Genomic DNA, 144,179 nt, shown 5'->3' on the forward strand with positions numbered 1-144,179 from the left:
AAAATCACATCACTTACCCCCAGGGGAGGCTGATATTGGATTAACTTAATGCATTTGACAGAAAACATTGGTAATTCAATAGCTGTCACGTTGCCTAGAGCATCCTACAAAGGGGCGATGATTCAGAGAAGCCCTGGCTGGGGACAAACCACCAAAGTTATCCAGCCTGAGCTACTCAGATATAGTTTCAGATGGGTTGGATCAGCCTTTCTGGGTGGGGAAAGAGAGGGCACCAAGGGTAATATGCTTTAACCAGCTGCCTTACCTCTGTAGCCATCCCAAGTTTAGTGCAATTATTTTACTGTTTATAAGTAAGGCTTAGCAAAATACTGTTAATCCCAGGAATTCACAGAGGCTGCTCAAGCCAGAGTAGTTTTCTACTTTATATATATATATGTATGTTTTTTTAAAAGATCTCTTTTTTAAAAAAGAGATCAGCTTGTTATTTGAATTTGGCCCTTGCTGGTAGCAATAGGGTTTGAAAGATTCAATCTAAAGGCATGTAGACGTGAAAGATGTTTGCAACAAGAATTATGTGCACTTTTTTAATTAGAAGGATAAAAGTGAGTTGGGCTGAGCATCCAGTTGTCCTGCTTTCAGGAAGCACGGGGCATTTGCCACTGCTCTGAGTTTTCTTGCCATGGGTAGAAAGCAGGAATTAGCACAGTGAACCAGTAGGATCTCTTTAATATAAGAAACTGATCTTTTAGTATCAATGATAGACATTTTGTCTGGTTGTCTTCATTGCTGGCATAAACTGGGATGGTGACAGATGTTCCCGTTTCACGGCAAGGGAGTGAGCCCGGGCTCTGGCAGTGCAGGTTGCAGAGCCCTGGTCGTGCGGTGAGGCACAAGGCTGATGGCACCGGGTCTAACCAACTGCTGCCTGACCTTCAGCTGCAAAACACAGGCTCACCCACCCTGTGCAGCTCAGGCTGCACCGTTTGCCTAAATGCACAAATTGAACCAGCGTGATTTTATAGCTGTAACTATAATATATTTTTATAATTCTTATAATTGTATAATTATATTGTAACTGTAATCCAGAAGAAGAACACTACATGGGATAGACGTGTTGTTTGTTCTGATTTATCCAGCATGCATATTAGACATAGGGATTTATGCCATTGGTTATGCCAATATCTTCATGTCAAGAGCCAACACTGATTTCATGCTAAGGTGAAGCATTGTGTGGGCTGCAGTCAGGATGTACACGTCTGAGCTGCTGAAGGCCCACAGAGATTAAAAGCTGTCTACAGCTACCGATAACAGTATCAGACATCCTCATTTACAAGCTGCCTTTTGGAGTCTGCAGGCTCCAGGGTCTCCTCTGATTCCATCCACGCCACAGCGACTTGGTGTGTGTCCATGAGGCAGCTGACTCACAGCTCAGGTTACCCAAGGCAAAACCATCTACCTTGACTTCAACATCAGAGCAATTTGCAGGAGTTGTAACACATGCAGCTCAGGCCATGGAGTATGATGATGAGCAAGCACTGCATAGAAATGCCGCTGCATATATTAGTATGCCAGGAAAGAGTTATGCTGGATTGAAATTGTAGTTCTGGCTGTGATCTCTGCAGGTGAAAATCAGGGTTGCACACCTCATAGCTTGACCCACAGCGCTGACACATCTCCATCCCATTTACAAGAGTCCTCTCTTTCTGAAACCCTCATACAGCCAAAGTACAAGTCTCTCTCTGATGAGATAAATCTCTGTAGCTTGTCTTATTCTCTATTCAAAGCAGACTTTGGGGGCTTTTTTATACCACAATACACAAGCAATATAATCTGCATCTATTGCAATTATTCTGAATGGGTTTGCTCTCCAAACTGGGTAAGCATTGATCTCATTCTGTTTCTGGATCACCTCTGAGATTTGTTCTGTGCTTCACAGAGCCTCGATTCCGCCACCTCAGCGTTACTCCAAGCAAATGATAACACGTTACCTGTATTTTAGGATGTAGATTCAGGACTCAGATTGCTTTTCCGAAACATCCCACAACGTAGCTGACACCAATTCAAATTGAACATTTTTAGATGGCTGCCACAGTAAACACCAAACTCTTCTGTTGAGTGTAAAAGTCAATGCCTGAACCCCAGGAAACTGTCTCTTTAAAAAAAAAAAAATAAAATTTAAAATGTCAGCACTGGCTATAATGAAAACCGAATTTTCAGATATTCCAAGTAGCATACTTACAAAGGGGTTTTTCTAGAGCTTTGAGTATGGATGAATGTGTATGAGTGAGAAAACATCATTTTATATATATATATATATATATATTTATATATAAAATATTTTCCAGAACTAGAGATTATATTGCATTATTATATCGCTAACACTTAATGAGTAGATCACCCTACTAGGAAGATGACAGTTTCTGCATAGTTGCAAAAAATATGTGACCCTAGCAAATACAATCTGATTTTCTAATACAATGTAAGATAAATTGTAATATGTGGTTTTACAAAAATGTGAATGCCACAATATTAAAGAAAAAGTTTATTACAGATAATTGCTTGCTCTGTTTATGCTGTTTCTGTAAAACTTGGATAAGCAACTTAAGTTAGAGAGATTTATAACTGTTTTCATGAAGATGTATGAAACTAAAAAAACTGCAAGTCTTTTTAATCCAGCTATAAATCATTTCATACATTTAATTTCTTCCATATAAATTTTATGGGTTCATATATAAAATACAAGTTAAAATTGCTACATGCTTTCAGATGAACCAGCTATTGCATTTCTTTTCACCTTTTTATTATTACCTTACACACTCTCTTCAAGTAGAATACATTAATATTCCCACAGGTTACTTAATATTAAATATTTAATAGCTGTTATAATTCTGCATTTAAAAATATTTTTGTAGGAATGTCAGTGGTAGGTACTGCATATGTTTCTTCTTGATAGAACTAGCAATGTGTTCATGAGTCTGGAAACCAGGGTGAGCCCTGGAAAAAAACTAGCCCAGGCTGCCTGCCAGGTAGTGGCCAAAGCAAGGGGAAACCAGCGCGGGCATGAGCAAGCTGAGGCAGTCTTGAGACCTGGCACTCCTGGGTCACGCCAAAGTCTTCTACATTGTCCCACAGCTGATCGCTGCCCCCGAGGCAAGCCCTGGGGAGCTGGGGGTGTTGGAGCCACCACTCAAACTCTCCTTTTCCAATCCACCTTCTCTCTTTGCAACATGCGGCAAAATCCCTCTTTTGCTTGCAAAAGTTTTATGGGTTTAATTGAAAGCAAGTGGCAGGCGCCAAGGCTCGCTTTCCTCCCTGCCCTTGGGTAGCTCATGCTCTCCTGGTCTCCTCCCTCCTCCTCATCCTACCCACTCCACCACTGGCATGGCACCAGACCTGTTTCTGCCAAGTTAATGGAGGTTTGGCTGTGATTTCACTGGAAACAGGACCTTTTGTTGTGAAATCCCCTGAAGAGTTTTCAGAAACCTGTTAGTCTGCAGTGTGACGGCGTCACTTCTATGGCAACAACATGGTGTTGTTCACTCCTAATTGTTGTGACTGCTTATTCATACCAGTGGATTGTTACGCACATTTGTGTGTTGTGAGAACCCATTTCTGAAAAAAATGCTGTTGAGGAAAATAGATTTTAAATGTTCTTTTAGCATTACATGCTGCGGATAGGCTGAACACACATATATATATATATATATATATATATAAAGTAGATTATCTGCTTTTTTGTATTTTATCTAACAATAGCAGAAGAATTCTGACCTCAGAAATGTGGAGATTTGATCATTAAGGTCCCTTTTAAAGCAAAAATTAGAATCTTAAAAAGAGACACAGTGGAGAGAAAGTGTCCAATTTTGCTAAATGTTCGGTAGAGGAAATCCAAAGAGAAAATTTAATCTAGGGCAAATTCAGCACAATTTCTAAGTGTGAAAACAGGTGGGGACATCCTTTTCGTTATTTGTACAGAGCTTCTGCTTTCACCCAACAAGGGTACAGCTCAACCGCACCACAAAAAGCCCTGGTGGTGTGGCTACAGGCACGGCACGGAGGCAAGCAGCCTGAGCTGCCCTTCTGCCACTTGACTTCCAGCAGAAGTTCCATGAAGTGTCTGAGCACCTCTTCCATGTTGTACCTACTCTTACAGTTGTGTTCTGGTTATGCTACCTGATCTTTCCCCTCGCTCTTTTTGTAACTGTCCTTCTTTTCAAATTGTGCATATGCATGTGGTTTTGGTGGTGGGCAAGAGATCCTCTATTTCTGTGAAGGAGCACTCCAGTTTCCCTGGTTGCTCCATGACATCATATACCAACTGGTCCACCGGGATTTCCATTTTCTTCCACCCTCCACTGAGCTCAGAGTCCTCGTAGGTTATTTAATGATTTTTCAAAAGACTTAACAAGGTTCTTGCCCTTAAAGTGCTTGTGTCTCAGAGGACTGAGAAAAAGAAATATGCAGTTTAAGCCACAGAACTTCACAAAGTTTTTTTTGTGAAGAATCCTCCAGACTGTATTTAGGCATCTGGGACATATACTTTGATGATATGCAACTATTATCAACATGCTGCTACATATAGTTTAAATATGACAAGGCTTCAATTATAAATTACTTACTTGTTTCTGTATTATTTTAAATCATAGTTAAGAAGTTCAAATCCATTTCATTACCACTGCAAAATTTATCTGTGGGGACATTAGAATAAAAAGTACTTATTTGCTTTGTGACTTAAATTGCACCATTGTGGGGTATCAGCTTGCATTTAAAAGCTGTAAATTCACAAAATTACATTATGTTTATAGTTGTCATTGAAACATAAAAAGGAACATTAATCTTCTCGAATTTAATTTTGCCTGGATTTTAATTCCATCGCTTATTACCAGAGGGATTTATAGAAATTTTTTTTCTTAATATCTCTGACTTCATGAAGTTTATGTTTGAAAAAAATGATAAGCTACAGTACCAAAGTAATTTTCTAGTTGATAGGTTTAGTATTGCCCTCTTATTCTCTAATAATTTACATACAAGTATTACAGTACTCCGTTTTTGTCCCAGTTCAATAGAAACGTTACGCCTGCAGTATTTCAGCCCTCGGCTGAAACACAGTGTTGGGAACTAGGTCGGAGTTGCCAAGTTCTGCACCAACTTCTCACAGCTCTGCTCAGATTAGAGGTGGAACCAGATGTCCTGCTGAGAAAAGATGCTCTGACATTTCTTTTAGCTGTCAAGTGTTTTTTATTATTAGATTCAGGTTCTTTTTCTAGCAAACTTTACCTTTCCATCTCTTTCTGGTATGAAACCTCCTAGAGCATGCCTGGGTGTTGCTCAGGTTTCGTGCAGCCTTATGTGATCATCCCTTTCAGCGACACGAATCAAGCAAAGGAAGAGAACAACCTAGTGCACATCCTCCTTTGGGCAAACAGCATCATTCTGTACTAGTGTAGTTCAGGACAAACATTTACTTGTTAATACTGCATTAATACTTATCCACCGTGAGGAAAAATAGGAGATTCTTTTTCCTTTGTTTCTTTTCATAGGCAAATATTTTATCGAGCAGATGGATCTCTGATACTCCAGTATCAGAGAAGATACATAAAATCTAATATCCCTGGCTTCCTTGTTCATGCTGATATAAGCCTATTTTTCCCCACAGTTTTGAAGCCTTGCATGACGTGCAAGATGAGAAAGGTGTGGAACATGGCAGATGCGCGTTTTTTTTGTCTCATGACTACATCTGGGAAGAGCAGCTGAAGTAAAAAGATGGTACAAGAAAAACATACTCTTGCCTAGATCTCAAAATGCCTTTGTTTGACAGTTTAGGTTTGTTCTGTTGTTAAGTTTTATTTTTAATAAAATAAAAAGAATAAACTGAGAAATGGTGAGAAATTAATTGGACTGCTTGTTGTTTGGTGTGCAGTCACTGGGGGAGCCCCATGAGTGTCACACCTTGGAGACTGCCTCTGTTTTCAGGGACTTCTAGGGCTGGTTGTTCTTTGCTGGTAGGTATCTGGGTGGGGAGGTCAACAATTGCTGAACTGCCCATTTGGGGTGAATTTCTGATACTGGAAATTACCACCAACGTCCAAATTCACAGAGAAATCTCTCTTTTATCTCTAAATCAGGCGCTTTTCATCATTGCCTACCCCATTCTTTTGTTGTCTGAATTTTTATGGGCTGTATGTTGGCTCTGTTGAGAGAACAGCAGTTCCTACATTATGAAACATTTTCACACAGGGCAGCTTAGCCTTGTGTGATTTCCTTGTGGATTTTGCTTTTCCCATTTTGTTCTACAAAAGCAGGCAGCAGATGCAGCTTCCAAAAGGTATGGTTCGCAATGTTTGCTAACCTGACTTGAGAGAGGGAAACAGTTAATTTGGACATGCTAATTTAGATGATCTTTTTACCAGACCTTGTGGGAAGACAATGAATTACTTGCAGATATTAAAGTCTCAAAAATGCGACTGAGATGCTACTTTAATAGAAGACAGAACTTATAAATATTCCATGTGCCTGGGAACGTATATTGCATTTCTACAATTTTCATACTGCTATTATCTATTTTTATTATGAGCTTCATTCTATCAGCAGCTCTGATAACTTCAGTAAAAAAGTTTATTTAAGAAAACAAATTCAAAAAGGTTTTCATTGTAGACTAAGTGCATTTTTGGACTGTCAGTCATTCTTATTTCCAGTCAAGATTTATTGCCTGTTTGTCACTTGTACTCTACAGATTATACTTATCAGTAAACAAAGACCTGTCTTTTATTATAGCTTATGTATGTCAAGGATGATTTTTTACTTACCTTCAACATCAGACAAGCCAATTTCTGAATATCCTGCACCTCTGGTTTGTCAGTTCACCTGATGACATGACGCCTCTATTGTCATTGTTGAGGGTCTAGCTATATTAAGTATTATGTTAGCGTCCAGTTCATGGATCTGTGACTGAAGATACAAATGTGAACAAATTGTAATGAGTGGGTTGGTTCTTACAAGTTCCTAAGGCTTAAGAGGTGGCTTGGGGTCCAACTTAAACTCAAAATTAAGAAAACTAGTTGTTTTCAGAGTTTCAAGAATTCTTCAGTCTGCTAAACTATGTGTTAGGGAGGGAAACTAAACAGAGACATAATTTAACTCTTTTATAAAAATAGATCCAAGTTCTTTCTACTTACATGTCTACGTTGGTTAGAGCAGTTGTACAGTGAGGAGGAGGTATTTGCATGGGGCCACATCCTTCATATGCATTTCAGTTGTACTAAATAAATAAAACATCCATTACTAATGTCTCAGCAGGATGATCTTTCACCTTTTCACTCTAGTCTCCGGGAAGCCATTGTAGTTCCAGTTCCAGTCATGCTCTTCTAATTTTTGAAAAGGTTAACACAGTTTTATCTTTAATAGCTGCTTGATCATTGCAGAAGCTAACAAGTCATGTTGGAAACATTAGTCAGGGAGACAGGGGAATATATCTCGATGTCTCACACAATTATAAGGAGAGTTATTCTGCTGTTATCACTACATTACCATAGCTGGTATTGAAATGACATATTTATTAGGGAAGAGAACAAGAGGTTCAAGAAGCTTTGGGTGCCTGCCAGCAGTGGAGTATTTGCCTTTCTCTCCTCCATCTGGTCATCTGCCTGTCCAAACTATCTTCTTGTGAAAATAGTCAGGCTATTGTTGCTCTCTTATGTTCAAGGATCCCATGCTGGCACTTTCATTAAAGGGTAGCACCATGTTCACAGTCATTGTGATTTGATTAAATGGCATGGAGCTGTTAAGTAGATAGCCAAGTAAAACAGGGTTGGGTTTTTTTTTAAATGCACCTAACTAAACGTATGCACCTCTGTGTAAATTTTCCTTGATAAATTAATTGAAATTCAATTTTTTTACTCATTTAAAAAAGTAATCTGGACATTTCCGCCATGTCTTCTCTCTGACCATGTCCAGCAGAGCTCCTTTCACCAGGAACAAGTAAAATCCCTCCATGTCTTCTCCTTTACATTGCACCTTCCCTGGATGTTCTGGTCAGTCGGGATGCATAGCAATGGCTTGGAAAATCAGAAGCTGACGCTTCTTCCCTGCTTCCCCAGCTCAGCTTTCAAGGGCAGGCTCCAGCGCGGCGTGGTGGTAATGCAAGGTCAGCTTTGCTTTGCTCTCGCCTCCCCCCCAGTGTAAAGAACAGATACCGAGGTGCAGGCAACACTTGGGTGCATCCACTTGTACAGCATCCCAACAGAGAATGCTTTGCTGACCCGGACTGCCTCCTGTGTTCAGCACCTGCCTATGCTGAAAGACAAGCCTGAGTTAAGCTCTATAAATAGAGATAAACTGAAAAATACCCCAAAACTGCTGTGATCAAATCTGTTACTTACAGCCTTGTACCTTGTTTACGGTACATCTCTTGGTGTTATGCTTCCTGATTCCACCTGCACTCGAGTGTGCCACACACAGAGACATCGCTTCTGCACTGCAGCTGGAAAACCTTGCCAAAATCACACTCAGCAGGAAATGTTGGTGAAGTCTTTGTGGCTTGGATGTTGCATAATTTAATGGCCACGCACAACTAGAAAGAGTTTTTCTGCTTTATAAAGTAGTTAGGACACCAACAGAATACACTTGGGTAAGCAGGTTGCATCTCTAATATGTTGAACTCCTTGAAAGAGCAGAGATGCTTGAAATGGCCTGAAAAGGAAACAAAATAAATACAGGAGGGAGAGAAGCTGGAGGAGGAGCTGGGAGAATCACCACTGCCAATGCTCTTTTGGCTACCCTCGGATTAGAAATGATACATTTTACACTGTACAGATTAGGTATCAGGAGCTGAAGTGACATAAAAACTGGAGTCACGGGAGAGGTCAAGGAACATAAGCAAAATCAGCTGCCTTTCATGTGTTTTCAACCACAAATCCAACCTCTTTCCAACAATCTGGATTAGGAAAAGTTACAATTCTTCCCCTGGTGTATGTAGCCATGGGCTATGGGAGAAGGGTAGGTGGATGCGCCTATGTTTAAGTTGCACTTTCCCTTGAAGATAAAACCTATATTGACTTGGAGATTAGCATGCTGATCTAATAATGTTATCTGGCAGTAGTCTACAACTATGGTTTATTTCTAATATTGTGATGCATTTCTTCACTTGTTCTAGTTCATAAGATATTTTGCAAAGAAAGACTACAAACAAGACAATATTCATTCTTATTACAAAATACATTATTATACTACTTTTATATATTACATATGTACACATACATCTATATATATAATATATCTATAGCAATATCTATGTTAGTAGTCATAAATAGATATCAACACTGATATCTATATATATCTCAAGATGGATATTTGTAAAAAGATTTCATGTTTAAGGAATGAGTACTCTAAGTAAAATATAACTAGCAATATCTTTGAAGAAAACTGCAGATGTTAACAAGGTTGCTTAGGTAACTTGATACAGAAGTAAGAGAAAGAGTTTCTTATATGTAAAATGCAGTGATTTAGTGAAGGCACACGCTGCAAGTGGAGCACAAAGAAATTATACTCAGTGCAATAAGGTCACCATTTACCAACACATAACTACATCTTAGCTGAGTACAGGTTAATATTGCAGCATCTTTGATAACAATTCTCACTAAAAATAGTGTTTTGTTAACAGTATTTGCAGCTAATTTCACATTGAACTACAATCAGATTGCATTTAAAGTATTTTAGTGGGTTAGCGTTACTTCTGGACCATGCTAGTCAGTCACTGTAATTGCCTAAAGATTCCATATTACTTTTAAATGGGAAAAACAAAGACTAATGAAGGTATACAATTAGAGTGATCATAGCTAATGCTTAAATAAGGACGTGAATTGCATCTGTGGAGCTGTTCTGGATTCTTTGATGTCCTGGGTTTAATGACACTTAGCTGAAACTTAAGAGCAGAAGCTTAAGAGAAATTAAATTCCCCATCTAGAGCTGATGATTGAGTTTGCACAACAGCTTAAAAAGATTAAAATTCCAGCTGAAAGCCCAGTAATTTATTATAGTGCAATTATTGTAATAACATTTTGCTCTTTACCATCTGAAAATATTTTGAAATTAAAAAAAAATCTATACAAGAGGTAAAAGAGGCAGAAATATAATTCTTTAGCTCACACAGTTTCAGGAGATGTTTCTGACCTGAGCTATGGGTATGCACTTGGGGTGAACCCTGAGATCCTGTCTTGTGGCCATCTCCTGGTATGCAGGGTGAGAACCGGGAGTTCCCAAGCCGACCTACAGCAGGGAGGGTACATGGAGAACATCTTGAAGATGGCAGAAGTTTCTTCACAAAAACTTGTTAGATCAATACCACTAGCTGGGAGGGAAACGCTTTGGACTGAGGTATTTGGAGGCAAGTCTGTAATGATTCTGGGCAGTCTTTGCAGCAAAAAGAAGAGCCACACCAGAGTCCAGAGAAAAGAAGGTATAAGTGATTTTTGAAGCTAAAACATAATTTCATTGAAAATAATATTATTTATTTATTTTTTTTAGCTACAGCACTCTTCATTTAGTTTATTTACGCTGTTTGCACTCACATATTTTGTAATGTTGGATTTCTCTGCTGCTTAATGTAAACACTGGGCAACGTCTCGGTTATTTTATCAAGAGTGTCATACTGAAAATGAACGTGTCAACATGAATAAACCTGGAAAAATTCAAAATAATTGGACAAGTAGCTTCTATTGCAGCCTCCAGTTGACTAAACTAATAGTAAGTGAGAATGCCATGATATAAATATTGAGACGCATGGTGCAGAAAACACATAAGAAGCTAAATGATGACTAGTTTATTTAATTATGGGAACCGAAGGAGGTGCAGCAAGCATTGCTTCTCACGTAGGCTTGTGGGCCTTGGTAGCGGACCAGTAATGTCTGTTGTTCTGTCTTTCCACGGGGCTGTGGGGGAGGTGCATTCCCGAGGTGGGGTTGTATCCCGGGTACCTTTGGCACTGCCTGATCAGAGAAGGCTCAACTAGCACCCAGCACCTTCGGTCTGGTTTTGCAAGGAGAACACACTTTCCAACAGTTTATTTCTATTTTCTGGTTTTCTATTTCTGGCGTGTTTTACCCATCACTGTAATGCTCAAGGACTTCAAAGCACAAAAACTTCGCACCATTTTATGCTTTCTAACCTTAACAACAATGCCACTTCCTTACAAAGGAAGGTACAGAATTAATCATATCGGTGACCTTTAACTACAGCGTCTGTAACATCCCTGGTACCATGGCCCATGGTGCTGTGAGCATCAGTGGAGAATTAATGAAAATCTGACATCAAATTACAACAGTGAAATAAAACCTGGCTCCAGAAAAAGGAAAATGGAGCGATGTTGACTGAAACAGCTCCTATGACTTGTGACAGGCCTTGGCCATAATCCACCACCTAAACCCATATGTGTGTCCACAGAGTTTAATGCTGGTAAGACAAAATACAAACCCCAGCCTGCAGAATCCAAAAGAACAAATAGGGTAAGTTAAATAAGAGGCTACTTCTGCCTTTCCCCCCAGGGGCTGTTGGTAAAAAAGCACTGGAGTCATTTGGAACTTCTACTGGAGAGCAAAACCAGTCCTGAGCAGCTCACAGCCTGAGAAGAGCATCTCAAAAACTATCTGCAGCTACCAAGGCTGTCATTAAAAGGACTCCTTCAACCTGTCAAGTTTACAAAAAAACAGGACATAGGAACAAACTTCCAACAGATGTAGCTGTCATTTAAGATTAAAGCAAAGAGCTGGTGGTACAAAACCTTACGATGTGTGCAATCACGCTTATTTCTACCAAAGCAAAAGTAGCAATGTCTCTTAAAATATTGCAGTTAAAAATAAAAGAACAAAGTGCACTAACAGGAAATAAATCGAGACACTGAGTAGAAGAGCTCCACAATGTGTCCACACACGCATCCTATAAGCACCTCAAAGCCCTGTCCTCAAGGACCAATAATCCCTCCAAGAAATCATTTACTTTCCTTTTCACAAAGCATGCTGAAACATGAAGTCCTAAATTCTCCTTCTGTCAAGAGGAACACATACCTGCTCTAAAAGTGAGAGAAATGGGGAACAGGAATGGTTAACACACCCCGTGGCATTATGTGGTGTCGAGCCTGGGCAGAAGGAGAGCTGCTGGAGTCCCTGGCCCGGGATCAAGTGCTTGGAAAAGAAGCAGAGAAGATAGTTGTTTTAGGAAAATAGCCCCGTTTCAAACCCATTCAAGCAGCCATCCTACCTAACAAAAATTAGTCATGCTTCCAAAACTAAGCCTTCTGCTCACCTGGAAATAAAGCATTCTTCCCATATGAATCTGCACCATGTCCAAACACCACACATATCAAAGGAGTAAATGGTACATCACCGGGGCCGCCTTCAGCTTCTCAAAACCAGAGAGGGTTGGTGAATAGGCTGTTGCACACACAAAGTGGGCATAATTGCTTTCAGGTGAAAGAAGCTTATGGTCATATCCAAAATTCACTTGTAATCAAGTAGAAGCAAGCCATCTATACATAGAGGGGGAAAAAAAAAACCAAACAAAAATCTTCATGGAAATGTATCTACACTCTTGGGTATTTTCCTTAACTAATAAAGAAGAAAACAATAACTTTTTGGTTGCATTTGTATTTCAGAAATTATCTCTTTCCTCTTCTACATACGTGGCTTTAAACCATCCTTTGTTGTTTTACCTAATACCTAAATTAGATTGTTTTACCTAATACCTTAACACTTGCATACAAAGGGTATAATTTTCAAATTACTGCTTCTGCCACACACATTAGAATTCCTTCCCGAGTGAGTGAAATTCTAATTTTTAAGAGCCTATCCCATCATCTGTATTTTAAAAACCACCTTGGCTAATCACTGACAAGCTGCACAGTACAAGAAATCAGTTGAGTGCATACTTTTAAAAAGTACTACACAATCAAACCATTTAAACAAGCATTTTATATGTCTTAGGACAAAACCAAACCTCTGTCAATAAAATTACAGGACATATCACAAACTACAGCGGATGCTTTATTGAATTCTTTAACTATATTACTCTATTAGCATCGGTTTGTGTCACTGTAACACTTCAGGTGAAACTTTCTTAAATGAACACCAGATAAAAGGATAGACCTGTTGCAGCAACAGATTTACTGTTATGGATTTAAGAGGTCTCCACTGTATTCACATTACTTTATTACCATTTAGCACATTCTAATTAAAAATAAAAAGACTTCTTCCCTTTGCCTTCTTCCCTTGTGCATTTTGAAATGATTTAATTCTAAAGAGAAAGAGCAAATGACAGATCAAAAGAAAATGTTAGACTATAAATTACCTGCTTCTCTGGACGTATGGACTATTCATTAAGTATGAGGTTGAATGCTAGTTAAATTCCTTGCCTGTCAGATATGCTAATTCACCCAAGCCATTTTACACATCATGTAAGACATTCCCATGCCATGATTTAGGGAACTGCTTCTCAGACAGAAGCTCCAGTTCCTAGAGGCTCTCCAGCCACACCTATGCTGGAACAGCAAAGTCTGGCTCTGCTTACTGGGCAGGGGTCACCTCTGCTTTTACCTGCAAAGAACGGAGCCAAGGGCTTTGCTGGGGGGCCCTGTGCCCGGGCAGGTGCAGACGGGCTGTCCCTACAGGTGTGCCAGCACCAGGACCACCTCAGGCTGCACCAAACACAAAGTCCTGCTCTCAGACAGCAAAGCATCCTTCCTGTGAGCCTGTCCTTGGGGAATGGCTCATGGGAAGAGAGGTGCAACAAAGGCATCTAAAGCACATCTGCCAGGGCTACAGCCAGGAGCCGGGACAGCCAACTGAGCCTAGATCCCATCGACATGTGTGTAGCATCAGGGAGGCAAGCTCTGGCAGGGGTCTGCTCTACCATTGCTATTAAAAACTTGAAATAACTTCATTAGCATTGGATCACATCCAAGAAGGTAAGCAATCTCAGCAGGGAAGATAGCCAAAAAAATTGCTAGGAGTAGAAATGAGAGGGGTACGGATTTGTCTTTCTCTTGGGAAGACTCAAGTCTACCTGTAGGGAAGTGGCACTAGTCAGATGCTGGACAACCCCATCTCCAAAAGTGTCCAAACCTTTACTGCCAGCCTGTGCCAGCAGTGTTTGTGTTTTATACTGGTAAGGCAGGGAAACTGCATGCAAACAGAAACAGGGCTGCATAAAAACCTGCTTTGCTGGCAGCTTAGAAGTAAGTTAATGGGAGAGTGGGTAACCCCTGCCTTTTGGTACCTTGGGAATGGTTTGAGGTTAAAAATAAACACAGAGCTTTGCTGGACATACAAAGCTGCAAAGTACCTCCATTAATGCTACATTTTATCATTTAATTTTAAAAAGCCCCACAGAACTTGCAATATTTATGCAAAATTTGCAGTATGGTAAAATTGTCGTTATTCATGGATCAGAGTCCTGAATGCTTGTTGCTGGATTTTTATTATTTTTTTTTAAATGTTGATGATTTAAAAATAAGAAGCCAATTTGCACTGGATAGATCCTAGCAAATCCCTGCCAGGATCAGCTCAGCCTTCTCAGCGGAGTGGAGTGAATGCAATTTAGCATTCCCCAGCCATCCTTAGCACTTCCCAGGCTTCTTTTCATCAGAGACTTGCCAAAGCATTTTGAACTGCTTGCTTTTTTCTGACTTAGATAAACATCCTGTAGGAAATTAGATTAATACTAGTTCACAATGGAAAACATTTATGACCCTGCTTCATTATTACTACTTGGATCATCATTCACATCATGAATAAAGATGTGGGGTATTGGTCCTGAAAATACATTATGCTGCTAAAAGGCTGCGTTGTTTAAAGCTACCTTTGCCTTGCTGGAAGGGAATAGGTGGTGCTGAGGCAGGCTGACTCAAAAAGCTGTTGCTTTTGTCAAAGGGAGCCACTACAGTGAACTTCCAAAAAGCAAACAACCTCTCCAAAAGGTGCACGAGCTGGCACTGGTGTCTGAGCAGGTCTGCTGTGTCCCTTGGGTTGCTGGTGTGGAGCTGGCTTCAGCCAGGCATGCTTCACTTAACAAGGAGCAGGGGATGAGTGAACGCAATTAAGGATGTAAGATCAGGGCCAAAGGCAATCTCACTCCTCACCCTCTCTCTGGAAGTGCCAGCACTGAGTGGCACTGGCTAAGAAATGGGGGACATTGCCTCGGACTAGAAAATTTTGCTTTCAGGTCCTTTATAGCATACCTGAGTCTCAGGTTAAAATTTTCCCCAGCCTTTAGATAAGGACGGATTAAGAAAGCTGATGTTTAATCACAGGTTGACATTGCACTGCAGCATGGGTTTTGCTGGGTAAGTTTCCAAACTGAGGAGCACACAATGAAAATTTATTTGGGGTAGGAAGTTTGCCAAGAGGAAATTCACTTCTCTGATAGAAGAGAAATTGTCTGTGTATGTCGAACCACTTCAGTCATTTGGGATATACTGAAGAACAGGACATCCAGTTTTAACTGGATATGCATGTCAGAGAGTAGATTTTAATTATTATGCAGAAATTTGGTTATAGACACTGGGGTTCTCACCGTCATTTTTATGAAAAGCACCACTGATGAACGATGTGGCAGGAGTCACCAGGCAATTTTGTTAATGACAGTCTTAAAGGTTGTGTTAGGTTTGTTTTGTTTTGTTTTTTCTGAGAGAAGGCAGAGCAGAATTTTTGCCTGCAAAAAACAGACAAAAATTGTTCTTTGTTCTCCTAAAGAGCTGTCCTTTGAGAGGAATTGTCAGATAGTGGAGAATTTGTCCTTTCATTTTATTCTCCATCTTTCAAAGCAGTTCCCAGGATAGCATAGCTTTCTGGGAACTGAACCATGGTACATGGGTTAAAGTTTTCAGAAGAATGGATTATGGATTGCCTGCATATGACTTTTTCCTATTACCAGATTTATGTGTATATGTACAAAGTAAGTTAAACTCAGACTATAGTCAGACTCTGCTTCACTGATTTCTCCTCCCCGAGAGCTACTCTTGGAGCCTCTAAGGGCAATTCCAGCCCTCAGATGTACATAACTTATTAGAATGACATTGAAAATCTGGCCAATTAGTGAAAGCATAAATCTGAATTTAAATCTCCACTTCTGAAGATTTTTGGTTACTGGCACTGATTGTGTTTGCTCTTGCTTTATCATACCCTGAGAAGGAAATCGTGCAGTGGGTTTGCATGGATTTATTTGTACATAATTATTATTGTGTCTCATTGGCAGCGGGTACAGAAGATTTACAGTGGTTGGAAAGATGAGGGGAGGAGCTCACAGTTCATACTTCAGTAGGCAGAGCTGCTAAACTTAAAATGCAAGCTACGTACCCGTAAACATGAAATATGAGGATGAAGAAGTGATTTAAATTTATGAATAGAGAATAATGTTCTCCCGCTCTAAAACTCTCTTACCAGTTGCTGTAGCTAATGATGGAATGGTTTGTGAATTTACTTTGTGACTAAAATACAGATTTAACCAATTCTGAGCTTTTAGAACATCAGAGTTGGATGGCACGCAATAAGATGTAATTGTCAATTATCGCAATATATCCATAAAGACAGAGTCATTAAACAGCAGTGAAACTGCAGATGGTTTGAAAGGTATCTAAACGTTTCTAAATTTAGCCCAATTAAAATAATAGACCAGTGTAAAAAACAGTGCTTTAAGCAGTCTGGAGGGGAAAAAAACGAGACTAGTGATGTAGTAGTCTGTGTTCTAAATAAAGCTCTAAAGATTCAGAGACAAGAGACCTTAATTGAAGTCCATTAAAATCAATAGAGGAATAAAAAACAGACAGAAATAGAACAGGAAGGAAAACACACCAAGGGAGTTTCAAAGTACTGATTGTGCCATGAGAATTTCAAAATACTGAATGCCCACCTGTAATTCCTACTGAATTAACAAAAGCTATTGATAATCAAGAACTCAGGAAATCTTGGAAATCTGTCTGCTACTGAGTTTTGGCAGGAAGCCCCGCCCTAAGACATTATTCCATCGACCTCGCTCAGCCTGTGATTTCATCCCTGTCCCTCTGTTTTTCTTTTTTACAAGGTGCGGACTATAAATAAGTCATAATGCTGCATCACTCTCTTTCTGCAGTGCAAAATTCTTCGATCTGCTGCATTTGCTTCATCTGAAAGGGCAGAAAAAAAGTATTTATGTCTATCCTTAGGCTTGCAACTAAGCACCCTGCGAGCACCCAATATCCCTGAAAATATCGCTGTCATTCAGAGAATGCTTGTTTCCAGCCTGTCCTTCTGTTCCTCGTGGCTATGAGGATCCTGAGGAGCCTCGCTGGGGTACGGGAAATATATAACAGCAGTACTAACCTTTGTGTTCTGAATCCATGAGCCAGGCTTCAACAGCAAAAGATTTCCTTTCATTTGTGTTTTCCATCTGCTTTTTCAGCTTCAAGTGTAATTTTCAAGATTTTCTTCCCATCTATGAAGAATGCCATTTTTCCCATTCAGGGGAATCTCTCTAATAAAGATCACGATTCTAAGTGCTGAAGCTTTAAGGAAACATTAAGTAGCATGAGATTTATACAATATAATTAAATGCATTTTTATTGGTATATGTTAGAGAAAATTTTCCCTTATTTGCCTGACTCTTCTCCCTATCTAAATAACATAAAACAACAACAACAAAAAAAATCTACAGCATCCCCACATAGTAATCATCTGCATTTACAGTGCTCTGATACCCAGTTGACCCATTAGTGATTATCACTACAGCCAGATAGTGCTTCTTTCAAGAAGAACATCATATTTGATCATAAACTGCGGAGTACATATAATTTAAATATGCTACATTGGCCAGATTAACCAGTCCTTCCTCCTACAATGTAAGTAGTCTCATTTATTTCAGTATAGCATGGAATTAAGTTAAGAAAAAAATAAAAGAGAGAATGGGCCAGTTTAATAGCCAGGAGGTTGCACCAGCCTGCACCACCCTTTCTGCTTCACTCAAGGCAGGCTGCTGTGATAATTTTAACTCTGCCCGGTCAACGATGATGCAAAATGTGGGCCAAATGCTGTACACCTTGTTCACGCCAGCAGTCCCGCTGAACGCCAGCGTTTATAGCCACTTCTGCACTCCATCAGCCGGATGCCATGAAATGGAGTAGGATAGCCCATTAATTTCTTTTAGTGCAGGACTGGCAAACCGATGAGTGCACCGATTGATGTGCTGAATAGGGGGCTGGGAGGTTAGAAATGCACCTGATACTGAATCTTTTCAAAACAGCTCCAGTGAAAACCATCATTAATCAATAAACAGCAAAATGTACTTTTCAGAGGAATATTTTCCAACAAGAAATCAGCCACTAAAATGGCCGTCATTGGTAACATAGAAAAAGCTGGAAGTTTTCCCATTTCAAGTGAGATGTTTGCATAAATTAGCTAATAAACAAAAGAAACAAGATTATTTGGCAGCCACCCTTAAAAAAGATTTTAGGCTCATCAAGCGAAGAGATGATGTGTTACTGAGACTATGAGTGCATCTCTGGCTCAGAATTTCCTTTGCTTTTATATGATAGACTAATTAATTCCCATTTATGTTTAAGTAAATGATTCTTTGCAGCGTTCACTAAGTTCTTATAGGGTAAACATAAACAAAATTTATAGATAACTCTAAACCCAAGTCCTTGGGCTGCTGAGAGGACTGTCTTGAGATTTCAGCCTTCAATTTCTAACTTCTTAAAAAGTCCACAGTAAGTAATGATGCTCAGTATATCAGCCTGATACTGCCTCTGCACATTAGTGCTGGTTAGATGATGTCCATAACTCTTGCAATGCTGAAACCCACAGTAAAAACAAGTACCATCATGAGGCTTTTCTTCCTCAATAAAAATGTTTCCTTAAGTGAAGACCTATAAGCCTATATCAAAAGAACTTGTCTAACTAAATAGCCATTTGCTCAGCACACTTTGGGGAGCAGAAAGGAGCAGAAAGGCACAAGTTTCAGTGGTCTGAGCTGGTCCTCTGGCTTGCTTTTCTCACCCCAATCATGGGAGACATTTGCTAAATTGACACGGGCACTTGTACCCGCGTGGCAGCCTGACGAAGCAATCTGGCATTCCAAAATGCCAACAGGACTGAAGTTCACCTTAGAATCATTCTTGTAAATGCTCAGGTTTTCAGTTCCTAAAATGCTAAAGATTAAAGGAAATCTTTAGGCAAGGACATACAAAATATTTATTAAACAAACCCCATGATTATTCAACTTTGCAACTACAATTGGCTAGTAATTGCATACTGCCCTTGCCTTGGGCCAGTATTGGTGTGAGTAAAGTGAGCGTGCATGTGACTAATGCGCACTGCACCGGTGTAAGAAATCTGCTTAAGAAACAAAACTAGGCAGGTGTTGAAAAGAAACAAGCAGACAAACAAAACTGCATTTTCATTTAGAAAAGGAATTTTAAAAAGGAAATGGGAAACAGGTTCTGAAAGAACATTTGTTCTTAGCAGATAGGCAGGCATTTTGAGAGAATATCCAGAGTACAAGGGCATTAAAATAGAAATGGAGCAATTTAATGAAAAGAACAAAACATTTCAAGAGCCCTGGAGTACATGTTTTACATAATGAAGAAAGAAAAAGGAGGAAAAGAATGATTTTTAAATACAGTTTTCAGTAGTAACTATCTTCAAGTCTCTAATCAAAAAACAAAGCCTTTATGCAAAGCATAGCAATTACAACTATCAAATACCGTATGTGTTTGCTTTTTTCTTTCTTTCCTTTCCTTTCCTTTCTTTTGTTTTTTACCTTTCTTTCTTTCTTTCTTTCTTTCTTTCTTTCTTTCTTTCTTTCTTTCTTTCTTTCTTTCTTTCTTTCTTTCTTTCTTTCTTCTGTCTTACTTGGTTTCTTCTCTCTTGCATATACACATTATCTTTTTTTTAATAACTTTTCCAGTGCTTGTTCTTTTTTTTTTCAGTAAGTTATTTCTAGAAAACTTTAACAAATGTTTGAAGTGGAAGATGACATACTGAAAACATGCAAAAAAGCACTCTTCTTGTTGATTCCTTAAAGTCTGTAACACAACAACTTTCTAAAAGTGTGTTTTGAGTTTTGACTGTGAATAATTCTCTTTAGGGACTGATTAGGTAACATCACCGCAATGAAACAGTGTGCTTTCTTACCTAAACTATATTTTGTAGACACAAGGATGTCTTGCAGAGGGCTTTGGTACCAAAGGGCTTTGACATCAGAGTTCTGGTGACAAGACAAAATAGGAAATTATGTAGGTGAAAAATCAGCTATTTGTAGCTGGGCTCCATGTGCTGGGACTGCACACTCTGAAACAGGGTCTACGTTTGCATCACCCTCGACAGCAATGCCATTATATAGGAGATGTCTAATAATATAAATAAGCCCATATTCAACCACTTGGCAACAACGATCACAACCAATTGTTTCAACATCACACACAGTGTATAGCCCTACAGAAAAAGTCTGGGTAGCTTTAAATCGTTATTCCTTAGAGTGTTTTAGTTTGTTGCTTGGTCACTGTCATTATCTCTCTTTTTTTTTTTTTAAAAAAAAAGGTTTACATAATTTATCATTATAAACAGTTGGGAATGAACTGCCTACATCAGAAGAAAAGGGAAAAAAAAAGAAGAAAAAAAAGGGCAAATAAGGCAGAAATCATTGATTTCTTTGGTCCCCCAAACTTACTTAGAACACTAAAATCATAAAAACACAAGGAACTTTTATAAAAATGTTTATCACTGCCCGATTTGGTTAAGCAAAGCACAAACACAAGAAAAGTGGATGGAAGCAGAAAACCTGCTGTTGTGCAATGTACAGTATAATGAAACACAGACATATTTCACTTTTCTCTCTTTTCCATCCAATACCATCGTTTGTGAAATAAAACATCTTGCGAGACACATCTCAATGTCATGATACCAACCAGATTTTCTATAGAAGACAACCTGGGACACTGCAACGTCCTTACCTGAAAACAGTTCCTGTTTTCTGCTATTGCCAGGGCAGATGAGCTTTTTGATAGACGCAGTAGTTCCTAAGAACACCACTAATCTCGTTAACAATCTGAAGCCTCCAAATTTATTAATGCCCATTGACATAATTTTCTTTTCAAGTGAAACCTTAGTAATATTTTAAAAGGCTGATACACTGAGCTTTTAAAAAAACACTTCTGAGGACTAATTGTACTCTGTCCTGTCTGTAGCTAAGTCTTCCGAGCTGTTCATTTTCATGGAGATATGCATTAGAGAGAAAATTAAATGTTTTAGATTGAGCATGAAGATTGTTAGATTGCAAATAATAAACCAAATGTGAGTGCCTGAGTAAACTAAATTATTGGGATTTTCAGGCTCACCTACAAAAGTGTTTCTTTTATTACTAGTTCTATTGCTTCTAGTAATTCAGGATTTAACCAGAAAGAAAATAAATCCATTCATTGGGAAAAAAAAATCCTGTAGAATTAATTTAAAACAGAGCTTAAATGTTTTGGTTTTTTTTTTTCAGCAAGATACTTGGTATAATACATTTTTACTACAAAAGCATTGGTCCGTATCGGGGAAAGACTTTAAAAAATAATTATTATATTGCTTCAGTATTTCCTCAGGAGGCCTCCTCTTTTCCAGTTCTTTTATGATATATAAAGCCCCCAAAAGAGAATCACTTACGACAGAAAAAAATTAGAAGCCATTTTCTTTCAGCTTCTGTGGACTATGCTTTAAGTACGAGTTGCCTCTATTTTTCACCCAGGAACCATTTTCACTCCGTTATCAATACTGACAATTTTACTGGTTTAGGAAAGATATGATTGGTTTTGACAGGTCATTGCAAGGGGTGCACCAAATTGTGCGCAGCTCCCAGGCTCTCTGCTCTCATTCCCGTCCCAGAACATTAAATCTCCGCTTTTCTAGCAGGTCAGATGCCATCGTCTTCTCCCAAGGAGATCAATTTCCTCGATGCCAGTAAATGAACGAATGAAGACACTGCTGTGTCAAAAATCATTGTTGGATACCAGTAGTTCACACTAACAAGAGGAAAGAAGCCAGTGAGTGATTCCTACGGTTAACCTTCACACATACACAGATGGGCCTGAGCAAAAGAAAATGCCATGTAGAGCAAAGCCGTAAAGGCAATATCAGAAAGACAAATGTTCCTGATGGAAAATGATCTCTCACCACCAGGTCGTTGGTTCAAACCCATTCAAAAACTGCAAGAAAGAGAAAGGTTAAAGGATTGAAGTTACTGAGAGACCAAGGCTTTAAAAGAGTTTCCCTGTCCTCTCTGTGTACTTAAAAAAGAAAAGATAAATAAGCCGCAATACCTAAGAGTACCTGGTTAAAATGTCAATGAAACATCAAGAATATCCTTTTAAAACTACAGTAAAAGAGAGTTAATACATTTCTCATATTCTCAGGTAACCACTTCTACTGATAAATATGGCCACATTATCACAGAAAATAAGGGAGACAGAAGCTGAGTGGGAAAATGAATACTGCTCAGAGTAACAATAATATGTAGAAAGTGGGGCTAATAATAAATAAAAATAAGATGTGATACCGATGCATGCTTCAGAAGATGACCTGAGAATTGAATAGAGAGGGGAGCGGTAGATGTAAATCAAAGATATAAAAATAATATATACTGCAAGGTCACCCGGCCAGCACATCAATTGCTCCTCACACTTGAGCACCCTCGCTGAAACATCCAAACCCCATTGGCACTGAGGCTGGAGTAGGGAAGACTACTAGAGACTGTCTAGGAAAAGTATTAGTCTGAGAAATATTAAAGCCTTTTGGATACACCACTGAGAATATGCATGAAAAAAAAACCTGCACAGGTACCCGCTCAGAATGCTTTCTTTAGAGGAAATCCCAGGAATTAAAATATCGTGCTTTTCAGGCTCTTTCTCTGCTACCCATTCAGTGTTAACACTATCTGCAGCATTCAAAATATCTTTACTTGTGCAGTAGGTTATAATATTGTATTTTCAAAAGACTGGGGCTGCTACATTTTCTGTAGTGCTGTGACTGCCTTTTAGTAAAAGTATTATGGAAGCATCTTTATTATCTCAGAGAAATATTCAGTATGTTCTAGGCTCGCATAACCTGGGTGACGTCTATAAACTGCGCCAGTGTGAGTGGCACAGGTCATGGCACATATCTTAAGAAAGAAATAAAGTGACTAATTATACTTAAATAGCTGAGTCTACATGACTGGGAAGCAGGAACCCTACTGACTTTTGTTTTGGTGCTTTTGGAAATTCTGCCTTTTATGGCATTTATAAATGTTGCCACTTAATTGTTTGGAAGAGGAATGAGAAAGAATAAACTTCACGTCAGATGTTAGTTAACTGATTAATGTCCTTCTGGAAGACATGAAGTTGGTAGAAAATTAAGTTGACATAGGGACCTGTGCGTAACAATACCTGCCCAGCTTTTTTCTTTTCCTAATGTTAAATAATACGTGTTCCCCGCATGCAGTAATCTATTCCACTATTCACCATGTTGAAAAATATTAATTTATACCTCTTTTTTCCATTAGAATGAGATTTTAGTGTTGAATCTTGAGGTTTGATGCATGGCTTATTGGATGGCTGGCAAAACCCCGCAGGATAACGAGCATTCACAAGTATGAGGAAGCAGAACCGAGCTTTCTAGGCAGTGCGGTGAGTGTTGTGCCCTGATGAATGCATTTTCTTGTCTGCATGCAAAAACTACTGCACCATTTTCTCACGCTGAGTTTCTGTTAGAATTCAGGAGCAAATGCGGAAAAGTCATTGACAAGTTTCTCCCAGCACAGAAAGTTAATTTAATTTGCTAGTAGACTGGTTTTCATGCAACAGCACCATGACATCTGACATGGTATACTTTCTTCTGCAAATTAAACTGTTTTTACCAACTCTTACACAACAATTTGCTTCACTCTCCTTAATGGTCGAGTTGCCAAACGAGATAAAGGAAAATACTCTCATATCCCTTTAAAACATCTGGGAATAATTAACCTCTAAAATAAACTTTTGCTCTACTTTTGGAGGAATCATTAAGTAATAATGGAAACAATAGACTTCTTAATTAAAACTTCACTGGGGAGGCAATTCTGGTATTTGCTGATCTTGTCAGATGCCTTGACAGCATTTCCCAGTTTTGCTGGCATTTTACTATTTTTTCTGCCTGACCTTCACTGACCTCTAGCTTTATTTTGGGAGTCTTGATGTTGTGTTGACAAAGATGTTCCCAGTAAACTGAGTTTTTGTCTCACTTGCAGATGTTTTCTGGCTGCCAGTGTCACCTTGTGCTCTCCAAGTGCATGTTGCTCACTGCTTTTCTTATCTCAAAGTGGCAGATCAGGGAGCAGAAAGGGAAACATCCAGCCTTTAGATTTTGCTTTGGGCATTGTCTCTCCGCTTGTATTTTCTCAGGCACCACCTGAGGTCCTGAGTTCTCCAGGAGCAAGCCAGATTTTTGAAGGCATTTCCACTCTGTTTCAAAGGAATGGTCCCTTGAAATCTGGACCACCATTACTGACCACCTTACCCTCTGTTCAGGGACTGGCAGGTACAAAACAGTGCTTTGAGGGAATCAACCTATGAAGGATGTGCTGGGAAAAGGACCAGTAGAAGAAACACCAACATCAGCAACTCTAGATTTTGTCTCCTTTTGAATAGTCTGTACAAGAACATGGGAAAAGTAGAGTGAAAAGTAGAGAAAAGAGGTGGAGCAGTATGTTGACATGTCAGAGCAATGGAGCATGATGAGTTTATGAAGGCTGTGTTAGACAAGTGTAATGCTTGAAATGCAGGAAAGAAAGCTGCTGGAGAACATCACAAAAAGAGTGGTCCAAGCTGGGCCTTCTATATTTAGAACTTCTATATTTAGAAGTTAGTGAGGGTGGAAAGACATTGATAGGTTACCAATGCCTCAAAGAGAAAACTAGATACCAGGAGCCGAAACAAGAGCAGCTCACACATACTCCCCAAAGGGAAAATAAAGAGAACTTGCCTTCCACAGGGCACTGGGACAGCAGAAAGACAAATCTGTGCCAGACCATGTCACGTTCCCACCATCTGCAAAGGAACAATGATAAAGGCAATAAATACAAGTATCTGTTAGTGGCTTAGCTCTCCTGAAAATGCTACTGCTGATTTTTTCAAGTCTGGTAGGCAAGTTCAGAGGCAAAGTCAGAAACAAAGGAGGCAACTCAGGTGTGGTACAACTAGATCTTCATCCCCTATCCAAGAAAAAAATATAAGACAAAACCTTATAAACTCCAGGTGGGGAAGCTGCAGCCTTGGTTAGACAGGTAGATCAGGTTGCCATCATAAAAGGATCTTAGGAAATGGCTAAAAAGTGTATCTTGAGATTTTTATGAAAAGTGAGTTATACATAATCAATAATTGTCTGGATGTGCTTGGCTGTGAAAAATACGAAGGAAACAACTGTTCACCATATTACAAAACCTAGTTTCTTAAAATCAATGTATACTTACTGTTCTATCTTCTTCATGCAACTATCGAAAAATTTCAGTTCCAACTTGTCCTTTGCACCTACAGTAAAAATTAAAAATAAACTTGTGTTATCGTCTTCTACCACCTGTTTAAAGAATGACATTTGATTTTTATATAATAAATAAAAATCCATAAATAATATATCTGGAGTTTTAAAATTTCATTTAAGAAAAAAATATTTTTTTACTAGGAAATCACAGTTTTCAAGCACCAGGGCCTTTAATTTCTGACCAGGTGGTATTAATGGGAATCACATTGGATTCCTGCCAGACATTACATGAAAAATATGGTCCTAAGTGTCTTCATTAAAATTATGAAAACAGTGCAGTTCAGCTAAATCTAAAAAACTTACCCCTAAGTAATTTTGCCATGACTCTCCATTACAGTGCATTGGTTTAAAGCACACATTGAACCCAGGCCAAATCAATATTTGATTTAAAAAGGGAGAACGGTGAGTTTTGTAAAACTCTAGAGGTGTCAGCATCTGTACACGTCTGTTTTCCAATAACCATGCATTGCAATAACAGAATTTCTACCCTCAGCTGTCACTGGGAAAACATTTGGTTGGCATTTTCTGCAGGCACAAAAACAAGCCCGATGAAGAATGCCTTAACATAAAGCCTGCAAATCCAGCTGAGGCCCACAACTGTATGAGGGTCATTTGAAAAGCAGAATAAATAAGTGACCATCTTCTGACTCTGACCAGTTTGTTTCTTAACTCACATAATTTGAGAAGTGCCAAGTTTTCTTTTCCAAATCTCCCATCATCAAAAGTGTACCTAGCAGTGTCTGACCTAATCCTCCCACAAGTGGATTTCCACTGAGTTTAGCGAAATGTTCGATGCTCCCTATTTTAATCTTTTCTTTATGGTATTAGCTTTTAGGATGGATTCCTGAGGATACAGCAGAAAGATTTGCATTATGTGTTTTTTAGCCTATTCCAATATCTATGAAATCTCACTCCAATATCACCAGATGAAATTTTATTTTTATGCCTTTTCCAGTAATATTAATAAATATTAACATTATGTTAATGCATAATTAAAATATTAACGTTAAATAAATGTTAAATAGCTAGATGCTTTCTAGGCTGAACTACACTTGCAGCCTTTGGCACTGTTGCTACGTAACAGCCATCGACGCCTGGGAATACTCGGAAGAGTTCAATTTTTCTTACTAATTTCTCCCTTACACATTTGCTGCTCCCAGGCTCACTCTGTGGCCTGTTGGGGAAATACTCTCCTTTCTGGACATACATGTTGCAGTGCTGTGTCCATGGAAACTGGAGTCCCAAACAGGCAAGAAAAACACAACATCAGTTTTTGCCTCCTCCAAGACCTAGTATTTAGCCCCAAATCATCTTCTGCACCTTCCTTATCTTCCAGATAATTGTTTGTTTCAAACTATTTATTTTTTTTCCTGGAATGGTTTAGTTTTCATCTTAGTTTTCAACTATTTTTAAAGGTATAAAGATTGATTACATTCTCCCCCTTTCTTTTTAGCTGCCATTTGTCACTGTTGTGAAAAACATCAAAATGAAGGCTACTTCTATTAAATGGGAAACACTATAATTCCCATGCAATTTGTCCTTGTATAAGAAAAAAAAGAAGAAATAGCCTTTCCTCCATGGCTAGATTTGATTTCCCCACATAAATCCGCACCTTTCACACGCCCCACCCACACATCATTTCATACATGCTGCCAAGTTAGTGAAATGCCACAGACAGCAAGCAAAAATTTTAGAAACAATTGCATCTATCTTGCGAATGGCACCCTCTGATTAGCTTTCTTACAATCAATCACACTGATATCTGATTCACAAAAGCTCAATTATGCCTCTGTAAAGGCAATTAGATGGAGACTTTAAAAGAACAGATTAAAAGGTTTGACTACTTGGTGAGAGTAATTTAAAAATATTAAAAGGAAATTACTTTTTAATTTTATGTATTCATCTATTTATAAGTTAATGAAATTAATGAGGCAAGAAATGAAATGGAAATTCCACAACTTTGCATTTCTATACTTAGTTTGTTTGCCAGGAGCAGTCCCAGAAAACTCATATTTACTACCAATCTACAGCTAAAAAAAATAAATAGCCTAATTGCAAGAGTTCTTCTATTACATATTTTGCCTCTTTTGTCTCATATAATCTGCAAATATCCCAAATAGCTCCCTGAAGGAGTCTCTGCTGGCCAGCAGGAAGCTGAAACCCTACTGTAAAAGTGTATAAAGTGACCCTGGAAAAATCAAGCATTTCTATTAAGGTTGTTCTTTCCCTTCTGCAAACAATATCTGCTCAGCTTTCTGTGTCAACATAACTTTGAAATAAGTCATTTGAGGAACTGAAAGCTGCGGCCTCGGAGCTATGAAAAAAAATAAAAAATAAAAAAAGCAGTTTTTAGAAGATATGTGTGTACTTGAAGTGTTCTCTTTCTGCCACTACAGATGGGGAAAGATACGCTTGTTTCTTTTGTCTTAGCTGGGAAAAGTCAGCAAAATCAAATATAAGAAAGGGCTTAAACTCAACCTGTGGTTCCTTTGCAAGTACTGGACACCTGTGCTTTTAATCAAGCACCCAAGTGAAAGATTAGTTCTGGTGGCTGATTAGACCAGGTCCTGTAACGAGGTAGCTAGGGAGCATCTCCTGCTGCTGACATCTTCTTGAGCATTTTCAGTCTATGGCTGGTTCTTGGTAGGCTGCTGTCCTTAACCCTTTTCCTTAAAAAATAAAAGATCATAATTCCCCATGCCAGCTCTGGGACATACTAATACATACAAGGAATTAATAGATTCTCAGAGACACAGGCTGGGCTATGTTGTTTAGAGCTGGTTTTGCTGGAAGCAGGATCACATCTCTGGATTAAGGTGGGTTGTGCTGTAGAAAGGAGGCTCCAAATGGGCAGTACACAAAGTTGTTGGTTGTTTAGGCCCTAAAAGCCGTCAGCAGGGAGAGCAAAGACAGACTGAGGGAATAAAAACCATCCGTGCTGAAATGAAGCAGAAGTGGGAACCACATCTCTTGAAAATTCTCCCCCTAGATGTCAGGAAAGTTAGTAAATACAACCTTATCAAAGTAGGTATTAATATTTGATAAAGATCTGATTTGGGGTGAACAGGATAGACACAAGAAACTTGGGGTTTTTTGATAAGGAAACTGACAGTTCCTGTAAAAGCTGACGTGTATCACAGAACGGTGGAGGCTGGGCAGGAACGCTGGGCTTTCTGTCTATGTCCTTAACCTCTAAACAAGTCAATAATCCAGTCGGAGCCCTGGTGTGGTGTGTCTTAATCCATTTAATATCGAACGTGTATGTTAGTAGTTGTAGAATGTAATTCAGAAGTGGAAAAACACTGGACTTCTCAAAACTCTTCCAACTCATCTCCTGAACAGTTTGGAAGAACAGCAAGTCTGACACTACTGCTCATCAAACCGGGGGGAGTCACTTGGTTGAATCCTAAGCTCCTTTGGGAACACCCTTAGAAGGAACGGGAAGGGGAACAAGCAAAGCATCAAAATCTGAATGATCATATTTATAATAAAAGGGAGTCAGTACAATTATTCTGGGAAAGTGACATCAGTAGCCTTTAGTTCTTCTGAGGAACAAAAGGAATACATAACTTTTGAGAAAAGTAGGAAAAAACACATCATTAGGGCTGGTGTTCCAAGCTAATATAACACTAACTCAGAACATATTTTACTTTTACTGGAAGCTGCGAAATGCTTAATTAAAAAGATCATGTTGGCAAGAAGTCTTTTTATTAGTTATATCTAATCACAAGCAATTACTGTAGCATTAAACAGGTAATATACCAAAAGTGTCGTTTATCGTTATGAGAGTCTATGTAGTTTAAAGCTCTGTTTAATAATGCCAACAATGGTGATAATAACAATAATGGACAAAATATTAGCAGGAAGCTTGTGAGACCATTTCCCCTCTTGTCCTTCCCAAAAGAAATCTTCCTGCCAATTTTGGACATCAAATTGCACTGCTAGGAATCAGCCAGATCAACAGTCACCAAGCTGCAGCGTTTGGGTCTCCCCCCACCAAATATGAATGTTTCCAAGCTTCTCTATATCAAAATGAGGTGGGTGAGCAACTCCCTTTTGCTCTGAACCAGGTTTCCTTGCTGGGCACTTGTTGTCGGTCCCTTGTCCTTGGAAACCAGGATGCAACATGGGCTCTTGCAGGGCTTTCTGTAAAAGCATCTTTCCTAGGACCCAGACCCAGGAACCCTTTTTACATTCATATCTTTCTTTAAGATGGATGTTTAAAGCACATTTTTTCAAAGTAAAGTAAGTCCTCTAAAATGACTGGCTGCAGATGGACCCACAGCACTTCAAAAGAGGCAGACATCTGGCTTTAAATGCTCGTTAGTCATTCTTTGCTTTGGCTGGGGTAACGAAGACATCCATCTGGATTTAATAATAAAACCCTGTAGATATTTCTTTTTTTTAATTTTCCCCATTACTTTTACACATAGACCTTGACCCTAACAGTCCTTCCTGTTCCCCATTTCCCTTCCACTAAGCAAGGATCTGCTATCTCATCTGACCTGTGAGTTTTCCTCTTCTTTTTCTGGTCTCACAGCTGAACAGGAGCTATCTTTTATTAAAAATCCCTCCTTTTTTTCTTCTCTCATCTAAAGCTTTTTTTTTAAATGCCTCACACAGGGATCTTCCCTTTTATAACTTCAAGGCCCATTTAAAAACAACTCCCAGATCAGTCTCAGCAGGGGACTTACGTGTTTGACTGTGATTTTGTCCCAAAACGCTGGCTTTGGCTCAGGTCTGATGGTGGTCCTCGTGCCTCAGCGGTCATCAGGCTTTAACTGCTTTCTATTTTTTCTAGACAAAATTATGCCGATGGGAGGTTACAAGGGACTCAGTGTATGTCAAAGCATTCGATTAAGGTACAGTTTTAGACCTCTACCCAGAATTCATAAATTCTGCATAAACAGATTCCCTGAGCCATCCCTGCTAAGTCACCTGTGAATATATGTGGGTAAGTATAAGTGCTTATGTAAGTAAAATAAACAAATAAAGTAACAGATGACATTATATCTTTAGTAACACTGAAATAAATCTTCAAAGTAAAAATCGGATTTAGTACATCATTGTCTGAAGACAGAATTTGGCCTAAGATGTTCAAAACCTTTAAGCATATTGACAATGAGCAGCAGTAAAACACTTAATTTCCCTATTTGCAGCAGCCCACTGTCCACACAGAAAATTTCAGGCCCTGCTCTGCAATTAACTTGACTTTGAGAGGGTTTTGGAGTCAGTTCCTAGACAAAAAACAATTGTACTGGAAGAAATCTCTACAGTATATTTTATTTTATATTTGAGTTATTTTGTATTTTATATCCTTTGAAAGTTTGAATCTAGACAAATTTTGTCCTTCCTTTATGATCTTCGTATCACTTTTACAGGGAGAGGTTTTGCATTCAGCTTCTGTAAACCAAGAAAATATCTTGATTTTCTCACCTACACAAATTATTATACATAAAGTCACGCTATCTTCTTTGATGCTTTCTCATTCAAATTGGCTTCAGTGTTATTAACTATATTGGCATCTACATGATTTTAGGTGCATCAGTGCATCCTTAGGTATTTACTATTTCTGTATTTCTCATTGCTATCTTGTGTTTTCCCTGGCACCCATCTTCTTGCCCCTGTTCACATCATTGTCTAATACAATTAATCAGCACAAAGTGCTGGTCTGTACAGTCACTGATTCAGAAATATTACAAAATCTCTGTCATTGCACCCTGACAATATCAAAATGATGTCAAGATATATTTCCATGAATCAAACAGTTACTTCTATGTAAGTGCAAATGCATCTTTTTTTCATGGGGAAAAAAAGGGACCTTTTCTGTAAAGCTTGATATCCAGAGAAAGAATTCTTTGTGTTTCTCCAATTTTGTTTGTTCTTCATTTGCTTCATGGATTATTATATTGAGAATATGGATATTGTAATGAGAGAATCTTTATTTCAATGACAGTTTGAGCTAGAACTATCTGAATCCACTCAACAGAAAATAAATTCACAGAAAATAACAAATAACCTCTGTCTTACAAAATAAAATAAATAATGTATTCAAACTTTACTGAGAAGTAGTGTGGAATCTTTTAAAAATACTAATTTATAAAATTTTATGCTCACATTTATTTCATCCATTTCAGGCTGATCTGCAAGTGGAACCATTTGTTAACCAAAGCAGAACAGAGAAGCAATAAATATTTAGAGTAAACCTAAGCAAAATATTTTTTTTCACTTTAAAAATACTTAGTAATAGTGCAAGAAATCCATGTCAATTCCTGCTTTTCTGTTTGCCACTACATTGTCAGCTTTTGTAGTGTGCTCTGAGCTCCACTGAAGTCTATAGTCAACACCAAAAATCCCTCGCTGGAGTAAAATCAAGCACTTTGTGAAAAATGTGGCACTGAAAATGAAGGCCTTGAAAAGTGAAAACACTTTTTCTTTTGTCCTGTGTTCTTATTATTAACTCTGTGAGCCCTCAGAAACCTTCAGCTTATTTTTCATGGAAATTACAAACACATTTCTGGCTCTATTCTCTGAACCGTCCACCAACACAGAAGACAACACTTACCCTCTCAGTTGCAAAGCAGAGCTTTGGAGCTGTTACTTACCCACAAAATAGACATAATACAGGCAGCAGCAGCCAGTAACTGTTGTCATCATCTCCACATTTTGCTCCAAAATATTCCAGTCTGGAAAAAAAAAAACCAACCAAAACCAAAACCCAACAAACCAACATTGCTGGAGCTGGAAAAGCCCTTCATTTGCAATCCCCTTAATAAGGCTAAGATTTTTTTAGCAGTCCCTGTCAACATGACAGGACATTTATTTTGGCCAGGATTCATATGTGTTGACAAGGGAACGAGCAAAGTCCTAACCCACTCTACACAGGAAATATTCCCATCAAAGGGTAACGCTGCTAAACTAGGACTTGTGGTGATTTTAAGAGATGAAGAATGCTGTATAAGCATCAATCCTCAGAGCAATTAAATCCTTCAGAAAGCAGTCATGTAACAGTACTTAAACTAAAATAAGAAGTAAAAGACCTAGATTCTTGGGTCACATACGACATAAAGCTCAAATTCTGCATTTTTAATTTTTTTTCCCAAGAAATGATTTGAAGAATATCCATTTTATTCAACTGCCAGACCTAAAGCTTTCCAAGATAATATACTGCTTCGTTTGATCCTACCTTGGCACAGGCACAATATGCCTTATTGTAATGCGAATCCTCTCTTTTGTTTCCTGTTTAACATTGGACATTTTAACAGAAGAAAAAAATGTTCACATTCCATCCAGGTCTCAAAAACATCTCTGCATCTTTTTGCGTTACTTCTGAAGATGGCACATCTCACATGTGTAAGATTGCACCTCCAATTTTTGTTTTCCGAAAGTTTCCCTGTCCCACAGCTCTTGTATTCACAGATCTGCAGTTTGAACCCATAAAATACTCCCCATCCTTACCTTGTGGAAAACACTGAATACAAAAAAATTGCACGTCTTAAATCTACATTCAGTTCTCCATCACATCAAGATGGTCCAGTTGAGATGACTGCCATGAACTCAGGCCCTCAGATTATTCACCCTGATAACCCAGAAGTCAAGCAGTAAATTTAGGCTCGCTACCATTGACTACAGCTAGGATTTATGACTGAGCTCCTCATACATGCTTGTATCAATGAATCATAATTGCTCTTCTGAGACAAGCTGGGGTTTGCTATTCGGACCTTCCCACTGCAAAATCAGCTGGCTGCCCTTGACAGTCACATTTTCGAAAAGTTTCATAGGTTTGCTTCATGTAGCTGTTAAATGTTACCCAGGCTCCTGATGCATCTGTGACAGCAGAGCCCAGTACTGCACAAAAAGCAAGGTCCTGGTGCCCAGTGAGAGGTGGGTTTGTAAAGCAAATCCCCCACTAGACAGGCCCATCACTATGACTGACCACTTCAGACAGTACAAGAAGCGCTTTTTAAGTGATTATGAATCCTTGGTGCCATATACCTCTTGTTGGAAGGTCTTCTAAAGGATTGTATAGACTTCTAAACACCTTCCTATTTCTTCTCTTGTTCTCCTCCATTCATTGTCAATGACCTCAGCTGCTGCATGGAGTTGTCCATCTGTTCTGTATAGGCTTCATACCATTGCATTAAGCCACATGTTTTTCATGTATGCCTGCATTTGTATTTGAGACAACCAGGTTGAAACAGTTCATTTTCCCCTTGCAAAGTCGTGGTTTATTTAGTTATTGCTTTTCTCTCCTGGAGTTTACTCCTGTGTTCAGCTTGGTACAGTGCTTTCTCCCAAGAAAGGTGCTTCCTACCTACATGAGAGAACCAGCTACAGTAGAAAGTTTCACCTCATCTTTCATTGCATCTTGACAGAAAAACCTCTTGGTCATAGGGCTCCTCACTAAGTTTTAATCATTTTTTTCATTATTTTGGACTCAGGTTTTCCTGACTTCCTTGAAAGAAAACTCTAAAATTTTAAATTTGTTTTCGTTTGCATTTTACTGCAACAATTTCAGTGAGGGTCGACACACCTTAATGGTAGAGGAATCTGTGCATGGCTGAGAATTTAACCATGTGCACCAAATAATTAAATATTTTCTGATGCAAGAGCACTGCACATTTTCACCTCACTTCTTCAGAGGAATATAAATGAGTGAGTCAGATGGGACTCTTTATTCTCTCTTTTAAAATATCTACTAATGGAGCAATTGCCGGAAGGCTGAGCCATAATGTAAATGTGTTTCTGACCAAAGGTCTAAATATTCCAGCACACTTCAGAGTATCCAGAGAAGTACATATAATTGCAGCCACTCCAGTTATCCAGCGGACTCCTGTAATTCTCCCAAGAGCACTGTTGGAAAGAAAGAAGCAGACATGGGGAAGTTGTTGGAGTAAATTTTGATCTAACTGAACTGAAGCTCCTGCTTCTATTACAGGAAGAAAGATTCTTTGCAGAGGCCAAAAACAATTACAGTAAAATATACCATAGTTCTTCTTTGACATCAGAAACGTGTATAATGAATATTTATTTGCAGCATAAAGACTGTCTTCTAAGAGGATACTTAAGTCTATCCTTTTTGATATACAGGAGAGGGAAAAGAGCCACCAAAGGAGAGGGGACAAATGGAGAGGAGAGCAATGGTATTAGTACAAAGGAGAACCAGGGCATTTGGATGAAAGAGTTTAATAAGAAGTAAACCAACACAAACAGAGCTGTAAATTAGACCTGAAATTATTAATACAAAGTGAAATCATGCAAGACATATGGCGAGAAGATTTAGCATTACACACTGAATTAGGAAATTGTCAAGAACTGTACTGTCCCTTCCCCTGGAGAACATGTACCATTCATATCTGTTACTCAAATTTAAAGGATTCCGTATGCTTTTCTAACTTCACGTTTTTCTAGATGGGTGGATGAAAGAAGGTCAGAGGTTTAATAAGAACATAGGAAAGGAAGGGACAATTAGCAAAAAAAGGAGCAGACAACGAGAAAGATGATCAACTAGTAAAAAGAGTCAGACTGGGTTATTATTAGCTTCTCCTGCAAATACAGAAATTGTTTGAAAAGAAGTTAAAGACCTACATAAAAGGCTTTTTTTCAGAGGAAAGGTATATTTGCAATTTGGTCAAATCCTGAAATGAGTCTGTGCTTTCATATAGATTTACATGTCCTCCTTCCACAATTTCAAAAGATATTAAAAAAAAATCCTCATTACCTATTTTCTTAATGTTAATTGTTGTCAAAGACCCTGATCTGTTTTGACAGTCGTGGTACATTTATATGCGGCTTCTCAGCTGGAAAGGAGCTGAAGCAGAAGGAAGGATTTTTCTAGACTAGATTGCTAGGACACAAGTTTTTGGCTGTGCAAATATGCTCTGACTCTCAAGTAGGTATGTGCATGTGCTTGCTAAGTGTTTAAAATATTTTTAGCTTTGGATTTTCACCAACTTGTAAACTTTCAGTGTGCCTGTGCACATTCATTCTTTTTCTCATTGTAAACTTCCTCACCTTTGGGAAAAAAAATGGCTTGAAATTATGTTAGGAGAGTAAACACACTTAGCCCTAGGTCTAGGTCAAACATTGACTCTGAGAAACAATAATTGTGTCAGTAAATTATTTCTGGCACAATATCTGTCACCTGTTTCAAAAGAGTTGAAGGCAAACATGCCCATTCCTCAGCTTAAACAAATCTGGCCTCCATGCTGCTGAGCTGGCTAGAGATGGTTACATTTTTCTCCTTTTTTAAATCAAGATCCTTGTTGCCAGGTTTCAACAGCAGCCATTTTAAGCCATGGGTTTGGGGTTTTTTGGTTGGTGTTTTGTTTTGTTTTGTTTTGTTTTGTTTTCCCCTACCATCTACTATTTTCTTCTTTGTTTTCTGAGGGGGAATTTGAGGGCTTCACTCTGCAGGAGACTGGACAGTTGCTTTCCCTGTGCTCACGTCTCCCCTTCTGCTGGAAGGTCAATGTCTACGAAGGACTTAAAACTTAGGGAACCAGTTAAAGTACTCAATGCAAGTATACTTATAAACACCAGGAAATGAAAATCCTATTTATTTTTACTACCATTGCATAGGAGAATAATATTATATAGATGTATCCTCGCATCTGTTCTGGAAAGCTCATCTTCAGAAACATAGTTCAGGACTCACCGAATGCAGCAGCTACTTCTGTTGATGCTCATACTAGTTTAAAGCTTAACTGCTGTGTTATTATTAGTTGCTTCTCAGTTTGCTTCTCACTTTACTCATTTCTGAAGTTTTTTTAGAGCAATCCTGTTATTTTCCATCCTAAATGAGGAAAACCAGATGGACAAGATGGGTCACAGATAGCCTTGAAATTATGCTATATTCTTCAAGGAAAGGACAAAATCCTGCAGTTTTATCATTTATGAGTAGCTGTTTACTTATACTGCCTCATAACTAGACCTTGGGATTCATTAATGACTAAAAGTCAGAGACCCAGTAGCAAGCATTTCTGTAAAGCTTAGTGAGTAAAAAAAGTCGTATGTATCTTTCATATTATAGTACAGAAGAATAATAACATGAAATAACCCAGAGTGTGCTGCAATGTAAATGTATCAGCTGTGGGTCTGCATAAAAATAAGAAGATACATAAAACTTTACAGCCAATGTCTTTTTAATATTCTAAATTACCACATAAGCATAAAAAATTACTTTGCCTATGTCTGGTTAGCCAAGGAGGCCAGAGGTCTAATGTTTTATCTTCTAAATTTATTTAAAGAAATAAACCAAACTGTCTTTGAAAAGTATGCCGATGCAAAAATAATGATTACATGCAAAAACCTTAGCATAAAATGAAATTAGACAAGAAATAAGGGAAATGATACAATACTATTTCAATGATTAAATCCATTTAGTCTGGGGTCATGCTGTATTGAGGGAAGACATTATACAGGCAGGGCAATATTTTCCTTTCCTATAGAGAAGACTGGAGTTTGTTTGACTCCAACACCTTAGCAATGTGTGTGACACAGGAAATTTTTTTAACTGTCATGTTAGTAGGAAATGAAAACTGTACCTCTTGAATGCAAATCTTGCCACTATGACCCATGTATTCTTGAGTTTGGATTATTTCAAAAGGCCATACTGCTAGTCACCTCAGCAAATCAAGGTCAATCATATCTCCCGCATTCAATGTTTTAGCAGAAACAAGTCTGAGTTTGTAAACAAGCTCTCCTCATCTGCTGATCCCTTACCCCTTCTCTGTACCTACTCCAGTCTGGATTCAACTTCTCCACAGGTAAAGTATGCAGCAACTCACTTCAGAGTCTTATTCAGTAACCTAAATATTTTGTTGTCACAGAGTCAAAGAAGGTGGGGGTTGGCAGGACCCTCTGGAGGTCAGCCAGCCCTTCCCCCGGCCGGAGCAGGTTCCCTGGAGCAGGCTGCACAGGGTCACGTCCAGGCGGGTCTGCAATGTCTCCGGAGAAGGAGACCCCGCAGGCTCCCTGGGCAGCCTGTGCCAGGGCTCCGGCACACTCCAGGTAAGGACGTTTTTCCTCCTGTGCAGGGGGAAGTTGCTGTGTTGCAGTTTGTGCCCGTCGCCCCTTGTCCTGTCGCTGGGCACCCCTGGAAAGAGCCTGGCCCCGTCCCCTGGACGGCCGCCCTTAAGGGGTTTGCAGCCATCGATGAGATCCCCTCTCAGCCTCCTCTGCTCCGGGCCGAAGGACCCAGCTCCCTCAGCCTTTCCCCAGCCGGGGGATGCTCCAGCCCCCTCTTCACCTGCGTAGCCCGCGCTGGCCCCTCTCCAGCAGTTCCCTGTCTCTCTTGGACTGGGAGCCCAGCACTGGACACAGCACTCCAGATGTGACCTCACCAGGGCAGAGCAGAAGGAGGGGGATCAGCTCCCTTGACCTGCTGGCCACGTTCCTCCTAATGCCCGCCAGAACCCCAACTGGCCGCTTGGCCACCACAGCACGCTGCTGGCCCATGGGCAACTTTCTGTCTACCAGAACTCCCAGGTCCTCCTGCGCAGATCTGCCTTCTGGCAGGCCAGCCCCAACCTGTGCTGGTGTGTGGGGCTGTTCCTCCCCACGTGCAGGACACTACACTGGCCTTTGTTGAACTTTGTTAGGTCCCTCTATGCCCAGGTCTCCAGCCTGCCCAGGTCTCACTGAACAGCAGCGTAGCCTGCTGGGGCATCAGCCGCTCCTCCCAGTTTGGTATCATCAGCAAACTTGCTGAGGGCACACTCTGTCCCTTCATCCAGGTCACTGATGAGCAAGCTGAACAGGGCTGGAGCCAGCACTGACCCCTGGGGCACATCGTTAGCTACAGGCCTCCAGCTTGACTCTGCACCGCTGATCACAACCCTCTGAGCTCCACCATTCAGGCAGTTCCCAGCCCACCTCACTGTCCACTCACCCTACCCACACTTTCTGAGCTTCTCTATGAGGATGTTATAGAAGACAGTGTGAAAAGCCTTGCTGAACTCAAGGTAGACAACATCCAATGCTGTCCTCTCCTCTACTCAGCCAGTCATTCCATCATAGAAGGCTATTAGGTTGGTCAGGTATGATTTCCCCTTGGTGAATCTATGTTACTACTGATGACCTTCTTTTCCTCCACATGCTTCGCGATGTCATCCAGGATGAGCCGTTCCATCACCTTTCCAGTGATGCAGGTGAAGGCTGACTGGCCTGTAGTTGCCTGGGCCCTCCTTCTGCTTGTTGAAGATTGGAGTGACATTGGCTTTCCTCCTGTCCTCAGGCATCTCTTCTGTCCTCCATGACCTTTCAAAGATGATGAAGCCAGATCCCTCAGCACTTGGGGGTCCATTCCATTGGGGCCCATGGATTTGTGGGTGGCAATTTTGCCTAAATGATCTCTAACCCGATCTTCCTTGACCAAGGGAAAATCTCTTGCCTCCAGGGTTTGGGATTCCTGAGAGCCAGCCTTGGCAGTAAAGACTGAAACAAAGAAGGCATTCAGTAACTCCGCCTTCTCTGTACCCTTCATCACCAGGGCACCCACCTCATTCAGCAGTGGGCCCACATTGTCCCTAGTCACCCCTTTCCTACTGATGTACTTGAAGAAGCCCTTGTCCTTGACGACACTTCACTGGAAAGAGGTTGCAGTTGCAGCCCTACAGAGCAACTCATATGCAGCATGCAGCTGAATACTATGTTATATTTTTATATGTGTCAAAAAGATGACTTCATCACCATGTTCTCTACCTGAACGAACAATTTCCCATATTGTACCAAACAAGATGTTTTGCTGAAAGCAAAACCCCAAGATATCCATTGTCTTTACCTTTTCCTCTCCCCCCTCAACTATGCAATGTCTAAAAAAAATATGATGATTTATAGATAGGGAATTTATGGAGCATTTTACTCTATTTCCTCATATGCATTTTTTTTCATTCCAAATACAGATGGAGGTGAGCCTAGAAGAGGTACAGCAGCGGTTTCACATCTTGTCTCAAACTGTTTTTTCTCAAGACCAACTTCTGCGAGTTGAAAAGGCTACCTCTGAATGTCTAGACAACTTTGTGTGAAGTTGCATGTCAATAGATAAGACTGTTTAAGATTCTTAAGACTTTAATTTGTTATTTACTTACATGGTTGGCATCACTTTGAGCATGAAAAATGCAAGCTAAAATCAGGCTAATGAAAGGACTGGACTTTAGACCATGCATATGCAATTTGTTGAACTCAATGCCATCAGATATCATACAGGGAAGGAGTTTAGAAGGCTTCAAATGGATGATTAGCCATTGGTATGGATGGAGTGAATGTTGACTGAACATCAAGGACATAACAAAAGGGCTATGAGCCCTTGTGCTTCAGACCATAACAGTTAACTGCAGTGCTTAGGAGGCAGATACTGTTATGACCTGGTCTCTCCATCACCAACAGGATTACTGTACTTTCTTCTGAAACATCAAGCAATGCCTAAAGGAGCAAAGGATGCTGCAGTGGATGGACCACAGGACAGTTGTGATATTCCAAGAAACTAACCCAGAAATTCAAACCTTACAATTTTAAACCTCTTAATCAATTCAATCATTTATTCTGCTTATTCTGTTTGTAAACTCCATTAAAGTGCATTAATGAACTATAATACTGAAGGCAGACAAGAAATCTAATTATCTTTTGTCGCAAAGCACCATATGCCTCTTTTAGCTTCAAATAATAGACTGAAGAACATTAGTATTTTAAATGAATCTTTGATGAAGTTGAACAAGAGAGAAGGGCGGGGAGGGGGGGGGAGCGGGAAAAGTTAACCAATATATTCCAGATACATTGCTTTTTACTGGATGGGTTTAGCTTGTCACATACTTATTTTGCAGCATACCAAAGGGTAAATGAAAACAGGTGACACAGTTAGTCACTTTTATGTGAGACATCATTTTCCTTCCAGCTGTGGCCCTGAGGAAGTTTTTGTTCAGGGTTTTTTTCTTATTACTGTATGTTTGGCATGCTCATCTGGTTGCAAAAGCACCAGATGTCTCCATTGACTTTTTGAATGAACAAACAAACTAGAAAATAATAATAATTTTAAACCCCTTCATATATTGCACACATAAAGGATGGTCCTGTTCTTTGGTATTTAGTTTTTACTCCAAAATATTATACTGTGAAAAATAAAAAAACAAACACCACCCCAACCCATCAAAACAAAACAACCCGTGCCCAAAGCAATACCTTCCTCTGGCTGACAAGTGTGGATCCACTGAACCAAAGGTTACTTACTCAGGAGAGAAGCCAATGCATTCCCTCTCCAGCCTGCTGGGTTTCTATGTGTGCCAAGGAAAGCAAGGCTGGTGGGTGCCGCAGTGGGCCTATCAGCCTGCCCCAAGCCACAATCTTCAGCCAGGACCTCACACACTGGATTTGTGCTGTTGACACCACACAAGGGATTTCTCCAGCCCATACTTCAGAGAGGGACTTGTTGCCCCAAGGAGCCTGAACAGGCACGCAGAGCTCACCCTGCTTCACCTCTTTCTCCAGTGGGATGCTGAGCCATGTGCCAAATATGGTGTCCATTTTTCCAGGGGTATCTGTAAGGAGATGAACCCTGTTTTCACATGGCAGCCCTCCTGGTGACAAGAACAACAGTGTGGAAAACCAGTTGTTTTAAAATGTTTCTGTTGCCCACCTCTGAAATTTTCCTTTTCCTCTTCCTTCCTTGTTTCCAGGTTTTACATGAGCGTTTCTGAGGTAACCAGTGTAGTTGTACAGATCTTCCCATCAGCAGCAGCTACCAGAAATTTTTTAATATGTATGATTAGTCTTTTATTGAGTAGTCCATAAGTAAACTTATAAAATGAACCAGTGGCTGTTTAGAAAATTTAAGTTTAAACAAACAAACAAACAAAAGCTATTTTAGACACTTGGCAAGACTCGTTTTGCTTTGTCGCCAGCCAGAAAGAAATCAGAAACCGTTTGGCATGTTTGTAAGGGTAATGAAGGCGTACACATGGACTACCACTAGCACTGCCTCATGAAGCCTTTCCATGCTCTTCGAGGGGATTACTGCAAGCCTGTAACTTTAACACTGCGCTTGAAAGAAAAATGAAATGGTTGGACCTTTCGGTGCCAGCTTTTGCTCCCTTTCTTTATACTTCCTACCCCATTGCTCATTTTAAGTTCATTTTATAACCCTTAGTTACCTGTACTGAAATTATTCTCTTATTTAGGAAGGTGGAGAACTGGTAGAAATTTCAGCGGGCTCAGGGTTGCTCAGTTTTTACTCCTCTGCCTGTTTTCCAGCAGAGCTAGAGGCCATCTGTCTTGCAGGATCTGAATTTTTTATATTTTAAATGCATTTTTCACTTTTATGTTACTGATGTGAAATGATGTGCTCATTTCAGGTTATGTGTCTTTGCCTTGATGTACAACATAAACAATGTACCTTTATAGTTGATATTTAGGGAAAAGAAGAAAAAGGCTTTCATACAGGCATGCACACACATTTGCTCTGGTTTTCTTTTGAAGGATTACTCACATTCTTTCCAAAAGAAGTCGACAATGTTTTTTTCTCAGAAAGGAAATTAATTATAACAGCAGCTTCTGTTTTCCTTAAATATATTAGTACTTTAATATTTGATACTGGGTTAAGATCTGAAAAGAGAAATAAAAGCTGTTAAATCTTTTACACATCACTTCAATTTCCTCAGAAAGTCTGGGAAAGCAATTCCATCTATTCTATTCATTACATAGAGCAAAAGAGGATTATTTAAAATGTGTTCAGAGACCTTAACTATGCAATATCCTGGTGGAATTCACATGTAATGAAGATTTTAGACCAAATTCTGCTTTCAGATAAAGCCACGGTAATATCTTTTACTTTAGGACCGGTTTGACTGGAAACAGATCTTGCCCACATCCCACTCTGGCAGTTTTTTGGACAACGTCTCCTTCTCTGCTCAGGGAACTGTTCACATGGGTCAATCCTGCTTTGAATGGAGACTCAGGGACCATCAGTCACCTGCAGCACGCTCTCATTCTGAGTGCAGAGTGAGAGAATTTGGAAACTAGATAAAGTAATGTAATATTGGTTAGCTAAAGAAATTTACTCAAAGCAATAATCCACAAATTAAAATGTTTTTAACCTATCCTAAGAATGCCCTTTTTCAGTTTCACCCACAGAAAGAGAGGCATAGCTGGCTAATATAATTTCCAGACTGAAAAGAAATATTTTCCTAGCTAAGCATTTCATTTGGATCCTGACAGTTCATTCAAGATCCTTTGGGTTTTCATCTCTCCACTTCAAGTATATTATTCCAGATAATAGCTACAGTATTTACCATTTTTATCTCCCTCTCTCAGTGGTTCTATGAAAGTGTTTTTTGCATATATTGGTCTAAAATGTTTCTTTGCAGGGCTTCTGAGTGCACTGAGGGGCACTCCAGCCAGTGGTAGCTGGAAGTGGGTGCTTAAGACACTTTGGACCTGTTTTTTTTTCCCTTGTTAACAACTACGTTTTTGTATACTCATTTTAAATTAGTCCATCCACATTAGCCTTAATTGCATTTCTTTATGAAGTGTCTCTCCTGCACCCTTTTTAAGAAGGATGATGATGCAAAAGAAGAAAAATGATTCTTTTGCAGCTGGCCTCGGTTTTTTGGGCTGCATTTTCAATTTTCCTGGAATAATGGATCTTGTATTACTGCTGAAATGTGGAATACAGTTGGGGGTGGTTAGGGGGGGGTGTGCCTGCATCCTCACCAAAAGCTGCTGAGAAAGAGACATTAATTTGATCCCACCTCTGGCTGAGGAGATCTTTCAGCCCCATCCCAAAGCTACTAGTCTAACCTCAGTCTACTAATAAAGTGCAAAAGTACCTCTCTTCTACATTTCAAAAGAAAGCACACAGACACCTCGCTTCATTCAAGACTTTCAAGTGAGACACATGTGGATGGTAGCACATCTTCAAAGTCCCAAGTAAGAAACCTGTGCTGCAGTGGGGACAGCATGTAAAGGACTTTCCTCTTTTTATGTCTTGCACTTATTTCTTTTAAGTGGGTCTCTCCTTAATTGTGTTGTTGAGGATGTCTCCTTGTACAGTTTTACATCCACTTAGAGAAAGACTAGGAAGCAAATAACCAAAATCTGCTTTTTTTAAAAAAAAATTGTTTTTTTCTTTCAGTTGGACTTGATCATTGCAGGTCCCTTGCACATTATTCCCTTTTCTATCCTTTTTAATGGTTTCGGTCTTAAGCATCATTTGCACGAGTAGCTCCCCATCCTATCTTTGGCCAACAGCTTTTTGAAGTTTCCCATCTTCACTGCAGAATGATTCTCTGATCACCAGGAAAGAAGAGAGAAACTGACAGTTTCCCCTGAGCCGTCATAAATATTTCCTGCCAGGACGCCCATGTTAAGATGGAGCTGGTGATCTCATTTTGCAGCTGTATCACTGAATCACAAAAAGGAATCGTACGGTGTTCCTGCTTATAGAGCTCATAAAGCCCCAGCAAGATCTCTGTCCCCATGTGCCCATGCTAAAGAATGGATATCGCAAAGCTTGGATATCATCCAAATCCCTGCTTTCTGTTTCCAGTTCTCTGTTTTCAGCAGCTGAGCTTTTCAAATTTATACGAGAATAATGTGACCTCAGGAGATCTTTATTTAAACAAATAGAATTAGGTAGTATAGCTATGTTGCTAATGACAGTTCCTGAAACACATTTAACAGCGATTTGATATTATTACAGCTAAGTAGTTTTCATAAGGCCCCAGTTAAATATTTCTTCACTAACTCATCAAGACAAAGAGTTGACCTCAGCTTTCTTTCAGAGTCCATCAATACAGCTCCTTGGGAAGCAGAAGGGCCGTTTAAAACAAAAACAGATCCAAGAACTTCCACCTCCTCCTGTTCCACATTAGCTAAACACACGGAGCCCGCAGGGCTGCCCATCCCCTGATGGCTCATAACAGCCGTTTTCATTCTATCTTTAAGGGTAAAGTTCTTCATAAAGGTGGGCTGCCTGCTGGGCTCCTGATGGATTTAAGACCTTGATATTCAGATTATAGCAGAAGTAGCTAAAACGGAAGGAAAATATGTTCTAGTCTTGCCGTTGTGTTCAACGAATGACTAATCGCATCAGGCATTTTTTTCAAATGAGCATTATTTGTGTTTAGCCTTCATTAGTGTGGTTTAGATTAAGCAGGCGGTTACAGTAAACCCTATGCAAATCGGGATGCACTTTGTTTTAAATGCCACACTGTAAAAACCTCTTAAGCTTCTCTACGAAAGGGCCTAAGGGTCATAATATTTCTAGAGATCCATGAAAAGGGTTAGAAAAAAACCCTACACACAAGCTTTTGTGTGAATTTAATTTAAATTAATAAGATGAAGCTATTAGCAGGAAGGAAAAAGATTCTGCCAATAAGGGAGAATCACTGCATTTTGTCAGCATGATAGAAATGTTTTGTAGCTTTTTGCTTCAGAATATGCGTATTGCAAAGCTCACCACCCCTGCAGTTCCCCTAGCCCTTTCTGGGCTCAGTGCCTGTCATATCCAGAAGCAACGCCCCTTACCCCCACGTGCTCCTCTCAGCTTGGTCACCCTGGGAGAGCTGGGCTCGTTTTCCTGCCCTTCCTGCAAAGAAGCAGCTGAAAGGAGACAGTGGAAATACAGACACACATATTTCCCTCAAAGTACATCTAACAGGAGACCTGCATGAATTTTTGAGGATGGCATACACATTATTTGGTGCTTGATCTCTTTGGTCTTGAAAAGCTCTGCTGGATTGAGGGACAGGTTTGGGCTGCCAGGCAGATCTGGTGGCCTAGAGGTGGCCAGCAGGCTCTCAGAAAGGTTTCTGAGTTACCTGAAGTTTATCTGCTGCCTGGAAAAGTCCTTCTACCCCATGTCCTGCTGGCAACAGCTTTGCTGCTTGTGTCAGTCTGTGAAGACACCCTATTATCCTGGGCGTCCTTGTCCATGCCTTCTACTTGCACTCTGTAATTTTAAGCCTGAACTAATGTAAATCTATGTCCTCCAAAATGTCAAGGCCCATTTCCTTCAATCTTCCTATCATGAGCATTATCTTCTAAACATTGTGTGAGATACATACGGTTTCCTGACTGGCACACAGCTCCCTCTTCCAATTCCAGATAAAATTAACAGTATGAGCTCTTCCCTTTATTCAAGGTCAGATTTTTGCAACAAGCCCTTGTAGTCTGGGGACTAAAAAAGTCATCAGACCTCTGGATGCAGTGCCTGGCTGATGGTGGACCAGGGACCTTGTCAAAGTCTGCCACAGCCTTGTCAGCACTTGGCAATGCATCAACAAGCAGAGCTGGTGGGACAAAGGATGAGCCACCCCAGCACCAGAGCAGCAGGACACTGCTGTGGGAAACTCTGGTTGCTCTTCATGACCTAAAGAAATAACTACAGAAAAATAAAATTTTGCTTAAAAATGGAAGGAGATATGATTGAAACCCCTCTATGGAGAGTTTTAAAGCACCCAAGGGACCATACTCTGAGTTTATAAGCAGGCCACCTTCTGCTGAGTCCTTTCAGCATCCGCTGCAAACACGTGCATGTGTTGAAAAGTGAATAAGCAGCATTACATTTTCCCCTTTGGGGAAAAAGTCTGAAAGCACTTTTTCCTTTTTAATATACTAAGAGGTGTGAAAGATTTCATGCCACCTTCAGATGTCAGCATCAGGTTAGGATGTGATGACAGGGGACATAAGGTATTGCTGGACAGTAAAATGCCTCTGGCCACAAGTAAGCCTATCCTCGTTAATTTTATCTCAACCCCATCTCCCTGATTTGTCACTGGCTCTGAATTCTTCAATCCCTTCTCTCCATAAAAATGTCTAGCTGTCTCTTAAATTCATTTATGCCATTGCCTTTTATGACCTTACTTGATAACTTACTCTTTGTGTTTTCCACCCTGAGTAAAAAGCCCTGCCGGAGTGCATTCCCTCATTGGTCTTAATTTCCTAATTTTGAGGTTGTGTGGCTGTCTTCTCTGCCCATATTCCTCACCAATATGAACATTATATATATGGATGTTTATTTTTTCTCAGTAGCTAAAAAAAAAAAAAAAGTTGTTTCTTTTTTTTGAAATCTTTTTAAATAGCAGTTCATTTACTGAAAGACCTGTGGGCAGCCTTTTTCACATTTTTATGCCAGCTGTAAATTTCAAAAAAGTTTTAAGAAACCTTACTTTTTCACAGTACATATGTATACTACACATATAGCAGGGACTCATTACCAGGGTTGAGCTTGGGCCAGATAAACCCAGCCCGGCACTAAGTTGCTAGCTTTGGCAAGTTTCTTCCCAACATACTAGTCTTTTCCCATTTTCTATGGATTGTATATTTTAAACCATCTTCCTCTACTGTGTCGACCATCAACAGCTGAGAACACAACCTCCACAAAAACTTTCCTCCAGGCTGTCTTGATAATTTTTTGCAATGCTTAGAAGCTTAATAAACTTCAAGAAACAGTAATGAGAATACTATGGTCACACATATACCTCTGCTTTCCCCGCTTCAGCTTGGGTTATCCACAAAACTCTTATATGCATTTTCTATTTCAAGACTTTGTGCTCCAGTCCAGCTCAAAAGGCATTATTAAGACTTTCCCAATTTCATTTCTGTGCAGATTTCATTGTCCGTCATGGTCAATATATCTTCCCTTAATTTTCACAGAGTCCAGCCAGGTAGGTCATGACCAGATTCTTCTATAATCTTTTTATATATTTAGACACTGTAATGAGATCATCATCCAGTCTGCTTTTTCTTTCAGGCTAAATATGCTACACTTTTTGAGTCTCTTTCTCATCTATGGCATAAATTTAACTCCTTACCTTTCCTGTGCTAACTCTAAAAACTGACTAAAGTGTCAAAGCTGTGGGTGGCATTTCAATCTTTGTACTTTTGAGTTAATAGATAATTTTAAACATATGGTGGGTCCAGCTTAGGTACAGTCCTTACACTTTTCTTAAGCAGAAAGATCTGCTTCCATGACACTGCTGAGTGTTGCAGAAGCTGCCATTTGGGAGCAGCCAAAAAAAAAACAAACCCAAAACAAAACAAAACAAACCATCCACAACCAAAAAATAGAGGCTGACTGCTAATGCCTACATGTTGGCTATTCTGGCTGGTTATACTGGGACCTGCTGGTTATCGTCATCAGCATCCAGCCCACTAGATAGAAAGAAGGATAAAGGGTCAAGGTATTCCTGCTCCTTTGTTATAAATCATGCAGACCACAGAGCTTTGGTAGGAAATGGAGTAAATCCCCAGCAAAACAACCCAAAGTCTGGCGTGGAACACACATAATGCTCTCTTATAAAGGTATTTTTTTGTTATAGAATTATTAGTGAGAAGAAACTGCAAAACACTGAACCCATGGATTGTGCTGCAGCATTAAGTAATATAACCAGTTCTTCTAGTGTTATCTGTGGGCTAATAATGCAATGACTATGTCCTTCTTCCCAGTGTTTAGCAATATTAATTCCTGTGTCCCTGAGTTATGTGGAAAGCATAAGCAGAGAACCCAGAGGAAATGCTGCATTTATTTTTCAGTACTATCTACAGTCTCATGGGGCTGGCATGGTTGGTACCAAGGAAAGATAATTGTTCTACTTGCAAAGAAGGAAAAAATACAATTGGAGGTGGCGGTGGTATTTACTGTAGTTGTATAAATAAGAACATTTTGATGTTGATTTTGGAGGTAGATGTGATAGGAATTACCAGCTACATAAAAGTGTTGGAGCTGATGCTCAGTAGCTAGGACAGGCATCAGCCATGCCAAGGACAAGGTCATGCAAGTGCAAAAAGGTAGTGGGCTATTGTCCATATCACTATCATTTGCTGTAAGGCTAGCACAATAGATGTGCACCATGTAGCACTTCAAAATATTTGTTCCTAGCTGTAATTTCATGTATGAGCTGCAGCTGCTTTGCTTGGCTGCTGTATGTTCTTTGATGTATTTATAAACAGGAAAATTTTCTCAGCAGAAAAGGATCACGTAACAGATAAAGCACCATAAGCAATTGGGGTTTTTAATATTGGCAGGCTGGAACTAGCCAAAGATGATAGTTATCATGAAAAAAATGCTGTCATTGGCTTGATTTGCTGAAGTCTGGCTGAGCATATAAGCCTACAGCTACACTTTCTCACATCCTCCAAAGCATGCCTAAGATCTATTCCTGAAATTGCATCCAAGTGCTCTTCATTAACAGTTTTATCATGCATATTTATTTTGCATCGCAAATGATAATGTGTGAACAACAAAAGGGATAATGTCATTATGGAGGTGCAAGTAGCAGCTCTGTAGTTATGAGCAGGTTTATGTTTTCATTCAAAGCCATACAGCATTTTCTGCTCCAAAGATTTGCCTGCATGATGTGTTTGCTTAAAATGGCAGACAAAAAAAAAAAAAAAAAGTGTTTCAGGAAGTTTAAATCTGGATTAAACACAGTTCTATGCTAATTAATAAAACATCATTTAAGTATCATCTTGTGCTGTGTTTTTAATGCAGATCTCCCACACACAAGGAAACAGCTAGGGCAGAGGTGGATTTTAAGCCTTATCTGTCTCTGCTCCAGGAGTCAACATGGCAAGAGATGTAATTCAAACAGCCCACCCTGGAGATGGCAGCGCTGGCCAGATTTCCTGAGATTATGTGTATTTTCACTTTGTGTGCTTTACGCGAACAAAACTTTGGCACAAACCCCGATGCCAGGATTTATATCACTAAGTATGGAAAGCTCTCAGGGCTCTGCGCAGCTGCCTTTTGCAGCACGTGCAATAGCATCGGTCTGTCGGTGAGCTCCATGGTTTAGGGGCTCACAACCACATGAAGACAGACGTGATTTTTGAAGGAAATAAAAGCCTCACCCAGGAGTGGAAGACGAGAAATAGCTCTGAGAATAATGTGAGAAAATGAAGAGCCAGGAAAACGTTAGCATCTCACCCTAAGAGGGCTCTGAAACCCAGGTAAGCGAAGAAAGTGACAATGCAGTTTTGTGTAGCTGTTTGCGTGAAAAAGCAGGGTGCTGGTATATTTGTTACATGTTAGAGTAATGTATGTGCCCTGTGCACGCAGAGGCTCCCCTGTAACGCGGTGGGAACAGTACTGTCCCGCCTCGAGACGGAGCAGGTTGCCACCACCCAGCCCTGAGCACCGACTGCACAAATACGCAAGGAGGCTGTGTCAGTGCCCACCACATTTGGGAATTTTTTTGACAAAATGAATTGCCATCAGTGAAGAATAATTTATCATAGCTGAACTGTTTTTTTGGTAGAAAAAGCCTGGCTGAGCAAACCCTTTTGTCAGGAAATACTTTTTAGCTGCAAGTACTTTTCGGGATGAAAAACATCCCCTGAAGTAGCCAGTAAACTGGTATCCAGGACAGACAATGGGGACGTGCAGAAAAGGTCCCTTTCCCAATGAGTACACTTGTACGGCTCAAACACAGGAGACTAAAAACCCCTTTCTGCCCAACAGTAAATAACGCCATGGTGAGGGCTTGCTCGTGGGAGATGGAGGAATTGCAGTGCAAGTGGGTCATGTCCCGTGCTGCCAAACACTGGGTGGCAGCTTTCCCCAGGAACATTATTTAAATCTCAATATTTTCCAGGAAGGACAAATTCTGTCCAGGGGACGGGGCCAGGCTCTTTCCAGGGGTGCCCAGCGACAGGACAAGGGGCGACGGGCACAAACTGCAACACAGCAACTTCCCCCTGCACAGGAGGAAAAACGTCCTTACCTGGAGTGTGCCGGAGCCCTGGCACAGGCTGCCCAGGGAGCCTGCGGGGTCTCCTTCTCCGGAGACATTGCAGACCCGCCTGGACGTGACCCTGTGCAGCCTGCTCCAGGGAACCTGCTCCGGCCGGGGGAAGGGCTGGCTGACCTCCAGAGATCCTGCCGATCCCACCATCTGTGATTCTTATGAGGAAAATGCTTCTTTTTAGGAAGGAAATGCTTGTTCCTTTGTGTGTTCTTAGAACAACAGGCATCCAGCCTCGCATCGCGGCCTTTCAGCAGAACTTCTTCTTGGGAGCCCTTGAATCTGACGGCTTATTCCTTGTGCCATGTCATTCACAGGGTCTCCTCACTCTGAAGTTAGTCTGTGTTGTCCTAGAAAACCTGGGCACCAAGAAAAAACAAAAACAACAAAAAAAACACCAGGTGGTTAGGGTTTAGGGTTTTGGTTTGGTTTTTTTTGAGGTTCAGGAAACATTGCCCTATGTCCTAATGATATAATAAATAAAGCACCTATAGAAACAAAAGCAAAGCACAGCTTGGTTTTTTGGTTTTTTTGGTTGGTTTTTTTTTTTTTTTTTTTTTTTTGTCTCTTCTCTCCAACACGTTACAGCGTACTTGCAGATAGCAGGAATTAGGTGAAACTAAATGAAACCACTATCCATGATCACCTCAACCTTTGTAACAACCAGGCAAGAAATAGTTTTCTGGTCTCACCACAATTTTTTCTGTCTTGGACATTTGTTGCTGCCAGGTGTGGGCGGGGGGCAAGGTCTCGCCCCCCGTTATAAGAAGGCTTTGAGACTGAGGGAGTTCTCATGGGTCTAGTAAAATTTTCTTATTTTTCTTCAAGTTTCATTTCAGTTTTGATCTTCTGATGTTTACACTTCAGTAAGAAGATAACAATGCATCAAAACAAAACTCATTTCCAGCCTTCAGAAAATAGCTAAATGTATTTTAGGAAAGTTTGCAATGGAGCACTTCAATAACATGCAAGCCTTCCTTTCTGAAGAGTTTTACATCAATATCTTTGCAGAAAGAAGTATTTCAACAGGCCAGTGTTTCTCCTTAAAACACCTTTCAAGGTTCTTGCCTAATTCACACTGTTGCACAGATGTCACCTCCCAGAACCCCTCTTGCTTGCTTTAGGCTTTTTGAACCCTCCTAAAACAAAGGTACAATTTTCTATTCCATATTCTGGAATATCCTTTTTATTTTTATTTCTCGTCATCATTATTATTTATTTATTATTAATATTCTTCATATATTGATATTTAATAACATATTATCATAATACATTTTATAGAAAAAGGAATATCTATTCTTTATATATTTGTTATTTATTATTATTATTAATTTCTGGAATAGAAAAAGACCTATGGAAAATTGTAGTTGTTTAACATTCACTGGAGTTTTGCAGCAAAGCCCCAAACACAAGGTTTTTCTCAGGTTCCCCAAACCCCTGCACTTGACTGCAGGGGCTCCAGAAGAGAGCCAGAGATATTGCTTCAGTTCCTCATGTGGCACTGGTGATGGGCATGGGCAAAAAGCTCAGTGTAGTTGGAATCCTGCTCTTCAATCCATGGACCTTTTTCGGAAACCGACAGGGTGTTGTTCAAGCTCCACCAACAGAAGGAGGGCAGCTTGTCCGTGGGCCAGTTGCTTCCTTGCTTGATTCCCAGTGTACTCCTAAGAAGCCCAGTGGGAAATAAAAATCTTGCTTTATTACCACCCCTCCATGTATGGATTAATGCATTCACTACAGCCTTTTAGCAGGATGCCAAGCACTCCCCTGCTCAAGTAATAGACTATAATAACCCTGACATTCAGGAGGAAACAACAGAATACAATTAAAAACAGAATACGTAATATTCACTGAAATAAAACAGATTTCCAATCAATTAAAACAGACTCTCCTTCCAATAGCACCAGACAAATAATAAATTTACAAAACTAATCGGTTCTACACAAGCTGAGCTAATGAGTGTCATTTGGGTCACATCCTCAAATTGCAAATAAATGTTATCATTTATCAACCTAACACATTACTCAATAAATCTTCTGCACCACTGTTCATACTTATCAGCTGTGTCATTTAATATTCCTTTCTGGTTTAGAAAACTATTTCCTCTGGTGCCTGACCCCTTGTAATGGAAAATACTGAAAACAGACAGTAGCTAATTCAAGAATTGTATAATTTAGAGCTAAATAGAGCTGTGGACAGTGCTGAAATGCCCTAATATTCATTTCTTCAGTGGGTCTCCTCCCAGCTTGGAAGTATCACAAGCTGCTGAGATAAAAGTCTCATTTAAGGCAAGTCAGACTGTAGGCAACGCAGTGAGAGCTCTTGTGGTACGTAAAACCATGAAGATGATCACACTTTGTACAGACAAGATCTGTTTTCTTATGTATGCAACAGAGAGTTGTGGGTGCTCCCAGCCACAGGCTCACCCTGCCTCAGCCACCCGATGCGCGGCACGCTGCTGCCTTGTGCGTAGGCTGCGGGTTGGGTGACTTCAGCATTTCTCTATCCCTGACAAGATGGGAATGAGAAAGGGGGGAGCTTCTAAACACTGCCCCTCCACCAACACCCCTCCCACACACACAGACAAGCAGAAGGATAACAGAGGTCTTGTTGCCCCCTGGATGATACCTGGTGGGTCCTTTCCTTCATCCCCATCGGTGGCATCCTTTCAAGGCTTGCTGCAGGCTTCTCTGCATAGCACAGAGAGAGACCTTTCCCTGACACATCCATTCCAGAACTGAATTACCCAGATTCATCTTCTTCACTGCAGACACATAAAAGCATAGGCATACAGCCACTGGGACACATCTAAGAGGGACATCTTGTGACCGACCTTCTTCAGAAGTGTGTTTCTGCGTCTCAAGAGCATGTTTAGATTGACTGTCTAACACTAAAGGAGTTATGAACTGTGATGTCCTCTTTGTGCACTTGCTTTACAACACAGTGCATGGCTGTACACAATATATAGGTACAGGACCAAGTTTTACCAGGAGGGCCCTTACTAGCAGTGCATCGGGTAGTAAATGACCCATTCAACAAACACAGCTGAGTCAGGTGCATCAATTGTCAGCTGGCTTATGTTCTTATGTGGGTCTGCTCGCTTCTCATTTCCAATTCCCTTTCCCCTAGCTCCTTCTGCTCGCTGCTATTTTTCCTACCTCCTGCCCCACTTCTGCTCAAACTATTGTCCTTGCATTGATTCAAGCCCTCCTTTATTATCGTCATCACTCCTTCTCTATGGCTCCTAATACTCTCATCAACTTTCTTATTTTTACTTTCGCCTCATATCCCATCCATTTCCTATGACCTCCTTTGCTCCCCCTCCTTTGTTTCCTTCCTTTTCATTCATCTCAGTCCTTACCTGTCATCGTTTGAGTCAGATAATTTTTCTTATCCCCCACCTGCCTCTGGCACCAGCACGGCTAAAAGCAAAGGCAAGAGAGAATTTTGTTGTCAGTTTAAGCCTTGTTGTGACAGAAACCCCCAACGTGCAAAAGGATACGACTGCTCCAGCAGCTGGAGACCCAGCATGAGCAGGCTGAGTCACCCCTCAGTGGGAGCGGGGAGAGCACGGACCGTGCACGCCAAACGTACAGCTCTGCAGCAGCTCTCTGCCAGGCTGGGGGGCTGAAGTTTGCAAAGATGCACCCTCTGCGGAAGTTTTGATCAACAGTCAGCCCAAAGCATCTCTGATACAAGAGGACTGCTGTCAGATAAAATGTTCTTGTCGATATAGCTGGAGTTGAAATAAAAAAAAAATGGGGCTTAAATTACGTAGCCAAAAGCAAACATAAGTGAGGAGGCAGTTATAAGCAAATGACTATTAAAGGTTGATTATGGGAACTGTTAGGCAACCTTAAACATACCATATTTCTCACTGGAGGTATGCCTCCCATACTGCTTAGAAAGAAGTCTAGACCTAATGAAATGCTCAGGCATGAGCTGTTCTGCTGTCCTCACGAACAGGCCTTAGCGTCGTAAGTGCTGTGCTGGCTGATTTCACTGAGAATGCACGGAAACAAGGAAACCTGCCATTCCTGATTTCCGTACCAACAGATCTCAGATCAGCATGCCAACTATTCTCATCTGAACCGTAGTTTTGCTTTTCCTGCTTTCAGTGAACATCCTGAACGCTTAACAACACTGGAATATCCAAACTGGTATCTGCTGTGCGGCTCTGAGAGGGGACTTTACGCTTGACTGTTACACTTATTTTAATGTTTGTTGATATAATTTAATAAACACAGGAGTACCATAGATGGAATCTAGCAATGTGTGAATACCTCAAAATAGTATGCATAACATCTATGGCACAGCATAGTCCTAACACATCAACCACTATTAAAAACACATTTACTTGAATTTTAGGGTTGCACTTCACACTGCTAAATGTCTTAGATATGTTTATCCAGCCATTTCTAATGCGAAATGCAATATTAAAGTGAAACGCATTTGCAGTGCCTGTTGACCATTTTAACCAGTTTAATAAACCATTCATAATAAGATACAGACACAGAAGTGTTGCATAAGTATTGGGTAAATCATCATTGTTAAAATACTCATCCTTGCAACTAAAATAAACACCTTTTCTTTGAATGTTAATATGCTGAAACTCATCTGAGTTGTAAAGTCTCTTTGCACTTTCGGTAAATATTTTGCTTTATGAGCCTGGTCTGTGTGTATTTTGTGTGTGTATGAATACTTCAGATCAATGTTTACCGGTAGTATTTACATTCCTATCTGCACATCACCTGTAATGATAACAAACGATTGTTAAGCATCTTGCAGAGCTTTGTCTTCACTCCAGACTATTTCTTTCCTCTTGCACACAGAGTGACTGCCGTTTCCTTAACCAACTGTGACTCAGCGTTTACAACAAACTTCAGCTTTATAACCTGGAAATAGTTTTATTCTGCCATATTATCTACTTCAGGCAGCTTTTAGGTAGTCTCATGTGACGTGAACATGCAGGCTATTCCATGACAGTATGTTTTCAAAAACATAGAGGCCACAGCTGCGAGCACTCACAAACCATGCTTCTAGTATTTGCTATTTCACTCCAGTGCTCCTCTTTACATAGAAGTAGCAAGTAGATGCGCACAGGGATGTGAACTTTACACAACCCCCCTGCCTGTTTATTCCATGAAGATATATACCATACCTTTATTCCTTCGCTTAACCATTCCTCATTTAATTACCTTTTTGTGCCACATATTCATTACCCCCGTGCACAAGCAATTTCCTCTCTTTGCTCTTTCCGTTTGTTCTCCGCCTGCTCAAGAGCGTGCAGAGCCCCTGTTGTTCCCTGCACGCATCACTCCTATTCATGCTGCAGCTTCTGCAAAGCCTGGCTTGCAAGCTGAGGAAGAGCCAGTTTCAGGGAAAAATTAGCAACCATTTAACAAGACTTTGAGCACCAGTCATCTGGATTTACTCTGTGGGTCTTTAAGTTAGTATTGATCTCAAGGAATAACTCTGAAAGAGTAGGTTCTGAGCAAATAAATAGGAACAGCAGAGAGGTTTTTTTTTTACCCATGCTTCCAAGTATCAAATGCTCCATTACGAAAGCCAATCTGGTTATAATTCCTCTCTTATCCTAACTTCCTTCTGCTGCTTGCCATTTTCAGTAAAACCTGAAAAATAGTTTCTGTGGGGCTTTGTTTTCAAAGATACAGAATAATGGTTGTACCCTCCCCTGGGTGCCTGTTCACCATGGTTACCACATCATGTTTCTGAGAGCTGCCCGCTGACCAAGCTTCTGACTGCAAAGACGTGGGCTGAAGGAGCGAGCCCCTACCAGGACAGGGAAGCAGCCTGGGGTCTCCTAAGGGAGCAGAATAAATTAGAGGCTAATTGCCACTTTGTAAGCCATGGAAATCATAATGTATTTTTCAAACCGATATGACATCAGAAGCCTTAAAGAAAACCTGCCCTTGGAAAGCCAGGCAAATTAACAGGTCGGTATGTGCTATGTCTCACCTTGCAGTTGGTGGTAGTTATTACTGCAAAACCTTTGACCTTCTTCCCCCTCGAGTTCAAAATTTTCACTCTGAGCTCTGCCATTTCTTAACTTTGCTCTTCTTTAGCAGTATGCATTGGATTTTAAAAATATTTGTCCATCGCACTAAGCAGAAATCACAGGATGATGAATTTTAAACTTTGACCACATGCAGATTAGAGAGACAAGAACATGTCAATATGCTGCTGGTCAGAGAAATGACTGTTCTCTCACCAGTTTTATGGTTGTAGACATCTGACTTGTATGAAGGCACTTTAGATTTATTTAATTACATCACAAAGCAGCACGTGCTCTATATAGCCTAGTGTCTGGTGACTGAGTTTTCAAGATTAGTAAGCGTTTGATAAGAACCTGAAACACCTCACCTAATCAGTGTGCTCTCTTGCCATGTATTTTAGTGCACACATCAGTTGGCATTAGCTGTCTGTTTTACTTCAGGCTCTGCGGTATTTTGGACATCTTTTGAAACTGTTTCAATAAAGTTTTGGTAGAGAGCTCAGGGTGTTAAGCACATGTTCGCCACTAATAATAATGGGAGTCATGCACAAACTGCTATCAGGACTATGTTTACCAATTACCTCCAAGGCTTTACATTCTAAACCAAATACATCAAGTGCAGCATTTTCCTGAATGCACTTGAGTTTCTTTCATTCATACTTCTGTTCCGGTCTCTGGACCAAATATTCTGATCATGTCACTCTTTGATGCTAAATTGGATACAAATGTACTCAGATAATTAATCACACTCAGTACTTATTGTGCATCTTTCTTATTACTATGCAAGCAGATTCGCACAGCTTGTAGTTTGTTATCAGATTGCATGAAAACATCTGATTACCTTTCTTCTCATATAATTACATTAACAGCAAAGCCAACTTCCTTTCTCTGTGTCTTTGACCATGTGAAATATTTCAGGAAAGACTCATGGGGGGGGGGAAAAGAGCAATATTTCACATTATTCAGGTTTCAATTACCACTGTCAAACACTATGTTCAGAAATGCCCCATATTTCCATCCCCACAGAAAGGAGAATTAAAAGAAAGACATCGCATCTGCTGTCACTCAGGTCCAGTGGAGCTAAATTCTGCTCTTGGTTACACACTTCTGCCTCTGCCTGCTCATGGTCATCCTCAAGGAAAGACTCCGCCATGTCTCTTACATACCTGAAGCATCTTTTTCTGTTATAGCTACTATCATTCAACTTTCTTCCATTTAGAAATAATTCATAGTCTACATTCTCTGGGTTAACATTTCAATAAGTTCATTCTATTATTTTTAAATGGAACAGAATTTTGAAAGCTGCTTTAATGTGGTTTGGGGTTCCCATGAGGACAGGTCCACAGGGAGAAAATATAGCACTGACATGAACACAGAAGTACACCTAGACTGATCTATTTAGCCTTTTCACTGATGTCAAGGGGTTTACACAGAGTAAAACTTGACTGAATGTCACCACCACCTTTCCCAGGAAGAGTCATGTTTTGGAAAATGTCACTAGGCCAATCTCCTTCCTTGACAGCATCATTCCTGAAGCAAACAAAGCCTTAACATGCACAAGGCACCTTGCCACACTAACATTCACAGTGTACCTGCAAAAGCTTCCTTGGTCACCCCTTGATTCCTTCCCCTGTCTGCCTCACCTCCCCCCCCAAAAAAAAAAAAAAAAGAAAAAGAAAAGGAAAAAAACAAGAGCGCAGAGGAAACCTAGATTGACTTGGCAACAGAAACGTGTTTTCTGTGGACCTGTATTTTCATTGTTAAATTATTAAAATATTCAAAATTAAAATTACTGTGAACCTAGTTGCAACAAGTCACCAACTTGTACTCCTAATTGCTCTGGGTCACTACAGACACATCCTTTGTGTCCATCACCCCAAGAAAGATGGCTCGGAACTCTCCTTTGGGAATGGGGGCCCTTGTCCCAGCCAGCCCGCAGCTCCCTCTGTCCTTTGGGTGTTCCCCCCTTGGGGACCTGCCCAGAGTGCCCCGTGCCACCCTCGCCAGCCACCTGTGTGCTCTGAATGAGCTGTGCACTTTTCTTTCTGGGGCACCTAAAAGAGGGGTGGCCCCCACTTGGACTTATGTGCTTGAGACAAAGCCACAGTTCAGCCTTTTGATGATGGGTAGAGCCTAAATAGCATCGCATAAATTTATGCTGCTGAGATATAGATAGATAGATAGATAGATAGATAGATAGATAGATATAAATAAACTAGGTGGTACTTGGGGACTATTATTTTAATTTTATCTTGACAGGATGTGTAATTGTTTAGTCTTATTAGATTGCATGAAAGCGCACATATAAGATTTCAGCTTCCTTTCCAAACTCCCATAGAGGATATTTTGTTTTGTATTGAATCTGCATTGTATTATTAATAATTACCCCTTTTTATCTGATAACTTCCAGGAAAAGGAAGAAGAGGGGCTTAAATTGTATAAAGAAATTAAGAGCTTTGCTGGCAAAAGATTAACACTGTATTGACCCACTTTAGTGTTCTTTTCAAGACTAGCATTAAAGGGGGATTAGTATCTAAGTTTGTCTTAAATATCGAGCATTAGCCTGTCTCTGATATAGAAAAATATTGCTACTCTTATTAAAAGTAATAATAAACATAAACCAGAGAAAACTTTGCTCAAGATGCTCTAATTGGCTCGATCCATCGAAAATAAACACAGAACTGCTGTCTCCCGGAACCGTGGATGAAGTCACCCTGTTCTCCCCGTGTGGCTTTTGCTGACTTGTACATACAGCTGAGCGGATAGATTTTATTCGCTCGATATTTCAATAGGACGGACTGCCAATCAAGTGTTCACTTCCAGGAGATGGATGGGTCTGTGCTAGTAAGGATGGCTTGAGGCCATGGTTTCTTGAAAGTGTTTATAAGAAAATCCTTCAGTTCACTTCTGTCCCACAGTGCAATTACAAATTCTTGTTTCTTTACCATACCTCTCTTTTTGTTTGAAAAACAGAATGCCTGAGCAGTTAATATGCTTATTTGCATATGGACATTTTACAGCACACACTAACAACCCTGTTCCCTTCTGTAATTATATCATTTCAGCTTTTTCCTAGGGCTTTCTTCTCCTTCTCATTATGCCTTTACCAGCACTAAACTTCTCTGTGTGTGCCTCTAAATTATCTTCTTGGCCTAATCAATGTTCAGAGCTTTAATCAAACTGACTTCAGACTCCGCACCTTTTCTCATTAGTTGGGTTACACTTTAAAAAACTGCAGAGACAAATAACATTCATTTCTATTATACTTCGGAATCACTTCTGGGATCAAATTATCTTTCACACCTGGATGAAACTGTCGGCTTCGCTGGGATTGCATGTGCAGATATGGAAATAAGATACAATGAGACCAACGGATGCATAATAAAATAAAGTTTTCAGAAAATTAGCTCTCCTTTCTGATGGGGTACAGCAGTGGCACAAAAGCAACTGTAAACATATATTTACAACTCATAACTCTCAATTATTTTCCCAAAGGTTATTTTTATTTGTCTGTAAATTTACTGGGATGGTAATTCCCTCTGGTAGTTCTTATGAAATTTCATAAACCTTTAATTTTCTTGTTAACAACTTCCCTCTACAATTTAAAAAAGGGGACTTTGTACTATGGTATGTCATATGTGCGTTTAAATATTTACTGCTTACACATATGTATCTCACCGCTTAGAGCAAATAGCAAAGCAAAACGTACAATTAGCTCCCACAGCACCAGATTTTTTCTCATCTCTGCTTTTAGACATCTATGTTAGAGGCAAAAAAAAGCAGTCTTCACTGTTAATTTCACATAGTAAGCATAAAAGTTGTTTAAATATCTGTATGATTTTTGTACATATTTGCTATGAACATGGATGTCTACTATATTTTCAATGCTAAAATATTGGAACTCTTTCAGATGGCAAATTGTCCACAAGCTTTATCCTTGCAAACAAAAGCATCATTATTTTCCTTTTTTTTTTTTCTTTTTACAAAATTAGTATATGAAAAGAGAGAAATCTCTGCCCTCTGATAATTACCCTGGTAAACTAGTTTCATCTTGTATCAAAAGCAAGCCAGTAACTATGTTGCAGTAAAAGACATAACCTAGCATAAATAAAAGGGGTTTTAATTACTCCTATGATTATATGAGATGAAGGTAAAATTACAGCTTCAGGTCTCTGATGGGCAGGAGTTATATCGCATCTTCTACTTCTTGTCTGTGGAAAGCCAGGATGTTTCTAATTATGCTATTTTGGGTATTGGTCATTCTTTTCCTTCCTTTTCTCTGCCTCCTCCCATTTTTTATTTCTATTTCACCGAGTCAGAATCTAATTTCTTTAGAAGGCCATCTTAGAGCAGCTCACTCTACACATGTGTTTGAGTTCTTATAGTCTGGGCCACTTTGAAAATGTGAGATGAAACACTGTTGTTCTCTTCTGATATTCCCTGGGACACGACACTCCCTGACACCTACCTTCTCCAGCCCAAATGATGCCGCTTGGATTGGGAGAGATGGCTACGGTCCAGGAGGAGCACTCAGTGTGGAGGCAGCACAGACACGTCCTCCTCTTCTCGCTGTGTCAGAACGAAAGTTTGTACCAAACATCTTCAAAACCACACACCATTGTGACAGAAGAACAGATGGACATCCACAATTTAAACTCTCTGGAATTCCACTGAAATACATGGCGGTTTTTCTTTTGTCATCACTGTTGTTTTATTAAACAGAGCGAGATTAAAAAGTAGCCTCTCACTGATGAAACTGAAAATTGCAATGAGTTTTGTGGTCAGGCAGTAATTATATTAGCGTTCCCTAAAACTGGATACATTCAAATTTTCATCTAATTATGTTTTCAAAATGAAGCAGGGGAGAGAAAGGTCATAGTATTATAGCCAGCATATTTTCCTTTCCTCTGGAAAGCATACAAGAATAGTGGAAACAGTTTGAGATTATGCTTGATAATTTGTAATTAACTCTCCAGGGCGCTGTGAGGCCTAATGAATAACTTATTGTAAAGTATTTGGAGATCTTTGGGTGAAAGTTGCTATAGTAATGTCAAGAATTGTTGTTATTGTTATCGTTAGGTACTTTCCATTCCCAAATGCAGTTAGGTGGAAAAATGTACCTTTATTACCTTACGATATCTTACAACCAGGACTAATCTGCTGAAAAGCAGTATTTAAAAGCTGGAAATAATTCTCTCTGCAGTGGGAAGCTGAAGATGTTTATTCTAAAACTGTGTCTATAATTTATGACTAAGCCAAATACATAAATTGTATTCAGAAGTTCCACAGTAATAACGCACTTCATATTCTCCATCTGCAGATAAGCAGGTGCATCTATTTGTAGAATTTGTCTTATACTATGAAACTGTCTGCAGTGGTAGGAAACTACCGTATCACGAATGCCTCTGTGTATTTAGAATCCAACATTTGTTCTCAGGTCTGTCAACAGGAACATGTCACCTCTGCAATTAACTCAAATTATTATAATAATGGAGGGTCAGGAAGATATTAGGATTCCAATTCAAATCAGGACCTTGCACCTTGGTGTAAAATATTGAGAAACCAGTCCAACCCAATTTATTTTTCAAAGCACTCATGTTTACAGAGTGGAACAGACTCACATGTGAAAGAGAAGACAGATGTTAGCCCTTCTCCCAAAAGCCAGAGAAAAAGACAGCTTAAAAATACTCCAACAAAAAACCAACAAAAAACCCCCTGACCCACCTAAACTTGTAGGAGGCTTGGGCTGGAGGAAGGAGCTTACTTTTGCCATACGGTCTTCGCTGTTCAGCTGAGCTCTGAGCTGCAGCGGAGGGAAATTCCAAGCAATGGCACAGAAATTATATGCCAGGACCCAAGAGCCTTTCAGTGTCTCCATCCAGAAGCCAGAAGACTTTCAGTCTTGATACAGAAACTGAGAAAATGGTAGAGAATTTTCTCAGAATTGTATATAGACATGTCCCCCCCTTGCCCCCACTCAACCCCACCCCCCAACCCCCTATCTCAGTTTTATGGTAGGTAAATCTAAAGCAATTGGTTAAATTATGACCTATACCTCCTAACCATATCCTTGTATTTATCTTAAGTATCAAAACCCCTTGAAAATACCTGCAGTTGTGAAAAAGGGTCTATTTGTGTTACACCAAGAAGTCCAAGGGATAGGAAATATTCCTAAGGTTTCCTTGCTGTGAAGAGCTAAAACCCTGAGAGTCTAAAGTAGGATTCTTTGCTATACTCTGTTTAGACAAAGAAAAGCTGAAGTTTGAAGCCAGTGTGTGCCTCCCAGACACAGATCTGCCCTGGAAGAACCCTGCTAGTATTGTAAAAGTGTGGGCAAAAATAGACACAAATAGGTATGCGATCTACGGTACCCATAATAACAACAGAAAGAAGGTTTACTAAGAGTAAGTCCTCACGCTTTCTTCAGAAGATCTCAAAATGTGCTGCTTTTAATAATTTTCCCATGTAGTAATCGATCTCCACATGTGCACAAGATAAATATGTAATGCAGTTTTTTACGGTGTTGAAGGCGCCGCTCCCTCCAGCATCCGCTGCCTCTCACGGGCAGGTTGTGGTTCTCTCTGGTTACCTTGTCAGCAGCATTCATCTCTGTTATCACTCTTCTGGAAGAACAAAGTTTCCAGATATGCCTCAAAGGTGAACATAATTATGCTGTTTACATTGTTATTCCCACAGGGATCATAAAATAATACTTAGAACGATGTTTACAGTCATCAACGAGGCAGGAATCACTCTGTACATACCAGAAAGGCGGAAAACAATACCCCATCACTAATTACAAATTGAACTGCACTGTATGAGGATCCCTCATCTTGCATATGATCTAGGTGCTGGGTACATCAGTAGCCTGAAGCATCCAGCAATTACTCCATCCATCAAATCAAAATTTCTCTAAGGTGTTATCTTTTCATTGGGGCCCTGCAGACAACATGACTTAACAGTTTCTAACTTTATATTCCAAGCCACAAAAATAAATAAATGAAAAGTAATGAAGCATGCTTTAATGCACCAACTAAAAGGCATCCTTCCTCAACAGCAAACTCTCTCCTTTTTCTGCTAGGGTCAGGGACAAAGTTAAGTGAAGCCCATAGAAGAGTTTCCTTTAACTTCAGTGGTTTGGGTCAGAGGTTTGCAGCAGAGCTCCCAGCAAACAGAATTGGGAGTCCCACAGCAGGGGGGTTCACACCAGGGGAGCATGCCCTCCACCCTGCCTTCCTCTGCATCCAGAACATAGCTACAGCAACACTTTCAAAAGTTACTTCTGTAAAATAGACAAGAAATACTGATTTAAGACAGCACAGCAAGGATAATTTGTGCATTTCTCATAGATTACAACTCAGAGGCAGTTGGGTTTTAGCCCAGAAGTAGGTATTTTCCTTATTTCCTGATTGCTAATCCCCAGCCAGACTGTTCCATCCAACCTAAGGTAACTGCGATCTTAGAGTCACGGTCTTCCTGTTATAATATTAGGCTTTTCCTGGCTGACACTTTACATTCATCATTTGGTGACTTGCTAGTCAATATCCTTGCTGTTCGCCAGAGGCAGAGCACAGGGGAGGCATCATCAGCTCCATTGCACATCCATGGGAACATTGGCAACAGAAGTTCAAACTAATCAGTTAACATCATCAAATATGTATCATAACAACCTGAAAGCTATCATTCTGAAGAGAAGAAAAATAACAAAAGAACTACAGCATATGAAATGCATCAAGGATACAGCAAAACCAATTTTTGTGGGAATCCCTGGACCTTGTCAACACAGCACTGTTGTTTATGGAGGCAATTACACCGGTATAAACATACTGCTGATATAAAAGTGCAACTTTACAAGGTAACCAGATGGAGGACATACCTTTACCCTGGCTAACCTGGAAAGCACAGGGGTCTGGGGAGCCCTGCAGGACAGTTGTGCCATGTTGCTGGCCTAGCACAGGCACCTGTGTGTCCCACTGAAACCTCAGCATCCTACCTGGGGGGCCGGGGCTGAGGTGGGCAGAGCATCCCCATACTGGGGTGCCAGTACAAGAACACCAGGGAACTAGAGTTATCTCTTGAGTACATAAACCACGCATTGGAAATTACTGTCCAGAGACCAAGAAGAGTTTTGAGGGGTTCTCAGTCATTTGCTGGTTTTTTTCTTCTGTCTAAGGGTGAGAGCTGGTGAAGCCACTGAGCGCACAACCATGGATGACAGTGAGGTCGGGGGTTCCACTCAGCTGTGAAGCTTGTTCTTAGCACAGCACTTCCAGCTGCGAAACACAGGCCAGACTCAGGGTTACTGCTGTCATAGGTATTTAGGAGGTGACAATCATGAAATAACGGGTATAAGAGTCCGCCGGAGGTACAGTACATACATTATCAATTTCACAACTCATCTGTTAAATCTGGACCTCTTTAGACCTATTTCCAGCTTGACAAAATAAAGCTCTAAGACAGAGGCAACTTCTACTCACTGAGAAGGCTGAAATAAATATTTCCCCATCATGGTCTGCTGTATCTTTTTTGCCATTTGTACAACATATTGAAGTCTCACTCATTGAGTTCTGCACTTCCACTATTTAAACTGAGACCAGAGACAGTGTTGGCTGCCTTTCTTTTTACAGTTTCGAACTAAAGAACTTAAGCCTCCAATACTTCAATGTTGAATCTGTGTTCATGTTACTACAAAGAGGCAGTTTTGGTGTTCCTGTCTTTCCAGAACACTATTCATATTATCCTCTGCAAATGGGAGAATATTTAGAAGCCTGCATGACCCCTAAAGCATCGACAAAATTTCTGAATTTGTTGGGGTATATAAATTTTTTTAATTCTTATTTCATCTTAGACTGAACTCTCCAAGCTCAATTCACATATGAGAAGACTCATCAATTGTGATGGACTTCTTTCTGCATCTCTTGGTAATAATGGATAAATGTTTCAAATTGATTATGTAATTAGCTATCTTCAATATCATTATATAACTAGATTTTGTTTAGCCAGCTACATTAATAAGATTTACCAATTAAGATCCACATAATGAAAAAAAATGGGGGAAAAACTGCTCACAAACTTTCCGAGACATGGAGAAAACATGGAAGCTGGAAGTAGCACAGGCAGAAGTCTTCAGTGTGGTTCTTTCAAGTGTCAAATATGAGCGGACCCCTCCTCCGGAGACCCGTGCTGGTTGGAATGACACTTGTTACGGCCCCGGCTGCCCCTCGAGCAGAGCCAGAGGTGCTGGTTACCCTGCAACACCAAAAGTGCAGGAGCAGGCGGCAGCTCCGCTCACGTTTGCAGGGAGGTTTGTATCCCGCATGCACCTCTGAGTGCCGTGCCGCTGCGAGGGGTCGTGTCACCCTGACACATGTTCATCCCAGCAAGGTCATCACCTGAGATAACACCCTGATCATCCCTGAGCGCATGGCTTGTCCCCCAAAATGAAGCAAAATGTCTCATATGTGCACGTGTTTATAAAAATGTGCCTTTTAAATCCCTGGGATAATAATTCCATGTTATTCGTCTCTTAGTCACCTCTAAATCACCTCGCGCTTGTTTTCTCTGGTTTCCTTCTTCTCCTTCCAAGTGTTACCAAAATAATTGCACCCTTCACACTGATCGTGCTGCAGCCTCCTTTTGCATACACCGCTACTCCCTAATGACTGCTTGCTTTTTTTTTTTTTTTCTTGCTTTGAGATCAGAAGGGACTCTGGATCAATGTATCTGACTTTCCATAACGTCTATCGAACACCTGTCTTCCAGAAAGGCATTCAACCTTGATATAAAGATGTTAAAATTAAATTTGTCATTTACATCGTTGTTTTAAATTCTAACTACCTTACTTTTCGGAGTAACACCCTAATTTTTTTGTTTGCAAAACCTTTATTGCAATCATATTTTAATTTGTATATAAATAAATTCATGCACACTATCTTTGGTGGACCAGAAGGACTAGAATATATTTAAGAAATCTGTTTCTAGGAAACTCTAAATTACATTAGCAATATATTTTAGTAATAACAATCAAGCCTGGCTCATTTCCTTGGGATTAATGACTAGCTGGGAGAGCTGATGGCCCCAAGTAATAGTCATTATTTTATTAGAGATACATTTTTTTGTTTTTAATTAGGCAAAGATTAGAAAAAATGCTGTCTTCTCTGTACGTCAGAGGAATGAGAGCATCACAGGAGAAAAAGTACAATCACTCAGAGTAGGAAAAAGGTCTCTTTAAAATGTTTGATAATGTTTTGTAAGATCACCAGGTTAATACTGTAACACAGCAGTATTTTCTGTGGGTTTCATCTGTTCCCTCAGTGTTTGCATGTCTCTGCTCCCAGAGGGTTTTTTTGTTGATGTTTTGAAAAATGAAGCATGTGGATTTTTGAATAACATTTGTGAATATATGGTGCACTTTCAGAAAATGTTTTACAACGTAATCTTTTATGATGGGTGGCTCTGTCTGACTTCGAATGTGTCAGCTAGAATGCATTGAAAATAGGTGAGGAAAAGGAAGACTGGAAAATGTCAAAGATCTTTAAAACACAAAAAGCTCCAAACCCTTGGGAAAGAAAACAAAACAACAAAAGAGCCAGAGACTTACAAACCAGTCTATTTAACCTCTCTTACCAGAAAAATAATGGATCAAATGCTTAAATTAACTAACTGCAAATACCCAGAAGATAGGAGGGAAAGGGGTAACAGCCAACACAAGTTCATCAAGAACTGTGGCATTATTATGACAAGATTCCTCATCAAGAATTGTGTCGACAATTTTCTTCTAAAAGAAAGCAAGAGACTTGTGCTACTTACATGACGTTTTGTTCTGCTAACATGGCTTAGATGAGCTCACTAGGGTGGACAGTGAAAAAATGTCAGCAAATCCACACTGAGGAGGAAGGCAGCAGGGACCTGAGTGTCAGAGGGTGAGGACCTGAATCCTCAGCATCCTGCAAATCCATGTTTCAGCAGTAACCAGAAGGGAATTGCAAGCACACTGAAACATGAAAATAAATTAAAAAAAAAAAAATATTCAAAATGGTCTTGATGAATTGTAGAGTTGATCTGGAAAGAAAAATAATGGCACTATTCAATAGGAACAAGTTTCAAGTTTAAACAGGAACAACCAGCTGCACAGATACAGGATGATGAAGAGCGCCTAGTTAGAGGTGTTGTAAATCAGAAAAAGATGTGGAGCTCAACCAGCAATGGCTTAGAAGGGCAGAAAGCACGACCAGAGGTTTACAAAATGTGCAACTCACAGTACAGCTACCAGCCTTGAGTCTGGAGCAAGCAGAGGCATGGCACTAAATGACAAGGTGGTACAGACAGTGATTTCATAAAGACAAAGGCAAAAATGTCTGAGATCAGCCTAATTCTGAGGACAAGCTTCCTAACTGTACCTGGCCAGGTTGGTGTTGGGTTTCTTTGCAGCTTTTGCACTTCTCAAAAAAAGTTGTCAAGCAAAGGAAAAGGGAAGAATCCTTCTCAGTGTCAAGCAAAGGAAAAGGGAAGAATCCTTCTCTGAGAAGCAGAGATCACATATCATGAACGAGAAAAACTTAACCCACCATAGAAAAATTTGTGTGCAAAGTTCAGATGGGTTTGATCCTCATTTTCAAAACAATTTTTATATTACCATCATCTTGCAGGTTGTCTCTCTCTTTAAATCTGTTATTTGTAATTTTAAATGTTGTAGCTAAAGAGAATCAGTGCCTGTGACAATGTTGTTTTCAGTTCAAGTAGACTCTTAATGACTTTGTCTTTGTTAACTTATTTGTCTTTGCTTTGTGAAATTATCTGCCATTTACTCATCATGTTCCGTAAATCCTCTGCAGTAATAACTACATGCAACAGCCCTTCTGTCTAGTCAGTTGAGATTTGACAGCCTCTGTTTGCTAAACGTATCACTTCACTGAGACTTTGGAACACACTTTTCATCTCTCTCCATTCTCATTATCCAGCTAAGGTCCTTATAACATATGGTCCTATTTTCCTAATTGCATTCACTGTTACACGTCAAACCAAGATAATCTTTCAAACCGTCAGGCTAATCAGTACAAAATGCATGGCCACTGTTTGCACACATGCTGGTAACAAGAGGGGAACAGGACCTACACAAATCAGAAAATGCTACTCAGTCCCAGCTGGCTTGTTTACTCCTCCTTCATTTCCTAAGATTATCCAAACTGCATCTTTTGCATTTACATTTTCAGAGTAATTTTCTCGGCAGAGAACTATTAGCACGGGTGGCTGATGTCCCACACAGCCAGACCTTCACCGTAAAGTATGGCTTTGGCTAGTGATTCCCCTGAGACAGATCTTCAGGTGAAGGACCAATATTGTACAGTATGTTGTTATTATTATTCACAAGAAAATACAACATATTATTTTACCACTTTCAAGGCAGCAAAAATGTAGAAATAGTGTGGTAATTACCACTTCATTGTGGGTTTCTTATTTGGTAAAAATAAGAAGTAACATACAGCCTGTAATTTACTTATCATATCTCTGACATAATCACAGCAAGCCTGATTGTTCCCTTAAAGCATGTTAGCTGGGAACATGCAGAGAGAGGTTAGGGGAGATACTGGTTTGTACATTTAAATATACAGCTGTGGGCTACAAGAACAACCAAATAAAAATTCCATGCTTGCATTTTAAAAAAAATATTTTTAGTATCTGGGCCAACTGATACATCACAGACAATTCCATCAAAGCCATATAAATTCAGTAGGCCTGACCTAACTTCTAAGGCATCTTCAGTAAATGACTGAATTTTCTTTAATCTTGAATAAATGCACCAGAAACCTGAAGCTGGAGACATCAGCACTCTCTTGAAGAACCTGCATTAGCTCGATGCTTTGATTTAAGGAGGCAAATTCCAATAGCTAAAAGCAGAATACACACACAGAAGAAAGGAATACTCATTGGGCCAATTAGAAATTTTCTGTTTACAAGCTATTTTTCCTAATTCACCTTTAAAAATCTTACAAGTTTCCCAAGCCAAGCAGCCCAGTCGAGGTGAAGCTGCTGCAGCAACGTGCGCTGAGACCCACCCAGCAGCGAGGCTGTATTCCCAAGGTGAGTTGTATTCCCAACAGACACACCACAAACACACATGTACAGCATACATACAGGCTGACACAGACAGTAACGCTCGTATTAACACCGATGGTACCAATGGCCTCAACCCTGATCTGGATGAAGGTCGATTTGTGGGAAGTAAAGATACAGATGTGGAGTGGATCCCCCCGCCAGCTGACTTAGGACACTGAGTCCACTCAGTACCTAGCCCCTGGTGGTCCTATCTCACCCTGCCTCGCAAGCAGACATGCACACATGCATACAAACAGGTCTCCCACCCAACCTCCAGACCTTACGATCATCCCTGCAGCCACTGTGGACCCCTGTCCTTTCAGCAGCCCTTGCACAGAACCACCCTCCAGAGCCTCAGTGTTCCACCATACCCCTTGTGCTGTTGTGCCCTGGGCCCCTTCAAGTGTGTTTGTGGCTGAGCCTTTAACCAGACACCCTAACAAACCCACCAGCTTCCTAAGTGTGGTCTGCAAGCACGCCACTCGTGCCTGCGAGCAGCATTTCTCACAGAGTGCCAGGGAAACAGCCTGAGAGCATCTTCTCTGTGGGCTGCCTAGGAGGTACAACCCACTTTACATCAAAATCTGGGCGCCAAGGGATGACTGGTTTATAAGACCAGATTCTGAACTATCTTCAAGCATAAGTAAACGTTTCAAATATAATTAGCACAAATCCTCAAAAGCCTTCCTCAAAAATTAGCTTCTGTAAAAGCAACTTACAAGTCACTCCCGCTCCCTGATTCACGGATGATCCTTTGGCTTGCTCCCGGTTATGTGGATCCTGCTCTTGCAACAGCAAAACCCATTGCCCAACCTATAGTAAGGAGCAGTGGGTGGGGGAAAGGACTGTATCTTCTCATATAAAGGGAATAAATACAGGATTCAAGGGTCCTGCTCTCATTTCTCTCACACCTTGCATGTCTTGTATTTATTTGAAACGGGAATTGGGGAACTCTCTTCTGTAAAAGAAACCTAAGTACTGCTTCATGGGAATGTATGTATTCACACTTGGACCCTATTTAGTGCTTTAGTTTGATCTCTAGTCTAAAGTTATATCTGAAGTAACATCAAAGTGTGATTTTAGAACGGTTTTTCTTACATGTGTTACGCAGGGTTGACTTTATACAATTCAGGTGATAGGACTCAGACTAGAAACCAGGTAGGTAGTTATTTAACGTGGGATACATCATAGTGGTAGGAAAGACATGTAGAAGAAAGGTAAGGACTATTAGACATAGGGAGCAGCCTCCGTGTGGGGAGAGATTAAATAGGTTGGTATGTAATCTGTTTGCGAAAGAGATGGTTGAGGTGGGATGTCACTGGAGAAAGTTATGAAGAACATAGAAAAAGTTAATAGGGAGCAATTATTTGCTATTTCTTATCACAGAAGAGTTTGGGATGGTGCACTAAATTAATTTATGTAATTTAAGAACAGGCAAAGGGCAGCATGCTTTTTCTCAACTTCACGATTAAACTGTGGAACTGATTATTACAGGGTACTACAGATGCTAAAATCATAAAAAGGTTCAAAAGCAATTAAACTAATATAGGCAAGAAATGCACTTCTGGGGCTAATCTACATAAGACACAGCTACAACCGGGTGAGAGCAGAAGTGCAAGCAGGTGTACCCTCATTCCATAGTATTTGCTAATAGCCACGACCAGAAATGAAACACTGAACTGGATAGCTTTACAGCCTAGTCCAGCACAGTCGGTTTTATATTTTATTTTCTGAGGTTTCCCTGTATGCAGAGGTCTCCCGGCAGGTAGGTCCAACCCTGGCAGCTCCAGAGCCCCTGGCAGGAGAGGGCACTTACCTCCCAGCAGGGAAAGTCCCAGGGTGCGGTGCTGAGCAGGCAGCAACTGCCTAGCAATAATTAATCCTGGTCATGTAAACTATAAAATGAGTTGCTTTTAAACACATTACTAAAGTTCAGCTAATAGCCAAAAGAAAACAAACTGTAATTAAGAAAATTCTGTACTTCTCTGTATTTCTGAGGCTCTCTGAAGAAGAGGAGGAAAAGGATGCTTAGGAGCTTCGATTTTCAGATTCACATAATTAAGTTCTGCATTAGAGGCTTATTAAAATATATTGCCCAAGAGACCAGACAGAATGTAAAATGGCTGGGTACAAAATTCCCAGAGACAGAGAGAACAAAGCTGTAAGGCCTAAATGACCTTTTACTATTCCTGAATATCTTATGATGTTTGAAATGAAGACTGCGAAACAGATGGAGCTCTTAACGAGTTTAGGAGACAACAAGGCATATGCTCAGAAGGGCTATAGGAAAAAGCTTGCATTTTGTATGAAATGCTGTAGGTCAGTTAAGATCAATCAAAAGTAGAAAGGAAAAAGAAAGGAAAAAGCTGTAACTTTTTTTTGGTTTTGTTGTTACTAAAAGGCAGAGTATATAAAGGCATAGCTCCAAATCAGCTGCAATCTTTGTTTATCCAGATGCTACCCACCACTGGCTATGGTGGACAGCATAGGCTGCCTGCATCCCAGGGGAAGGGAACTGAAGCTGGCAGGTCCATACCAGAGCTAACTGCCATGGTTTGTGCCTAAACAAACGAAATCAATTAAAGGCAGCAAAAATCAATGGATATCGTACCGACAGTCAATTGTTGCTTAAGAAAACAGCACTAAAAAGTCAGATTTTTGTTTGGAAACGAACAGCCTATGCCTCTTCTCAGTGCAGCCTTGGAAGCATATTTTCCGTGGCGAAATTTCAGTTATTTACTGCTCACTGGAAAACACTCTTACAGTATGAAAACTGATCTTAGGCCCTTTCAATTTCATGCTAGCCAGCTGGATGAGCAGTTCCCTACCTCTCGGAGCACGGTACCTTGCTACAGTGTGGATTGTCCAAATTGTCAGTGCTACCCACTGCTGTCATGATGCATCCTCTCTTGACAGTGCAGGGGGCTTTGCAAGCAACGCGGTTATCTGGCCTCCAATTCCTGAGAGCTGTGTCACTGCAAAAGTCATGGTTTTCTGTTGCACTTGCATTTATAGGGAATTTGAAAAAAACTTCTCTGCTTAGTTTTCAGACTGAGGAAGTGGTGTAGTCCTGCAAAAATGCATTTCTGGAGAACGACCCAGAGCGGTAGCATGCATTCATAAGATGAAGCCATGTACCCTATTGTCCTTCAATAGCCTGACATAATCTTCCAATTTTTAATTATGTTAGCGTTTAATTTTCTTGACTTTCTATAAGCCATTACTGGCAATTTTATTAACTACAAGTCTGAGGGAACCAGGGGCAGCAGCTTAGACAGGGGACTTCTTTCACAGCCCCTGATGAGGAGGAGCACAGCATTCAGGATTGGTACCCAGGCCCCGGAGGGAAGGGTAGGTTTATCTACTGTCAACTTCTTAGTTAGGGGTTTTTTTTCCAAAACTTACAATTTCTCCAGATTTCCTTTTCCCCAGTTACAAAGCTTCCTATGATTTAAACTCCTCAGCTTGTTTTCTGTGGTTGGAGAAAAAACACCTGTTCCCAGCAGGAGCTCAAGTGAGGTAGTTTGGAGTCCCAGCAAAGCCTGGGTGAATGCTGCTTGCATGTGTCTCGGCTGTTGAACCAGGTCTGTGTCTTGCCAAAACCACCCCTGACAAAAAGGTCAGATAAGCTTTCTGTTACATTTCATACCCACCGCACACAAAATATAAATGTTAATAATTTATTAACATTTATCATTAATATTGCAATGTCAAGCATTCGTAAGCGAGGTTGTCTGGGCAACCTTCTTTTTTGCTCTCTCACGGACTATATTGATGCGATCTGTAATTACACCGTGACATGCTATTATTTCCGTAGGACCCATGACTCATTTGGTGCGTGGATCAACCAGGGCTCCTTTAATGAGTACAGCTAGTCAATATTTTATTTCAGCCCCGCTGTTAATTGTGTGCTTGTATCACATTTACCAGCATTGTTTAAACATTGTGCTGAGGACCGACCTGCTAAACTCCTCGCTGACTTTCAAACCACATTCATTATTCCCCCTGTTTTGCGTGGAGCGATCGTTTGATCTTGCCATCAACATCACGACGACAGAAGGGTAACCTGCTAATTTGGTTGTAGAAAAATGAAGCACTAACAGATGAAGGTCAAAATAGTTTCCTAATTTTGGATGTCCAGTCTGGGACTTCAGGGATCTGAATTTGTTCAGAGTGCTCAGCACTATGTGACATTAGGTACACGCAACGCGTCCCTCCTATTGCTGTCAGCTGCGTCTGCAGGCGCTCAGCATTTCTACAGATCATACATGAGGGTGTTGCATTACATACCCAGAAAATGTTGCTAATGATTAGGGCCAGCAACTGCCATACTGACAAATAATTTGGGGTAAACTTCTGTCTTTGTCTAGCAAAAAGACGGAAAAGCTACCTGATTTTTTTTCTCTGTTTTCTTTGCTTTTAAGCACTAAAATTGAAGGGCTGTAGGACAAGCACCAGTGTTGCAAAATGTCCCCACAATTAAGAACATGAGATATCTCTAAATAAGACTTGGGTGTAATGAAAAGAAAGTGAAGAAAAGTAGGTTTTCATACATGATGGGTTTGGAGATTTTGGGGCACAGAGTCACAGAAGGTGGGGCAGAAAATTCTTGTGAAATTTTTACTCATTTAATTAGCTGGGTTTTGGCTTTTTTTTTTTTTTTTTTAATCTAATGGATTATTTTGAAAATATTTCATTTCAATATTTTAGAAAGAAAAGTTTTGGACAAAAGCATATATTTCTTTCCAATCAAGAAAATGACCAAAAGGGTAAAAAAATCATAACTTGAAAATGCTACAAGACTTACCACATTAGGCTGAGTTAAACACTCTTGATTGTCCAAATTATGTTGTGTTTCCATTTTGTTACTATTTTATTCTTATTCTATTCAGACTTTACTTGTCATCTCCCAATTGTTAGATCATCCCAGAAAGCCAGAAAACTCATCCACTTCTGAAATCATCATCACTTGTGCTCCGGTGGGGTTGGCCTGGACTGTTAGAGCAGGATGAAATGCTGAACTCCTCTTTAGCTGGAGGAAAGAAATGAAAGAGAGAAGGAGAGGGGAAACAACAACAAAACAAACTCTCTTAAGAGTGCACTACTAATTTTTCTCATTCATTTATGGATTTTTTTTATTGGTTTAAAACCACTCAGTGCTCCAGCTGTGGCTCCCCCCTGCAGCTCACTGGGGTTAGCTGACAGTTTTTGCATCTCCTACTGCCACCAGACCCATGGTTATGTCCTGATACAGCTTTCATGGAAGTATATAGCAAACCTTTCAATCATTTTAACAGAGCCAGGCTTGGCCCAAAAAGAGCAATATCTAATCGTCTGTTCAATTTGGTAAATAATCTGTTCTCACGGTACCGCAAACAGGGATGAACTGATCCAGGCACTGACCTGTGTCCTTCTCTCGTTCCCTTCACTTCCACCATGCAGCCAAACAATTTAATACCACTTCAAAGCAACCAAGTTCAGAAAGTAAATGGTGTATTCACTTCCAAAAGCCAAAATAATCTACATTTGTTTTGGAACACTACCATGAATCACTTTAAGCTTTCCTTTCTTGAGAAATTTTTTATTTCTTTCTATAAATTCCATCCTTCCTTGACTGAACAGTGTCCATTGCAGTTGCATTTGAAAACCCCTCAGATGAGGGGTTTAGTCATTTGCTTTTCGGTGAGTAATTGTACTCATTTTCAGCCAGAAGACTGTTAACCTTTTGAGACAGTCAATTGCCCTCTCTATGTACCTATCGCTGTTCTGACGGGTAGTGTAAGACTAAAACTTAATAACCTAGAAAAGATGAAGCATTAACTTCGCTCTGACAAAAACTCATTCAAAGTTTTAAGGCCAGAAATTTTCAAGGGAACCTGAAGGATTTGGTTCTCTGAGAACTATAGCTTAGAGGAGCTGGGAACCTGAATAACTTATGAAGTCACAGTCTGTATGACTCAGACATCTATAGTACTTTTTAAATATTTCATTATAATAACTACTTGAGTTTGAATACCATTGCTGAAAGTTACTGTAAATTAGAGAGAATGCATGGATGTATACATCCCTTTTATCAATTAGACAATCTGTTTTTTCTTTAGAAAAAGAACCTTATGTACTTAAATGATAGCAATCCTGAAAAAACACACAAGGAGATTATAATTTTCTATAAGGATATCTAACTTTACATATCTTTGGAAAAAATCAATTAAAAGAAGTATTACATGCATTACATATGCAAAACAAATATTGCAACATGATACCCTTGGAATACTACATTTGATAGTAACTTAATAAACTCCAAGTTATAAAAAACCGTGCGAACACAGCAAAGCCATAAATCTTTCACAGCTTATATGTAAAATTCTACCCCACTTTCTGGAAAGGCTCACTTATCCAGAAAAAGCTCAAGGTGACCTTTAAAGATAAGAACTGTAAAAATGAACTGAGAGAGTAGGCTCTTCACCTGTGTCCTCGTAGTGTGAGAGGGACTTAAGCACCCACATTTCCTCCTGCTTTCTCTCCTCTTTACCCTGGGGGGCCACCCAGAAGTGCCCTGGCCTGGGACAGAGAAAGACCAGAGGAGAGGAGAGGGTGGTTAGACCCATCCAGCATTACTGATGAGAAGAGGGAGAGAAAAGTACAAGAAAGAAAGGGAAAGACCAAAGCCTGGCCTGGGCAGTTACCCCCTGTCAGTCCGGGACTTCTAATACAGCAAGGGCATAGTGAGAAATTCCGAGAGGTGGTTTTGGGGGTGAGGAGATGGGAGAAGATCAAGATGTTGTCTGTGAGAGCTGGCAGGAGAGAAACGGGTGCTCTTCATCTGAAAGTCAAAGCGGGAAAAATAACTAGGTATGGCTTTGGGGACTGGTTTTCCTTTTGCTTTTATTTCTGCCATCTAGATGAGTGGGCACATGGCCTTTCCATTGGGTTTGGGTGTAAAATGGATCTGTAAAATAATTCTTCACTTGACAGACTTGGTCTCCTGCATGAGAAAGGGGAAAGCTTTGTGAGAAATGGTTTAAAAAAAAAACAACAAACCCACAAGAAAATAACAAAAACAATGTATTGCAAACATGCAAACAAAACCTGCTTAAGAACTTCTTGAGAGTAAAATCTAAGTAGCACTGCATGAGATACGCTGAGCTTCTCCCCCTGGCTGAGTATGCTAATGATGGTGCTGCTATCTCGGGGAAGAGCAGATGTGAGCTTGCATAGCGAGGTGAGCTCCCATTCGCATACCTTATTATTCCACTGAGCATCATGAAAAATCAGACTCTGGGAGCCTTAACTGTGTCGTTCAAAGCAGATGTCCTTTTGCAGCTCCTCAGTTACCCAGGCCTTATTTCTGCGTCTTCTCATCCCCTCACAGCACGGCCATGGGCAGCCTGTGGCAGGGAGACCACGATGCCCTGCCTGCTCAGCAGGAGGACAGCAAACCCCCAGCGTGGCAGGTCCACGGCTCTTTCCTCATCTCCATTTGCAGGAAAAAAAATCTCACTTCTTGAAGCCTTTGTGTGGGCTTGAATGATTCTAAATAAAATTAATCCTTTTCATAAGCATTCTAAACTCCTAATTCCTCAAATGTTAAGAACATTTACTGCTGAGAAATGTTAGTAGAAAAAGTTTCTTTCTGCAAATCCATCTGCCTGCTTAAAGGTGAAAAATTACATACGTTTCTTCACAGCCCCGAAATGATATGTTCTGCTTGCGTGTCTGTTTTCAGATGTTTTGTGTTTTGCTGCAGTCAAAATTACAAAACTTTTTAAGAAGAGAGCTCTGAAAATCATATTTTTCTGTCATTCCGATCTTCCTTCAACTGACTTTAGAATCAAAAAGCTAAAAAATATTAATATACTTTATGCAGTCATTATCTGGCAATTCTTAAGCAATTTCCTTGCCAAAACTGGAAAGAAATATCCCTACAAAGATACTTAAAAAGAGACAATACCTGCTTTGGTGATCACTCCATGCAAAGCCTTTGTGAGAACTGAATTTAAGAAGACATGCTTAAAGCTGGAAGTCTTTCTTTGTTCAAATAAGAATGAACTGACCTGAAAGAGCATTTCAGCTCCTTTTCAAACCCTCAGAAACTTAAAGGTGTAGCTCGAGAAATGTCCTGCAAGAAAAAATAAAATAGAAACTTTTATAATATAAAGTAATTTCTGCCCAGGCAGAGAACACGCAGCCACCAAGCTCAGTAAAAATTACAACCCAGCCGCACGTGTTGCAGCATATTAACTAGTCATGACCTGATCCTGCTGGCATGGTAATGCTATGGAAACACTGGGGAAATGACAAAAATGAAAGGAATGAAGATTTTTATCAGCCAGTGCCTGGCAGAGGTGGTGTCTCATGCTGTGTGATATGTGGTGAAGCCAGGCACAAGCCTCCACAGATAAGTGAGGAGCGCAGTCGGTCCTGTCCCAGCCCTGGCTTCCCAGCAGCAGAGATGCTGGGACACAGTCTTGCCCAAACCTCCCTGCTGTTTCAGCTGCATTTTCACTGGTTTGGGCTGGGTGGACCAAAGCTCTGCCAAAGAATGACATTTGAATGTGGTTTGTAATGATTTTATGAAATAATTGGGGATGATGTAAGACAAAATATCATCAGCTTCTCTACCGTACACTTCTCTTGTCTACTTGAAGTGGGATTACACAAATAGGAAGGAGGTGACAGTTAACCTTGATAAATGTTAAGAAACAATGTTATGCCATTTGCAAATTTAAATTTTAAATTTTAATGCATTTGGTTGTTCTAAAACACTTCCTCTAGTAACTCCTGAATAATTGTTTTCATTATTTCCTTTGATCCCACAAGACTTCGTTGAGTATTCAGCTTTGACAAATTCTAAAATTGTTCACTTAAAATGGTTTACTATAACAAGCATAGCTCCTGTACCTTTACATGAAATTATTCTATACCTTTATAAGCAACTTCAGTTTTCTCTGTAACATCAGGACAAGACACTCTGGGCCATGAGGCATTTTGGCATTGTGTCTGAGGGCACAGGCCTGGCCAAGCACAGATCCACTCAGGAATCTGCTATCTTTGTCAAAAGCTGTGCACTAAGACTCTTACGAAAGAGGTAGTAACTGGTGTAATGTCTGCTTTGCTTCTTTTTTCTTTCCAATTGAAAGAAAATATTGATGTGAATAGATGGCTTATGCTAAGACAGAGCAAAGAAGCATGAGTGACTAAGGCACATTCCTGAACTTACGAAGAAGTGAGCACTAAAATGAGATCTACCACACCACTTGTACGTTGCTCCAATACAGTGGCATGACCGCTTTCATGAGTTGACCAAAGTAATGAAAAGGCCATGGATAGCATTTCATAATTCATATGGAACTCACTGTAAACACTTCAGGCTTTGCAGTGTTAGCCTGCCCAGGGAGATTTGGCTTTGCTGGAACATGCCCTGCAGAGCACATCAGCTTTGTGTGCCCATGGGATGAGCTCACAGATATGGCTGCACACCGAGTTCAGTGCAAGCCAGGGGCTTCTCTCGGTCCAGGATAAAAGAAGTTGCTCAGAGTGTGACAGTGGAGATACCCAACGCAGGCAACCTGCCCACGAATGTTGGTTACTAAAATGTGCAGAGATCAAGGCACCCATTGCACATGACGTACTTTGGCACAGCTGTGCAGATGGTGCTCTTCAACTCCAAGGACACGTGAAAGGACAGCTGTAGGGGCTGTGCCCCCCTCTGCTTTCACAGCCTGGGCATGTATTTCTTCTCGATGTCTTCAAGTTTCATGTAGCAAATTTATTTGCTACTTGGCACATCACCAGTCTTTGAAAAACAGTAAAAACACAAGTATGATTTCATTATAATCACTTCCACTCTGCTTTCTTAGATGCTAAGCCAGACAATGCCTTTCTACAGTGTCTTTTTACTAAGAGTCTTCAGTGTAGTCACATTTTTCATCATTATCTTTTGGGTTTTTTTCAGCTACTGCTCCTGACCCAATGCCTGGAAATTCAAGAAACATGAAATCTGCTTGATTCTCCTAAGAAGCTTCAAATACTTCTCCAAATTCCCAGGAAATCAGGCATGATTATTATACAATTTTCATAAATCATAAATTATTCCAGAAAAGCTCCCTTTCTTAATATATTCATGATTTAAGAGGAGTAATTATCACCGCCAAGCCTTATTTTAGGGCTGCAGCCTTAACAGACTGAGAGCACTGTGATTTCATTAATAATCAATAAAAAGAAGCACTAGAAGCCTCCCCTTTCAGCATCCTATTCACCATGAAGGAATCGTCTAGTTCAAGGCAAAAATGTAATGCAGATAGATGATGACAACATCACTAGAAACATCTTCAGGCATTTACATATTTTTCTGATTCCAAAAACCATTAGAGGAGTCGGGCACATTTTGCACTCGCTTTTGAGACTGTGAACGCCCTGAATTTAATGATAAAAAGGGTTTTGAGACACTGGTAGCAAAGTGCTAAATGCAACCTCTATTTCTTCTAATTTTTTTTTCCTAAGTGACAATCTCGACAAGTCTAGACAGACTTTTTCTCCCACATGTTCACTGAATTCCTCCCACTCTGCTATGCTACTGAACACTTCCAGCAGCTACCACAATGAAACAATGCAGCCAAAACCAAACATAAAACTGTGCTACAAATCATCAGTGGAGAGTTGTAGGGAAATGACTTTTTCTACAAAAACTGTATTTATAACTTGCACATCCTGCTTTTATATATCCAAGCAAAACAAAAAACAGTGTTACCTAATGGTGTCATGGCATGGCTTGTAGCTGAATATATCCTGATAACATTTTCCTGCTAATATTATGATAGCAGCATTATAATAGCTGTGATGGTCTTACAATATAAGAAAGACAAGGGTTTCAGGGGGAGAGGTAATACCTTTTATTAAACCAGTTGGCATAGCTGGAAGAACTCTGTGCCCATGGTAAAAATTTTGTGCCTGAAAAATATCTGTTAGTTGGGTTGTTGGGTTTTTGTGGGGGTTTTTTGTGGTTTTTTTTTTTTTTTTTCCTACTGAAGCAATTGGTTGTCTTCCTATAACTGCTCATAATTAATTCACACCAGCTATGCTGGGGAATCCTCTAACCCTCACTATCTCTGGTGCTGCCACAGATGGACAATAACAATCTCACTCTGAAGCAACAAGCAGAGCCTCTCCACAGTCTTTGGGATGAAAATTGTCCCAAAAAGATGGGGAGGAAAACAGGATTGCAGTTCTGTGTCCTGGCTTACCTACCTACGAAGGTAGGTGACACACAAATTGGAATAAATCATAACATAGGAGATGCTGAAAAAAAATCCCAAGGAAGATGTTGCACTGTGCAATCTCTGTGCCAAGGTGCAGACCCAGGCTGAACTGGATGCAGTCAGGGCTTTGCACCGAGGAGCCATTGACATCTCCCGTCACCTTGCACCAGCCTTGACCGCCAAACTAGCAAGGAGCAGGGCTGGTGAGGGGCTGTGAGCTGGGGAGCTGCTCACACTGGCCCAGCTCCTGCCAAATCAAAGCCAGGACAAGGAGGGAGTAACACCACCTGAGCCAGCAAAGCCTTCCAAAAGGGAGAGGTCAATGCAGAAAAAGACTAAGGTGTTGCCTTAGTTGTCAAAAATGCCAGCTTTTAATGAAAACGGCAAGTACAAAGTCACTTATTTTTCATGTATTACATGGCAACATTTGTCTTGCAGTCAGGTATCACAGGCACGCTTTCAGCGCTGGGGTTTTAATGAGGTGCTTGATCCTTTATGTAAAATCAGCACCACAACCCTTATCCTGCAAGAACTAACAAGGAACTATAAATGGCCCAATTACCAGGCTGAAATGTCATTCACACATTTGTTATCTCCCACACCAACAAAGAAAAATAACGCAGAGGCACAGTAGCTGAAGGCAAATTGCAATTACTGTCTATTGAACTAGAACTTGTGAAGCTCTTGATGTAATTCAAAGCTTTAAAGTTTAACATGAACTATATTTGGTTTCAAACATCAGTTGGGTTCATTGATACTTTGTTTTAGGTTTGCCAAAAGTCACAATATCCTTATTAATAATATTAGCAGCTCATAAGTGTTACATGATAACGTGTTGAGTTCCTAACTCAGCAGAGATTTTACTTTGGGAGCAGCAGCACACGGGATGGAAGATGTCTGTGACACACGGTCCTGGAGGCCAGATGCTCTTCCTCCGAGTCACCACCGCTTCAGTGCAATGCATGATTCTTGAAGAAGGGATTTTGCATGTCTGTTGTTCAAATGAGTTTTTCATCCCAGTTCTTAATCGTTCTGTTCCTAAATCATATGCTGCTAATCTTTGAAAAACAGATGCTGATCCCATCTCATTTAGATGTTTACGTTAGCAATACTGTGATGCTGGAGTGCCTAAATAAAGCCATCTTCCCTGGAAGGAAAAGAGGCCTGCTTACAGTACCATCAGCTTTAATATTATAACAGCATGACAACAACATGAGCTACGGCAGATAGCAGGAGCTCCGCGGTCATCGGCTCCTCCCAACTTTCCCCACTTCTCAGGCATGTTGGCTAATCCAAGCCAAACTCTGAAATAAAGCTTTTCCACTTGTAGCTGGCACAGGCAATTCCCAGCAAGTAGGCATAATGTACATCCCTCACTGCTTTCAGAAAACTAAGGTTGCTTTTTTTTCCTCTTTTCTTGTCCATGACCTGAGTTATTACTGTTAGATCCCTGGATACACATCAACAGGAGGTGACATGAGCTCCTATAAAGCACTTTGGATGTAAAGATGAAACAAAGCTACGCACTGAATGTCTCATTTCTGAGGCGCTCAGGGAAGCTACAGGATGTGTTTAGGTACCAGCACTGGCAAGTTTAAACAGCCTGCTTAGAGAAAGAGAAGAATGCTTGTGTTCCTCCTCTTACCATGAGCTGTCAGGAAATTCACTAATTGGGGCTGTGAAATTGCTCATTGCTGGTGTTATCTGAAAGGCAAACAAGAGATAGGGATAAGGACAGGAGCGGACCCGGTGCTGAAAGGGGGGATGCTGCTTTGTGATCCACTCGGTTCAAGGTAGATCTTATACAGGTGTAGAGCAAATGTTTGCAATGAATTTCAGTTGATTTCCAGCCAAGAAATATCAAGCAGATTTTAACACATGTGCTTAAATTTGCTTGCAAGGACACGCTTACATTGCACTTTATATAAAAGCTAATTATGGTAATACGTGTTGCTGAATGCAGAGAGCTATAAGCACTGGAAAGAATAAACACATCTTATCTTTTCACCTTTGTGAGTGATAGTACTTCAGGCTTTTAATGGTGAAATAACATTTCTTACCTTTGGCATAGCTTGTTCATCCATTGGATTTTGCTGCACTTTGGTGTAATGAAGAGAGACAGACTAATTTTCAGTACTTTTCGGTAAATCTCACTTTACCACCCATCTTCGAGAAAACATTGAAGTCTTTTATAGACAGACCATGTTGTGGACTGTTTTGACTCCAAAGTGCATTATTTCCAAAGTAAGGGGGGTGGGGGGGGTGGGGGGGTGGGGGGTGGTGGTGGTGGTGAGGGGAAGGTTAGTAGTAAGAAACCCCTGGGTTTCATCAAGACCATATATAACATGAGATTTTTTTGTGAGAATATTGCTATAAAATATCAACAACTTTTTAATGCAATAAAAATTTTGCCCCTGAAATTTTGCTATTTCTGCTGTCCTTAGTATTTAAAACATAATGAGCTACTTATTGCCATTTAGTAGGTATTTCCTTTTCCTTGCATATTTTTACTTTTGTTTTGCTTCAGTGGCTGTTTTCTTGGAGGTTTTCCAGATGGTTGAAGGGGGGTCTTGTTGGGTTTTTTTTGCATTGCAACTATTAGGATAGAAGATCAAGATAAATTACAGTTTCTACCCATCATTTTTCTCCTGGAGTATCCTTTGCATCAGCATTTCCCTCAAGCTAAACTCATGCTTCACCAGTTTTTTAAGCACAACAAGCAATCTCAGGGTTGCCATCTCACAGCAGAGTCAATCCAACTTGCAGGAGAGGATATTACATTATGCTTTTTACCCTGCAAACATCCCTCCCTTGAAAGTATATGCTCCTTTCTGCTGTTTAATAAGGGAAACTTTGGCCTTTGGATCAAATGTCGCTTGCAATATCCGTTGGAACAGTAGTGCGCATTATGCTTTTACTGCAAATTCCACTGTGTCATGGAAGTTTTCCTTAGGAATACAGTGGTCAGTGGTTACAGAAATAAAAGGCAATAAAGCACAGACTGACACATAGACAACCACTGGAGTGGACAAAGCTGCTCCACTTACTTTTTAAATATCCCCTGAATGGAAGTGCCTGGTTTTGGCTTGGGCTGGCTGGACACTGAGATCAAGCCAGACTCAACAGATTCTTTCCTCTGTCGTGTAACGTATTGGCAATGGAAAGCTACAGCCAAACACTAATCCTGGCAGCACACGTTGCATGAACACCTGCTGTAAGTAATGGCTATAATTTAGTCTCCTGATCCATCCTGTAGGCAGGGCAGCAAGCCACCCCTCTCCTCCACTCCTTCCCACGAAGCGACGAGGTACGGGTGTCCAGCTTCCAAGGTTGTAAGTACAGCACAGCAAGGTTTCTTCTCATCTCTGGTTTTGGTTGGGTTTGGGTTTATTTTGTTGTTGTTGTTGTTGTTTTGTTGGGTTTTTTTTAGTAAAGATTGTTTGAAGTTTTGCCCATCGGTCTAGGTTGTGTAAGCTTACACAGAAACTGATTATAAGCAAATGAGCAGACATGTTTAAAATACACCCGTACCTGAAGTCAATGAAGAACTGAATGCATTTGTAGGGGTGCTCCCTACATTATAGCTTTACTTGTAGATTGACTTTGCCACAGGACAAGAATTTCCCAAGGGACTAGATAATCCTATGGACACCCAAGGTATTTAGATACATACCTAGTAGCTCCAAAGAAGCTGGAAGGAAATTCAAACATTTATGTTTCAGGTATTAGTGGGCTGGATTGTATTTTGTATCTTTGTATCTGAAGTTTAGGGAAAGAGCTTCATTAGTTTTTTTTTCAGGCATCTCACTGCTGACAGAGACAGATTACTGAAATATATGGTCTTTAGGTCTCATTCGGTTCCTAATCACTGGATCCTGTGAAGCAGTCAGCTAACATTTTTCTCTCCAAGCACATTACAATTCGTAGGCAAACTCAGTAACGTTTTCTAAGCTTGTTTAATATTTCTAGTGTGGTTGTCAGTTGGCTTATAAAATGTTTACTTTGCAATGGTTTCCGTGTTCCTCTTGGTGAGTTTCTTCTTTGGAAATTAAACCTATCCATGATCTTGGGCAGAGATCTGCCAGCGCTGCTGACCAGAAGGAGTACAGAGTTTCCTGAGGCCACTTTATAATTGCATTTTGGACTACAAATGAGTTTACTCTCTGACGAAAATATTTCATTTGAATTCTTCCCAACCTAATTTCCTTTTTAAACTCCATCATCCAGTGTTCGTGCAGTCTACCCACAAATTAAATAGTATTTTGCAACTGTGTAAAGTCATTCCTGTATGGGATTCCACCACACCATTTTGGCCCTGCTATATAACCGGCTCCCTATGAGAATGAAGGCCAGGTGAAGCAAGGTGGACGCATTCCAAACCCTGCCTGATGTGCAAGGTGAAGTTGTACATCACTTGGCAGTGATACTGAAATTGCAGATTCAGTCTCCAGCTTGCACATCTGGGAGTCAAATACAAAGAGGCAACAAATTGCCAGTGGATACCGTCTCAGACCACCCGGAGCCCCTCAGATGGAGTGATGCTGGGGTAATACTGTCAGGTGGTGGCAGTTACTGTTAGAGCTGGCCCACTGTGGGGATCTGGGTCAAAAACCTCTGGAAATGCTGGATTGTTCCCTCTTTCATAATACTGTTTTGTGATTTCAAAAGCCCTGCAGGCTAAGCTCCACAACAGTTCAGAAGTGACACTTCCACAGCTCAGTATGTCCTGCCAGAAAAAAACATTGCCATGAAAAAATGATGACTCTCTCCTTCTTGTATATTCATATATATTCATGCATTTTCTCTCACTTTTTGGTGGCATTTTCCCCTCTTTAACTATGAAAACACACACTTATGCACTAGGCAAGAGCTCCTGAGATCCTTTGGTCTGTCCCTTGGCACTGTGGTGTCCTGACCACCCCCAACTGGCCACCATCAACATCGAAAGAAAGATTTTCTGCTTTGTCTCCATACCACCTGTGTCAGCTCTTCATTATAGTTCTAACACACAGAATTCTTCCACTATCCATGTTTAAAGCCTTTAAAAATTTCTAATCATGGTTTTCCAGCCAGTCTAGACATTGATAGCTCATTTTATCTTTCTGTACAGTGCATGCTTTGCTGACCCACTAACCATTTTTATAGCTTTTCTCTAAACTCCCTCCAAATTAGTCAACATCTTTCTGTTAATGATGCATTCAGAGTTAACATAAAGGTGAAAAAGCATCACTAAATGAGCTCCTTTCTATGTTAGCAGTAGCCTAAATGAAAGCAAGTTCAAGTGAAAAAGCGGATTTTAATGGTACTAGCGGCTGAGTAGAAGTCTACTTAGATGTGGAGCCACCAGGCAGATGGATGGTTACATGAATTTTAACAGACCAATATGCTAACGTGAAGATGCCAATAAACAGAACCATTTGGACGAATGTTTGATGGATTCAGGACAACTTCATAAGGATTTCAATTTCATTAAAAAGGTCTTGGAAATTAGAGAAAGACAGAAACACATTCTCTCCGTGCTGCTTAAAGGGAATTGTGGTGGGCATTTTCAATCCCGCCATATGAAATGTTTTAAGATGAGGAATAGTGAGTATCCAGTTTCTGTATCAATAGAAATGTCAGTCTTCAGGAAAGGGCCGAAATATTGATTCTGACTGCAGCAGAAGGGACATCTAGGGCAGGGGGCTTGAGGTAGGGGAGGAAATTTTCCAAACTATTAGTAGGGAAAGCAATGCATTGTGGTGGATGGTAACTACATGCTACTCCTCTGTGTCCATAGACTGCCAGGCATTTTCTTTGGTGTAACAAGTCAGAAGTAACACGGAATTCCATGGAATTGCTCAGGTTATAAAATATTGTTGGTTGTGTAGAGAAATTTGCTTTGAAGTTAAAATTGTACATAGTTCTGTACATACCTTGCACATAGCACAGTGCAGAAATACAAGAAATTAAGCATCCAGTCCTTAAAATGTCTGCTCAAGAAAAACAATAAATAGAATGCTAGAAGTTAGAAAACATTAAATGCCAAAGTCTAGATCCACAACTGCTAAAGCAAATGCTTAATCTTTTGTACCTCAATTACATGAGTACTAGTTCCATGACAGTGTGTCTCTGGCTGGGCTAAAAGAAAAATATTAGTAAAGCAACTTAGATACAACATCAACTCATGAGAAACTTTCTGATGCTTCCCACAGCTGAGGATTAAGCTCAAAACCTTTGTGGAAGTTCATAAGAAAATATAACTTCTAATGAAAAGGGAAAGGATCCTTGTAAATTTTTAATATGAACTATACAGACAATTACATTAATAAGATTTAATTATACCATGAAATATTTAGTGTTTTTCTCTATGCTAAATATTATTTTAAACATAGTTCTAGAGAGGTTTTAAAGCTTAAGAGACACCTAGAAACAAAACAGGAACAAATAAAAAAAAATAATTTCAACAATGTATTCATAGTATAGTGCAGTGTTTCTGTCTTCACTTAAATCATGAGAAAATTTTGGTCAGCTATTGCATTTTATTCTCTTTATAAATAGAGACCTAACATAATAAATACTTTGTGCAATATGTTTAATTAACAGAAAAACAGCTCATGCATTATAGATTTCATTTTAACAAGTATATCACATAATCTACAATTAACATCAATGTTTTGGCAGAAATGCATAACTATTTATTAGCGTCTACATTTACTTTGTATTATGCTAAAACTAACCAGCCATATATTTACTATCATCCACAATGTAACTAGCTAATTAATCCACTTGTGAAATACTGTTTCCTAAATTGTATGCTATTGCTATTTTTGTTATATGGCTCTTCAGTCTAACATTACTTTGTAATTAATGGATGCCAAGTTTCCTGCAGGGAACATGCTGGTTTCTGATCATCCTGGTGCTCGGCACTGATCCTGCTTTAACATCCATACTGGCCCACAGGTTGGGCTCCTGTTCCCATCCAAACGCCTGCCCCAGTTGCCCACATGCCCATCCATGGGTGCTGGGAGCTCAAACTGCAATCTAAGCATATCACCAGAAGTAGTGGAATACCCCTAGAACAGCTGTCATTGGATAAGCAAATTATTACTTTTCAAAATGAATATTTATAATGCCGTGGCAGACTCTCCTGTGGTATCTGAAGCACAGTACGACACGTCTGTGGCTCAGAGCCACTCATGTCACTGAGGTTCGTAAGAATTAGGTGCCCAAACTCCATCAAATGAGGTTTTTCACTTAAGCATGAAGAAAATACTTTATGCATCTAATACAGCGGATGTTCGATAACCCAAAAGGGACTCTTGAGGGTTCACCTGGCTTCCAGACAGGCATGGGGCAGGCAGAGCATCCAGGGTGGTGTGCTGGAAACCACTGGGGACCCCATAAAAACGCTCAGGACAAGTCCTTCCTGCGGCTGCCACCTCCTCCTGAATGGGAATGAGTGCTATGGAGGTGACCCTGAAAAAATAGGCATCATTTTTGGTAAATGGAAGGTCTATCTTTACATTTAATACAGTTAATCCATGTACTGACTCATATATATAAATTTTTAATATTGATATGCATAACACACATATTTGCATGTGCACACGCAGCTATGTACATGTGCGCGTGCACACATGCACACAATCTGTATGGAAGGAAAACTTCCAACCTCTGCTCCCCCACCCCCTCCCACATCCAAAATACAGATTATTCTTTTATCTTCATGGTATGGTCACAATTTGTGGAAGAAAGAGGAGAGGCGTTTGCAGTGCCGCCTGGCACGGGGGTGTCTGTGCGAGGGAGATCCCAGCTTTCCGCAGGCGTCACCATGCCAAGGGCTCTGTGTGGTTTAACAGCCCGGCACCCGTGGGCTTTGACACACGGAAGGGTGAAGCAGTGCTCTGTTATACTCAGCGATTCTTTATGGTTTATTTAATAATTAGTCACAGGAGGAGGTGCTACGATGAGCTGTTTCAGAGTTCTGCTTGCACACACACAAATGGTGGTTTCCTCCTTGTTGCAACCTGCCCGTCTACCTGGTCTCACAACAGCCAGGGCACCACGACATCTTCCAAACATGCCTAGCCATTGTTTTATGGATTTTTCTTGGCTCTTTTTCTCCACTTTCTCTTGCCATTTTTTTTTTTAATCATTTTTTTTTCTCTTCTCCTTTTGCTTACAACACTGTGTTAGCTTTAACTCACGGTATTTCCTTTTACTTTGTCAGGTTGCAGTTTCAATTTGTTTCTTTTCCATATTATTTGGAAGCCAGTAGAGGAGAGAGCAGAGCCAGCAGGCCCACGTGTACAGAGGTGGGGAGGCAGCGCAAGGGGTGGCATGTTAGAGTCACCTGCACGGAGGGGCATGGAAGGGGGAAATTACAGGCAGGGAGCCTGGTGCAATGAGAAGCTGCAGTAAAGCAGCCAGCAGCCTGGCCTCAGAGGAGATGAGCAAATAAACCTGCCAGGGAATGAGAGAGAGGACCACTCATTTTGCTGCAGCTCAGAAACTCAGATTTAACCAAAGCAAATCCCACAAGCCAGCATGGACCTGCAAGTGCACGCCAGGGGAGGCAGGAGATGCTCAGAAACACTTTTTTATTGTTCTGTCTCAGCTCATTTCTTTGAGGTTTTGTTCTTGGTTTAGAAGGTAACTAGACAAATTTGAACTTTAGGGGGGGGAAAAGAAATTTTGTGCTTTTTAAAAAAAATTTAGAGCACTCTGCTCTTTCTTGCAAGCTTAGGAAGAGACAAGTGCAGACTCATCCCAGCCTGAGCTGGTTTGGGGTCCCACCACATCTGCCCTGGGAGACAGAGATAGGTATGAGCAGAGCTGGTGCTCTGGTTAGCATGCATGGCAGTGAAAGAATCCAGTTTTGTCAGATCAGAAAATAATTTCAAATTTCTCTCTGCCTCTCTCTCTCTCTCTCTTTTTTTTTTTTTTTTTTTTTTTTTTTTTTTTTAATAATGACTCTAAGGGTTAGGAATATAAATTCCTCGAACTTTCACATATTCGGACACCTGCTGGGGCACTGTGTCACACCTTGTATTCAGTGAAAGCCACGGCTTAGCTTTAAAATACACTTCCCACTTCTATTTCCACCCTTCCAAGCAGTCAGTCTGGAGCAGCAAACCTCACCTTTTCTTCATAACATGTGGGACAATCATCCATGCATCTTTCCCCACAGATGTGCAGCAAAGTTTCCTCCTTTAGACCAGCAGCCTGTGGATGGAAAAAGAGGTTGGCTGCTGTTACCGCAGTCTCTATCAGGCTTTGCAATAAATTTCATATCTGGCACCCCCAGATCTTGAATTTTCTCTCCTTAGGCACATTGCCACACACAAGCAGGAGGAGAGACAGAGAAGACACTACTGGGACCAGTGAACCATGGCATTCATGGAGGGCACTGGGTTCAAATTTAGGCTTTGAAGACACAGTGATTAGAAAATTAGTATCAATTTACCTTGCCTCCTTACAAGCTTTTTGTAGCACATTAATTAAATTAACAGATAAGTAGCAATTAATAAATCAATTAAACATGTGTCTGTGTTACCTTTGCCATTCCTTAAAGGGACTTTCACAGCAGTAAATGTTAGGGACATTTTGGAAGCTCATTCTTATTGCAAATATAACTTACCTTAAAATGGGAACTGTTTCCTCTCAGTGTCTGACAGCCATTTCAGTGGTGACCTCAGCATCCAAGTGATGAAACCACATGGTTTTATGTAATTCACATTCTATCCTTACAAGCCATCATCACTGCATCACAAGCTGATGTTCATCTCAGTCAGAGAAGGTGGTCCCATAGATATACCTCAGCCACTTCTCTGGATGCCCTTTGTCTAATCTATTCTTTTTTTTTTTTTCATGGAAAAAATTAACCACAGCAAAACCACAGCAAAGAAAAGCGAAGAGAAAATGTGTGAAGTAGCCTGCTGACATCATGGCCTACGCTACTGCTGCATTTTAACAGCAGTCAGATAATTTTTGTCATCGGTAAAAGCATTTGTAGCCCCACCATGGAAGCAAAGCTAGTGAAGGCAATGCAGCCCCATGCTCCAGGCATCACAGACAGCTGTGGGTGCCTCCCACCACCCTGTGGACCTCTGCCAGGGAGGACGTCTGAAAGTGGTGGGAGGCTTTGCGGGTAGGGCGCCGGGTCAGCTTGGGTGGATCCCAGGGTCTAGCCAAGTACAGCACATCTTGTGTTCTGAAAACAGAGGAAAAAGAAAGTCAAGCACAAGGAGAAGAATTAAAAAGAGGACAATTTTGCAACTAGCAGGGGAGAAGCCAAACTAAGATTTGGCTAGAGATCAGCTTTAACTCAGAGGCAAATCCAACAGGCGCTAGTGATAGCACTTAGCTCTTATCCCTACCCTGACAAAGAAAAACATCAAAATAGATTGTTTCCTTTGTGTCTGAAATGGGCCTTTGTCCTAGCGCCGCACACACAGCCTGGGCTGGAGAATACAACCAGCCTTATCACAGCGCTGATGCTCTGACAAGGAGCTTTGTAAGCAAAGCAAGGAATGGTTTATCATCATAAATCTAGTTATCAGTCCTAAGAATACTTTCCATTTAGTTTGGTCATTAAGATGGATTCACTGTGCAAGACTTTCCTTAGTAACGAGCTAAAAATAAGCTAATGCTTTCCTGTCACCCACATCGTTCCTGTTCTTTGCATACACTTTTCAATAACATAAGAAGTGGTTCCACACACATATATACAACATGGCATTTTCACACCCAAAAAATAAAGAAATCTCAGTTCTTTACAGCAACATCTGAGAAGCCCAAGATAAAATATGCTGGTTAAATTTAGAATGATTTCTGCCATAACAAAAAACTTTTCCAGGGACAGATGCTGAGATAAATCAGCACAGCTCCTCTAAAGTGAACTGAGCCATGACTGTGTCTACTCCAGCTACACAGTTTGTCCATAGCAGATACTTCTGCAGGCTGATCCCCATCCTAGCAAAGTCAGCCGTCAAATCCCGTATATTTTTAGTAGGGTGGGATTGGTCCCGGTGTATAAATATAGTTGAATTGCTGAAAAGATGAAGGAAGAAAAAGATAATGTAAAGTTCCTGGTTTGCTAAGCAGATGGGAGAAAGAAGGCCAATTATAGCGTAAAGCATCATTTCGCTACAAGAAGTGCAAGTTCTGGAAGAGCTCTGAACAGAGGGGATTTTGCTTTGCCATGTGTAGTCTCTGGGAAACAAAAGGAAGGGTGTGACTGAAATGAAGACAGGCAGAATGCAATATTTTCCTTTGATGTGTAAACAAATTTAATGCAACAAAAATCAATGAGGAAACTCTCCAAAGGAGAGTATTTTAATGTGTTATCATATTTCACATAGATTTCATAAAAATTCAATTTCAATTATAGCACAGTTTACAAACAGAGGAAAGCGCTGTGCCTCCCTGGAAAACATATGGCCATCAAAACTTCAAACAAAATACTGCCAAAGTCACTCATAAAAAATAAATAGCCATAAGCCAGTATGTTATTGTCCTTTTAATGTTTGTTGAATGCCTATAATTCTTCCCATGTCCGCCTCAGCTGTCAGCTTTCTGACATTCAGGTCTCCCATTCACGCACCTCCCCTTGAAGATGTCTCAGAGCAGGGGCTGTATTGTGAGCAGTACTTAATTATATTGGATATTATCTTATGTCTCCAGCTGGGCTGCTGCAGAAAAAGAAATCAAATAAACACACACACACACACACACACACACCCCGAAACAGCGTTGTGGCAGCAGCAGGGAGAGGCTGAGCCAAGGCGTGGGCCAGCCCTGCAGCGGCTCCTGGAAGAGGAGGAATGGGCTCACCCCAAACAGCAGCAAATGGTTTCCTGAGAGCTCTGGGCTCCATCCAGCTGAGAAATGAATAACCTGCTCCATGGTTTGGTTTGCCCAAGGCGGGCAAGGAGGCTTGGAGTGGGGCACCTCATCTCTGGCTCTGCTGCGAGAGGCAGGGTAGAGCCAGGCTCTGGCCTCATGCAGGATCAAAGAGAGCGTTATGCACGCAGGTAGGCACCGACTTTTGTACTCCTGTTGAGGGATTAGATCAAAATGCATCTTGAGCTTTTGCAGTGCTTGGTGCTGCTTAATATACTGCATTGTGTGACAAAAGGGCATTTACACCTTACACGGGAGTTGCTGAAAATAGATCAAACCAGCCAGCGCTGGCCTGGCAGCTGGCTTTCCACCTGGGCTAGGAGCTGCAAGGCAGGCAGGAACGAGGGTAAGAGTCCGGGCAGGAGGGCAAGGGTGGCTTTGAGGAATCACGCGATGGGCGCCCATGCAGCTGTGATGGCAGCACAGCCTGTACTCCGGTGGCCACTGCTGGGGGACGTGCGTGACAAATACCTTCTCCTGCAGCTGGGATGCAGGCACAGTTGTATGGAGAAGCAGCAATGCTTTTCCTCCACCTTTATCTTCAAGAAGAGCCACTACCCATCCATGCACTTTCCCACTGGTGGAGAGATTAGCTTCTTTGTTAACAATCAAACTGCCCTTTTTTCAATGGAGGCATATTGTGCTTTAAGAGCTTCCTACTGCTGGATGCAGACCAGCATGGGCAAGCAAAGGGATGCCATGGCTGGGGGAGGAGAAAGCCCCCCCATCCTCACTGAGCTTCCGCCGCTGCGCAGTCCCCGCAGAGGGTGCAGGGGAGGGCTGGGGAGAAGCATGGTGCAGGCAGCATTCAGGGAACAGCCACCCCCCAGGGCAGCACTATGGAGCACCCTTGGGTCCCAGGTGCATTTGGGAATACAGTGGGGAGGTACTGGTTATACAGGTTTTACAGTGTGCTTGTGGGCCAAAGAAGGAAGCTGGGGGTGGAGGTGGGTGAATACTGAGCAAGTGTTGGTCATTTTATACCAGGAACGCAGCAAGAGAAATGAAAACAAGTAATATATGGAAGAGGAGGACGTTATTGAAAGCATTACTGAAGTGTAAGTGTGGGGGAAGAAAACATGATGTATGCTGGCAAGGGAGGAAGAGCTCACAAACCCCATGTATTTCAGCTGTGAGAGAGAGGGTGGTGTTCAGAGCTATTACTTTTCCTTGGTCCACACCTGTCCTAGCAAAGACCGTGCAATGTGATGGCAGGCAGCGGTGCTGGCTGCCCCTTCGCAAGGATGTTACAGCCGGTACCTGCAAATTGTGCTCCACTTTCACTGGAACAGGGGACAGACTTCTTACATAAATTTAAAGAAGAATAATATCTCTTTTCTTAAGTCACCTGCACCTAGGCCAGAGAATTATTACTTTTTTTTTCAGAAAGTGTATAAAATGTACCATCCCTACCCTCCCATTAGCATTAATGTGTTGTGTCAAAATACGCCTGGTCCCAACTGTAGGATGTGTGCCCTTTGGACTAGGGCCAAACATCCACACATCTGCCGTTAGGATTTTACAGGAAACCATTCAGCGGCAAGGTTTTCCCACAAGTAGTTCATCTCCTCACTAAATGAACCATTTTGACAGCTTCTCAACCATCTTTCTAGGTGAGATCTTGGAGGCAGTCTGTGTTATGGCTCCTCAGCATAAACAGCCACCAGCTGTGCGCATTTGGTCACTTCTAGAATAATAAAGACAAAAAGGAACGACTAAATTTCTTTTGTTGTTTTTTCTATTATGAGTAATAATAACTAAGTTCACAGTAGACATCATAAGAATACTGAAATAGATCATTCCCCAAAGGCATGAGAAAGTAGCAATAATTAAATGGTAAATATAAATGCACGGCACTTTCAAAGTAGTTCAAACTATCTTCATCAATAAATATCATTATACAGAAAGATGAGTCTCATAGCATCTCCCAAAAGAACTTAAAAATGATGGGAAAACTTCAAGTACAATTACAATAGTGACAGTATCATGGTGCATTGGAATGTACATTGCTGCGCATTAAATATTCTCCTTACAACCTACCATCTGGGTCTCCCCTGCGAGGGCAAATTTATTCTGATAATTTCTAATCCTCTATTTAGAGAGCTGTAATGTTAATGTAGGTAGACCCCCTAAACCATGAATTCACACTGAGCCGAAAGCCCTTGAGGACATTTGTAGGTGTGTGCATTGACTCATGTCACCATTAAATGAAAAAAAACAGAATCTGCAGCAGATTTTGGTCATTTGGTCAGACATAATGTGCTTTTTTGCTTTTGCTTTTTTTTTTTTTTTTTTTTTTTTTTTTTTTGGTGGGGTAGGGAGAAGATTTCCCCTTTGGTATCCTCCTACCTTGTTATCTGAGCACCTTCCCCCCCTCAGTATCCTCCTACCTTGTTATCTGAGCACCTTCCTACCCAAGAGCAGGCAGTGGTGGGCTGGGAGGCTGGGGTCTCAGGAGGGCAGGTGTTCCAGCCTGTGTCCTACAGAAGACAATACATATTTGGGAGTGATCTAGTGCACGTACAGGAGAGCATCGGGCTGGATTCTAAGTGCTCTTAAATATTTAACAAAGAGACATGAAGAGGAAATTGGACACCTTGCTTAACCTATAAAAAGCCGAGCTGTATTAGCTGACAAATAACAGTAAGTGTCTAAAATGCTAACAGGAAGGGAAAAATAAAGACAAACAAACACGGAAGTAAGAAGGCATCTCAGCATCTCTATTAGTGGATAAACAAGCATCCCTGCTCTGTGTGGGAGGTGGGACCGGAGCCCTGCAGGGGACTGTACCGTGGGTTGTGAAGAGCATGGTATTTTGGGAGCTCCTCAGAGAGCACTGCCTGTCCTCAGGATGAGGCTTGGGGAGAGGGCAGCAGCTCAGACATGCCACCTCCAGCAGCTAAAGCCACGGAGAAACATATCCTTTCCCCTTCCAAAAACTCTCCAAGGATCTACAACAGTAAAAGTAGAAAACTCTAACCTGACATTTATAAAGAGGAATATAAAGTATTACGGTGGTGGGTAAACAGTTGGTTAAATCAGGCTGGCAATCCAGAAAAATGACATCCCATGTGATGAAGTACAGCCAGGAGGACACACCAGTGGCGGGGAAAAGCATGGGGCCCTGAAGTGGCTGGGAGGCAAAACCCACTGCTCGCCTGGGATGCTGCAGCAGCTGCATGCTTGGGCAATGCACCCGCGCTTGGTCATGCATGGAGGGAACAGAGGAAGATGCAGAGGAGACAGCTATAGACCTCCAGACATGGCAAGGAGGAAAAAGTGGCTTTGCAAGACCGAGACACCCTTGCAAGAGCTTGCAAGCCCTCAGGTGCACCCAGGGTTGACATCGCACTGCTGCCATGGGAGTCACTGGGGAGGTCTCCCCGGCACAAGATGACTTTGAGGGAGCTGCAGTAACCCCAGAAGAAGACTGGATTTGTGCAGATCAGCCCTGGGCGTGCTTTCCAGGAGAGGAGCAAACAAGTTTGGGCCAGAGCATCCCTCGCCCCAGCCAAGGAGATGGGAGAAGTCACTGTGTAAGAAAGCTTTGTTGGACTTCAGTGGGGCTGCCCATGAGCAAATGGGAAATGAATAAAAGACAGCTAATGGAAACTAATTATTACTTAAAAGAGTTCAGTACAGATGCGTTTAAGACGCAGTTATGAAAGACGGGATTTAACATCTATTCCAATAAAACCTGTGTCGAATGACAGCCAAGCCCGACACAGTTAATTAAAGCACGGTGTTGAGACACTCATGTATAGAAAGCAATAAACAGCTTTTTCAGTTCATTAAACAGCGAAGACTGGCACTTTTGAATTGGCACAGGAGATGTTTGCTGTAAGTATGCCTCAGAGTCACAAGAATTATTGCTCCAAACAGGAAGGTTTGTTCAGCTTACCTTCCCGCACCAGCAGCGGGCACAGGCACATGAATTGTCACCTCGGCGATGGTGGCCACAGTCACAGGTGAGGCTGGGAGGTAGCTGGTGCATGGGGCACAGACGAGCCAGGCCTCCAAATGTTGCTAAAAGCATTTGAAAACCGGCACTTGCTTCATTGCCGTGGTTTGGCTTTTCCTCTTCCATTTCACAAACGCTCCTGTTGGGTTTTAGACAGAGAAAAAATGTGCCAGGGTTGGAGATGGCTCTGGGGGCGGGGAGGCTCATTCTTAGAGCGCCTGGGTTCCATCGCTCATAGCTTTCAGCCATCGCTCAGCAGCAGCCAGACGTGCCGTAGGACAGTCAGGGTTCACAGACACCAAAGCAAGAATTGCCTCACCCCAACTTACTTTTGTAGACAAAGAAAGAACAATAGCAAAGCAAGAGGAGCGTTATATGCATTTCACAATGCCCTGCCATTAACAGCAGCCTCCTGCAGCCTTTATTCCTCAGTTAATAGTTTTACTGAACAATTTACCGGGGCCACGGAGAACTAAACTGGGGAGTGGGTGGATTTTTGCTTTCCACCTCACTGGGTTCATTAGGTATAATTAACTCTCTATGTGAGAGTGCCACCAGCTGTGTCTTTACATTGCTCTATCGTCTGCTATGCCACAACCAGCAGTGGTACCGGTAGGCCAGGATTTGTGACCATAGTTCATATTATTCATGGAAAGTAGTTCCATGGGTAGGGCATATACAGTCCAATGGAAAAAAGGGTAAGGTGGTAAGGCAAAATTTTTGTTATGCATTGTCTTTCCCTATTAAGTGATGACACCATGTTTCCCAGCTGTATCTACATGGTAAACAGCGTAGGAAATTAAATCAGAGGAAATCTACTCAAAATATCAGCTAAGAACTGCAAGATATTATAATGTAATATAATATAATGTAATACAATATAATGCAATATAATATAATGCAATATAATATAATGTAATATAACACTATATGATATAATGTAACATCATATAACATCATATAATATAATGTGATGCAATGCAAGCTTTACACTGGTGTCAAAGGACTGACAGCAAGGACAAGAAGAGTTGCTGAACACAGGAGCTCATTGGCAAAACTAATTATCCTTCATGAATGGATAATATATATAAAACATTATCATTTGTATAGGATCTGGATTGCTGAAGGAGGATAAAAGCCATTTGGTTATGCCAGGAAGGCGGGATGGGTGTAAAAGAAGGGACACAGATTTAACGACCTCGTGCTGCTTTCAGCTGACAACCCAGGTTCCCTGGGCTCAGGAACCGAGCAGGGCTCCCTGTCACATATCTGTACTGAACTTAAAAGTAGCAGAGAAAAGCAGCAACTCAGAACGAGTTTTAGTAATGAAGCTGCACTTTCCATAACAATGGATTTTTTAAAAGGTATGTCAAAGAGAATTGAATCGGGATCCATGAATACAGTGGTAAGTGATGTAACTCAAGTTAATTAAATTCTCTCTGTCTCCCAAGATCTAGGTTTTTCCTTTTTTCAGCAGATTATATCTTGTCGTCCTGGTTAAATCTAAACATCCACTTTAAATCAACGTGTTTTCCTCGTGAAACTATTCTGAATACACTTCAATTGTATAAAATATTCTCATCAGCAAAAGCTATCAAGAATGAGGAAGATGGGAAAGTGGAAAGTATGGAATTAGTTTGAAATTCTTTTCTGTGAAATTTTAGTGTCTGTATAGGAGTGTTCCTCGCCAAGACCAGCCTGTGTTCCAGGAGTCTGGGTATTGCCAATCTCTCCCTTTTGGGCAGTACTAATTATGGGATAGCAAAAAGCTCCATCAGTGCACAAAAGAGCCTGTTTACTTGCAGCATTAAATCACAGGGAGTCCCGGGGTGTATGTGGGAAAAATAATTTTTTCTCAAGGCTTTGTGGAGAAGATGGTGCCGCTCTGAGAGGGTGATAGACTTCTTTACTTTTTGGCCTTTGGCCTGCGGGTATTATTTCACATCCAGATGCCCATCAGCAGTGTCCAAATAATGTTCATTACATTGACATTATTACTATTGTTGTTGAAAAATTGAAAGTAAACAAGATGATACATGTACACATCAGCAAACCATAGGGCAACGGGGTTTTACAAGCACTTTAAAACATAATTTTTCAGTTTTTTCACTTCAGTACTCTCAATAGCCATATTGTGTGTTCTTACAAGGGTTTCAGACTGCAGATTTATGCTTTAGTGCAAACTACACTGCTACCTTCAGCAGGAAACTTGGTTCAGGAAAAAAAAAACATCTCATGTGCCCTGACTGCACAGTGAACCTAAAAAAAATATCTATCATTAAGAAGTAGGTTTGCTACACAGAATTTTGATCAGTATATAATTTCCACTGTACATTCTCACACATGCTGGGTGGTGAACTCCAAGCTCACACACAAAACGTTCAGAGATGGGATTTTAAATCCTAGAGCATAAAGAAACTGATTTAATCAGCTCAAAGCATGTTGATAAAATAGTTAAGCAGATTAGATTAAAATTGCACACTTGTTATGTTTTATGAGCAAGACTGTTTAGTCGTATGGGTGGCGTTTTTCTTTGGCATAGTCTAAGGAAAGCACCACAAACAACGGTGTTGTGTACTCCAAATCCATCTTACTTATACCATGACAACTGCTTAGTTCCTGGCAAACTCGGAATTCAGAGCATTCTTAAAGAGCAGGTTATGTACATGTCCATTTCCTATTAAAAATTTAATTATGTGGGACCAGGCTATGAAAACCCAGAAATTTTGTTTCCTGCCTACATGCCTGGACTTCAGAAGTCACCCAAGTCACCCATGTGTTTCTGTGGCATGATAACCCCAAATATTCTGAAATTCCTAAAAATTCCTAAAAAGATGAGTGTCACCTTACCTTGTACCGACACAAGAAATACCTAAAGAAGCGTGTTTTGATACTCAAACACGAAACCAAGTAGCACCATGAGCAATGTCAAGTAAAGCAGGTCCAACTCTGTGGTGATTGCTGCCAAGTTCCCCCCAGCTTGGCATGCAGAATGGGTGTGGAGAACACTTAAAAGCATTCAAAACTGAAATGACAGGAGAAAAGGTAGGATCATGGGGCACTTTGTAAGGCAGCTGTAGGTTAGGTCAGAGAGCGTTTTCAATGGAAACAATTCCTATGAAGTCATAGCAATGAAAACCAAAATGCAACATGTGGTTGTTAACATAAACTTCCATTTCCCTGTGTATTCTTTCAAAATACCACTTCAGGAACTCAATTAATTTGTAAGGTTACCATGATCCCCTGATTGCCTTGGAGAAAATACGTATCTCTGCACGCAAACCATAAGCAGCCTGTTCCTCACGAGGGGAGCGAGCCAGCCGTCCCCAGTAGCTCCCGCGACTGATCCCAGCAGAGGTCAGCGTGCGGTGGGAGCCAGCACGGACGCAAAAGCCATAACTAGGAGAAACAGCAGAATTTCAGTTCCTCGGGGCCAGGAGACAGGGAGAGTGGTGGCCAGAGTGAAGGCTGAGAGGGGGGGACTGGAGTGTAAGTTAAGGGCTATCGAAACCAGCTGGAGAGAGAAAGGGTGTGATCCTTGTGGTTACACGGAACAGATCTAATGCGTTATACACCTACAGCATAGACACAGAAGGATGTTTTCCCCCGTTCCTGAAGGAAATGTGTGGGTGGGGCCTTGCTGAGGTTGCTCTGTGTACCCAGATTCACCCATCTTGCCTTCTTTTCTGAGCTCTGAAATCCTCTTTTTAGCACGGAGCGAGCGGGCTTGACTGCTGGGGGAGAGGGTGGGGGTGAGGGGAACTCCAAACAAAAACCCCACCCACCTCACTAGATGACCTGGGAACATGACAGGCCAGCAGCTATTTTGAGCCACCATCCCAGAGAAAGCCTCAGCTTTATTCCAGCTGCCTTACGGCCTGAGTCTCTGAACCCAATGAAAAAATCAGTTAGCATCAGTTACATAGGAAAAGTAATACAAATGCTTTTTTTTTTTTTTTTTCCCCTAATTGGACAAACACAATGCTATTTGTTTTCCTGAAGGTTAACAGCCAATTCTTAAATATAACACACCAAGCACAGTTCAGTGGTGCACCAAAGTCCTGGGGTATTTGTTGGCTTTCTACCACCAGCAGCCCCAGTGCACTCAGTAAATACTACAGATTGCTCTTCCTCAGGCTTCTTTTCTGCAGGCAGAGGATCTGCACTTGTACTTACCATCAGTCGTTGGTGCTAAAGTGTTAATGGGCTCACTCATCTCGGGAACTAAAAATGGAGCACATCATTGCTTTCTGGCTGATGTTACGAGTATCATCAGACAACTTAATCACATGCGTTCCTGTGGCTCTGCATTCAAAATACAGTTGAATAATGTCGTGCCCATTAAATGTAGCCTGTTCCATGGGTAAAGTATGTGACTTGCAGCTTATCACCTTGACTTTTATGCGAGAAAATGAAATGGTACTGGTTTGAAATGAAACACAAACCCAAATGTTTCTGGTGTTGGGTCGGCAGGTCGCATGGTGAATGCTGTACCTCTCGGAAGGTTTTCAACCACTTATGAATTGTTTTTGTAATGAGCCCATAGAATCATAGTCACCATGGCCTGAACATCCTGAACTTCTAAAGTGAGCCCTTGTACAATGTAAGAAACACTTGGATTAATCCTTGGCTGAATTACACTGTTATCTGCTTAGAAAAACATTTAGGTTTGATATAAAGATTCCCAGTGATGGAGACTGCAACAATGACCCTTGGTAATTTGTGTGGTAAATATCTATCCCAACTGATCGAAAACGAAGCCTCAGAACTAAACAAAAACATACTTCCACCCTGAACGTCACCAAATGTCACTCACCTGATTCTAAATGAATCCCATGGACTCCAGACTCACCTGCACGCCTCTGTCCTTTCTGATGAAGGGCTCTGCAGACCCTTCAAGCTGTTCTTTGTGGTGAGAAGTTTGCAAAGCCGTAGCTGTTGTTTTTTTAATCACTGACCCGTTCCAGCCCCACAGCTTAGCTATGCCCTTCCTTCAGCAACCCTGTTCAAGACACTCTAAATGTCATAGTTAGTATTTCAGTTTCTGACACTTCGTCTTGCTGCACTATTGCTGTTCCTGATTCATTACCTGCATTACTTACCTGGTGCTTCAACAGATGAATGAGGCAGGACAGGCAAGGCAGCAGAGACCTTCCTTCAAACCAACAAAGCTCAGAGCTTTCTCTGGCAGAAATTATTACTAATTCTTTGTAGGACCAAGTCTTGTTCTTACGGGTATAGATGCAATTATATTAGGTACATTGGCTGTATTAGATACTGTCTATGTGATTTTCTGATGTCCTGAGATTTGCAGAAAAATTGCCTTTTGCCTTTTTTTGGTATGGATATACCCTTGGGGTTTTTCTGCTGAAACATGAAGAAATATGCTCCAGTGTCATTTCAGCTTGACAATTAGTTTCTTACAGATTATGCCTAGCATCAGCAAGGGATTAATGCATGTCCCCATTTACAGAGTAAGACGTACAAGCAAAGAAGTGACCATTTAGAGTTCTGTGTTCATTTGGACTGCTGTAAGGAGGAGACAGAAAAGAAAGCAGCTCCATGAGTCCCATGTCACCCACTGACATCTTCAGATACCAGGCAAGGTCCAGAGCTGCAGTGAAAGAGGACAACAAAACACCTTTGGTCATTGTGCTGCCACCCATACTTTGGATAGAGATGCTTCTCCATGCTCTTGAGATGTGGAGCAGGACCAAGATGTGCACACCACAATGGGTTCAACTTCCTTGCTTCATTTTAACTCTTCATTTTCTTAAAGGCTGTAGGAAGACATATGGTTTGGCCACGATGGACAGGACAAGCAGCTTAAACAGACACATATGCATGACTGGAAAAGAAACAAACGAAAAAAAAAACCACCCACAGGACAGCAAGTGCTGAAATTGGTTGTTTAAGGACATCTTTGTCACTCTTCAAAAATGCTGAAGAAATGCTTATAGAGGCTGCCTTAGCTATAGCTGATGCTGTTTGGGAAGCATGGAGGGCAAGAAGGCCCCCTGAGGTCCTGTCAAGCCCTGTGATTCTGTATTTGTTATTCTTCATTAAATAGTTCCTTCCCTCAGCACTGTCTACAGGGTTTCTGTCATCTGTAATGAGCATGAATCTGTTTTTCTGTCATTCAAACCTTGCAAAAACATCACACATTTTTAAATTGTAACTCAAACTCTAAAAATATAATAAGTAAAAATAAAAAGAACATTTGTGTACAAAGAACTCTATTACATATTACCTGTATCCACGGAAAACCAGTTACTTTCCCTGATTTTTTTCAACCTGCCAGTGAACTGCTTCATAGAGAGTAGGAAGTAAAAAAAACACTACAAAAACATTAAAGAAATAGAAATGCATTTGAGTACTTTGGAATAGGAATAAGGAAAGGGATGAAAACAGTTCAACAAATAAGATGCTGCTGGCGACTGAGTCCTACAGACTCTGGATAAACACAGATACTCTCTAAAATGGGTGAAAACAAGAACTAAAAGAAACCTGTCTGATTCTTTTACTATATAAACTCCATCATGTGATTTCCTGGCTAACCTACTTTTCTTGTTTAAATAGTCCAAGTATCTTGAAACAGAATACCCCGTTAGCCAAAACTGACTCGTCAATAGGCAGGTACTGGGGTATGGCTCTGTTTCACCTTTCCACACTGGAACGCTGTTGGTACTTTTCATCTGCAAGCAGCAGAATCTGGGACACCTAATTATGAACTGAGTTGCCCTTGCACATCCCGCCACTATTCTTTCCGATTGTCACCCTTGCACAGAAAGTGACACATCACAAAATCATTGTAACAAGAGTGCCTGGAGGTATTCAGGGTTCAAGTGTGGTCTCTGGGATAGTTCAGCCTGCTGGTGGAACCTTCAAGATTGCCAGAGGAGGGGAGGAGACCGAGTCCTCTCTCGATGTGTGCATTGAGTCTCTTACAGGGCTTACACATCATAGTGGATGTTTATTGGGGTGCTCTGTGGAGCCTCTCTAGGGTGCTCTGTGAAGCCAAGGCAACTGTTAGGAGGTATTAATCATCTGATTTACGGTTTGTCATACCTTCCTGCATGGAATGCCTGGTTGTTATCTTGTACCTTGAGCTTCCTCAAAGCTCCAGTCAGCTAAGGGAAAATCTAAACAGAAGTGTTTCTTCATAATGCCAACATTCCAAATAGACCATGTAGTTGCAAACTATCAAAACCCCCAAATCATAGTCTCATTCTTTCTCCTCTTTTTTTTAATTTTAGGTAACTCGCCCATAGCTTTCCACACACCTCCTGGAGTCTCCATCCTTTTGCAAACCTCTGAAGTGGCACCTTTGGGGACAGTCCCTTCTCAGTACCCAACACTTGCTCCTATAGCCAAGCATATTTTGCAAGTCCCCCAAAGGCTTGTCCCAGATTTAATTTTGCTCTCCAAAACTTGCTGTTATAACATTGTGTAGTGTTCTTAATTAAGAAGTGCATCTTTTCTCTTCCTCTGAGACGTAACTGTTGCTTTTATTAGGACAAGAGCCATCTTCTTTCCTGATGGACTAATTAACTGCTCCTTGTCCCAGTGAAGGGTAACGCTTCCTCCCCCCACCCCTTTGGGGTGTCACCGGGCACATCTCAGCGTGAAGTGTCATCTTCAGTGAACTTTCATATTTTACATCATGCTGTACAAATAAACACACTTGACGCAGCATCCACATGGAGCTTCAGTGTTCACAGGTTATGGCTTGATCCCGGCTGATGTGACAGCAGTGAACCACAGCGGGGTGACAACGAGCGTGGGGTGACTGACCTCAACATTTTTCTCCTTGGTGGACTGCAGCAATTGTTCTGGTAATAACGATGTCCACAAAAATAGGATGTGATACAGTAATATGTGACAAGATTCAGGCTGTCATACTGTATTTATTGGACGTGGCTATTTAAACAGACAATATAATTGCTGCCTTTTGATTATGTTGTCATTGTGGTCAACATTTTGCTATTTCATTTACCATTAATGTGCCTGTTAACCTAAATTATTTTATTCCTCCATCAAAATACTAATTTTCAAAAATTATTTAAAGGTCTATTTGATAAGATATGAGAGAAGATATGCAAAAAATATTTTCAGTTATTTTCAAATATTGAAATACTCTATTTACATTTTAAAATACTTGTAGCAATAGGCACAAATGCTAATAGATAGTTGAACTTCTTAGTATGAAAAAAGGGTTTGCCCTCCTAATCATAGTCCCTTAAAAGTAATGTAATATTGTTTGTTTTGATGCTCCTCAACAAAGAACGCTGCTGTGCAGTCAGATGTGATTAATCAGAACTTTCCAGTGACAAGAGATGCTGCTCAATCCTTTAATGCTTCTGTATTAACATGCATGATGACAGCAGTCATAGAGCTTGACAGATATTCTTAAAATTGGGTAGCCAATGCTTTGATTAGGCCTGTGGACAACTGTAACTGCCCCGCGTGCTTCAGTTTTGGAAATCACAAGTTAAGCATTTTGTTGGTCTACAGAAGCAGGACCAAAACCACTGGTGGTGGTGGTGGTGTGCCCATTGGTCCTTCAGGTAGCACAGTGGGACACAACAATATGCAACCACGATTTCTTGCACAGTCCTTCAGTGCATGACATTACTTTTAAACTGTTGCCACAGTATTAGGGGATTACTTTCAGCTCTTCCACTTGCTGTGTCCCAGTGACCTTGCATATTTAATCATAATTGGAAGTCAAGTGACTTTTACAAGACATGAATGTTAATTAGCTTTCAAATTGCTGGAGAGGGTACTTTGTCTGGAGTTCCTCTGATTGCGATAATTAATTAGTTGTGCGAGGTCAGGCTCCTGTCTTGCACAGTTCATTGAACAGCGTCTTTTCAAATATTTATAAAGATGTTTTAGTACCTATCACTGAAAGCTACATTAATGTTTTAATTTTAAGCAGAAAAAAGGACAACCTAAGACTTTCAGGCGCAACTTTGCTACTATATATAATAGCAATCTCAAATTAGCCATTTTATTATGTTTTATTTTATTCATGTTCATTAAGAATAGGGAGAAAAGATATCTGATCCTGCAATATAGGAAATAAACGGAAAAAAATGAATTAAAGCTACAATTGTAGAATAATCTACATTAAAATACTGTTCGGGACAATGAACTATTAAGACTTCAGGAATTCCAAGGATTAGAATAGCTAAATATATGCAGAAAATCATCACACATCTTTCACAAAGGCTTAACATCTTCTGAAAAGTGTCAGATAAGACACATCAGGGCAGTACGATGTACGAACCCAATCACACACACAGAGGCAAAACCTGGAGAAGGTTACTGTATTTTCAGACTGCCTATTGAACTACAGAACCTTACAGGGTTGATGCGTGGTTTTGAACCACGGTGGCTCACCACAGTGAGTTGAAAGGCCACCAAAAGACCATGGGATCTTCAGCCTGGGGAAGCACAGGCTGCACACCAGCCCTGGGCACTCACATGCAATGTGGCTTTTACTGCACAGCCACTCTGATTGTGCTGGACAAAGCGTTCTGGTATCGTCCCACCACATACAAGAAGTTCAAATGACTATCAACGAACTATAATTTGAAGATTGTGACTCCTGCACTAAGGACAGCAGTGCAGCACTGCATACTTTCATACCTTACGTTGTGTCAATAAATGGGCTCTGATCAGTGGAGGATGCACTGGCTGTCTTAAAACTACCTAGATGCTACACACCTACTATGAAAAGCCACAAATATGATCAGACTTTTAAAGTAGAGCATTTATGAGCACCTGTAAGTGCTCACGTTATATTTTTGGGCGGGGTGGGAGAAAAGAGATGTTAGGATCTACAGACGTGCTTTGAGAAGGGCAACCTTTACCTGATACACAAGGCAGACACCCCTTCCCACCTCACTCTCACCAGCCTATTCTTCCTCAAGGGCATCTCTTCTGACATATTGTTATAAGGTGTGGCAGACCCCCTCCCAGTATGTGGGAACGTTTCTTGAGCGTTGCTTCCTTTTCCTTTCAAAAAGAAAATCAGTTATGGACCTCTATCAGCTCATAATAAGAACATGACTCTCGCTGCAGTACTTGCACTCCTGTAAGTTTGAAGTTCCTGATTTACAAAATACTTGTTTTCACATCATATTTTACCAAGTGTGCAGAATTTCTATTGGGCAACTCCCAGACTGTCATGACACCAAGCTCCTCCTTCCAACCTTTTTCAAGGCATCCAGAATAAGGCATTCATCAAATTCCCGTAGGCTATGGGAGCTAGCTCTCACAGGAGATGAGGTCTGCCAACGATACGGCAGCAAGCTCCGGACAAGGATGCCAGCTGTGCGACTAATACCAAAGCTCTTAACAAGATCTGAGCTTCAGAATCAACAGATAAAAGTCTTGGGTTTTTTTCTTTCTATTTTAAGTTCACAGTGGCAGTGTATAACTCCAGCAAAGGTCCACTTGCTGTGCTTCACCCTTACTAATATTGGGAACTACTGTCTGAAATCCAGAACTGATGCGAATCACCAGGAATTACAGACAGACACACACACACACCCCCATCCCCCCACCCTCCCCCACCTGGCATAGCTCCTCTTTAAGGGCTTTTGCCTATAGGTACCTGCACGCTGGAAGCACGTCTCTACGCCAGCACTGCGGCACAGTATCCATAAGGCCATGTCTAAGCTTTCACTGTATTTTTTTAAGATTTCGTGAAAGGGAAAGGGGTGTAAACCTCCTTCTCTTTTACTCCCAAATAAAGTCACAATTTTCTCCGTACCCCATTTCTTGGCAGCGAAACACAGCAGGATGGGCTGTGGGTCACACATTGCCAACGCACCCCAGAGGACCCCCCGAAAGTTTATCCATACCGGCATCAGTTTCTCAGGGGAAGGTGCTGGCCTCTGACCTAAACAAATGGGAAGAGCAGCCTCCTGGTTGGAGTAAGACGTGTTACAAGCGCCAACGGAGCTCCAAGTGGCTGCTCTGTCATGGGAGGAGACACGTTTCACTGGGGCCTGACACACAAGCCCAGACACAGTCAGTTACACAGGGGAAGCATCTCTGGGCTGACAGCGCACCCAGAGCCTCTCAGCCAGAGGTACAGACACTTGGTTACGCTTTCTAAACACCGCAAAAGGCAGTGCATGGCAATGTCCACCAGTAGGACATGAGGGCTGGCACCTGACATGCTTCCTGCTACCACTTTCCCATCAGATGTGGCTGCTCTCCCACCCAGCAATGGTGTGCCCTTCAAAGGTTCATTCCTGCCCAATACACGAGGATGCCACCACCCTTAGGCTGGGATACCCTATTAGCCACGTGGGTAATGCCCAGACTTTACAGTCATCGATGGAATTGAAACGGTGTACCTTAACATCACCTCCTGTTCTTTGGACAGAGCAAAATGGTTGATGCTCAGGGTCCAACTGAGGTTCTGGGCTGTTACACAGCCCAGGGAGCAGCTCACACATGAGGTCACCAGATTCATGCATCAGCACACCCTGCCATGTCGATGCAGGTGGAAACCCCTTCCCCCAATGCTCAGGTGCAACCCCCTCCCCACCTCTTCAGCTATTCATGTGGCTGAACACCGATCTGTTGAGCACATCATCTCTTCAGCAAGTGCTGTTGTGAATCTACATGTGCTTATCTTACTCTATTTATCACTAATGAATCATCAAACACCTACTTATGTGACACAAAATTGCTGTTTGTGCGTTACCGACATTAAACCCAAGTGAGAATCTGTTTTGCTGCACATTTTTGCTGGAACTTTTGAGATGCCAGCTCTTGTAACATTCAAAATTGTTTGTTTAAGATTCAGAAAAAAAAAAAAAAAATCACTGACCAACTTATATAATCTCCCCCCAGATTGAACACTCACTTTAAAAGAGCTTAATGGTAATCCTAAATTAATATATCCGTTGAGTTTCCATGGCAGTTTCAGGCCTTCCTTTCTACTCACCTGTGAAAATGAGGTTTTACTGGAGTAGTTACATATCAGTTCTGATACTATACATATTTTGTACATGCACATATCTTGTGGGTTTTTTTTTTTTTGGTTTTTTTTTTTTTTTTTGGACAAAAAAGGATCACTATTAGGTTTAGTAGCAGTAGTGGAGGCAGTAGTATCATTATCTTCTTTCCAGGAAAAACTCATTCAGCACCGTCTTGAGGCCAGCAGACAGTTCCCTCTATTCAAGCACTACTTTGAAGACCACTGTCAGAGGTCATGGGAGTCACAACATGTGCTAAGTGATGTGCAGCTGGCATAGAGAAGCAAAAAGATGCTTTATGCTTCTTTCCTTCTTTTTGTCATCTTACAATACAGGCACTAAATTAGAAACCTTTATTTTCATCAGATCTGTATTTCACTCATGTGGAGATGGTAAGCTCAATAAATTAGAGAAGTAGGATGATAAATTATCATTCCCACCATCAGCCATACTTCTGCCCATCTAAGACTTGAAAAATTCCAAATGCCTCAATATATTTGCAGAGATGCTCAGGGCTAGACAGACAAGATTCACTGTTGGTCTGCTTGTTTCACATGAAAAATGTCTTTATTTTTAAGACTGAATACCTTGAGGACCTTTTATTATCACTGACATTTCTTTCCTTTATCTTCTCATCATCCTCCAAAAAGTGGGATACAAGAGAAGAAACACGGTTTCATTCTGATACATTATGCACTTCTACGTGCAACAAATTTTCTGAAATGTGTTTGCACAAAATTTTATTACATATGTGATCACACTGATTCTGGTCACTAAGAGCTTGATAAAAATAAAATAATTGCTGTCACATTAGGACCTTCTCCACAATCTCACTGACAGATAATAAACTTAGGTAGAAGTTTTAAAGGTATTCCACTATATAGCTTTCCCTTTTGCAAACATCAAATCCCATGGTTTTCTTGGAAATGTTAGACCAATTAAAACAAACACAGAAAAAAAATATTCTCAAATGTGCTTCCTAGTGTGTTTATGAACAGGACTGTATTCATGTTGACAATCTTAGTTGTATGGGATGACTTATCAAAGGCTCAAGAGCATCATCTATTTCAATTTGTTGCTTTGAGCTTTTGTTGTCATGATCTACTGTTTTTGCAAACTGTCGCATTGGACAAGAGATCTACCACAAGGCAGAGACTCCACTGCGCTGTTGTTACTTATAAATATACTAGCAAAACCTCTGTGGAAAGAAAAAGATCCATTAGACACAATTAGATGAAGTTTGGCACAAACACATTTCACATATATATGTGTGTGTATATATATATATATATGTTTTGTGTAGCCCTTCATCACCCTTCTCCATTCACCAAAGAATTTAAAAACGTAATTTGTGAAGGAGCACACCACGCCACCCTTCAAGTTCACATGTATGGGTTTTTTCTGTTGAATGAAAATGTGGGTAATGAAAGCAACAAGAGACATAGAGCTGTATCATGGTCACCCAGGAACCTGGAACCGTTGCTTAGCCTAACAGTAAAAAGTAAACGAACAGTGTATTTCAGGGTTAGATTTATCATCAGTTTCATTTCCCTGAATAATTTTAATACCTGATATTTATGGAATCCAAAAACTGTTTCACATTGCCAAGAAAAATTATTAGTACTGTGGAAGAAAAATTTTACCCTGATGAATTCAGTGAAATAGCATTTCACATGAAATGTCATTAGTATTTTCACGAAAGCAACCACAAAAATCCTTGCAACTACAACCTGAAGAGACAGATGTTTTCATCAGTGATACAAGCACATTTATCCAAATTTTTTTCTTCTAAGCTTATGTCAGCTTAAAACATACATGAATCTGTGGCATTAATAACAGCAAGAAGGCTGTGGAAATGAAAAAAAATAAAAATTTTTGCTGTTCCTTGTAAAAGTTTATATTATTTCCTGCCCCAAATTATTTTACTGAACTTATGAGGATGCACATATAGGTTATTGATGAGGTTCTCGATCTTTCACTCTCCAGCTCCTTATGTGTTTGGCACAGCTACAGAGCCCGGGGATTCTGGGGCTGTTAAAGGACTGTGAGGAACAGTTCCTATGGAAAACCTTGGTAAAGCAAAAAACAAACAAACAAACAAAAAAATCTATTGGAGATTATTACACCTATGTGTAATTTAAAGATCCTGAAGGCACGGTGGTGGTGGAGCTCAATATCTCCATCAAAATTCTGCCAATAAACTCAAGACAAAATTCTATCCAATACCGAAATAGCTCCACTGACATCAACTTTTCTATGTACTTCTATGAAAATATACTTTTCATAGAAAATATAAAAATAATATTTCATAGGAAAAAATATGAAAATAAATACATATAATTTTTTTAAAGAAGCAATTTACACTTAAGCAAGTGTAAAGTAAATAAAAATGTCTCACTGAAAAGAAACATCAGGCATCACAAGAAATAAATTTCATTAGGTCTGTGTAAGAGTTAATGATTTCAAACTCATGTTACTTGTACACCCACTAGTTAGAATTTAGTTCTACCTAATTATTAAAGATACAGCATTCTCTGCCAGAAAATAAACAGTAACGTCTCTCAAAAAGACCAACTACTCATGCCTCATAACAACTGTAATTATGCAAAAATTGAGGGCCAAATCCATCTCTGATGATGTCAGTGGAATAAAAGCAGAACCTGTGGAATCATAGCTGTATGGTATGAAACTATTTAATACAGTATTTTTAAAGAAAATGAAATAGTTTTAAAGTTCTATTGACACAATAAACAGCTATACACCTAAGTTACCCAAACATGTGCACAGCTGTGAAAACATTCAAATAGAAGTTGTATAAAAAGCAAAAATTGTCATTAAGAAATGGAATTTAGCCACTTGTACAAAGAAACATTCTTTCCCTTCAATTTGCTCTCCTTTAGTTTTCATTTTATCAGTTAAATTTAAAAATTAGTCAACACACTGAATTAAGTACGTAGTTTTTCATTTAAATAAATCAGTCAACAATTCTTTTATAAAGTATTTAACACTTCATTGTAGAAACATAGGCAAAATGACTATTATAACCAAAATGAAAAATACTGTTCAATTTAAAAAAATGTACTTAAACAAGAACCTGAAAAAGTCTATGATATGCGTAACATTGTTCAAGCAAAATTGCACTAGTATTACATAAATCAAGAGTTTTATAAAGGCCCCGATATGGCAAAGTTTAGAAATAGGTAGTATGCATGCACAATAGTACAACAAAAATCTTTTATAAAACAGCAGTTATTTTTGTAATGCTTGTACAAAGGGAATAAAGAGCAACCACAAACATATTTAATCTGTTAGGTTAATATATTATGATAGCTAAAAGTCAGTCATGTCTAGCAGAGGAAGGAAGAGTCCTCCACAGTATATGTGTGAATAAGTCTTTTGTGCCTTTAAAGTTATGTATAAAATATTTCGATTCAGTTCAAACCTGAAAGAAATTTATTCTTTATTTCCATCAAAATTAAAAAAAGGTAAGTTAGATTTTCCCTCTTAGCAACAACAGAAAGCAGACCAGGTCAGAGCAAGTGCTGGAAACTGATACTGATGCTTTTCACTTTCGATAACTGTGTTTTTGTATTTAATCCAGACTATTGAAACTTGGGCTTAGGTAAGGTTTCACTACTAGGCAACCTAGTTACGTTTTACCTCCGCAATATCATAGTTTATCTTCATTTAAAGAAACTGCTGTGTTTTGTATTCTTTAGTATCTCTAAAGAGGTACGACTTCTTTGTGATTGTCAAAATTGAATGCTGTGATCATCCGTGTGTGCTTAAGGTTTGGGGTTTGGGTTTTTTTCCTACTGCTTGGTATGTGTTGGGGACTTACTAATCCATAAGTAATGCATGTGATTAAATGAATAAACATATAATGCATGTGTAGGCAATGCCCTCTTGTGCTCTAGGGTGGCTACTGTCCTACAGGACTGTTGGAGTTCATATGCTTTGTCCCACAGCAAGTAAGGTTTCAGCTTCCAAGATATATCGTTACTATGTTCTATAAGGTTTTAATAAATACAAAGCTTGTTTACATGGTATATATGTTTAGTATATCATGTACAGTCACTGAATTTCTGAAACATAATCATTGTGTTCATGCAGACCATTAGATGTTTCATTTCTATAGTCCCATTTACTTCTTGGCAACCTAAAGCTAATTTAAAAGCAAGTTTGTTTGTTTGTGAGAAGTTATCTAGCTTTATCAGGATCTGAAGAGAAATTCTAATGGGCACAAAGAAGAGAGTAGACCATTCAATCATTCTTTCACCATTTAAAATAAACAAAATTACACACTGTACTACAGCTTCCAGACTACATAATGAAAAAGTGCAGATACCATCTTCATCGATTAAGTAGAACCAAAAAAGTTCATAGAAAATAGATTGCTCATTTTCACACTACAAACTAATATGTTGTTTGCAATTTTAACAAATTTAAAGGTGTGTTATTTCAGCAGCATTGTTGTAAATTGTACCGTAGTGCAGTTTCTTTTTCATAAAAATACCTTACAAATGGTCAGTCAAAAGTCATCAGCAAAAGAAAAACCCAGAAAACAATCAATCAAACAAAAAACAGAGGTAATGCTGATGACAAAACAATTATAATACTGTTGGTACATAGAAAAGTAATCCTTATATTTTATACATTTATACAGAGTATAAAAGGTAACAGCAGATTATGCCACAGTCTCCCTTATCCCAATATCTATTTTCTTTGGAAGGAGTTCTCTTCTTTCATCAACACTTGCTAAGGAGTTTCGACAGTTTTGTCCATCCATGTATAACTTTGCGTATACTGGATTGGCGTAATTTGTTGGCTGTGGAGAAATTAATCATACATTAGATCGGTCGGATTAAACCAAAATAAATGTTTATGGAAATGGAAATGGTTTTGTTAAAGCAAGAACAAGTACACATAAAATATAATTGGACATATTTAATAGATACCTGGACTTCTGCAAACCTGATAATGAGTTAATTATTTAGTTAACAATTAAATTCATGATGAGACATGCTATTAAAATAACCAATGACATGACATGCAGCATCTGATGATAGTAAAACAATAAAAACAATGACACAAATTAAAACAAAAGCCTTGAAAAATGTCTCTGAGGTTGACTTGTCCACCTTATTACACTGGAAGATTTCAGAAGAGATATGAAGGAGTTTATAGAGAAGGTGCACTGTGAGACCATGTGACAAGTTTAACAGTAGAAAACTGCAACCAACAGTTTCCAGATGTATTACCTGTTCTAAGACATCAGCATCCCATCAATAGCTGACCAAGTTTTCGAATTCTGTGGCCCAAATATACAACATGATTTGACCAAAAATTCAATACTTTCGTAATGTAAATTAAACTTTAATAATAAACCAGCATAACTGTTCATATATCATAGTAGATACAGATTGAGAAGTATTTTCTCAACAGTTTTGGTAGTTTGGACTGTAACAAAAAAATCTATTGAAATGAGTGGTGGTTCAGTATAGGACAAGTCCATTTTTAATTTTGCAAAGCACTGCAGTATATAAGAAATCTCCCGAGTCTGACAGCACAGAAGGATACATAACATGGATGAAAACTTACTCTCCTATCAATTGTGCTAAGGGGAAAGCACTATCCAAGGTTTACCGTGTAAACATCTCCACTAATTCCTTCATACTTGGTGCCTTTTTTGCCTCTTAAAAGACCTTTGCTGCGCCACTAGATGTTCAGCTTTTTACCTACAATAACTGCACAGGGTACTTTGTGGTGAAAATCTTCCTCTTCCTTACAACTAATGAAACAGCCCAGCTTTGCTTACCCAAATACTGACTGGAACACCACTAAACTATAGAGTAGGTAAATAAATTTGGTTGGTGTACATATGAAGTGGCAAAAAGTTAAATTACCCAAACAGCAGTGGGTAGGTTTTCTTGACTTGCAAATATCCTGAGTACACCGTGGGTAACAAGGAAGGAAAGATGCCTAGAACCTTAGTTCCTCCTTTCCCTGTTGACCAAGACCATTTCTGAGCCCAGGATTCAGACACTCCTTATTCAGACACGGCTGCCACTCGTGCAGCTAGTCAGGAGCTGCCTGATCCACCTATTACAGATGACAAAGTGATTGCCTGGTGTCTCAGTCTTCCTGGAATGGAGGCAGAAAAAGGTGAGCCACATTTATTTTAAAAAAGAATCATGATACATAAAGAAGATACTCCTCCATAGTGATGGAACATAAATATATAATCAACTGCTGTAGTAATTTATGAGAGCAAACTCAGTTATACCTGTCTGTCCCCACTGCATTAGAGATCTTAACATTTGTCGTGATGGTTATAATCAGTAATTTAGGAAAACAGAGATTTAGTTTTATTTCAATTGACAGGCCTTTTTATTTCATTGGCAATCATTATTACAGATGATACCCACAACAGAACTGAGACACTTGGCATTTATATAGTACCTTATAGATTATTAAAAGTATACAGAACTTTTATATATATATTAGAAGTATACAGCTCTGTGTCATGATACCTCTTTGGAGTGGATACTGATACCATAATGCAGTACAGTGAGGTATAGAAAGTAACTGGAGTGACTTGAATAACAGAAAGAGTTAATGTTAGAGATGGGCATATATTCTAGCTTTCATCATCCATGGTTTTGTGCTCCATCAGAAATATCATACCCTGTACAAATTGTTAAACTTCCAAATACAACATATTACAATCATGCAAGAATGCAAATGGCACAAAAGATGAATATATATACTGAGGCACATGAAAACGAGTATCATATTGATGTCCCTTTCTAATATTTTAAATTTCAATGGTTGTAAATATCATGCTAAATTGTAGTCAAAATCCAATGTTTTAAAAGTGGCTAATTTATAACAAAAATTGAAAGCTGAAAAATTAAGAAATGTATTTCAAATATTAAAGGAAATTGTTTATTTTAGTATGTATTACATTCCTCTAAAATAAAAGGACTTGTTTTCTTTTATTTTGGAACTTCTTTCAGTTTGATAAACTTTGATAAATGCCTGTATTTACCTATAAATTGCAAATATATCAAGATACATGGCTGTGAATGCTGTGCTAAACTTATGTTATGTTATCTTATGATCACATTGCTTACTGCTTTTTTATTCCTTGCAAAGACACATTTGTGTTTTTAGATCACATTACAATGATGGGTACAGATGAAATTTTGTATGCAGAGAGGGACCCTTTATCTCAAGTAGAAAATGTATTATTTACTGTCAACCTTCTTTCCATTACAAGAAGAAAACCAAAATTAAAAAACAAACAGAAAATGCCTCTATTAAAAAAAAAAAGACAACATTTCTTTAGAAAGGGGCTGTGGTGGAATGAAATGGATTTGAATTATCATTTCTCACCCCTGTTGATAGTGGTCCTTTCAAGTCAGAGTTTAGGTAGATTGATGGAGCTGTGTGGGGAAGCTTGAATGCAGTGGGCCCTCCCCCTATGTATCTGGCCTGTATAAACAGAAAATTTTAGTTTCTGTGCTAATAGAGCATTTTGCATATGTACTTATCAACACTGTTAAATAAACAGTGCACTGATTAAAAACATTATTTTAGAGTGATTACAATTAAAAAAAAAGTCTACTTACAGGTATTCTTCATCATGAAAAATTCTTGCATTCGACAAGAGAATAAAATCCAGCATTTTAAAATCTTTTTTCATTCGGGATTAGAGCCAGCCTCCACCATAAGCACTGGCTCAGTTACTCTTCCTCCAGCGAGTAACTCCATTTTCAGCTTACCTCTTGCATTCAGCACACTGTCTATGTGATTCAGCGATGACATTCCTAGAGCTATCAGTAATCCGGTTATTGCTTTGTCAGAAATGCCACAGAATGATGGCTGCCCTTTGGTGTATGTCTGATTACGGAGCTCTAGGAAAGATATCGCAGCATTACCCCGTTCATCCCATGTCACATCGCTCGGGGAGTTCAATCACCGAAGAGTGGTGCTGCAGAAGTGACAGCATCTTTTACAAGAAAATGATAATACTTACTAGCTTTGTGTAAACATTTAATCTATCCAGCCAGGACTTTATGCCTTTGGAAGTTTTCGTATATGAAATAAGTTAGTCTCATAGGTATGTGTATACACTTTCACGCTTCAGAGGGTAGGCTGTACCATAATATATTTCCATTCAGGATTTGAGACTAGACTAAAAAAGATAGGTTGCAACTTGGCAATATGGGGCAGATGTATCTGTAACAAACACCCCCTCATTTCATAGTTTGGTTGCAGTTATATTTTGGTAAAATGCAGGCACTAGGAAAAAATGTCAATCAGCAAGCATCAGACTGCAAGACAGTTGTTAATATATACATGACATTCTAATTCAATCTAACTTGACTTTATATTCATTAACGAAAGCTAAATGTCATTGGTTTATGTTTCTATTAATTACATTTAAAGCCAAAACATTTGTAAGACATAAAATAAGTAGAAGAAGATAAAAATTACCTTTTCTGCATTTACAGTAAAATCTGAGGCTAAAAGACCACCTTCACTGTGATCATGGCCCACCTCATACATGTTGTATGATGGATTGCCAATTTCTACGTTGATTCCTCCATTTATAATGGGTTGTCTTCTGATAGTTTTTGTCCTACAATGCATAAGCACAGACAAAAAAAAAAAAAAAAAAGAAGCAGCTAGAGACTTTTCAGGTAATTTTTTGGATGCTTCATCCTAAAACAGTAAAAAATTTGTTTTATTTCTCTTTAATCATTAAGACCAACAGGATGAAAAAGTGTTTCCTGCAGAGACAATCAGAAAATCTTTCAATTTTTCAAACAAAGTAGCAATTTGAGTGTATGTGTAGATCTTACATAAGCTGGAAGTAGCTTTTTATTGTTTTTCTCAGTTTAGCTGGAGTGGTATGAATTCATACAAAGTGCTAACTCGTTGTCTATAACCTTGACTTCCTCCTTTTATTTCCAGATTTCCCTCACTTCCGAAGGAAAGCCTTGCAAATTCATTGCAGATTCCCTGCAGTAATGGAGCGAATATGAGTCATGTTCCCTTGCTCATTCATTTCACTTCCATTTGAAATCAGTTGCCCAAAGTCAGTTGCAATCTGAGGACAAGCAAATGGTTTCATTATGACGCATTAAAAATGTATGAACTTCTCGTAGTTCCAGTTTGTATTCCCTGCCAGTGGTTATTGGAAAGTTGAAGTTCAACTTCAATTTTTACAAACTTTAATAAAAGACAGAGTCTTATTTTTAACCTTGAATTAGATATCAGTAAAGATAAGTGATTGAGTTGAATTGTTTTAGTTGCTGAATTCATTTCTTCTATCTAAGGAGGTGGTTTTAGTCTGAGCAATTGAAATAAGCTCAAGAGGGTAATTTTTCCCAATGCAATACTTTCTCTAGAATTACAAGGGAATAATAGGGAGCTCACAGTTGGGATGATAACAGTTGAGTTCTCTTGTTTGGTTGAGAATGATGCAGTCAGTGTCTGAAATCCAATGCATTAAAGGATCTGCATTTTTCAGAAATGACATAGACAAAATATTTCCTAAAATAAGCACTTATCTGTAGCGTACAAGTGTTCAACATCTACATCAAGTTTAGCACTTGACAGTCATCTTTGAAGAGATACCCCCCCCCCCCCCCCCCAAAATACAATTTCAAATATAATTTTAAGGGGAAAAAAAAAGTTCTTCATTGAGGTTAGTTTTATTTTTCTACTGAAGATTTATTATTTAACAAGTTATTCTCAGTAACTTAAAAAAATTTACAGACCCGCAACTGGTTTTCAGGATCTGTCCATCACCAAATTCGTGGTTTAGGTACAGCAGTATGTAATGACATCCATGGAGCCTGGCAGGGCCAGCATTGCTAACAATATGGTCAGGGAATGTATCACACTGGCTTTCGAAAAGGATTTAAACATTAATGCTTACTAGTTAGCACCAGAGTTTGCAGGGGAGATGCTATGTATGATGTTAAATGATAGTAACTTCAAAGATTCTTTTAGTCTGGAGGACTGAAACAGTCTCATAAATGGTCACATTTGCAGAAAGAGCAGATTCATCACAGATTTCAGAAGAACTTTACAAAAGATGACATTTGTCTTGCTTTTAGAGGTGGGGTAACAAAGCCCCAGCAGAAAGGTCGACAGCTGCTCAAGGCCAGGTAGCAGGCCAGCTACAGGCCTGAAGCGAACGGTTCACTGTCTGACCCCCACCCCAGGTCTTCCTTAGTTGGCCACCTTCTTATTATTAGGAATCTTTCCTTCTTAAATCTGTACCACCACTAACATCAGTTTCTCGTTTCTCTGAACAGAAGACAGTTTGCAGCTCTCTCAGGTCCTGCACACAGTAGAAACGCTTCCCCTGCCACCCAGCATGGACTTCGAAGAAACAGTCACAGTCAAAATGTCCACCTCACTCCCCAAGTTCATTATCAGCCTTAAGGTACCTCCACTCCAGAGAACAAAAGACTCATTGTTCAGTGCTGGACTTTGGCTTCCTATGCAAGGTACTAAAATACAACGATGACAAGGCTTGGGACTCTACAGTAGGTACGCTGAACATTGTTTCCACTGTCACTATAACTTCTATAAAATCAGAATGAACTAATCAAAGTAAGTAAATTGAAGTGAACTGTAACTAGAAACTAGAAATTCTGCACAGGCTCCATCTGAAAGTACTTCTAGACACGAGCAATATTAATTACATGGTTCCAGTGAAACACATTAATTCTCTTTATTAAGTTCACCAAGTCTCTGGACAGAATTATTGACACACTTGGCAGTATTGAGCAAATGGGGTAAAAGTAAAGAACTAAATTTTCTTATCTAGTGGATGTGAAATGTGAGTATAAGCAACAGACACGATTGCTCCAGCAAGAACCAAAACATAACTCAGCACATCCAGAAACATGTTTTGGGTTGTTTGTTGTGTTTGGGGCTTTTTTTTTAAGTATCTGCTCAACATATATAAAGTGGATTCTTTTATATCAAAAAGATACACAAAATTTAAAGATTCATCTTTTTGCTTCATACATCAATATAAAATTACTTACCTTCGTTTCCTTTTGCAAAGAAACAGTCCAATTACCAGAGTAGTGATCAAAGTCACCAGTAACACAAGCGGAACAATGATTGCAATGCTTCCTAAAACAGGGAAAGGAAATATCACTGAATACTCACAGCTACGTCTAGTAATTACTTCACAGCTGTAAAACAGAAATTCCCTCAGCAACAAATGCAATTTCATGTGATGACCTTCACTGATCTGACATTTTAATGTTGATCAATACAATAAAATATCTTTACACATAACGGTGTATACACAAGTGCTTTTATCAACAAGCCAGGAGCCTCGTCTTTCTGGATACAACTATGCTTTGGACTGATACCCTGCCCACACTTGCAGCAATACTGTACGTAGGTGTGTGGAATTGCTGAACAATTTGGACTGCAGTGGCATGGCCACTGCGTTTAACTGCCACCATCATCTTCAGTAGTCTGAGTCATGCAACTATTAATTTAAAATATTCAGTAGGCATGGCCCTGATTGAAGAATTCCATTATTAGCACTTCCGTGTATGTATTACTTTTATTTGTGGGAAAATTAAAACTGGAAAGCAATATTAATTTCTAGCTGGTTGGTGCATTCCTGTATTTTACTGCATTGTACTCGAGAACCAGTAATTTTCTTACGTTGATATAGGCAATCAAGGAAACTACAATAATGCTTAATGTAGCAGAAAAGCAGTGCACAGATCAGACAGTGATGTTAAAGGAGAGGAGGGAACAGGGAAAAAGAAAACAAGCTTAACATTATTTTGGCAGATAGGTTCACTGAAATGAAGACTACCTGTAAAAAGAAGGTCAGCAATTGTACCCTTCTAAGAATTTCTCAGCTTTAATGTAAGTATCTGACAATAAAGAAATACATGCAACAAATAATTTTATGTTATAAAACACTGGCCCTTATAAAGTGCAGGACTCCAATATAATGCAAATGTGGAATGACATGCATTTACTTTATTATCACAGCCCTTAACTGGTGGAAAACAAAAATATTGCTGGTTGTTTCATTGGTTACAATTATTGATCTATTAAAAGAATAAGCTGTTGGCAATCTCTGCTCTACATTAAACACAGTCAAAATACAGAACTGACAAAGATGCCATGAATTCTGCCTGAAGTCTTACTGAAAGCCAAGTCAGGTTGTCAGAGGCCTGAAATGAAGTACAACTGAATAAAGACTTGAGTCATCCTGAGTTCATTTCAGTTTATGAAGATTCAGGATGTAAACAAGTACACTATTTGAAGATAACATTTGACAATTAACCGGATGAAGTTCAACTTAGGAAAAAAAAAAAAAAAAAAGGTTTGTTTTGCCTTGGCAGGTAAATATTAAAAACAAACAAACAAAAAAACCCAAAACCTAAACCAAACCTGAAAAACAGCCCAATAGGCATTAATTCCCATCTGGTGACCCTGGTGCAGCCTGGGGTCTAGAAGCATGCACAAGATGAATATCCATTTCCCAAATTGTAGCAGGTATCCCATCAACACAGATGCAGAGAATGGTCTGGGTTGGAAGGAATCCTAAAGGTCATCTAGCTCCTAGCCCCTGCCATAGGCTTGACATTAAAATTGAAATGAATGGGGGGAAAAAAAAGAAAAAAATCCCAAAAGAATGAAAGCCCAACAGCTTTCTCTGCTCTGCACAGAAATATAGTTTACAGATTCACTGTGACTAGTCTTCCTAGGAGAACTAAACTATCAGTCCCTTACTTCAAGAGCTTTCAGGAGGATTACTGCTTGTTTTTTATAGCGCCTAGTACAACTTAGTCTTCATCTGGGTTGCTGGTTTTCAGATGCACCTGTTGTTTAAATCATAGAACCAGAGAAGGGTCTGGTTTGGAAGGGACCTCAAAGCCCACCCGGTTCCCACCCCCTGCCCCAGGCAGGGACCCCCCCCCAGCCCAGGCTGCTCCCAGCCCCATCCAGCCTGGCCTGGAGCACTGCCAGGGATGGGGCACCCACAGCTGCTCTGGGCAGCCTGGCCCACCGCCTCGCCGCCCTCACGGGGAGAGGTTCTTCCTGATATCTAATCTAAATCTACTTCCTTTCAGCTTAAAACCAATCCCCTTGTCCTATGAAAACATGAAATACTGATCTAGGTTCTGGCTGATTTTTTGCCTATTTCCAGCTTGTAAATGTTATTTCACTTGTCTGGATCACTAGAAAAAATTCATCTAAGCATCAAGCTGATCCGAACAGTGGGCAATTCATTTGCCTGCTTCAGTTGGGTTAAATGTGACCAAGAGACGTACAGCAGGGTACCATCAGCATACTCCATGCACTGCAGGAAACCTTGTCTGGTTTAACTGCTAATAGTTTAGCAACACCATCCTTTTATGCTTACAGATGTTTTTTAAAAAAATATGAGAGAAACTATTCTTACTTTCAGGATGGTTTTCACAGCAGCTAAAATTCAAACCTCTACAGACAGCCAATGCAAGAGTTATGGACTACTTACAACTCCATTTTTTATGCTTTCAGTAGGACTTAAATGGTCAGAAGGTCTCATACTAGTTCTCTGCACAGCAATATCACCAAGCACTAGCCACTTGATAGGCTTTGTTTAAGAAAAGGGCAGGCTAGCCCTTCAAGCAGTGAGCACATACGGCTCCCATCCAAACCGCCTCACGAGACATTGAATGTCAATCAAAATGCTGAGATATCTGTATTTATGGTTTGGGTTTTCTTTTAAATACAGGCAACCAGCACGCTTCATGACACAAACTCACATTCTAAAATATCCCCAGGTAAAAATTTCTCAAAACTGAGCCAAATTTGACAAGTGAGAGAAGTTATTTGAAATACTTACTTGTACTGATATTGTCAGACTTGCTGCTTTTGGGAGCTGGCCTCTCACACTGTGTGCCTGACCAGTTGGCTGAACATCTAAAAGTATCCAATTAAGACGGTAAAGTTAATAGATGTCAGCTATTAACACAGTAACCTATTAAAGAGACCACCAGCATCTTCTCAAGAGCTACACAAATGACAAACAGTGATTCTACAAAAGAAACAATAAGCTTCATGGAAGGAGTCAGCAGTATTCTACCATGGCACTTAAAACATTTAAAGTATGTTTTTAGTTTAAAACTACAGATTTGTTTCTTTAATTCCTGTTACTATCACTGCAATCTTCATTCCAGAGTCCTTTTCTAAAATTCTTGAATAATAAAACAACAGGCATAATCAGCAGTATATTAACGTCCTATTAAACCAACTACTGCCTACAATGCACTAATGAAGGAATGCTTGAGCTGAATCCATGCATAGGAGCTGGATCCACGCACGCATAGCCAGCTTAGTCCAGCAAGACTTATTTGCTAAGGCACTTTATTTGCACCGTATTATTTTAGGGTCAGCTTTGATCTAGACGCTCGAACAGCCCCGTCAGTACTGCACAAAGTGTATCTGACTGAACATAAACTACTACATGCATCCAGTATCCTGCAGTATCCATCCCAGCTGGCTGCTTCCACAGTTCTGCCATTTCCCAGTGCTCTGGGTAATGCAGTTTACTGCAGAACCGTTCTTACAGACCTGGTTGTAATAATTTACTTGAACAATTAGGACCTGAATAATATTCACAAATTAACTGAAGTCCCCTTTTTTCTTTGCTTTCAGATTTAATCATTGCCTTGAAAATTGTAGAATTTAATGGTTTTATCTTTTAATTTTTTTTTAACTATAAAACTAGATACGTATTTGCAGAAATAGATACATGTGTGTATGCAAGGAGGTGTGAGAGTTAAAGCATGAAGAGCTGTCCTAAAGGGACAAGAGTTTTTACTGGCTTCAGAGGGCCCTGAATACTGTTTGTGTTCAAAATACACTCTTCACGAGCCAGGTGCCTGGATGTGTACAGTTATTCTGCTATAATTTCCTTGTATGAATATCACTATGCAAATATTTCTTCAGTTGGGATTCAGAATGCTCTCCAGCCATACAAGCAAACACAAGGAGTCCAGCTATGCAGACTCAGCAAACACATCAAAAATGGAAACAAATACCTCAATGAAATTCAATTGCTTATTCATCCTGCTGTAAACATGATTAAGTTTACTACAGAAGCTCAAGCTCTCCTTGTGGAAATGTGTGACGGCAGGAAGCAGTCACTTTTCATCTGCCTCTGTTGTGTATTGTGCACTGAAATACATATTTTTCTAAATATTTTTGAATTATTTATGAATTTCAATGTGGGTTACCTTTAGGAAAATGCATAAGCATTACCAAGCACGCAGTTCTAAGACATCCTGTTATCTGATGCCTTTCTAAAGATTTAGCAAATCGCAGAGTTTAGAGGTGGACATGCTTAACGACTGACATCATTCTGTAATGCAAAAAGGTTTGGAAAGATAGAAAATATTCCAGACAAAAACTGTGGAATTCTTACAGGAGAGCTCTAGCCAGCTTTGTTGATGATGCTTTTGTCTGGCTTTTGTCATTGCAGATCTCTGCAGAAGAATGGCTTGTTTCTCTCTTTGCTCCTAAGCCTATTCCAGCACAATCCAACATTCAGATAACTCTCTCTACTGGGTTTCATACCAAGTTTGAACTTTTTTCAGGGAAGTAATTTAATTTTTGGTAGGATATGTTATGAAGGTGCTTAGCTCTACAGAGGTAAGGCACAGATAGCCTTTACAAACATGTTTGTTAATTGATAGCTGATTGAACTATAATTTAGAAGTTCTTCAAGTTTATTGAAATGTTTGTTTACTTAAATAAACATGGAAAACACTTATATTTTCTCACTGCAAAAGGAACACCCCAGTTACTAATTAATTTCACACATTACGGTTCACAATGACATATTTTATAACTGAACCCAGCTGACATTTCCACTCCTGCTTACCACCGCTTCAGCACGTTCTTTAGCACATTTAATTTTTCAAAAGATGCATCTGTTCCATTTTTTTTTACAGATCTCTTTTTAACAATTCTATCAAATGGAAAAGATTACACTGACAGCCTATCTTACTAAGATACTATTCAAGGAACTTGTTTTTTCAGAAGATCACTACTCAACATACAGCTGCAAAATAAGTATCTCCATTCTTGTAGAGAAACATCATAAATCTTTCTACTTAGAATATTCCACTGGGATTCAAACTGCTGGCATGTGACAACCATGAAATAACGTCCTTAGATTTCTTTACTGGAAGTTTTGCATCATTGCTGTTGGGGATTCAGCTTATGTGGTTAAAGCTTGTTATGAGAGGCAATTTTCATTTAATACTACACTATCAAAATGGAAAGATTTCTTTGAGTTAAGACATATCTTAACTTTGTACCTAAATCTTTATATTGAAGGTTTCAAATACTCCTGCTGTACAAGAGAATCATAACCATAAATCTGTCTTTAAACAGTTTAAAAATTATAAGATACTGAGACTAGCATAAGAATCACAATGAAGCATGCAAGTATAAGCTTATTAGAAAATAGTGTCTGATGTACAATTATGCTCTTCAAAATCTTACAGCAGATATGACACTACAATAGATGGTGAAGAAAGAAAACCTACAGCTATCTATGTAGTAAACAAGAACAAATTAAAGAATATTAGCAGTTCTTTACCTATTTAGGCATTTTAATTGTAAGTGGCAGCAATACTGAAACATTTCTGAGGCATTTGATAAAAGTCTCATAAAAGACATGATTAAGAGTTACCACTTCATTTTATTTTTTTCCAAACGCTTGCTGTCTCCAGCTTCAAAGGGACTGAAGCTGACAGGATCGCCATCATTTCCCTCTATACTCAGAGACAAAACGATTGCCCTTTGATGGTCCAGCAAGCTAGGAAGACTTGGGCAGATACAACAGAAAAAGAAATAAAGCCCAGGGGGAAGGTATGCTGTCTGCAAGGTGATTTGACAGAAAATTAGCCATGAGCAGGCACATGAAGAACGACGGGGTTCAGACATGGACAACTGTTCATGCCAAAACATGGGAAATGAGCAGGTCTTAACCATTTTCAATTATTTTTAGACACTGTAGACAGACATTGTTTTCAATAACATTTTCAGACATTTAAACTCGGACTTCTCAGCAGCTAGCATAAGAACCAACTCCTAGCTCAATTTCATGCACAGTGTTTGTACCTTGCCAAATCGTTTGGTACCAGAGGCCTTTGTTCTGTAGCACTGCCAATACTTGTATGGTCAGAGACAGGGCATTTGCAGTAAGGGCAAGCTACAAAGCATTAATGAAACAGAACTATGTAAGGTCAGGGGTTTCATGGAAGACATTCATATTACCAAGAATGGTGAAGAAACAACAGTGATAACGCCTCATCTGAGCTACACAAACACACAGAGATGGAAACAGATGGGGAGCCCGACAGTGAAGGACAGGCTGGAGTCAGCCGAGCGGTGCAAGGTGCTGCAGTGAACATCTCCAGGTGCAAACCTCCGTTCCCAACAGGATTGGTGAGCAGATCGAAGAGCAACAATATCACAGACAATGCCAATATAAAAACTGAGAGTGAATGTAATAAATAAAGGTTGTACATGGTCTGCTGCCAAGGTCATTAATAAAACCATGCTACAGTGCTCTCTGTTACAATTGACTTCTACATTTAGAAAGAGACGAGTGCTTGAGAAAAAAGTTCTGATACACAGAATGCCTAAGATGTAGGAATTATTTTGAGGAAATAGTAGTACAAACAGAGATGTTTTAAAATCTTTAAACTGAAATTACAAAGGTGTGCCACTTGTAATGAGGAATATTTAGAATTAAGGTTGAGACTGATCAATGCTGTTGTTAGAGGGCCTATTCATGAAAGAAAATGTCTCTCTCCTCTGTTTTTGTCTAACCCTTACAGGTCAGTGCACTGAAACACCCTAAATCTAATTATATGGGCACTTGACCAAAAGGAACCATTTGACTATGAAATGTCTGAACAAAAAGAAAAAAAAAAACCCTAATAAAAAGGCTAATTTGGTGGCAATGTGCAATTTTTTTTGGTTTTGTTTCTCTTTCTTTCTCTTTTTTTTATTTTTATTTTTTTTTTAGCCACAGGCATTGTTATAGAAATATAATATAGCAGGCATAATACACACTTAAAAGCTCTTTTATAGACAACTGCTTACAAAGTACATATACCAGTCTGTGTCAAAAAAATGACAGAAAGCAGCATTGAAAGATTGGTCTGTGTGTACTACAGAATCTGTGAGTCATTACAAAATAAAGGTGGAAGGGGAATTGAAAATGTTTCTTACCTATAAATGATATTTCTTCATTATACAAAGTAGTTTTCTAACTTTGCTTTTCTTTAAGTCACGACATAGATGATAAAGTGTAGTAAAATGTCCTAATGAAAGTATCCAGCCTCACTATTTTAAGAACACTTACATTAAAATTTCACTGGAACACATCTTATAACAATGTTAAGACTATTTCTAAGATGTGAGAAAAGAATATTGGGATTAGAGTTATTTACTATCCGTATTAAATGGCACTGAAAGATGGAAACCAAAATAATCCCCTCTCTCCCCTGGACTCTGTAGAATGACAAAATCCTTGTATTAAACCAAATCATTAAACTATTCTTTGTAAGAAATTCAGCAACACTTCTGGCAGCGTGCTTTTTTCATACAGGAAGCTGATATTATAGCATTATACCCACAGACAGATATATATCTCAAAGATAAAAAGAACTTTCATAACAGTGAAAGAGCAAAAATCCAACCCCAACTTTGATCAGTAGCATATCTTGTACCTTCTCCTATATTGTAGAGTTTAATTATTTTCAAATAAGAACTTTTCCCTAATTATTTTATACATGAACAGACCACATTTTAGCATTTTTGACTAATGAGCACCACTTGGTATCTTCATAAGGAAAACAAAGTGAAGGAATTCACTGTAGAAGCCAAAGGATAGAAACATTATGGCTCTACTTGAAAATGAAATACGGATTACCTTGCAACCCAAGAAATTAAGAATGAGAAAACTGCATAATCCAAAAGCAGGCAAAACAACAGAAAATTACTTTTAAGGAACCCAAAGAAACTCAAATTTAATAACAACACATAAAAATAAAATATTACTTTAAACATGAATTTTAATATGAGCATGACACTATACAAGTCCTCATTCACACCTGCTGCATGGTGTTCACTGCAAAGGAACAAGCCTTCAGGTGCAATTCAGCCTCTATCATCCCAAATTAAGAAAAAGAATAATTGAGGGTCATTAAACACCATGCTATTAGGAATGTGTACACTATATATGCTATACAAATATAAATATTAACACAGTAAATATATAAAAGTTAAGCATGTCTAGATGACTACTACTGTAGCTGGAATTACACTGAGCAACAAAGCAAAAGGAAGAGATCAAAATGGTAAAAGAAAAATGAGAAATGACTGGATCAATAGGCATATGACAAACCATGTTCTCTCCTTCTCACAGAGGCAAAGCAAGCAGTGATGTACAGCAGCAGCTACTAGGCAAGCTTTATCCAAAAAATTATAAACTCATGGAAAAAGGAAATTCTGCATTACAGCCTAGCTAGTAGATGTTCAATGAAAAATATGCATACTCCTCTTTTTCAAGGTCTTCTCATTTCTTCCTTTGACAACCATTCTTCAAACACCTGTTTGCATTTAATTCTTGAACTAATACTAGTTTGCAATACAAACCGAACGAAAGATCTTCCATAACAAAGTTATAACCTGCTGCTGATGTTCAAATTCAACACATTTATAACAAAAGTTATCTTTAGTTGAAAAAGAAAGCTCTCAAAGAACTAGCATGATACTGTGAAAATCCTGTTGTAATTGTAATTGGGGAGCTCATTAAATACACCCCACGAAATCATATGGCAAACATTTATTGTAAGATACTTGATAAAATGTTCTGTTCTCTGACTTACACCGCCTGTCAGAGTGACAATTGCCTCTGCTCTTCAGCAGTCTCCTTGGCGCTGCAATTGTTCTATGCTGCAGTAGCTTTTTCTACTCAAACCTTAGACATTGACAGTCAGGGGAGTGCACGGTACAGCCCCTTTCTTGTCCACAACCACACTATGGACACACCTTAACCTTTTGTTTGAAGAGAGGTTTGCCACAGTTAGGAGCTGTACATCTACTTACGAACTTGCACGTACTTACAACGTTTGTACATGTACTTATATAATAACTGTTCCTACCTATCTGAAGATTTTTACAAAAGGAACGTCAGGAAGAAGGCGCAGCCATCACAGGAGTATAAGCTGGAAGGAAGCTGCTCCATCAAGAGGATTTCACTCTTTCCTCTCCGATTTCCACGGCACAAACACATGCACACGTGCGCCTGTACCCACACACAGTGTCTCTCTCCAACCTACTGGAAATAAAGCCAGCAAGAGCGTCCCTCTTGTTTATTTCACTCTTGCAGGAATTATTTTTTCTAATTTATCTACATCTCCACTTTCAAGTTCAAGCTTCTTGTTAGGATTTTTAAACCATTCCACAACTTGTTCTCTCCCCCTTTGTTCACTATTGCCTTTAACCTATTACTTCACAAAAATTCTCAGTTTAAAAATGAATTAGTTTATTATTTCTCCACCATACACTTTTCAGTTTCCTGTTACCAACTCATACCTTCTTTCAAGTTCCTGTACAGTATATGCCTTCTAATTAATCTGAAAGACCACTGATTTCTCTAGCTAATTTGCTCTCGAAGTCATGCGTCTGCTTACTGCAAGCAATTAAACTACCCAGGATGACTTATTCTTCATTATAGAAAAGGTGATGTTCGTTCTGATGTAGAAACACAACAGCCAGAATGTGAAGCCCTCTGAACAATCAACATATCTAGTCACAGGCAACTAATTTAATGCTGTACATTGCCCTCTGAATTTCTCCGTTTCTGATGACACCTAAGAAACAGAGGCTCTACACTGTAGACACACAGACCTGCCCACACCTCGTGCAGAAAGTAACCTAAGAAGGAATAAAGTACTACCCTCTTAATTAGCCAGCATAATATGGTCTTACTCGTTTCACCTTAAAGTCCTCAGCCACCGTCATGCAGCATTGCTCAAAAGCTCATTACAGCATTTTAAAGCTCTCTTTAAATTTAGTTAGCTTTAGATTAGGATCAATATGATTCATATCTTCTACTGGTTTTGGTTATAAACTTGTAACAGAAACTATCCTCCATTATATTTATATTATGCCCAGTGTGAGGGCATTATGATTTGATCACTTTTATTTGCAGATACTAATAATAGCAATAATTATACTAATAATGATAAGAATAGACCACATCTATGTGCAGATGCAAATCATATTAGTAATACAAATAAAAAGCTTGGAATTATAGCTTCCTAATGTTATGGTGAAGGTGTAAAAGAAGCAAGGGTGAGAGTGGGTAATCCTCTGTACTAAATACACTGATACAACACTGCCTATGTAACACAAGATCATCACTGGCTGTACTTGACAGTTTCAGTGTTTTTAAACTCCCTTCACTGGTATCACACAAGGTATAATCTCCCCCTAAACCCTGCTTCTCTCGCATGAATGTATGTGCAGGGAGATAATTAGTGAGAAGGAAACAGAGGGGCAAATAAAGGTAATTACTAAAACACAAGACAGACTGACAGAACAGATGGAACTGACAGTTTGTGAAATAAACAGAAAAAGCATTTATTTCCCATCTGAGTCTGATCTCCTGTTCGTTCTGTTTTCAATGGGTGTGTGAAGTTACTGGAGCAATTCAGACATCTCATAGGCTTCCAGTGTAACAAACATCACGCACTCCCCAACCCTGCAGCGAGCAGTACTAAAGACATCCTTAAAAATTTTAGTATGTGAATACTAAAAAAGCCAGTAACTGTATGTAAGGTGAAAGGCACCCCGAGCAGTACATTTTCCAGAAAAGGTCAGTACCTCAAATTTTAACATTCTGATATTAAATTCTCTTGCAACCTTTGTTATTTAGCAAGACAGACAATAATAGGGTAGGGGGGACGAATGTTCTTTATCCCCTTAAAAATAATGCTAAGAATTAATAATCTAGATTGTACAGGACCTCATATCCAAAACGAAATCACAGTCTGTTCTGTGTCCTTTTAAACCTGATAGAGCATTCACTGAAACTGGAGACCAACTTCAGAAAACCTTCCTTTTTTGGTGGCTTACAGCCACAGACAGGCCTTAATTCATTCCTAAACTGGTCAGGTAAAGAGCAGAACGTCTATTTCCAATGATGACCTAATATTTAGTGCATTCAGGTTTTAAAAAAGGATTAAGATAGGAAGATAAAATGTAACTGAACAGCACATGTTGGTAATAGGAGAGTATGTTCTTAGAGGCTTATAGATCCTCTGTATAATGACAGCTTTAGGATTGCTCTTTAAAAGAAATGAATCTTATCCTCTGTTGTCTCTACTGAATGATGATAAGGGCTTGATTATGTATAAAGTTTGCATTCTCAACTGATCTGGTTGCGAGAGAGAAAGAGAGAGAAGAGTTCCTGCTGAACGATAATAAGCCCGGCCATTTCTTATTTCTTCTAAAAATCACCCATCCATGACTTAAAATTGGTTAAGAAAAGCGTTAGCCCGTCGGTGAGTGTCTCTCAGAGCCCAGACAGATGTCATACATCGCGTGGGCACGCCTGAGGCTGGAGGGGTGACCCATCCTCCCTCACAACGGAGCAGAACGTAGAAAATCTTTTGGCCTCCTGTTCCCTGATGCAGTGACTCCGGCGAAGCACGGGATTACTGCACTCCTTCCTGACATCTCCTACTTGCCAGTCTCAGAAAAAAACCATCTTCATCTATCTGGAAGCAGTGTTTGGCAGCACAGCTTTTCAGCATAGTTCCTACGCTAGCAATCCATCTCCCCACTTCTTTCCATTATGCAGATAAAAGTCAAAACAAAGGATTGCTGGGTCTGTAGGTCCTGCGACACCTTTTTTTTTTTTTTTTTGGCTGGTATGAATTCCTGCCACTGTTGGCATCTGGCCTCAAAGTCCCGAGACGTTAAAATTCATGTCATCAATTCAAAGAGTAAGAGATTCAAACATGATTTTAAATCCTTGGGTGTAATACTTTTTTTTTCCTTCATTTTGACAGTAAACACAGTTAAACCAAATCAAAAGATCATGAAAACAGGCAATAATATTTCATATAAAAATCACTCCACACAATTATTATACATATTTTCTTGTAAGAATTCATCATGAAGTAAAAAAATCCAACAAACTTTTACAGTTTAAATGGTTAACACATTCTTAAGAATTGGGAAAAAGAGTACGTAAACTTCAAAAGTGATTCGTAATGCTGTATTTTAGACTATTTTACCTATTAGAATGTTTTACAAGAAATTTTGTACCTTCTTGAGAGCCTTTTACAGAAAAAGGAGGAAAGGTACTTGCAATACATAACCTCACAGTCAGCAACAAGCATTATTCTGAAAACCTAAGTGTGAAACATGGGGAAACAAACTGTTCCAAGCAACATGCCCCATACAAATGCTGATCAATGACCCCCTTCATACTCTTCAAAGTTTAAAAAGTGCTAGTCAGAACACTCACATCTATAGTTTCCAATGGATTTATGATGGCTCAAGTCCTAAGTTTCATTGCTTGAGAACGCTGACAAATTGTGATCATATTTTCAAAAAAACCCCTAACGAGATTATTCACCATACATAATCACTGTCATTGCTACCCACCAGACAACCACATCACATCCCCACAGCATTTTATGTTTTCATAAAACACACAATTAGAGGAGATAAGATTAAAGCTGTTTGAGTTTCATATTTTATCCCAAGACTAGGTCTTTGGCTCATGATTTCACTTCTGACTTTTGCATCACAACTGTTGAGTAAAGGTATGTTCATCTGCCTGGTCTTTCCTATCTCTCTGTATGTCTGCCGTAATGCAGTTTCAAAGAATAAGGTTGTTTCCTTCCCTGTTGAGGATTAGAATTTTCTTTTTAAGAAATAGACTACAATCCTTTAGAGAAACACAGCATATGAATGCATCTATTTTATACATTTCTTTTTATCAGGTGAGAAGTCGAAGTTCATATGTAGCTCACCATTTTGTAAAAAGTTTCAATTTTGCAGCATCATTTCTGTAGTTAACAGACTTAGGAATACAAGCTTAACTCCTGAAGTGGTACCTAAACAGCTGTTCTGTTTCTTTCCCTATACAGATAAGAAATAGGAAGCCAGGTCTGCACTACAGAACGCGTACAACGTCACTGTTTGCTGCACTTGATGCTGTTGTTGTGCTTCAGCCCCAGCCTGCAACTAAGTACCACGCAGCTGCTCACTGCCTTGCCTGCCTCTCCCCTGGTGGGATTGGGAGGAGAGTCAGGAAAAAGACAAAACCCGTGGGTTGAGATAAGAACAGCTTAGTAATTGAAATTAAGTTAAAAAAACCCAACACAAACAACCAAACAATAATAACAACAACAGTAATAATTGTCATGAAGAGAGGAGAGAGAGAGAGGAATAAAACCCCAAGGAAAAAACCACAAGTGATGCACAGTGCAGTTGCTCACCGCCCACTGACCGATGCCCAGCCAGTCCCCGAGCTGGCAGCCCCCGGCCAACCCCCCCAGTTCATACCCTGGCCATGACGGTCTGTGGGATGGAACATCCCTCTGGCTGGGTCGGGGCAGCTGTCCTGGCCACGCTCCCTCCCAGCTTCTCGTGCCCCTCCTGGCTGGCAGAGGTGGGACACTGAAGGTCCTTGACTCAGGGTGAGCACCGCTCAGCAACAGCTACAACCCAGCGTGGTGTTATCCCCATCCCAAACCCAAACACAGCCTGTGCCAGCCACTGGGAAGAAAATTAACTCTATCCTGGCCGAAACCAGGACAGCTGTGTAGGATTAACTTGGTGAGATATCTCAAAATGTGAACAACAAAAGCCAAGTGGCATTTTCAGTATTTTCAATTCACTTACTAAAAATCAAGCTTTTTATTTCTTCTTCCAATGATACAGATACTCCAAAAGTATGTTTAAATACACTCATCAGTGCAACTATCGAAGGGAAAGTGTGTATTATAGAAAGGAGCCCCCAGATTAACTATATATTGTGAAATGTATGTGAATGTGCATGACTTGAACCAATGAACTGTGGCCTGAAATGATGTCACAGAATGTGCAGCATTAAGTGGAAGGTTAAACCTACTTGCATCTCGGTTCATTAAACGCAGTTAAAGTGCAAATTCCCTCATTCTGACAGTAGTAATCACAAGGGTTCACTTTCTGGTCACAGCGCTGACTTTTAAACCCCACAGAGCATCTGCAGAATTTCAGTAAAATAGACCTATATAAATATTCTGCCTTTTGCTGAACAGATTTTAAACGCATTATATATTACGATGGCAAGACACGCACACATACACAGGCACACACCCACAGATAACAAAGTTCATACTCTTTTTTTCATGGAAGGTCCAGTCTGACAACACTGAAAAGTTTGCTCATCAGCATCGATCAAAGACTTTTAAAACAATGAGCCTATACTAACTGATGAGTTCAGGAATCTAACATTCTTAACAAAGCATTACTGTCACATGTACTATACAGCTGTATTGATTGATGCAGACTGCAATGGCCTGAAAAGTGTTCAGGACCATTTTCTTACCATTGTAAACAGCATTGGTGTATGATGCAGCATTTATGCATTGTAAATCCATACAGAAACTAAGGTATGGAGCCTTTTTTTCCTTGAGATGTAATGGTGTTCCATATAAATTTGAAAATAATAATAATAAAAAAAAAGATAAGCCAGTTTTACAGGGAAAAAGAAGGGAAAAATCAAAACCTTCCAAAATAGCCATTCTAGGTATTCAAGCAAATGAATCTCGACTTGGTCATCATATTTGGGCCTTACATGTTATAGCTGTGATACTCTCCTTTTTCTGGGATTTATGAGTATCTCTATTTTTCATCTAAAGACATTTGAGGAGATACAAATAGCAGGTCAAAAGGGCCAGATCCAAATAATAATGAAAAAGATACATGGACACTTAAAGCATTTTCAGCTGAGTAAGGACTACCATGCAGCACTGCATTCCACTGCTTCTAACCCCAAAGCTGCAAACTCCTATTGACAACTCCTTCTCAATGGTCCAGCTACAGTTCTGCCCCTTTGCCCATTCAGAAGGGCTCCAGCCCTCACAGGGAGGAATGGCCGGTCCATCTCTTACACTGATCAGACTACGAGATCCGGGCATTTCTCTTATGTCTAAACCTCCTTGCGAGCCTGCTACAACAGGAGCTCTCTCTGCACCTGCCTCATACACATCAACCAAACGAAGGGATGGCCGTATCGGTATTTACAAAGTTGAAATGCCAGATCCCTTTGGACAACAGCTTACTTATTTCACCCTGGAAATGAAACACTTGAGCCTAATTCTCTCTTTTGACACCTTGTGTGTTCCTGGAGGGTGCTCTCACCTCCACATGGTTCTGAGAAGTGGAAGGCTATTCCACAGTGAAGCTTTCCAGCAGTGCAGAAAAGACCAGACTGTTTATTAGGCAAAAGTAAAAACCCAAGGAGTATGACTAAGTGGCTCGGTGTAACTGAGAGCAGGAAAATTAGTTTCTTGCTGCAGTGACTACTTCTGCATTTTATACTTAGCAGCTGGAGAAGAAGATACACCGTAGCTCTGAAGGACAGACTAGAATGTTGTCTTTTATACCTCTTAAGACAGTACTTCACCATCTAGACTGCAGAATCACATTTCCTTTGGTATTTGATGTCTGGGCTTAAGGAAAGCACCCAGTATTATTCTCTCAGCCACGGTGCAGGAGGAAGAGAGCAATCTCACCACAGAACAGCCACGCTACTGTGGGTAGCGTGAAGGTGAAGGTTGGGGTAGAAGCAAGAGACACATGAGCATATCCTCAGAGCCATAAAGGAAATAAACACTGACACCATTGTTCCTGTTCTCTAGCCACCAGGAGTGTATCACCCCCACCTCTGACCATCTTTGTAGCAGAAAAGACTTAATCCACCTTTGAGAAGCAGGGTGGGCAACCATCCTGTACCTCTGGATTCCATTCCAGAACAAACGCCTAAACAGGCTTTAGATCTGGCCTGAAATTATTAGAAGTCTCAAAAGATATATCACTGTATCTACATGTGTTCACAATATATACCTTATTTAAATATTTCAATACATATATTGCAAAAGGGTAGACAAAGTATTGGGTTACAGAAATAGCTAGAAAATGTACTGGAAGCTACACCTGAAACCAGGACATTATACATCCTAGAGAGATTAAAGAAATACAGACACAAGCTTAATAATTGTATTATTTGTTGGCACACGGGTATTTCAATGATCTACACATCGCAAGATACTCACAGACAGACAGGTATATTTGTCTCTGGGTCCAGCTGACACGTACCACCGTTGTAACAGTAGCCATCACACAACTGACAGGTAGAGGCAATCTTTCCATTAGAGCAACTGTCATGGTTAAAAAAAAAACCAAAACAAATAGCAATCAGTATTGTATTAAATCTGGTGAATTCTCTTATAAATATCTCTATATTAAAAGATTGATTTTATGACACGTAGCAGATCTACTGATTGCAAGAATTCTAGGTTTCCACCTAGAAATTCTAGCACAGGTAGTGAGCTTATTACACAAAATAATTTTAATATTTTTGTTTATGAAAATAAACTATTATACAAAATGGTAACTCAGCAACAATACTGCAGAAGGAACACATTTCAACAGTGTACTAAAACTCAACTGTTCACTTTATTAAATATTCCTATTTTTCCAAGTGAAGACCCATTCAGTCTCCTGCTCCATAGCTGCTTCCAGCAGTGAGGAGTGCTCCAAAAGCTGCTTTAAAAAGGCAGCAGCCAGGCAGCGGGACTGTTCTGATGAGACCGGTTCAGGGGCTAGCCACAGCATATGGGATTTGAAGGATAATGCAGTATAATCGCTGTTAACTGTACGTTTTTGCACACAACCACCCCCCGCGCTACACACACTTACTTGCACACTATGTCACTACTGTCCTTGTTTACCATGCAGTGTCCCCCATGGCACCTGATACACTTGTCCACTTCACATTTTGGACCTTCAAATCGTACTGGACAGACACATTCTACGCTTCCATCATCAGAAATAGTACATGATTCAGAATTCACACAATAATGGTGGCAAATGTCTGCAAGCAACATAAAAGCTAATTATTAAAAGAAATACAGGAGCCTCGTAGAAAAAAATAGTATCTTATTTTTCTATGTTTTAAAAGATGCTATAATAAAAACAAAACAATAAATGAAGCTGGTGGCTCACTGGCAACTACAAGAACAAAGAATACCACATAAACAGATACATAATATATTAATGATAGAGTATCAAGAAGTGAAATAGAAGGATAAACTCATAAGAGGGTTTTTTTTCCCTTCTAGATGTCTAACCGTTTATGGCATCATCCCACATAATATAAAGACTACTGATGAGAAAAGAAGAGCAATGTTAATGTATTTAATGGGACATTGGCTGAATAAAAATCTTCTGCTACATTCCCATTACCATTAACAGCATTATGCTAAACTGAAATGGAAACAGTATTTTGAAATAATTAAGTTTTATTTTCATTTATCCACATATTAAAATTTCATGAAGTTCTAATAATAATATACAAAGCCATAATCCATAAGTTCTACAAAGAACTACATACATGCTTATCTTTATGGACTGTGCAGGGCCCCATTATCTTATTTAACTGCTTAAATGCAAGAAAGACTGTAATTTCAACTCGTGAACTCTTTAACTCTTTAGAAGCACTAGTAACTGTCTCACTTTTATCATATCCCTTTAAAGACACAAGTGGCCTGACCAAAGGAGCTTCCAGAGCTACAAAATACTGTTATCTTAACATTTTGGTTCATTTTTATTTATGTGGTAGTTGTAACTTCTTCTTTTTTTTTAAGTTGTCACTTAAGCTCTTTAATAGGGCCAAATAATTCAAAGTCCTTCTTTCTCTCTGTTTCTAATACCTTCTCCCATTCTGTATGGTTAACATTGTGTCGAGCTTTTGGTGCTGTTCCTGATGGACAGACGAAGCGATTGATACATAAGAAGTATCAGTTCTGAACTATGCATCTGGATTAGCTTAGAGTTAACCTGCCCCATATTAACAAAATATAACCTTTCTGACAAAACTAAAATAATTTTCAAAAAGCCCTTTGAAGCTCAGGTCATGGCTACGGGTGAGGCAGCAGCAGCCAGCAATAAGGCACAACCAAGCTGTTCACCAGAGAACAAAACCTTGGCCAAGTGGCAACCTCAGCCTTGTGTGGAGGTGTCAACTCCAGCTGCCGTTTGAGCGGGGGCACTTTGTAAGCGGCAAACTGGAGGCTACCAAAGTTGGCATCTTGCACCGAATACCTTCAGGAAGGGATGTCTGAGGGTATCTCCTAAAGCAAGGAACCCATTTTGCTTAAGTGACTCTGTGCTCCGTGTCCCCCTCTCCCAGATGTACTGACTGCCATGGCACTGGGGCTGACCACGCTGGAGTTGTTCTGCTGCACAAAGATGACTCCTGGGGACATCACTTCTGTGTGCTTATTCCTTGTAGGTCTCCACCTGTCTATGCAGGTTGTAGGCTCGTCTGCTTATGGAATCACTACTGAGCAACAAGAGATACTTAACAGACACTAAATGGAGTAGCTCATTGTTTGCCATCCCCCAGTTCAAGGTACAGAATGCTAATTCGCACCAGGGGTCTACTTTTTGAACAAAACCTACCACAGTTTGAAAGCCAACATTGAGAGATGTTTTACAAAAAAAAAAAAAAACCAAACCAACAACAAAAGCAAAAAAAAAAAAAAAAAGGCCAAAAAAAAAAGCATTGCAAGGGAGAAATATTTCCATGTACATTAGGACCAAAAAAAAAAAAAAAAAAAAAAAAGAAAACCAACCCCAAACCTAGGAATATGAAGTTCATAGCCTAAACAATTACTATTTTTAGTATTGATTGTAGCCACAAACACCTTTAATCTTCTGCTCTATCTAAAAAGCGTCTGTGACATTTGAACTGAAATGACACAAATTTTTTCATCCTCCCCTAACCCCCCCAAAGAAAGAGATTACAGTTTCAGGGAAAGTAACAGCTTGTCAGATCACTATACCCACTCTGAGTGATTGCAACTGCGTGAAAACACTTTCTATTTTTTAGGTTGTCTGGGCCTTAAATGATACAAGAAATGAACTTGAACTACTCTGTCTGTCTTATTTCAGGAATTTAAAATAGGGAGTTATATTCAAATGCATCAAATTCATGTGTATATAATAACATGCACAATGTTAGTAGAATTCTATGTAAATTCATTCACTTAAATTTATTTCAGCAGCGTCAGTGCCTTGACACGGAGCACACATTTTGGTTATTAGCCCTTATGTGAACTAATCACAGGAGAAACTCTGCATTGGGTAATTGGAGACGATAAGAGGAAAATAAGGTCTTTGCAATCTGGCAATACCACAAGTAAATGTCTTCTCCCTGCCGTAAAAAACACTAATAATATTTTCAGCTTGGGAGCATGAGTACGATACCTATGCACATTCATGTATCATCCTTTGCATATGAACTAGTTTCAGGCACATCACAGAAAGACTGAAAAAGATTATCTTAGAGGCAACCAATCTTTGCAATAGTGCTGTATTAATACATTCCAACATGCACATTTCACTTTAAGTGATTAATAAAGTAAAACATACATGTGTGTGAATAAAGCAAGACATCTAAGATGTGAATTCATATACACACTCTTAAGTGTAAACCTGTACAATTTCATAGAAATGTTATTGGCCACAGAAAAAAACCACCAAAACCCAAAACAACAAAAAACCCCAAAACCCCAAAAGATTGCAAGACACCTTTTTTTCCCTTTAAAGCATTAAATTTTACATAAACAAAAGCTTAATTTTATTTTGTGTTTTATATAGTGCTCGAGTCTCTATACTGTGGCATTTTTTCAAAGTGTTAGCAGACAACCCAAATCTGATAATAAGTGTTGTTTAAAAAGTACCCCTACATTTACATTTAAATTAATTCTTAAAGAAAAAGAAAAGAAAAAAAATATTTGCAGAAGCATTCAACTAGAAACAATTTGTTTGGTTTTGGGTAAGCCTCAAGTAAATATTTTTTCTTAATCGGTGTGTCTGTCTGTGCATGATTTATGTACTATACTGTTTTCAAATACCCAGTTGTGTTTGCAGATAGTTATTTGTGGATCCATGCAGTTTGTTTAATACCAAGTGGGAGAGAATCACAATTACTGCTGGTTTTCCATTCAAAGGTTTAAATTCATTTCATAGTCTCCCAACTGGAAATACATTCAGTTCACTCCAGTACAAATCCTATTTAAAATACACACTACCCCTTTCCTTGTTTGACAGACCTTTCACTAAAAATAAATACTTCTTGTATCCCGTAGACAATTCTAAACCAGACCTTTGTAACAGATAACTGCCCTCTCATTTTGTTTAAATCTAGCCTTCCTCAGCAAATTCACTGAATTATGTACAAAAGAGATGATGGCTTTTGCATTTAATGTTCTATTCTGTAACAAGCACTATGACAGTCCTTTATTTTAGAGTATTATAGTCAAAGCAAAGCAGAAGTAGAAAAATAAGATTAAAGAAAATATTCTGATTTCAGAAAAATAATCAATCTTGGGTTAGGGTTGCTAGCGAGTCATCATGTTGAAGAGACATGAGGAAGACAGACTGTAATTTTGAAATGAGTGACCAAAAGAAGAAATTCAACTTTATATTTGAAGGTCTTGAGTTAGAGAAAACAGATAATAGTGATCTACGCTAAGAGAAAGCATGGAGAGAAAAGATAGATAAATAGAGTAAGAACAGAAGGCTTATTGATTGATAATCTTCCTTCCCCCATCCTCTATACAAGAAGTAAAAAATTAGAAAGTTCTAAAAACTGAGAAGAGCCTTTCTAAAGGCATGGAAACCTTTGGATGACAGGAGACTGATGGGTCAGTGGGCTGAAAAACCAGGGGGAACTTCAGATGCACAGGATAGAATCTATGTCCTGGCAATTCAAGAAGAGTTAGAAATCCTGATTTTCAATACGAGGAGGGGACAGAAACCATACTCAAGGTGACCACAGCCTGAGCAAGATGAAGGAACACAGAGGTGTAAAACTCCAAGCACTTGTCAATATACTGCTTATTTGGGTTAGAAATAAGAACAAAGGCAAGGTTGCAGTTCAAGACATGTGCTGATCTGCAAAGATAAGGGATATCAGAGAAATTCTTTAACCAGCTACATCAATTCACTGTTTAGGTATTCCACCAGCATAAGATAGCAAATATGGGAAGTCGGAGTAGAAACTTTTAACACATTTATCTAATTTCTACTGACAAAGTCAGCTGTCTTGTACAGCTCCATTGTACACATTAATTCATGAAAATAAAAGGTACATAAATGCTAAAAAAACCCTTTCTTCACGTACACATATAGATGGATATTGCAGAAATATGTTCAAAGATCACTTGAATGCATCAGATTACATCCCCATAGCAGGATCAATAATTTTGGAGCTACGTTTACCGACACATGCTGTAAAAAAATAATCACTCAACTCATGTCAAAATTCCATTTTGTAGAACTTTTCTTATAAATCAAGATTTCATACTTTGTGGAGATTACTTACAATACTGACATCTGTCTCCTGTATACTCAGGCAAGCAGTTGCAAAAGGGTTGATTCCCAGCAGTGACACTGCAGGTTCCTTCGTTCTGGCAGAAACGATCACAGACCGTCTGGTTGCAGTTTGGTCCTGTAAAACCCAGTGCACAGTTGCACGTAGGCCTCCCTATTCAAATAAAATAAAACTATTTTATTAAATAAAACACCGTAACAATAAGCAGCACTTCACAGATAAATAAATGTATCATAACAATAGCAAGTTTTAACGTATAAGCCCAACCACATTTCTCCAGATTCTATTAAAGCGTGTGCTTGCAAACATCGTTTGAATTCAGAACTGTTAAAAAAATAAAGTCAGCACTGCAAGATGTGGATGTATCAAAACCTGCATCTATGCATTTTACACTTGTGCATGTATAGTTATTGACTCTATTTGGGAATTATTTTAAAAGATGGTCTTCAGCAGGAATTTAAGATATCTTCAAATCATCCTGCCAGGCTGTGCTCCTCCACTTGCAGAGGATAAATGTTTTTATAACCAACATCAATGCCTCTTCAGAGAGTACTCCATTCTCCTCAAACCTACAAATTTTTATATATAATCACATGAATATACAAATATTTACTAATGTGCTAATAGCTAACTTTACATCACAGTTTCGACTAAACCACAAATACCTGTGCCTGGTTTGTTATCCTACCCCTCTCACAGAATAAATACTGTAACATAAAAATTGCTGCTGCATCAGACCAAAGATGCCTATAACACCAATATTCAATGCCTGAGAAGGAGTGAACACCCAGGGATGAACATTTGCACAAAATGAACTCCTAGTCTATAGTTTATTTTTACAGAGTTTTAAAATGGTGTTTAAAACCCGATGCATTTTCCTTCTATGATTCATCCCCATCATAATTTTCCCATTTCCCCCCCTATCTAAAACTCATGTCTAGAGGAATTATATCTTTGTTAGAATTTCACTGTTTTTTTTCAAACTCCCTATTTTCCCTCACATCTTTCTTAAGGTTTACCTTCTTTAAAACAAAGTTCTAGATCCCATAAATGTTTTTCCATCTCCTGACTTTGCTTTGTATCTCATTTGTAATCTTCTCTTCAAGTCAATGACCTGATGTGTCGAACTAGCCAGCTCCCTTCTCCCTTCCTGATCTATGCTCATTCTTGTTCATCTCTTACAAAGCATTATTCTTCCCCCATCCTCCTGCCCTTTGCTTTCATTTAGCCTTTAGGGTTTTCTTAAAGTTAAAGAAAACAGGCTTGAGTTAAACACTTTTCTTCTTCCTGGCTTCCTGGTAAGGAAAGAGATGAAGATTAATCAGGACCTGAGGAGACTTTTGCAATAATGGCAGACAAGACAATCTTCATTTGGATCGTAAGGAACTCAGCCTGCTGGCAAGTACAACCAAGAGCTTAACCGGGTCACTGCAGAGCAAGGGACAGCTGGCAGGCAAAGACATGTCCCTTTGAGTGAAGTCACAGCCATACCACGTGTCCGAGTGTCAAGGGCCACAGGCATGCTAGCAACAGTCAAGTGGTAAACGCGTATCAGCAGAACAAAAGGAATGCCTTGCAGGTAGACTACAGGAAACCAAAACAGTAACACATGCACTTTACGTAAACAGTAAAGTTTAGGAATCAAGATGGGAAACCAAAATGTCTAGTCTGGAATGCGAGCATCAATATCATTGGCCATAGCGAATTTTGGAAAGGAAGGCATCTAATGGGCTGTTGTAAAACTAATACAAATTCCTTTGATATCTAGTCTTTGCTGGTGACAGAGTAGAGCTCCCCCGTAAGAAGTGTTAAAGTCAATCAGATTAGCAAGGTACCTATATAACGTACTGTATGTGTAACACAGAGGCCCTTTGGACCGGAATTGCAGGCATAAACAGAAAAAATAGCCACTGTAAAACTGTAGAATCTGAAAGACATCAGAGAGTCAGGAATATGTCCAGGATGACAGGCTCCAGTTATCCCTGTACTTACAGCTGGAAAACTTCACACATGCCACATGGCAGGAACAAACCTCTTGCATATAAACAATGCTACTTCACGGAGCTAGCGAGCACTCAAGAGAAGCTATGCTTGACTTGGGCCTGACTTGGTTTAAAATGTACAGAAGAGCCAAAATCCTTAATCATTGAACGAAATAACATTTAAGAGTTACTTTTCCACAATAATTCTCTCTCATCTCCATACTGATCTACCAGGAAATCCTTACCATGGCTGGATTTACTGATGCATTATGACTAAGTCCCTTCTTTGTTGTCTTTTGTCTCATCCATCGTTTCCTCATTTTAATACAATGTCTGATGTGGGTATCCACAACTACTGTCACGTTTGCCTCCTGATGTCTTTTATCACAGCTGCATCTAAAACTCTGAAATGTTGCAATCCTTGCCATTATTTTTGTTTCTTCTCTATTTAGTTGGCTGCCTCATTAAAGTATCGTAGATTAAACTAAACATGCCATAAACCCCACAATTCTAATTTTCTTCTGGTCTGCCTTTGCTTTAATACTAAGTAATCATTCAATATCATATTTGTTGGAGAATTCTTCAATGCAAGTGAAGCATCTTCATTTTTTCTACTCCCTCTGATTCATACAGAAGAGTTTATTTTTTTTCTTTCACTTACCTCTTACTTTTCTTACATTAAACCCTTCAGATAATTATTTTCTGTATTTCTTATTTTTAAGCTATGCTAATTTAAAATGTTTTGCAAATCATCCTAAAGGCCATGAGATCAGTTAGTCTCTTCCTCTAATGAGTACAGTAGAAACAAAACCATTGACTAAAAATAGCTCCAACTATTTTAATATGCATCAGCCTGGTTATTCATATCTGTCCCCTGTGATCTAAACATTAAATCAAAGATGTTGAACTCAGATGTTAGCACAGACTCTTTTTGTTTCTCCCCATGTATACACTTGTATTTAAA

General features: G+C 39.8%; 1 protein-coding gene and 1 long non-coding RNA gene across 2 annotated transcripts in view; both read right to left on the reverse strand.

Moving 5' to 3' along the window:
• Window positions 1–428: 428 nt before the first annotated feature.
• On the reverse strand, window positions 429–43,044 carry LOC308068684. Its single transcript, XR_013930061.1, has 2 exons — window positions 10,129–43,044; window positions 429–8,649 (listed from the first exon to the last, which is right to left on the reverse strand). It is a non-coding gene; the product is annotated as an uncharacterized lncRNA (long non-coding RNA).
• Window positions 43,045–105,966: 62,922 nt separating this feature from the next.
• LRP1B (LDL receptor related protein 1B) overlaps window positions 105,967–144,179 on the reverse strand; it is a gene marked incomplete at its 5' end in the record, with an annotated part of 587,496 nt that continues 549,283 nt past the window's right edge. The window contains 9 exon segments of the mRNA XM_080399306.1: window positions 105,967–113,291; window positions 115,862–115,960; window positions 116,966–117,110; window positions 119,539–119,629; window positions 122,364–122,440; window positions 133,698–133,811; window positions 135,886–135,990; window positions 136,532–136,706; window positions 141,225–141,386. Of these exon segments, the coding sequence (XP_080255432.1) occupies window positions 113,151–113,291; window positions 115,862–115,960; window positions 116,966–117,110; window positions 119,539–119,629; window positions 122,364–122,440; window positions 133,698–133,811; window positions 135,886–135,990; window positions 136,532–136,706; window positions 141,225–141,386 (1,109 nt within the window). The 3' untranslated portion in view covers window positions 105,967–113,150.

This window comes from Falco punctatus, assembly GCF_963210335.1.
Source record: "Falco punctatus genome assembly, chromosome: 8".
NCBI lineage: Eukaryota > Metazoa > Chordata > Aves > Falconiformes > Falconidae > Falco > Falco punctatus.